General features: G+C 43.7%; 2 protein-coding genes and 1 long non-coding RNA gene across 26 annotated transcripts in view; 2 read left to right on the top strand and 1 right to left on the bottom strand.

Moving 5' to 3' along the window:
* CKB (creatine kinase B) overlaps positions 1 to 5,574 on the top strand; it is an 8,130-nt gene extending 2,556 nt beyond the window's left edge. For both annotated transcript variants that reach the window (XM_030481543.1, XM_030481542.1), the window contains exons 3-8: positions 1 to 48; positions 864 to 996; positions 1,901 to 2,072; positions 3,591 to 3,714; positions 4,436 to 4,625; positions 5,208 to 5,574. The exon at positions 1 to 48 is cut by the window's left edge and continues 107 nt beyond it. In XM_030481543.1, the coding sequence (XP_030337403.1) occupies positions 1 to 48; positions 864 to 996; positions 1,901 to 2,072; positions 3,591 to 3,714; positions 4,436 to 4,625; positions 5,208 to 5,386 (846 nt within the window). In that variant the 3' untranslated portion in view covers positions 5,387 to 5,574. The remainder of the gene's footprint in view (positions 49 to 863; positions 997 to 1,900; positions 2,073 to 3,590; positions 3,715 to 4,435; positions 4,626 to 5,207) is intronic.
* A 19,673-nt stretch (positions 5,575 to 25,247) lies between these two features.
* MARK3 (microtubule affinity regulating kinase 3) lies at positions 25,248 to 87,634 on the bottom strand. Of its 21 annotated transcripts, none has more exons than XM_030481258.1 (20): positions 86,845 to 87,634; positions 78,671 to 78,709; positions 74,094 to 74,285; positions 68,124 to 68,177; positions 61,040 to 61,088; positions 60,276 to 60,341; positions 57,717 to 57,787; positions 52,217 to 52,273; positions 51,070 to 51,306; positions 50,859 to 50,978; positions 50,039 to 50,138; positions 49,651 to 49,763; positions 48,720 to 48,873; positions 46,973 to 47,190; positions 41,424 to 41,527; positions 36,486 to 36,587; positions 35,498 to 35,755; positions 32,570 to 32,596; positions 27,819 to 27,863; positions 25,248 to 26,208 (listed from the first exon to the last, which is right to left on the bottom strand). In XM_030481258.1, the coding sequence occupies exons 1-20, from the start codon at positions 86,893 to 86,895 to the stop codon at positions 25,863 to 25,865; spliced, it is 2,403 nt and encodes an 800-aa protein (XP_030337118.1). In that variant the 5' UTR covers positions 86,896 to 87,634; the 3' UTR covers positions 25,248 to 25,862. The 21 variants fall into 21 exon arrangements, with proteins under 21 accessions (XP_030337118.1, XP_030337113.1, XP_030337132.1 ...); XM_030481253.1 differs by having other exon boundaries at positions 36,486 to 36,650; XM_030481272.1 differs by having other exon boundaries at positions 36,486 to 36,650; positions 78,671 to 81,944; positions 86,845 to 87,510.
* A 15-nt stretch (positions 87,635 to 87,649) lies between these two features.
* LOC115606027 lies at positions 87,650 to 95,000 on the top strand. 3 transcript variants are annotated; one of them, XR_003990794.1, is made up of 4 exons: positions 87,657 to 88,427; positions 89,295 to 89,473; positions 90,993 to 94,354; positions 94,678 to 95,000. It is a non-coding gene; the product is annotated as an uncharacterized LOC115606027 (long non-coding RNA). The 3 variants fall into 3 exon arrangements; XR_003990795.1 differs by having other exon boundaries at positions 87,657 to 87,945; XR_003990793.2 differs by having other exon boundaries at positions 87,650 to 89,473.
* The last annotated feature ends 18,919 nt before the right edge of the window (positions 95,001 to 113,919 follow it).

Consider the following 113,919-nt stretch of genomic DNA (forward strand, 5'->3'; position numbering starts at 1 on the left):
AAACCAACTGATCAGCACAAGACCGACCTGAACGCTGATAACCTGCAGGTATAAACTTCTGATCAATTACTGATGTCTGCTGGTCTGAGGACTGGGTAAAGTTGTTGGCAGCTGCCTAGACTGATTGCTCAGGCTCTGCCCCCCACTTTCACCCAGGACATACCCACAGGCTGCGTGTCCAGTGCAGTCAGACTTATGAGCTTGCTTGATGTGCTGCTGCAGTGTCAGTCGTGCCAAATGTGTTCAACATGTGTTTCCATGAACTCTGGGCTGTAGAAGTCAAGCTTTAAACCATGCTGTCCTTAGAGTCAAGGACTCTCATAAAACACCATCTGATCTTGGATCTTAAATATCACCTGCTGGTCTCATACTTCAGAATAGACATTGCTATGGCTACAAGTAAGGATTTTTGCCCATTTTATGGATTTTAGATGTTACTGTAGACTAGGAATTCCTAACACTGTGTTGATTGGCTAGCCGTAGGTCATCTTAAGAGACTTTGGATGACAGTAGTCAGTAATTCTCATTTGCAAGAGTAAACACCTAATTGAACAAGTGTTTACTTCATGTTGATGCCTCTAGATTGCAGATCTGATGAGGTAACAGAAGCCCAGACCGTAGTTTGCAATGGACATAAAATTCTCTAGCACTACTTGATATCTGTAGCCTTAGCCTCAGAACAAGCATTGTTAAACAGATACTTGAGCTAATGCTGATGAGTCCTGAAGTAAGATGCCTGCTTGCAGGCCAGGTAGTCAATATCTCTGGTATAAGGTGCATGTTTAAATGCATGGCAGCAACATGTATTTTAGGGTAGGTATCTTGACAACAGGGTTGTACTCACTGGCTTCCTAATCTTGTAGGGAGGTGATGATCTGGATCCGAATTATGTGCTAAGTTCCCGTGTCAGAACTGGTAGAAGCATCCGTGGATTCTGTCTTCCCCCGCACTGCAGTCGAGGAGAGAGGCGGGCTATTGAAAAGCTCTCCGTTGAAGGTAAAGTGAAAACTGGAGGCATCAGGGAATATTACGTCCTTTGCGCAAGAGATGTTTGCAGTTTGAAAACGGAGGCAGTTGGCAAAAGCTGCCTCCCTCAAGATTTGATGTGAACATGGAGCCTTCCCTGAAGAAGGCTTACTACATTTCAGCTGCCTCAGCATTGCAGTTCGTAGCTGAGAGCAAGAGCATATGTCAGAGGGAAGTTGTACTGCATTAAGTTGACCTTTGCTGATCTTGAAAGCTTTTGTCTCTGTGTGTGGGGAAAGAAGTTGGTTCATCATGGCTCAAACCTGAAATATAACAGGTATGTAGCAACTTCAGGGCTTGAGTCATGGTTGCAGTATTTTGTGGCTGCTTTTAATTGACTTTTATTAACATTCAGCTTGCTTAGAGGTGTAGTCTTGCTCCAAATATGCAATTGACTAGAGCAAGCCCTAGTTTTCAGTGAAACTCCTCAGCTGCAGATTTTTTTCTATTGCCTCCCAACAATTTCTATTGAGAGGAAAGGATACACTCAAGGTGCAGTTCTGGAGACTGAGAGCGTAAGTTGTTCCAGAACCTCTCAAGGACAGGGTAACAGTCCTTGACTAGAATAATGCTGTTTGTTATATTCATGACCTTGATTCTCCTTGGAAGAAAGCATGTCACTTCTACAGTTAAGCAGCAGTAATGATCCTATACTGTATCTAAGGGAACAAAGACTACTTGTTTAAGCCTGGAAGGTGCAGACAAATCATCTGATGCTGCCTTAAGTTCTGTAATGCCACAAAGGCATTGCCACTGCAGATGAAAGCAAGGGAAGAATCAAACCCAGCAGATCAGACATTGCCGTACTGGTCTCTAAAGTGCTGGGGATGTCTAGCATCTTTGGTCCCATCCTAAAAGTGACTCTCTCTTTCAGCTCTGGGTAGCCTGGAGGGTGATCTCCAGGGCAAGTACTATGCTCTGAAGAACATGACTGATGCACAGCAGCAGCAGCTGATTGATGATCACTTCTTGTTTGACAAGCCAGTTTCTCCTCTTCTGTTGGCATCTGGGATGGCACGAGATTGGCCTGATGCCAGGGGTATCTGGTGAGTATTTCTGGAAGGGGGGAGTTGTGTGACATCACTGCAAACAAAAATCTTGCCGTTTTAGTTATGGCTTGTACTGTGGGCAAAATGGCAGCTTCTGAGCTCATATTACTGAATCTAATGAGAAACTTGTGTGGTATCCTCTGGGGAAGTTGCATCTGAACCAGCAGAATTTGGACAAGTGTTACTATGCCTCACATTGGGCTGGTAGGAGCAAGGCAGCTTTGCTAGCCTATAACTAGAGCCTACCCATCCAGCACAGGTTAGTGAAACACCAGGCAATGATTGAGGTAGCATAAGAAAGTAGATCACTTATAGAGGAGTAGGTGTGCCGCTACATTCAGCTCCTGTCCCAGAAGCTTAGAGTAGCTGGTGGTAATAAGTCATAGCATTGGCTTAGTTCAGACTTAATACTGAATGCATGGTTGTTCCCTTGTAGTCTCATCACTTCTCCTTGCAGAAACTCAGGGATAAGAGACTCCTGGTAAGATTTCTCCTCTTGGCCCCAGATACATTTGGTGACATGAGTTGACTGATGCAGAGGTGTGGAATGGAAGGATTCTGCTTATCAGATATAGGTCACCTACATAAAACTCTGCACCTCAGGAGCATCTGCAACATAATTAACTTGCTCCCTTGTAAGCTAAGGGCTAGGTTTTTATCAGCTGGAATATGCCAATCTTATTACTGTAGCTGCGCTAGGAATAAATGCAGAGGAAGCATGCTTTGTTTCTGTAGGTCACCTTTAAGATTGCATCATCTACCTGCAGATTGCCAGCACTAGATAGTGCTGTCACCTGAGCATGACTAATCTACAAGCTTGCAGTGTAAAGTCTCAGTGTTGCCTGCATAAATGACTTTCCTCGGGTATAGTTAATTTTTGATCCTAATCAAGCTGAGAAATTATCAGCATGATAAATACTGATAGTGCTTGCTGTCAGCTGCAAGCTAGGACAAGAGGGGCCATTGGTGTTCAGAGGTTTTTATAATATATCTGAAGAGCCCTGATCAAAAATTAATAGTGAAAACTCAACTTAGTTTTCTGTTAAGGTACAAAGTGCAGTTTAACAAAATCTGACAAAATCCTGATAAAAGACTTTGTTAAACATTGTCAACGTGGTGTCATTATGAACATCACTGTACAGGGCAGCCTCAGTCTATAGTGATCACCCTCCTGCAAACACTGCTGGACAGGGGAAATCCTTTACATTTGTGAACTTGGGCCACAAGTGAGTTAGGGGGATGACTGGGTTTTAGTGTCTCATGTCATGTTCTTACTCATTCTGTCGTGTTCAGGTATAGACCAATTCAAACTACCTCTTGAAAAGAACAGGGTGAAAACTACTAGCTTAACTCTGTTAGGTCCTGCATGGGCAAAAGCAAGAACAATTTCTTGGAAGAAGCAACTAAGTGAGCCTCTCAAAATAAAAGCTGCAATGATGAGTAATTTGGTGCTATTACATTTACCTTGAAAACGTCAGGTGGGACAGACAACAAGTTGTTTGCCTTGTTTCCTAGGCACAATGATAACAAGACCTTCCTTGTTTGGATCAATGAGGAGGATCACCTTAGAGTTATTTCCATGCAGAAAGGTGGCAACATGAAGGAAGTATTTACCCGCTTCTGTACTGGGCTAACACAGGTAAATCAATATTGCCTGAACCGTAGGTTTAAATGTTACATGTTTCTCTGGTTAGAGCTGAAAGTGCAGACTCTGAAAGCCCCCTTTGGAGTCCTGCATGGTGGTGCTTCATAACCTGGGTCTCTGGGAACACCTTGACGAGGTCCAGAGCTGTGAGGGCTCTGGAACACTTAAATTGGCGAAGTGTTGTGGCTGTGAAGTCTGGAATATGTCCTCTGATATGGCATCCTCATCCAAGCGTTTAAACTGTACTTAAAGGAGATTTCTGCATGGCTTTAGAAATGAAGCATTGAGGCGCCCTGGGTAGGAGGAGAAATTGCTTGAATGTGGATGGACAAAGCTGGACTGCAGTTCCTAGGCTGAATACTTTTCTCAGCTTCTAGTCTTGATATGAACTTGAGTCTTACCAGCCTCTTCCCTAATGCAGACAGACATGCCCGTGGGATATGTACTAAATCAAGCTTCCCAACAGATAGTGACTTGAGATTTTGTAGTGTAGTTTAAACTTTTTGTAGTCTCACTGCTAGGAGCAAGAGCCTTAAAAGCCCCTTGTTGGTGGCCCTTCTTTCCCAATGGAGGGAGCTTATGTGACTGGTGCAAATAGCAGTTCAAACTGTTGTGGCTGTTGCTATGTAACAGAAGCTGTAAATGAGCACTAATGGATGACCTACATCCTTCATGCAGTGAACAATCTCTAAATGTCCGTTCTCTCTCTTTATAGATAGAAAATCTCTTCAAGTCCAAAAACCACGAGTTCATGTGGAATCCACACTTGGGCTACGTCCTGACCTGCCCATCCAACCTTGGAACAGGGCTTCGTGCTGGTGTGCACATCAAGATACCAAACCTTGGGAAACATGAGAAGTTTGGAGAAGTCCTCAAGAGGCTTCGGCTGCAGAAACGAGGCACAGGTGAGAGGTGGTAGTGATGTCCTTGTCAGGTTGCTCTAAGACACCAGCAAAAGCCTGACTGCAGTCAGAGCAGTGTCTTGGTTCACACTGGCAGTGCCTGTCAGACCATTCGAAGGGTACCCTTGTAAAGCACATGGAGAGAACCAAGCCTTAAAATTGTATCCTGGAGGAGGTGGGGATGCAAGTGCACTGTGTAGGCCTTACTGTATCTGGCTGTCTAGGTATGTTCTATATGTGGTATTCTTGGTATCAGATAGGGTGGAGCTGGTGGCAGCTGTTCTGTTGTAAGCAGGGATGGGAATCTTGGTTTAACTTCTGGCTAGGAAATAGCTACAGCGGGTACTTCTGACCACAGGTTAGATTGCTCATGGGTTAAAAGAATAAAGAGCTGGCCTAATGGCACGCTGGGTGGCTCATGTTGGCGGTCACGTGCAGCTTTATCTCCTTGCATGCAGGAGGCGGCAGCAGTGGCACTTGCAGAGAGTTGCCTTGCTGTGTTCCCGTGGCAGGCTAGTGAGGGAAGAAAGGTAGACTTGCCTGCTCTAGCTGTGGTCAATGTACTAACTCTGTCTCTTGCTCCAGGTGGTGTGGACACAGCTGCTGTTGGAGGAGTGTTTGATGTCTCCAATGCTGATCGTCTTGGCTTCTCTGAGGTGGAGCTGGTGCAGATGGTGGTGGATGGTGTGAAGCTGCTCATTGAAATGGAAAAACGCCTTGAAAAAGGCCAGTCCATTGATGACCTCATGCCAGCTCAGAAATGAAGCACTTTATTCTCACGCTTCCTAACTTATTGGATGAATAATAAAATGTCACTCCAGTTCAAACCCCTGGGTTCAGAGCCCACTTAGTTACACTGTAGAGAAGTCTTCCATCCATCTGTGTTAGAGTTTATTTTTTTGATGGTTGAGATGTTGCTGAAAATTAAATAAACTGTTGTTTTGGCCTGAGATGTCTTAGATGTGTTAACTGAATGTCTTTGAGATTTAAGGGACTTATTTTTATTAGTTATGCTAGATGGGCTGGTTTTGTGTGCTAGCACATCTTCCTGGCTGTGCTGCTGTGGTCTACTTGAGCTGAAATATGGTTTAGGCAGTGTCAAAAATGAACCTTTAACTTGATTGTAGTTGGTGTAAACTTGAGAACTAGTGTTAAACATGAGTCACAGCAAACATGCCCTCCCTCCAAGGCTTTGACTTGTGCATCTGCTCATGGTAACTGTAAACTGTCATTATCCTGACTACAGTGAGCCAGGCTGACTCCTGTAAGGGAGGGGAGGCAGGCCTGGGTACAAAGGGCTACTGTTTTCAGACAGGTCCTCCTGGAGTTGCAGGGCAGTGCTGTGGGGTCAGACTAGCCCATACCGATACTGAGCTTGCTTGTGGGGAAAAGATCACGTTTAACCTAGGGATGTGCAGAGAGTTGGTGTAAACAACTAACTGTCCTTTTTGGGGGTGAGGAGAGAGGTGAAACTTAGATTAAGCCTATGCTGTAAAAGTGGTTTCACCTCAGCTAGGGAAGAGATGGGGCATGTAAGCTGCTAGTTACAGGTAAATATCAGATAAGTAGATTTCTTCATCTGACTCTTGTTGGGCTGTGTACCAATTGTACCACAAACCCAAAAATGAGCAGCATAGTCAATTAAAGCATGCTAAATGGTTGGGCTTATAAACTCAGGCTGTCCTCTGGGTGTGAGCTTACAGTGTTGTGTCAAGTAGGTCTGTTCTCCAGAATGGCTGTAATTGGTGTACATGTGTGCTTGCTGTGTGGAAGCATCACATTATTAACATACAAGAGCAGCATTTTCCAGAAGTAGTGAGAGCTAGGAGCATTGGACCCTTAGTAACAACAGCTTTTGCAGCTCGTGCAACCTGGGAAGCAGATAGCACCTGCTCAACAGCTCTACTCACTGCTGAAACCTTTTATAGCGGGAGCATGATGAAAGGTTGATGCATAGCTTCACAGCATGCAGCTTTATATAGGTTTGTGTCAAAACCTGAAGCTTTCTTTTGTAAAGGCTGTGGTATTTCAAAGGCTGATAGCAGGCTGTCGCTTTGCTGAAGTGATGACTCCAGCTGGGGTAAGCTGATTAAATTTTGGTGGTGAGGGAAAAGCTGAGAGAACATCTCAGATGAGGTTTTAATTTTTATTTTAAATATAGCTTTCTACTTGATTCAGTTAACTGGGGGGGGGAGAGGAGATCACATGTAAGGGTTTAGTTTGGTGCTGGGTGACGATCCTGTATTTGAGTTAATCAGCACAGGGATTTTTCTGTTTGAGGCTTGTGAAGGACCGGGAAACGGTGCAAAAGACAACCACTTGGTTCTGTATATTCTTCAGATTCCCCTTGCTGTGCTTCTTGTCACTGTTCACAGATGCTTGGCAAATAGCTGGTTCTGCATCTTAGAGCGTGTTCAATGAGTGGTGCCTCTCCTGAACAGGGTGTTGTTACTGCACTCAAAGCAATTACCTAATAGAAGCAGGTGTCTGAAAACTTGTCTATTTTTTTCTAGCCATATCAGCTGGAATAATAAAAACATCTCTCTCCCTATGCATTTTGTTTCTTCTATGTCCTTAGCCCATCAAAGCTGCTACATCTCTCTGTCTTGTTTTAGCCCCTGGGTCCCTGCAGTCTGAGATAGGACCTGTAGCTGGCTAAAAAATGATGGCCAAAGCAGCAAGCCAGTCTTTAATGCTTGCATCCAACTAGAAAATATTTCTCTTTAATTGGTTTTCTTTCCCACCCACCACCACCTTTGCTGTGTTCCCTCCTGTTGCTGCCACAAGGACTAACACGACAGTGCTTTTGTTTCAGCTCCTACAAAACAATTTACGGTATTCCAGAGAACGAACATGTCACAACAAAAGGCTGGACACAGCTGGGACTCGCTAAAAACCTGTGATGGAGAGAAATTAAACCTCCCACCCCCTCACCTGAAAGGCTTTGGTTTGGTTCACAGCATTACTCACTGTTGTGCCCTCAGATACTGCAGCTGTACAAAGTAGGACACACAGAGCGGCCGCTCGCTCATGCCTTGGGCACCTGAAGTTGTGGTGGGCAATGGCAGGCTGCTGTGGGTCAGGGTGCCTTGGCCTTAAACCAAGGGAAGGAGAGGGAGGTCACCAGTCACTGCTGTGCTTTATACAGGGGAGCTGCTATTACCCTCGCTGGCGGAGCCACCTGTGTCACGTAGCTGGTGCGGCCGGCAAGCCCTCTGGGTGGCTGAGCTCATGCTCTGCATCACACCCAGCGGTGCTGGCCTCGTTCCTCACCCAGCCTGGAGCACTGCACCGGCTCCTCCGCTGGCCAAAAAAGTGCTGATGGTGCGCGGGTGTGGGCCAGGGAGGAGAGGGGCCGGGAAGCATTTTGGGCTGTGCAGGCACATGTTGCACCTCTCTTCAGCTGAACTCCTCTCACTCAGACGTTCAGAAGCAGTGATCACTGCTGCTGTCCCACTGCCCAGCAGAGTAACTGAGCTCTGCCAGCTGCAACACGGGCTTTGTGGTGGTGCGCTCTTTCGCTGCCTTCACATACCCTGCTCCCACAGGCTGGCATGTCACCCCTCCACTGCTGGCCCACCGCTTGAAACATGCACTGGTTTGATAACATTTCCAAGGGGAATTTCTTTTTGTTGTTGCCTTTTTCTTCTTTCTGAATATTCCTGTCTTCCTCAGGAAGCAGCTGCCTCGCCCCAGCCTGCATGCGATGCCCATGGAGGGTGATGCCCATGGAGGGCAATGCCAGCGCTGGCACCAGCCACTCGACGCAGTCCCCTTCCCTCTTGGCATGCAGGGCACAGGCAGCACGTCCTTATTCAAGAAATCAAGCTGCCTGGGAATACATTTACCTCTCACATTGCACTTACTGGCAGTAGACTGCCCATAAATGCTCCTTATTCCACTTCCGTGCTATCTACTGGAAAATTATTCATAGCCTTTCACCCGCTTGTGGACTAAGCCACACAAAGGATGGTGGTAAGCTCAGCATTGTGGCATCGATGCTGGGCATGCTGCCATGCTGTGGGAAGCTCCCAGGCCTGAGTGAAGTGGTCAAGCTCCCTGCATGCTCCTTTGTGCCCCCAGCCAAGCGAGGGGACAGGACAGTTGCTTCCCAAGAGATCCCGGTGCTCCAGGGGCTTTCCCGCTTCTGGATGTGGTAGCCAAGCTGTGTGACTCCTCTCACAAAAACAAAGTATGGAGCACGGTGGGTTTATCTGCTGGATGCCCATGTGAGCCCTGCCTGGGGTGCAGGAGGCTGCTGCTCAAGTCCTGCCTTCTGCCAGGGATCCTCGCTTGGCTCAGCTTGGGTCGGCTCAGCCGCAGCCACAGCCGAGGCCAGGGCAAGGCTGTCCTCCAGCTTTCCATTTTGCCCAGTGTGTATTAATCCATCGCTAGGCCAAGAATAAAAGGGAAGGTGCTATTGCCTAACACCTCCAGCACCCATCTGGGAGGGAGGAGGTTTAGGCTCCAGCCTGTCCTCAGATGAACATTACCACGTTTTTACGCAATGTGGAATTGCTTGAGCAGGAGAGTTGGAGTGATTTTATTTAATCTATTTTTTTCTCCGCCCTCCCACACACAGACTGTGGTAGCGTGGTGGGCAGGGCACCCGTCTGAGAATGGAGACGGCATCACAGCCTTTTCATCTCCTGTTTGCTTTGCTTTTCCCCCTGGGGAAGCAGCAGGCCAGCAGGCTCCTTTGGCTGCTCCGGCTGGTCTGTCTTCCCACTCGCCTAACATACCATAGTTACAAGGCTGGGAATAGCCTGTGCGGCCGTTTGCACCAGCCCAGTGGGACAGGGCACTTCACCATCATAGGGCTTTGGTGGGTTTTGTTTGTCCCCAATGAAGGAGGAGCCAAGCCTAAGCCATAGTCTAAGAGGTTGAGATGAGAGGCTAATCAGAACCAGGTCTCTTGCATGGCCTGACCCTCTTCCCCTGGTTTTGATGTGTTAGGATTTATTTTCTACACAGAAATCCTGACCAGCTCCTTTCTGAGGCACGACCTGCCCTGGGTTCCCAGCCCCACAGCACCTCTGCATCACCGCATCAGGCTGCTGGCCACCGCATGGGAGGCCCAATGGCAAGGGCTGCCCTTGGGCTGCAGAGGTGTGTGTTTGTATGTGAAGGCACCGGGTGTCCCCCCTCTGCCTTTGGAAAGAGCATCTTTTTCTGTCCAGCTGCTGCATGGAGCCAGGCTCAGTGCTCACTGCCAGGTGAGAAGCTGTACCTACAGCACCCACAGCGTGGGTCTAGAAATTAAACTGGCAGCGTGGGCTCAGACTGGGATTGACGATTAACGGGAAAATCTGCGTTACCAGACAGGGTAAAAATAAACAGAGAAGCATCCAAACCTACCCAGGAGTTTGGTTTTCCTCCTCCAGTTAGTGAGTAAGACTATAAGAAATCACACATATATGTATTTGTATTTATATATACACATGTATATTTTTAGATATGTGTTCACATATATATGAATATAAGCTTTCAAAGGGCAAAAATGTCCCATGCTCAACACCTGGGAAATTCATAGAAAAATGTGAACATTGAGGTTTTAAATGAATGTGAAAAGCTTCAACTAAAAATATGGCTTGGGAAACCCGGAGCATTCTATAATGCAATTTCAGAATAAAACCAGAATTGAAGATTAATTTGACAGATACTGTGCAAGCTCTGGATCTCTGTAAAGATCTCAGCTTGTCACCGTGTTCAGTACAGGTGGATGTAAAGTTCTGCTCACTCTAGATCCATTACTGATGACCAGAGAGTAAAACTGAGAATAACCCATGTGGAGGAGACCGTGGAAGTGTCAGCTTATATTTCTGCAGTGACTTACTGTGATATGGTCTTTGATGGTAGTACTCGAGCACAGCAAAGTTTTCTTGGATTACTTGGGAATGAATGAGACTGGAAAATAACTGAATTAACTCAAGTGAAACCCCATGTTCTTTATCCTGGTCTGGCAGGGTGGTTAGCACATAACGCTGAGGACAGTTTTGTTGGGGTGTAAATAGTGGCTGTTTGCAGTTCAAATGGTGCTGCATGTTCAAAGCGCAGCAAAACTGGAGAGAAACCGGACAGCAGGTTCAGGGCTAGTGCCAGCCAGTGGGAGCTGATGGGGTTGTGCACCGGCTTCGGCACGGAGGGGATGTCTTCTGCTTGGCTGGCCCATCTGGCCAGGGACGAGCTGGAGGAGAGCACAGCAGTGAGATGCAAACAAGACAGCTTTAGGGCACTGGGCGGTGAAGTAACCTGGGGCAGGAGGGCTGGTGTTTCAGTGAGCGTGTGCCAGGCTGCGTCCATGCCGTCTGCCCGCAGGAACCGGCCCGTCTCCCTCTGCGGCTGTGGTGACATTCCCTGAATCATCACAAATCCCTGCTCGGGCTGACGGCGTTCCTGGGCTGCAGGCAGAGCACGCCTGTGAGCAGCGGGAACCTGGCACAGGTGTCCTGTGCTGGTGAGGCCGATCCAAAGGGCCGTGCTGGGACTGGGTGACTGGAGATGTCCAGATGGGCATGAGAGGTCTCCGGTGGGAATGGACACCAGGAGGGCCATGGCCTCCACTGCTCCATGAGTGGGCTGTGTTCAGCAAAGGGCATCAGGACACCATCATATTGCTTCTGTAACAGCCTCCAAGTTGGGACTTGTCTGGGGAGAGATGGCTCCAGAGATACTCATGGGAATGTACATGAAAAGAGGATTGCGATGGACCCAGCCGCCCTGGCGCTCAGCCTCAGTGCCCACTGGCTGCTCGGGCACATCCCCATCTGGCTGCAGCTCTCCAGAGGCTGATCCCCAGCCTGCACGAGCTCTCACAGCATCATAGAAGGTCCACCCTTCCTCCCCACCAAACTCTGGTGAAGCCCCATCCCAGCAGCAGGAGGTAAGTGCTCGGGAGGGGTGCGCTGCCCCATGACTTGATGTCCCAAAGGGCTGTGTCCTGGCCAGCATCCCTGGCCACCTGTGACCATACCAATTGTTTCTCACTGCAAGGCACCTCCTGATTGCATTAACATGGAAGGCAGTCAAGTTGATTGATAGCATCTTGGAGGAGGGGCAGTAGGGGGTTGCACCAGCCAGCTCTGTGCAGGGCTGTGTGAGAAGCACCCTAATGCAGCAGCTCGGATCTGAGCACCAGCCACCCTTGTGCAATAGCTGCACTGCCCACCGGGCATCTCACCTGAGTGCTTGCTCTGACTTACTCATTCTGTGGGGTGCTGTGAAGTGGGGCAGGGTTGAGGGCTCATCTAGGGAAAAGGCTGAGCTAACCTCGCAGACAGCAAGTGGGGGACTGACCAACCTGGAGCCATAAGCTATCCGTTTCCTGTTACTTGGTGGTTTGGACTTTTTGGGGGGCTTTTTTTTTTTTGGTGGTTTTTATTTGCAATGATGAACCCTGTGGTTTGCAACAGGGTTGCATGTTTCAGGGTGCAGCCCTAGGAAAGCTGCCATGTCCCTCTCCTCTCCTGGGGGGACCAGGAAGCCTCCAGGGGCTGAGCACCCTTCCCCACAGCCCCCTCCTGCTCCCTTTGAAACACCTTTGAATTGATCGGGGTGGTCCTAGTGCTTGGGGGACACCCCTGAATGCAGGCTGGGAAGAGCCTTGCATGCAGTATAAAATGCAGTTTTAAAAGCAGGTAAAAGTTGTGTTTTGTTTTTCCTCATAAGGAATAAAGGGTCAGGCCTCGAGCAGTGTTTATGAGCAATGACACCAAGCGATGGGTAAGCTGGAGCCCCTGAAGAGGCGTAAGACAGCAGATGGCCAGTGTGTCTCTCCCAAATAGTTTATATACTCAGTGTCAAAGCCAGCAATGATATGTCTTTGCAGTTATCCTATGATGTGCCCTTTCAGCTTTTATCTTCCTGGAGTACCTGTGCACCGTCCTGCTCTTTTGACATAATTTCCATTTCACTTGCCATTGAAGTGGCCACACTGGCATCTTTTCATAAAACTTTTAGTTCCAAAGTGAAGCCTCCACCAAGAACAACTCCTCTGGAGAGCCATCATCTCGTTGTTTAAATGCTGATGTGCCTTTCAGCTCAGTTTATTCACTTTCAGCAAGCCCTGAGCAGAGACCATCAGAAACACATATTGGATTACCTAAAAGGGATTTGGAATAAACACAGCAAAAAGATCTAGAGAAACAGTGAAATACATTTATAAACCCAGGAGCTATTTGCGGCTCAGCGAGCATGGGAACAGTTATTAAAAAGAATCACAAATCTGGGAAGAAAGGTGAAACAATTTTAAGGTACTAAGAAACATCTTCCAGTGCGCCCCAGCAAGGGGGGGGAAACACTTTGTTGTTTGCCGGCGCTCTTAGTCCCATGACACTTTGAAACACAAACATCCACCATTAAACCTTTATTAATCCTCCCTTCTGATTTCTCTGTGGGTCATTTAGCATTACCTAATACTGAGCTTAGGGGAAAACCTAATAAGCCAACCACTAATATCTTTGAACTTGGCACTTAATTCTCTGTGTGCTGTTTCTCAACATGTTCTGTCTTGTCCTTCCACCCCACTGGGAAGAGCCCTGCAGTGCCAGCAGAGGGAATTGTGGATGGCCATGGCGGCAGCCTGTGCTCATGCTGGCACCAGGGATATGGTGGCCACGGCTGAGTGGATGCAGATTCCAAATGAACTTTTGTGGGACCTGGGAATGAGCCTCTCAGAAAAGGTGACCTGTGGTGAGACTGTTATCAAGCCGCAGTAAGACTATAGGATCCTCAGAAAATAAGATAAGAAAATTAAATACACACATATTTATTTTAAGCAATGGCACTTACACTCTGTACGAAACATGCAGCTAAAGCATATTTTAGAAGCAGCTGAAAGCTTGGCAGTATTTTCTCTCCTCTCCAAGGTAGAAAAGCCCCCTGCCACCCTCCCGGGCGAGGGGACATGCTGCTAACCCAGGAGAAGGAAACCTTTGGGGGCATCAACAGCATGAAACTCAAACTCTGGCTTGGAAAAGAAAACAAGAACGCCTCATCAGCTTACACCAGGCTCAGTGCTATCAGTACTTTGTGCTTGTGTGATGCCGTATTTAGGAAAGCATCATGCAGGCTTTTAACCAGCCCTCAGAGAGTATCATTAGCCACATTTCACAGTGTGGAGGAAGCAGCTTTGCTGAGGCTGGGGATGGGGCAGTCAAGGTGGCTCTTTGACATGGTCCTCTGCCCTCCAGCTCAGCCTCTTCAGAGGTGAGGGTTAACCCAGTCGCTCTGCTTGTTCTGCAGAGGGAATGTAGAAAAAAACAAATTCTCATTTGAGTTGCAGCATCCTCCCCTGGCTGATTGTCTTTCTCACGTACAAACTCACTCACAGCCCTGGGCGAGGATTTCAACCAAGTATTTTTGTCTCAGCTTAGCTGGGTTTTATTTATGCCCCTTTTAGTCTGTTCCTTCCTCAAGATTAAAAAAACCCAACAACAACAACAACAAAAGTAAAAATAAAGCACAAAGGTCTCGAGAGAGCTCAACCTTTCCTCTCCCTGCTGCCTCTCCTGCAGAAATAGAGAATTCCTGCAGAATTTCTCTTGGGAATGGGAAAAAAAGACTATGAAAAGCACATTATCGAGGTGAAGAGCCTCATGGTCCACTGGCAGCCAGAGACCCTGGACCCCCACAGGTCACCTCCCACCAGTGTGGAAAGGTATGACAGGGGATGTCACCCTCCAGCACAGCTCAGGGCAGACCCTTGTGCCGACCTAAGCGCTGCTGCAATAAAACCCTGCAATAGATGTGGCTGACTCACAGTCCGCAGCCCCCCAGCTCCTTGTTTCAGGAGCTGGGCTTTGTCCTCCAGGTTTTGGCCGTTTTGGGGTGTGGGATCCCTCGTGCCCTGCACCCCAAGGTGCTGCTGGTGGTAGGATGGGGCTTTGCTGCCCCAGGAAGGCTCGTAGGGCTTCGACGGCAGCAGGAGTAGGTGCAGGGAATGGGGGCCGCAGCAGGGGTCCACCCAAAGGAGACCCAGTAAGGAAAGGGAGTAAAAGCAGGGAGGAGCTAGGGAGAAATCTCCTTGCAGGGTGCAAGTGGGGTGGGAAAGAGGAGGCCCCGGAGGCTGCATTCCATCGTTCTCATGGAAACAGGAGTGATGCCCTCCAGCTCCGCTGTTTTCTCAGCTTGTTTTTAAAGGCAGCTCCTGTTTACGCTGGCGAGCATTTCAGCAGCCCCCTTTGCGGGGACTCCCCCCGGCAGGACCAGGGAGCAGCCTTTAAGGAGCAAGGCAAGGCCGTGAGGCACAGGATGGAGAGCTGCCCCTGGTCTGGCAAGCGCTATCTAATTGGTTGGAGCCTCATAAACAGCAGCACCAGCAAGTCCCAGCCCCATGTGCCGAGGAGGCTCTGACAAGCTGGTGGTAACTCCGCATCTGTGGCAGGTCACAGTTACATTTGGCAGAGGCCAGAAGCACGAGCTGGCATCTTTCAGCTTCCCCACTGCACTGAGCAGGAGAAGAATCTGCTAAACAAAAAGCCTCCCTTGGCCCAAGTGCAGGAACAGCCGCCTTCCGCGTAGCCAGGTCGAGCAGGAGACTTCCAAATCAGGGCATCCCGGTCCCCCCGTGGTCCTCGCGCTGCCTGTGTGCGAGCTCTGAATGGGGAATGCTCTTCTCTCCCTGCACTAGAAACGGGTGCCTGCCTGTTCCTATTAAAGGATATTGTTTAATCTCCAGCTGGGCTGGTGCTCGCGCAGGCTGGAAGCTGCAGCCCAGCAGAAATCCTTGGCAAGTCTCATTAGGAGCACAGGTCTGTTTTGGGGTGCTCATGTTTCTTTGAAGGCTCTAAAACACAGCCAGGCGGTGCTGTTACAGCCAGGGGTGCTTGCAGCAGAGCTCACAGCTCCCAAGAAGCGAGCCCCCATCCCACTGCTTGGGTCGTGTTTCCATGGGGAGCTCCCCAGGGTGGGGGCTGACAGGACCAGCAGGTCTGAGTGATGCTTTGTGAGCCTGAACATCACCAGGTCCATCCTGCAGAACCACCTCCATGGTGGTGGGCACGCCAGGAGAGTGGGCAGCAGGGGAGTGCACTGCTAGCAGTGAGTGGGGTCATGGCACACAAGTGCGCCTGCCACTGGGATCCCCGGCATCCAGCTGGATTTGGGCTGGACTCAGGGACACGAAGACTGCCACCACCACTGGCTATGACCAGATGGTGCCAGCATGCAGGGCTCATCCCTTCACCGTCCAGGATTTGGTTACCTTCAGCTGCATTGCTCTCCAAACCCAGGCTGAGTCCACAGCAGCAGGCTGTGGGCAGGCTTCCACTCGCCTTTGGAACTGTATTTCCAGACCATCCATCTGCAGGCCACAGACCTAGGGCCACCACGAGCTGCTGCAGTTTGGGGCTGACAGTTTTAAACCACAGATGGTCCCTACTGTCACCTCAGAGCCCATCAAGCTGAACAGGGGCCCACCAAACCTGACGTGATGTTTCCTGCAAACCGTTAGGGTTTCTGATGACATGTTCACCTCGCTGAGGTTCAGGTTGGCCCAGATGTTCACAACAGCTATAGCCGATGTTGTCGGGGAGAGGCGAGTGGGGAAAAGAGAGCACCAAGGCATCAAGCATTGCCTTCAGCAGCCAGGTCTGGCTGCCAGCGGGCTGAGCCACCTCCGTCCTTCCTGCCTTCTCCTCCTCCCAGCTCCATAAAGGCAAGGACAGGCACAGGCTCATCACAGCAGCAAATGACTTTTTCCACGGAAACAGATGCCTGCTTCAGCTGGTGCATTGTCTTTGTGTTGAGCTCAATCCCACCTACTCTTGATTGTCACTGTTGTTATTATTTCCATAGCTGTTTTGCCTCCAGACTTCCGGCATGTTCCTGCTCTGGGAACACATTACTTCAGCCCTGCCCGCTCCTGTGGCGCAGAGGCTTCAAAAGGCAGCTATGAGACCAGTCCTTCCTGGTAACAAGTGCTCCTTCCCTTGGATGCTCCTGGGACATTGCCTGCAGCATGTCACACGTGGGGAGGAGCTGTTGAAGAGAGCCAGGACTGTGGCTGTGATCATGGCCATGGCGGGAGGCAGGCCCGCCGGCAGCCAGCCCAGGCACTGCTGAGGCAGGGGCAGGGGGAAAGTGGTGATGCTCCTGCTAGCACCAAACCGGAGCGTGGCTTTGCTCCTGCTCTGCCAAGGGAGAAAACTGCTTGAATTCAAGCACATGACAGTCTGAGCGAGAGCCAGTGCTCAAGGTTTTTCTGGATTGCTGCAGGCTAAGGGGTTCTCAAACAGCTTCAGTGGCGGTGGCGGTGCGACGGTCACAGTTATCCATCCAGGGAGAATTCAGCACACATCACCCAGCTGCCTCCTTGGGATGTGCACAGGACATCTCTGGTCCAGCTGACAGCAGCAGCTTGTACACAGGACAAAAGATCATGGGGTTGATGCCTTCTCATAGTTCTTTGCTGAGCCACATGATTATAGCTCCAGCTTGAAGGTCCTCCTGACAGTGCCTTTGGATGCTGTGAACCCCTTTCTCTTCCCTTCTCCAGGAGAGAAAATTTCAGCCAATTTCTCACAACACTGCGAAAAATGATTGTTTTACTTTGCTGAGAAGAAAACCTGGGACCTTCTCAAACTACTCCGCTTACATCCACCAACAGAGAGCTTTTGTTGTCCTACACGTCAGCCTACCCACACTGATCGCGGCGGCCAGAAAGAGATCCAACTTGAGGCTCGGGAAAGTCTGACTCCTACTCTTCCTGCCTTGTGACAGACACTTGCACAAGCTGCGCCACTCCCCGTGTGTGAGGCCAGGACCTTCCCTTCCTCTTTTATGTAGGGGCGAGCCCAGGCCACGCGGAAGGTCCTTCTGAGGAGCAGCCAGCAGAAGAACATCCAGCCAGCCAAAGGAGAAGTTGGTCTAGCAACCAGACAAGAAACCAGGGCTAGGAAGTGTCCTGGCCCCAACCCAGCCTGGATTCAGGCCAAAACAGGGAAATGAAACCAGCCGAGGTAGGAAGAGGCTTTTTGCTATGATTAGGCAGTGCTTTGTCCTTCGCTCTCCAGCTCAGCTCTGTCCTGCACCCATCCTACCAGCCATGGCTGCTGCGATAGAGGGTAATACAGCAGCAGGCCAGGGTGCTCTCCTGTGAAATACTGTAACTGGAGAAGGATGTGCCAGTGGGTGAGCTTATTTCTTGTGGGTACTTGCCCATACCTGCCAGGCCGGACCCTTGCTGCAGTGGGCACTGGTGACCGTGTATTGGTTGTATGTGGATTGCCCCAGAAGGGTGCAGCAAGAGGAGGGTCCCTGCTGCAAGCACTAGACAGGGAGAAGAACAAGTGACTGTCCTGAAAACTGACCCAAACTCCAGCAATGCCTGGGAGGAGGCTGGCAAGGAAGGAAGCTGCTGCTGCTCCATTTTCAAATCCATTGGTCTATTCTACCTCCTTCAAAATAGAATAGAAGCAGAGATGAGATCACTCCAGCCTTTCCTCTTCCGGACTTAGCCCCACTTCTGCTCAGTCTCCTGCTTCAGGAGATGGCCTAGTTAGGGACCCCCATCACCCGCAATGACACATTTTAGTACCTTTTTCCTGAATCTCAGCCTACTCCAGGATTTTCCACACAGCAGCTGGTGAGTGGGATTGCTGGCAGGCCTTTTTGCCTCCAATGGCATCAAGGCTGAGCAGGGCTGTCTTCTATCTCCTACTGGGTTTAACACCTCATTTCCTTTGCTGTGTGCCCCAGAAACACAGGGAAAGGAGGCCATGCACCCTTTAGGCTCAACAGTGAACTGTACAGCACCACACAAGCACAGAGAACTTGCTGCGCAACAAACAGAGGAACTGGTTTGGAAGCTCAGATTTGCTAGTGACCACATCCTCTTTGTGCACACACTGATTTCTGAATGGGCACAAGCTGTTCATCAGAGCACCAGGGAGCTGGCAGAGGTCTCAACAAGCTGTCTCTCAAGCTGTGAGAGAGGGGCTTTGCTGCACAGGTTGCTCATACCTCAGCCCTTTGCCCTTGCACCAGAAGCCAGAGTAGGTGTGAGGTACCCCTCAGAGAAGAGACTGATGCTTAGTTCTCCTTTCAGCTTGGTATGAGCATGAATGTCGAGTACTGGAGCTTAGGTAATCACCATTAGGACTGGGGGTGTCTCCTCTTCTGCCTGCACTTACACAGCCAATAGATCCTGGCTCTGTAGCATGAGAGGCATCCAGAAAATCCTCTAGCACAGCAAGTTCAACATGGAACAATATTGCTGAAGAGGTTCCTGCCATGTTGGAGATGTCCCCAACCAGTTGCTTGTCCAAATGGTAATTAAAGAAAGGGCAAGTTACAGCAACAAGCATGACACTGCATGCTCGGTTTGCTGTAATCTTCAAAGCTGGCTCCAGCACCAGAGTAATTTAATTTGAAAAGACCAACAGTATTGTTTCCAAGACATAGCTGTGGACACAAAGAAGTGGAAGCTCCTGGATTTACCCCCCCGGCAGGCTGCAGGGTGCTGGGGCTGGGCAGAGGCCATGGCTTCAGGTATCCCAGCCCCACGAAAGAGTTCAATAGACTTGGATACCAAATCTTTATTTTACACACCAAAAGTACACACAGATTTGAGTAGATGTTGGTAAAAAGGTTTGAGCTGTTGGAAAAGCAATACTTGTAACATAGATGAACCAGCACCCCTTCCTTACTTCTCTTCCTACATTCTGTGAGAAGCCACTTCTGAACTGAATCAGGGTCTCCCACCTCTCAGGCCATGGGGCTTCCGCAGGTTAAAGATGTGTAGAAGTGGTTCTCCACAGAGCTCTGGCGGGAGCAGGCCAGTGTAGCTTACACTTGTCTAAGTGAGAGCAAAAAGCTCCCCTTTTCCATTCCCAGGCATATCTGCTAGCTCTGATCAGCTACAAGGTTGGGCGCTGGTGACAGGAGAAAGAAGAGCCCCAGCGGTGTCCCACACAGCCCTTGGGGGACAGTGTGGGGATGAGACCTTTCAGAGGCCAGAATGTGGCCCCCAGCCTCCGCAGTGCCCTACCCTCAGGGTTACTCCATCACCAGTGAATTTAGCAGCACAACCCCCCGTTTCCCTGCAAGCAGCCAATACCACAGAAGAGGTGACTGCCACCACGGTCCACACACCCCCAGCCAGGACACTTGCACATGCCATAAGTAAAGAGGAAAGAGCACGTTACAGCAGTGTAACGGGTGTCATTAGCACAACCACAGATTTCAGTGCAATACCATGCTGATCCAGAGCTTTCTTCCAGGTTTTCAGTCTTCCATTTAGCAGCATTTCTATCTTTGGTTCAGTCCAAATTTAGGACTTGTTTTCATCCCCTGCCTTCCCTGAACTCAGCTGCTACATCAATGAAAATCAGCTTTGCAGAGATATGCGGAATGCTACTGCTTCCAAGGCAGAAAACTGGGAAAAGGCATCACCCAAGTGACAAAACAAGGCAAGGATGAAACATTCTTTATTCTCACATGTTGTTGCAGGGCAGAAGGGAAGGGTAAGGTAGAGGTAACAGCAAGTTAATGAGAGATGCTGGATGCTGGCTAAATAAACAGCATGTCTCCCCATAAACCTTGGCTCTCATCCCTCTGCTTTATTTTTATCATCTTCGACGAATGTTTTTGTCGCTGCCTTTACTTCTTCTGCTTTGCAAAGGTTGTTCCACGTTTCCCTGCTGCTTCAGCAGAATACCAAGATGTAAAATAGTCAGGAAAAAACCAATGATCTATCTTGTATCATGCCAGGTTGGACAGGGCCTTGGGCGACATCGTCTAGTGGAAGGTGTCCCTGCCTGTGGCAGGGGGTTGGAACTAGATGCTCTTAAGGTCCTTCCCAACCCTAACTATTCTATGATTCTTTGCCACACTCACCCTGGCAGACCCAGCTAATGTCAGCAATAGAAAGAAAATTGGAGAACAGTCAGTAGAATTTTAAGTTACCCAAGTTATTATGTGCAACCTAGAGCTTGGCTCCCCTTTGTGCACAGCAGAATTCATCCCTGTTCCATCAGGATTCACCCCGAGTGCAGCTCTGACCTGAAAAGTGACCTTTTAAGGAGAGCTGTTTCTTGATCAGCAGATCTGGTCCCTGCTGTGAACTGTCACGGTTTTTAGGCTGTTTCCCAGAGAAGCAAGCCTTATGTAGCCATGCACTCTGTGAGAGTGCCTGTGCTCGTGTACGCTCAATCTGTCAGCTAGCTTCAACCAGGGTCAGCGGGTAGATCAGAGATAAACATCCCTGCAAGTCCCCTGAAGACAGAGCTCAGAGGAGGAACCAGCCTTTTCATGCAGCCCGTGAGCTGCAGCTTTAACCCAAAAGCTGTTTGCACCCCCAGTGTGAGATGGGAAATGATACACTGAGCCCTCAACATAAATCCACATGAACCGAGCTCCTCTTCTGCCACCAGTAAGCTCTCACCATCTCTCCCTTTACACCTTGCAATACTCCTTTTAATGCCTCTCCCTAGCAGAACCAAAGGGCCATTGGGGAGAAAAATGGGTATTGTTTCCTATAGCACACAGCCAGGACAAGCCTTTCCTCCTGCTTATGGAGACCTTACGGTGAGAGCAGGCTGCTCCTGAAAAGCCACAATAACAGGACAGTCCTGTCCCTGTTCATCAGTACATAAAGCCCATGCGTCATCTCACTGGGGCATTTTGTCGTCGTGCACGATGCCCACCACTGTACAGGCATTACAGAATACACCTAGCCAAATATGCATTCTGATGAGCTGTTTGATTCCATAATGAGAAGTCTAGAAAGCACCTAGGAACTGAAATCATCCAGATAAGTCTCCTTCCTTCTCATCCTAGGGACTGCTCTAAATGCAACCATTCGTTACAGCCTTGTGCTTACTTGAGCTACTGTCCTCCAGGTCTGAAGTATCACTTCAGCAACTGAATACTGAGGAGATCCCTTAGCATATGCCGTGCCGTGTACCACAGACCAGCATTGAGATGTTCCAGGGGCCCTGGAGCTCTTATACTATTTCCCCAGCTAGAAGAGCACTTACAGACCCGGTCTGGAGAGATTCACGGAGCTCTGACATCACAGGAGACCTCAAAAAAGGATCGTCCCTTGAACTGAGACTTTAACTCAAAGAAGTGTTTGGCCAGAAGGGTTCAGCCAAGGCTCAGCTCTGGAGATAAGGAGAACACAACAAGCTTTAGATGCCAGGGATAAAGAGGTTCATAAAGGGGTCAGTGAGACAAAACCACTAAAATACATATACATGACCCAACAATATTTACTCTAGTGGCTGCTCCCAGATTGGTGATGAGGAACACAACTTCCCTACAGCAAAATTCTGCTTTTGCTGCTCTCACCGCATGGTCATGCACAAAGCGATGAGCCCTGCACTTGCCACGGCTCCCACTGCAACCAGTGCTTCAGGGCATCGCCTTGGGAGGCGCAGGAAAGGGCTCGGCAGCAGCCGATGGGGATGGAACTGCAGGAAGGAGGGGGTAGGCTGCAGGGCTCCTTCGTAGAAAGAACACAAAGCCTGAGATTGACCAAAATAAATAGCTCCTCCATTACCACTTGCCAAATCCAAACATTCTAGTGATAAATGTTAGTACCAGTAGCTATTATCCCCCAATGGCACAACTTTGATTACAATAAAAGTGAAAGCTGCAGGAAAAATATGTGATTTGAAAAAAACAAACCCTGAGCAAATAAGGAAGTTTCACTTCTTGCCTACTCAAAGCACAAGCCACAAGATTTGTTTGAAGATTAAAACAGACTGCAGGCATGGAAAATGCCAGGCATAAAGCTTTAGAGAGTTTCTTAATACAGAGAAATATAAATGGCAAGTGATCCCAGATTATTTAGAACAGACTGGCTGCAATTTACAGTCTTGATTAGACTGATTACTAAAGGATGAACAGCAAAATAGCTTCAGTAATTAAATTTCCGAGCAGGAAAACAAATATTCTTATTCTTTAAAAAGCTGGAAATGAATTTAAATATTCAATATTACTTTTGCCCTTCTCAGCAGAAAAGCCTGCTATGAAACATGGTCATTTCTAGGAAAGGAGATGGCACAAGGCTTGACAATGAAGTGGAAAAGGGTTTTACAGCCCTACAGGCTTTCCATGGCAAAGCTAAAGACCATTTAACTACACCTCTGAAAGAAAATCATAACGGAAAGTTAAAGGTAGCATTAAGGTATTTTTCAAACTGAAAAATATGCAGCTTTTATCAATATCTTGCCCCCGCTAATGCTTTTAACAAGTCAGATGATAACACCTATAACCGATGTGAAATTGCCGTTCTGCGTGCAGCAAGTGATCTTTGGAGCTCTTTTCTAAAACCAGAGCCGTGTTTCTGCATTTGAGAGACATCCTGTGGCCACCGCAGACACTGCAGCGTCTCTCCGTTGCCTTACAGCAGGCTCGGTACCATCCATCCCTCCATTCATCTGATCCTGCTCAGCAGCCTTTGCCTTTTCAGCAGGTACCACACGCCACCAGAACCTGCTCCTTTGGGCACCGCAGACACAGGACAATTAAAACATACGACTCCAAGCTCCTATCAGCCTGGTGGTGTTTTTCCCATCTATGTGGAAACACGTGTGAAAGCACTTAATTTCATGTGTTTTGGCTGGATAAGCTGGTGAGTGGAAATAATTCCGTGTTTAGAAAGACTCTGCTGTTTGTAGTTGATTACAGTGCTCACACTGAGCTGAGGTCTTAGGTAAGAAACACCCCCAAGCAAACAGGACTTTACCTTGAAGTAGGCAAGTGATTGAAAACTGTGTGACCGTTAACACCAGTAGCATTTTACTTCTATGTCCTGGCATTTACTACTACAGTTTTCCATGCCCGTGTGTTTTAACAGAATTGTTTTTGTGGTGAGATATTTAATTATCTAGTTTTGCTCGCCTAACACATGCAATGCAATCAGCAACTGCAAGGAAACATGAACTCTATGAAAATTTTAGTTTAATGCCCTGGATTTCATGAGGGTATTATTAGATGGTAACATAAGGGTATTAATGGGTTGAGAACTGCAACATTTCAATGGCTTGAAATTCAATGCTGCAGTTCCCACAGCAACCATAACCATGGCCACTCTGCATGAATTTTGCATCCCAGTCTCAGAACACACAGTTCCAAGTGCTCAACGCACATAAGCAAAACCCAAGAAAAAGCTCTTCCTTTTTGTTTTTTCCTGCAATATCTTACCTGCTAAGTCACAACCACTGCAAGGTGCTAAATGGCACTTGTAGGCGAAGATGAACTCCCAGGAACTGGCAATTAACGCCCTGAACATTCCTAGAAGGCTAAAAAAGACCAAATTGAATGACCAATCACCTAAGTACAATGACTGCCCTGAAATGTCTTACTGCTCTTACAAAATGGAGTTTTCATGGAGGATAAAACCATACTGAGCAGCACAGGCACTGGCAGAGCACTGAAAGCCAAACAAACTCCGGCAGCACCTGGAGTTCTCAAGCCACGGCATGATACAGAATACACAGAGAATAAAATGCAAAATTCAGGAATATTTACTACATTTAACAACTAAAATTACCCTTCAAACTAGCATAATCAATATCAGTGCTTATGGGGAAAAAGAGGGGAAGTCTGCTGCCTTCACAGACTACAGACTGCAAGAACTAACTTGCAAAATAGTTAAGATTTTGCATTTTCACCTGGGGTCGAATCTGAACTGCACTATGAGTAACTACTAGCTCACTGCAAATTTAGGCTCCAGTTTAAAGCACATGGTAAGTACATGCTTAAGTGCTTCACTGAAATATAACATATAAGCACTCCATAAAACATTAATACAAAAAGTCAAGCAGATAATGCAGGATATTATCTACCTAAGTTCTTGATGAAAAACTGAGTATCAGTAGGAAACAACACATGAAGAAATCTCCTAATTCTAGTTTGCAAAATCAAATCCAGCTCACCACAGTGATGGTGAAAGAGTGGGGACCATCCCAGAGTAGCTTCACATCGTACAGAAAGCTAGTTGACCATCAGAGAGTTCATTAAGTGTGGGTTCCCACGTTACAAGAGCAACGGTGGGCTCCCTCTGCAGCAGCAGCTAGAGACACAACTGGCACAAAGCCATCAAAAGCAATACAACCAGAGCCAAGTGGAAGCATGCTGGAAGAGAGCTGCAATATTTAACTATACTGTCTATGGCTGTAGTTCAGTAAGTTGGATGTTACAACAGAGAAGACGAGTAGTCAATCTGATTCCCACTTTTGGGTTTCAATACTGCGCGTGCCCAGAACGCAAAGGACAGTACTGCCACACGTGCAGCAATACCTCAGAATGGCACCAACTCGGATGTGGCGACTTGCATCAAAATATGGTTGCTATTTAAAAATCCTTTTGTGTTTTGCATCAGTCTGACCTAATCTAACGTGGAGAACTTGGTCTGAAAGAAAAAGTCACTGGTTAGCACTTAGCACACCCTTTTAAGACTGCCTCATTCTGCAGAGGAATGGTGAACAACAGAAAACTGTTCTTAAGCTGCAATCAATACTCATAAGCCAAAAGGACAAAGATACCATTTTAGTAGTTTAGCAGAAGCAGAAGAATGGAAGTGTTTACCCAAATTTTAATGCACAAATCAACTACATTTTTAAAATTTGATTCAGACTTAAATAATAAATAGGTGGGCAAAATATAATGCAAGACTTACTCAGTAAAAGTGAATTTTTAATAATCTCATGAGATCTACTTAGAAAACAGGACTAATAATGTTCACAACCGTAAATCCAAACCCTTCACACACTTTTTTTTTCTTAACACAGCAGTGAACTGTAAACCTGCATTTACTGCTTATCGCTTCAGTTATTTTAAATATTATCTCAAGTGTTTCCTCCTTGGCCATTTCAATTTTTAGCACCAAAATTAGCCCAAAAAGAGGTACTGGTACAGCTCGATGTTGTAAATGAATTGTTTACATATAATACTTTATATATTATACACACATACTGTACATTCACACATCCACACAAACAGGAGGCATATTTAAATGAATATATTCTGTGTTTCAGTTTGTTGTCAAAGACTTAGGAGCAATGGAAATAAAGCAGAAGGGGTAATATTTTACATAGTAGGCAACTTTAATGCTGTAGTGCACTTATAAAAAAGTCCAACTCTCCCTCCCAGCTCAGCAGCTTTTTTTTTAATATCGCTATTCAGAAGGATGCAGAAGTTATTGCCTAAATGTTATTCTATACATTTCCATCGGAATTCTCAAAAACACTTGAAATTGCTAACTAATTTCCAACTTCACTATTTTTCTTATTACAGCTTTAACTCATTGGCAATTTTGGAAGCAATGTTTTTGAAAGCTATGGATGTTCCCGATATCCGCTTAAAGCGAACTCCATTCAGGGACAGTCTTGGCAGTTTACACACCTCCATCTCCCACTGTACAAGGTTTTCCGCATGCCCATCTCCATGGACACAGAAAAGCAAGAAACGCTCTCTTTGTTCATAGTCACAATTATTGGCGTCCAGGACCTTTCGTATTTCCCTCATAATTTCATTAGGATCCATGGAGCTGGTGGTTTTCATGCTCCAGGTAAAACGCAGTGACCGAGGCTTGGCTTCCTTGTTCTCGTCCTTCTGATCCACAGCTACATTGCGGCTGAAAGACAGGGATTTAGTAGTTAGCAGGGCCAGCTACCTTCTCCACATTTCACGTTAGTGAAGCACACTAACACTCAATGCACATTACACCAGTATTAGAGCAGCATCTAGAGGCTCCGGCTGCGAGCAGTGCCTTGCTTTCCTAGCTGCTGTACAAACACACAGTCAAGGTAAAGCATCAGCTGTTGGGGCTGAAACAAAGGTATGGTACAACATGTGACACAACTGGAAGTCACTGGAGTCAAGAGCATGAGGGAAACGACCTTGTGGAAGTAAAAGTACATGCATCACCTACAACTCTATTTTAAGGCAGGTTCTGCTCAAACCCCTATTCTCAGGCTGTGTGGAGAGCTGAAACACCAGCTCTGTGCTAGAAGTTTCTGGAACATTCAAATAGTGGCGACTTGTGACAAAAGGGTGCTCAGCCCAAGTCGTGGGAGTGCCAGCCCACGGGAAGTGCCTGCTCATAAGCAACGGGAATAAGCCTGTGTGGAAAGATCCTGGGGGTTCTTCTGCACCTCCTCCTGTGCAGCAGGGTGCAGACCAAGCACAGGGAGGGCCGATGGAGTCCCACAGTAGCTAGCTGCAAGCAGGAGGAAGCACAGCAGGACCAGGGTCCACGCAGGTAAAGAATAAGGAACTACATTTGGACCTCCAGGGAAAAAAAAATAAACAAAAAGAATTAAATATATTGACTATTGTGCTTAAATATTTTCTGAAGATACCTAAGCGATCCCAAACTATGCCGTTCGGGTCTCATGTTGAGCTTCAAAGTGACAATATTAAGACAAGCTGCCCTTTAAAATAGTTGGCAATGAATTTCTGGTTACATAATACTTTTCTTCTACCACCATTAAGCAGGCAATTATGAAAAAGTTAAATAAAAAGTGATAGCAAGATCAAAACTACATAAATATATTTCTCAAAGATAGCCTATTTCCTAGTTTCACCTTCTATTAAAAAGGCTTCCAGTAACTGCAACAGTCATAGGATTGTGCTGTCAAATCCAGCTACATGATTTGCCAGATGTTATGAAATTCAGTAAGAAAATTAGAGAGTACTTCATTTTAACTTCAAGGTTTTAATTTAATAAGGCTGTAAGGGGGCTGGGGAAGCACCAACTTTTATTCAATGCTCATTTTATTTTTGAAAGCTTTTTCTACTTGAAAACAGTTGGCAGAACCTGCACAAGTTTGATCATTTCTAGTATTTTTTAATATACAGATTTTGGAAGAAGAATATAACATGAAAAATACTGTCTATGATTTTGGAGGTGAGAAATATGTTATCACCCTTCAGTGGTTATCCCACACGTTTGCAGCCTCACTGGAGACCACCTACCCACACATCTACAAGACAACAGCAAATTACAACGACTAAAATGCAAAAAAATCCAAACCACACAAGGGAAAAGGCAACAGGAAGATGAAAGTTTAGAACCAAGTCAGTGCTTTAACAGCTGTTGTGCAGACAGAAATGCTTCTTTGTTTAGTTTCAAAGCCTTACACGAAACAAAAGCTGCTGCCTGAAGCTGCTATGCCACATAACCAAGGGGAGAAAGGTTCAAACTCATCTAAGTAACATTTTAAACAAAAATTTTACCCTCACCTTGAGCCCTCAAATCTCCCGTTCCTCTCATATTCAGTCGGGAGCCTCATTGAAAAGAATGCAGAAGCAAAAGGAAGTGGGAAAGAGAAGACAAATCTTACACTACAATATACAATATCTGGGTAGTTGCTAAAAGATACTGCAATCATACTAAAGGTGTGTTAAAATACAAAGCAACAAAGATGTAAAGAACTTTGGCAGTTAGACCAAATTCAGAATCCAACATACTGTCAAACCAAATGGAAGTCTATAGACTATAGTTTAAAAAGACTGTAACTATATAACTTTATATATAAACAGTGTATGTTTATATATATTAATATTGTAGATCTTACATGAATAAAGTTGAACTTCTACAAGCAGAAAATGTGAAACTAAAAAGTTACCCAGCATTTTGAAGTTATTGCATTATTTAGTAAGTACCTCCCTGAAGGAGAAATAACTCTACCCTATTTAGAGACAAATCTGCTCACCCTGTGTGTTTGCACATGCATCAGATCTGAGGAATTAGTGTTTAAACAATACCAAATACCTTAACACATAAGATGCATACACATTTTAACAAAAGTTTAGAGGTAAATCCAAGATTTCTCACGCTGTTATAACTCCATCCTATTGATTCTCATGCTGACTCATCTTACAGCCTTCTACATCTAAGAGTAAGCTTAAGCCTCCTTTCTTCTTGCGTTGCTTAAAGCTACATTGCTGATCACTACCGTTTTTTAAAAGCCCAGGATCAAGTAGAATTAAGGGCAAAATCATCTTTCTCTACCTTCTCATTATTGCAGTACCATGGTCTGACATCTCGGCGCTAATTCTGCTCAGAGGGAAGCTGTCTTTATAAGGCTCTTATCAAGATTACTCTAGGCTAGTCCATGGCTTCTCTCAATAATGTAAATTATTACAGCAGTTTGGTTGACAGGTGTCTAGCCATAGGAATGTAAGAGTTGATTTTTTTGATGCACAGTGGTATTTATATCAGTGTGTGTGGGGTGTTACGAAGTTTAATTTCCTCCTTTCCTTCCTTTTGAGGGTTGCAGTGAGGGAACAGGCTTGTAAAAGGAATCCATGCAGTCCCTGTCACAAGGGAAGAGATGCTGTGCTAGCCCTGCGAAAAGCATGCTGGCAGCACTTGCTGTTTAGGCTGTGGAGCCTGCTCCTCGTTCAAAATTCACGCTGCTGTCGCAACAGAAATCTAATTAAGAAAGCGTTAAGTCACTCAGCTATAAGTTGCTTGTCACAACAGCATTCGATCAGAACGGTGCTCTGTGAGGTACTGCGCAGCACATGGCATGACAGGGTCTCTGCTAGGAAACGTTTGCCATTGACTAATGAACAGCTGTCACAAACTAAAAGGGTAAGGAAGATAACGAGAAGAAAACAGGTGACAAGTCCTCAACTAATTCTAGTGATTCAAAGTGGGTTTTTAATGGTAGCTATTTTCATGAGATCTTGTGCTATGGATCTGTGGTGGATACGGGAGAAGGTAGAAAAAGATTCTTAAGGACTGCATATACAGTCTATGAATTCATCCTTTATGACAACTCTGTAGGACCAAGAAGGGGGTAGGTGGCATGGGAGAAACAATCACGTGTACAAACTGAACAAATCCACACCTTTCAGATGATCTGGAAAAGGCTCGTTTGCTGGCAAAGCAAGCAACAAGTCTGTAGACATTGCTCAACTGAAAAACTGAGAGTACTTTAAAAGAACTTCCTGTATTCCTACAAAGTGGAAAACAACAGCTTTGTTAAAGCTGCAAGCATTTATGGATTCTTGGTGTTGGTTTGCTTGTTTTGTTTAGTTTGTATTTTTGTTTAAAATCAATAGCCAATCTCCCCAACAATGAATAGTCTTATTGTTACTGGAATCTGTCCAGAAAACTCCAGGAAAAAAAATCCCTACTGATGTTCTTAGACCTTTTTCAGGTTGAAATTAAGCCAAATTGTTCAATTTCTAAACCACTGTACTCTAAAGCAAAGAAAGTAATTATTTTCAAAATACCTGCCACTTTGAAATAATAAACACTTTCATGGGAGCTTCTCAGAAAATCCTTACTTTTTTCAGTTTTTCCATGTATTGGTGTTCCATTCATTTTGCACAGGGAACTGCATGTGGTGACAAGCACCCGCAGATACAAGCTGTCATGCCAAACTTACAAGAACTGTGCCAGTCTCTCTAGATGCTCCTTCCTTCACGACAGACATGGTTATGTCCAGTTCTATTACCAGCACCAGCCCAGCACTGGTGTTTGGGAACAGCCACTTACTGTACTTCCAGCATTGTTTTGGTGAGTCTGCAAATCAGATGCAGGCCTGAGGTCCCCTCACTGCTGATACAATCTTCACTTCTGAAGAAATGGCAAGTTGCTAGTTCGTGCTCTAAATTTTCTGCTTTTGCTTGTATTTTTACATAAATTACTTTCATGGGCTAAGATACTCCTTGGTTGTCAGAATGGAACAAATGTACATGACAGTCATGTTCTCATTTATCATGCCTATACACTATCTCCTTTACGGTCTGGGAAAGGTTTTAAAAAATAAGAATGTTTCCATGCATCTGTCCTGAGTTATGTTGTGTTTTCTGTTCTTTACATCTTTGTATACTCTGTGTTAAAAATTCAAATAAACACAAAGAAAACTGTCTAAAAAGATATGGAAAACTAGCAAAAAGTGCAAGATGCTAAATAAGATCAATTTATGGAACCGGAAAAAAGATGCTGCAAGAAAATCCAGAACATAGAAAGTGATTTTTGCTGTCAGGAAAAGAAGTTAGATTTCCACAATATGCAGATTGGCAAGGACAGTACATGGTACAAGATATATATATATATATATAGTACCTCTATGTACCAAGTACAATATTAGAACTCAGTAGTTTAAAAAGGAGTGACTGATAGCTACTTTTGGTTAGCTCCCTAGAATGATATTGCAGTACTATATATATGTGCCACTGGGTTACAGTAGTTCTTTCACTATCAAAGACGGCAAGCTTAGGTAAAATTCATAATGTATAAAGCGAGAAGAAATTGCCAGGACCTCCAACATTTTCAACTTCATTTTGTATATATACAGATCAGGTTGGGAGGGACACCACGCATACTTAAAACATTTAAATGCTTAAATTTTAAATTTAAGAATTTAAAAAGCATAGCCTGGTCCTGTGTAGGTGGTGTAAGACTTTGCAAATCTCTTATTCAAAAGACACATTCATGGAAGCTGTAGCAGCTATTTCCACAATAGTCAAAGATTCCTGGCCTCAAGTCAAAGGAAAATAAAAAGATTTAAAAATTACCTTTTTCAAGTCTCAAATTTGAACAGTAACCTTCTAGTTTAAAACTGTACTCATACTAGCATTTTTCATCTTTCTTCAGAGCAGCAGCGTAACAGACTTACACGTATACAGTTGTGGAGGTTGCACAGATCACAGTCCTCTGGTTTAAAAACAACTAAAGAGAGACAGAAGCTTCCTCCTACAAAGGGATATGCACTCCACAGCTCACAATACACAATGGATTAAAACAAATGCTGCTGCTCCATTTCATCTGTATGTTGTGTTGGATGGGTTCTTCCCTTAACTAGGAGTTGGTGCATGTTCCTTTTCTTGAGGCAGCTGTGACAATCCCAGCCAACCCAACCAATACCAGTTCTAAACACAGTCATGTTTGGAAGAGCTCTGATTATTATTACCATGGCATGGAATTTACTCACTTAATTGGGTAGGGTACCTTTAGACTCCAACTGTACACAATAAACCCAAATTTAGGCAGCAATTTACATCTCTCAGATCTCCCTAATCTATTTACTTGAAATGGTCTGATGAACCTCAAATTACATTCACATGCATAACCTTGCACTCTGAAAGTTAAAACAGATGTTTATTTTTTTACCCCATCTTCCAATTTTTGATCAGTGGTCGAAAATTTAAAGTCCCACCCTTTAGGAAGCTCCAAGATACGATACAACTAAACAAAGTATTACAAAATCCTAGTGGAAAATTCACCTGTGGATCAAAATTGTATAACCACCTTTCATGAGCTGTAATGGATTAACAAGATATATAGTGACTTGATTAATTCCCAAACTCTAAAACTAAATTCAATCATTTGGGCTTGAAATGTGAACCACACTTCTGAACTTTTTCCTTTTGTTAATAGATCTGCATAGATGTTATACTTTTTCATAACTAAAGTGCCCTGTTTGCACTTCAGATGCAATTAACTTCAGCAAATGCATCCCATTTTAAAATTAATACACAGTCATTGCATCTTCATTCAAAACTTAGATTCACAACCATGTTGTCTGCTTTCTATTGTATCAACTGCAGACAACACTTAAAACTGATTCCTTTTTATAAAATATCATAAAGCAAAGAGAGAATGTAAATTTAGCATCACTTACCTTCATTTGCTTGTAACCTTATGTTTTGTTTATACTTTCATCATTGTTATCAAACACCTCATTCTTCAAACATAAGCATGCTAAGTGTATTAGTACAGAGAACAGAATTACTTTGGTACTACCAACTCTATCAAAGAAAGAAGAATTCACAAGGCATGCTTAGCATCTTGTTATACAGGTGCCACAGATTCTTAAGTATCATCAGGAGTTAATGGATTTATTCTATGCTTTCCTCTCAAGAAAGAATTTAGTTCTCAGCAGAAAGTTTAGTTTTCAGAAAACCAAGGCTAGAAAGCCAAATCTGTTGTTAATTGCAGGAGCCACTTTTTTTAAAATATAAATAAATCCTACCTTTTGATAAACCTGAATGACATGTTTCTAAAAGAAATTAAGCCAAAATAATAATTAACAAAAAGTTTTGTACAAAATAAATTGAAAAAGCCATTTAGAGTGAAACATGCAAAAAGATCTCATTTAAAACGCACAATGGACATTACACTTCAATGCATTCTGAGATAAGGCAGACGACTCGGGACATGAAGAGTTAAACTCTTAGAATTGCTACTTCCAAACTTAATTTTTCTGGGAAATACGCCACTAGTAGTTATTATGAATTAAGATACATAGTGGTGTTAAAACACTTTAAAACTCATAATCTGCAATGTCACATAAAAACATGTTTGGATTTTTCTTGAAATAGAAAACAAAAATCTGTAATTCTACTATAATTAGATCTTGAGTTTCTTCAGAGTTAGGTTTCTTTTTTCCTTCATAACATCAGGGCAGCCATGCTGTGCCAAGGACTGTCTTCAATGTTTAGTTAATTTAGTGGCAGAAGCTGTAACAATTGCCTACACCAGAACATAAGTAGTTCATGAAGGATTCTTATTATCCATAGAGAATGCTAGAATAAATTAACAGGTTTTCAGTTTAGTTTTTTTTTTTAATTTAAAGAAACATAACCGTGTCTTTTGATGGCACTATCCACCTCCTTAGTAGTTTGTACAGCCCCTAGTATAATACAGCCCCCACTTTAAGAGGTCCTCCAAGTGCAAACTTAACCATCTGTGTCCTGGTTTGGGCTGGGACAGAGTTAATTTTCTTCCTATAGTTGGTGCAGTGCTGTGTTTTGGCTTTAGTCTGAGAACAATGCTGATAACACACCGATGTGTTACTTGTTGCTAAGTAATGCTTATTCTGATCAAGGACTTTTCAGTCTCTCAGGACACCTGACTCGAACTAGCCAAAGGGGTATTCCATACCAGAGCACGTCATGTCCAGTATATAAACTGGGGGGAGTTACCTGGAAGGGACTGATCGCTGCTCAGGTCGGGCTGGGTATCAGTCAGTGGGTGGTGAGCAATTGTATTGTGCATCACTTGGGTTTTCTGAGTTTTCATTTATTTTTTTGTTGTTTCCTATTATTATTCTTATTATTGTTATTGTTGGTATTCTTTATATTATCCCTATATTGTACTTTATTTTAGTTATTGGACCGTTCTTATCTCAACCCGTGAGGTTTACATTCTTTCAATTGGGGAGGGGTGAGAAGGGGGTGAGCGAGCGGCTGCGTGGTGCTGAGTTACCAGCTGGGCTTAAACCATGACAATCTGTAACAGTGCTATTGTGTTACAACTGCATGCTATTTAATCAATTCCAGATGGAATTTAAACTATTGTCAAAAGAAGTGGGGAAAAGCTTCGAGAAAACTACACTGCACTGTGAAAGTTGAAACTCAGAGGTAATGATAGAAGTCTGAGTGCTGCCTAAACAACTGAGTGAAAAGCTTGCATATGCACAGTTTGAGCGTCCACATTTGGCATGTCAGATGGAAAATTAAGGAAGGATATTACAAACAAAAGTATAGAAAGAAATATGTGCCAAAAGGACGTGTCTGATTAAGACTTCACTTGACAAGAAGCAGATTACTTAAATCATTAAAAAAAAAAATCCAAATTAATCTTTTATCTCTCAACAGAAAAAGAATGGGGGCAGGGAGGAAAGGGGGAATTTCATACAACACAGTATTTCCCAAGGAAGTGTTAGCTGGCAGAGAGCTCAGCAGGGTAAAACCTTCACCCAAGGCTAGGCTGTCATGGTTTAGTTTTTCACAGAAACAACTTCTACATTTTTACACAAATTCACTCTCTAAACTGAAATCAGCCAGTTATGAAAAACTGAAGTCTGGCTTGGCATTATTTTGTAGGAATGGGAGACTATGAAGAGGAATGCTGAGAGGGAAGCATGTATAGTCACAGAACAGACAGGAAGGAAACGGCTTGGTGCTGATGTGATATAAGACTAACACAAAAGCACGCAGGCCAAGATCAGAATGATATACTCCAAAAAATTTCACATGATGAGGAGAACACAAAGGCATGGAGATTATCTTAAGGCAAAGATAAACAAACCCTCACTTCTGCAAACACAAGTTGTGGATATCAGAGTGGTATGAAGTATGTGGTATGTGAACCGACAGGTTTTAAATATAGAAGGAAAATAGTTGGTTTTCCATTTTAGTGTTTGTAGGAACTAATTTAAATCATACATGGGTTTGAAATGGGTCCAATTAGAAAAAAAAAGCCTGTTAGTGCAGGAACAAAACCTGCTTAAGCTAGGCTTTGGATAGATTAACACACCTTCACACCAAAACCAGAATCTGCACATGAACTAAAGGTCAAAAGAAGAGCAAGTTTTTCAAAGTTTGACCAGACTCCTGCCTAGACCGAAACCACAGTACTGCATTGTCTAAGGTGACCTAGACTAGCGCTACTGCCAAAAGAAACTTTTGTCTCCTGCCCCTACCCTTTCACCTGTGATATTTCTATGTGTTGCCAGAAAGATTATTCTAGAAATGCCGACAGCTAAATGATTGGGAAACACAACCTGAGCTTCTAACGCTGCAATAAATGTCAAGACTGGGATCCTAGTTTATGCTGTCTACTGACAGACTATGCAGTCAGAGCGAGCCGCTTTTGAACTGAGCCAAGACGTTTCAGCTCTGCAGCATTTGTGCCTCAGACATGAGGATGAAGAGCACAGAAGGAACAGCACAGACTAAATAGCCCCACTTTTTATCCTATTTGATTCAACTGCTAAAACATGGCTTCTGTAACCAAAAAGAACTACAAAAAATAATAAGCCAGTGCATTTTAAGTTGCAGAAACTGTTAAGCCATTAATCAGAGAATACAGACAAAACCACCTAAGCAATGAGCCACTAGGTATTTCTACTACCCAATAAAAAGGAAATGTTGCATTACCATTTTACGAGACTAACCTTCTTGTAAGTTTTGAAGTTAGTTTACTAAATAGATTAGTGGATCCCCTGGTTCGAGTCTGTGAGAGTGGTGTTGCTTCATGGGACAGACTGGGGGAGGCTGGCGGTCCGTTGTAGGTAGCAGTACGTCGCTCTCTGAGCTGGCCGTGGAAAGTGCTCCGACTAGCTGTTCCTCTGGGGAAACGAATACGGTCAGGTGTGGTTGCGCTGCTAATGCTGTGAGTTGAAGCAACAGGAGTTCTTTGATCGGGAATAGTGCTAGAGCAGAAAACAAAACAATGCTAGAAATTCTTCACGAGAAGCACTACAGTTCTGCAGGAAACACAAAACACTACATTCTACAGTAAAGCATAAGCAGACACTTTTTATATAGGCCAGGGTTGGAAATATCAACATTATTACAGCACTGTATGGAATCAAAACTTGTAAGAAGTTAGGATTAAAAGGCTGCCGAAACAGAAACCTACAAAGTCAGAAAAAAATGCAACAAGAGTATCTTGGAAAAGATCAGATAAACTAGGCATACAGTATGTTTCACTGAGAAGACTGATAAAAGAATAGACAAGTCAAGTTTCCTCCCAGGAAAGAGAAGCAGTAAGTAACTTTAGTGTCTCTCCCTCCACATTCTATATATGCATCTTTGAAAATCTTGCTGATTTGAAAGTATCCTACACAAAATTCTCTACAAGTGAACTGCTCCAAGTAGCAAAGTCCTTCAGGATACACAGTCAAAGTCTCCCACAAACTTTGACAATAGGGAATGTCCAATACTCCTAACACTAGGAAAAAATTTAAGGTTCATTATTGCAGGATTATGTCACAGACAGCCTGACACACCACAAAACAAATGTAAACAAGACTAAAAAAAATGAGGAAACACACATCTTGTGGGCAATATAAACTAGAACAATCTAGGACTAAAATTCCACAGCACAAAGTTAAGAAGCAGTGGGTATAAGTTAGTTTCACAACGATTTCAGGTTCTTACATAGGCCTGAAGTTATCTGCGCCATTGTCTATTGGAGGCAACATCATCTTCGTGTGCACAGAGGCTGACATGGACATCGACTTCTGATGTCGCAGCCGAACACTGGAGAAGGATGTAGTACAAACTGAAGCAGGGCTAGCTGCGTAAGCGGACATTTCTGTCAGGCTGTGAGGGGGTTTGGGTTCAGGCAGAGGCAGAAAGAAGAGCATGATGGACCAACAACAAACTACTGCATAGAAAAAAAGCAAACTTTTCCTTCTGTTACTGATTTATCAAAGAACATCAACTCTTAACAGCCCTCTTCTACGCAAAGAGCAGTAACTATCCTACACTCCCCTTAAAAAGCATCTTCACTACAGTACTTGACATCTACGAAGTGACCACGCTCTTACCATTAGCATTAGTTTGCAGTGTTACCCTCGTTGATGTAGAGAACCTGAGTAACTCAGTGTTGTGTGCCAGAGCACCTCTATAAAGCACTTATGCAACTTGTACAGGTCTTAACATTAAAAAAATGCATTAATAAACCCACCAACTGCACTTTCCGAGAGAATGATGACAGCTCTATTACCACAGTGAAATGCTTTGTTTTCAGAATGTATCCATGTTAAAAGAAATCAGTGTAAGCTGGGCAAGCTGTCAAATCCCAATGTACATCTGGTAACTGAGGGACTTCACAGGCACAAATCGAAAACAACAGTATCATGATCTTTACCAAGTCCAGAGAGGCCCAAACAAAAAGGCTACTATTAATCAACCTGTACATGTAGGAGGCAATGAATAACGCATGGTGTTCTCTGAAGAAAGACATGTTACTGTTGTGAAGAGCATCTCATATTGCTTGACCACAAACCTTAAACTCTTCAAATTTAAGGTTCAGGCTTTGAAGGAAGGTATACAGTGCTGTCTTAGCAGAACAGTCAGTAAGCTGCCAGCTGTATAATATGAAATATTTTTCTTTCTTTGGGACAAATTCTTTGCAGCCTTCATATTATCTAGTAAAGACAAGGATGGGAAAAAACTGAGGCCACAAGATACATTGGGTCTTTCAGGCTACAACGCCGTATGCCATTCATCTGAAGTTTGCTTTAAAAGTAAGGCAACTGTAATTCAGAAGTATTGTTCAAGGTTAAGAAATCAGGAATTGCCAGTGACAGTTTCATCACACACGCATGTTCACTTCCAAGTTACTTCATGGTTACGTATTCTGAAATTCAAGTCCTCTTATCTCCTCTCACCCGCTGGTATGTCAGAATTTGGAGAGGAGAATGCTAGTCCAGCTACAAGTATCAGCTGACCCACTTCTCAGACTTAGCTCCCAAAGCACTAGTAGAAAACACCTCACGGCTCAGACATCAGAACTGCTGGCTAGAACGGTTAGCAAAATCTACTTCTTTCTGTTTTGTTTAACTTTTCAGATCTAGAAAACTTCATCGGAGTCATGCACTCATCATTTACAATGCTGAATCCAGCAGGATGCCAACTACAAGCACTACTACAATGAAGCCTGCAACACAACCCAGCTTTTACACTACTCCAGGGTATTAATAAATTCTAAGGAAATGAACATTCATCTCAACAGCAATATCCCAAAGTCAAGTAATCCCTAAATAATTGGTCACTAGCCTCTCCAGCACTTCCAGCTCCTTCCCTCTCAATTTGTTGCAAAAGATACAGGAGAAATAATCTAGTTACAACACATTAGACCTACGTTTTATTTAGTAATCTGCCTCCAAAGAGGTGATAGCTAAAGGTAACAATAAAGTACCAGGGCACGTATCAAAGCATTTATATCTCTTCCTCTGAAGCTTTGCTAGAAATCAGCTTCCTTAGATTACTAGCCTGGGAACAGAGAAAAAAGTGAGTGAACATTCACCAATTAGTGCCAAGGCTTATTAAAAATCTAAGGCTGTTGTAAATCATTTGTGTTACAAATGATTTAAAGCAATTGCCTATCATTATGAAGAGTGTTCCATGAGTCCCCAAGTGCTTTAATTAATGCTCAGGCTTTGGAGGAAAGCCAACAGAGTTGTCTCCAGTAGAATGCCTGTGTCAGCCACACAATGTGTTAAAGTAGGGATGTGAGACAATCTTTGTTCTCACTCTTTGCTTCTACCAGTCTGGCATGGGGTCTTCAAGACTACTTTCTCCAAGAAGTGCACTAGCTGACTACCAGTTCTTCAGAGTTTCTATACCTTCAGAAATAATGCCTTCTCAGAATTCAGTGTGCGAGATAAAAACAGAACAAGCAATGTTTTTATTCTTCCTGTAGAGAAAGTGTTGAGACTTTAAATGTGCACTCTTTGCCTCTGAAGGCAACTTTCCACTGGGTCAGTCAGTATCTGACTGGCTGTGGAAAGTCTAAAATCCAATCTGTAACAAACCATTTATAGTAATTACTCCTGTCCTTAATATTTGCCACTAACAGACATTTCAAAAGCGTAGAAAGCATTTTTGACAAACCCTTGGATTTATACAAAGCTGAAGTTCTACTTCAGATCTTGCTTCACAGAAGAGAAAGCATTACATTTTTCTAAAGTTACTTTCTGCTAATACAGTAATACTTCTGCAAGTACAATAATAATTAGAGATACTACAGAAACACCTGAAGCCAGGCAGAATTCATTCTGGAGAGCCAGTCCCATCAACAGCCATGTTGATTTAGCCTGCATTAAAAGTCTCTGCATTTCATGTGATCGGTCAAGCCTTTGCCCCGAAACAGCAACAAAATATATTCAGACAAATTCTGAGTTCTGTGCCAAATTACAGTAATTCTGAAACTGTGCCAAAATGAATGTGCAGTTTAGCATTGAAACGTTTCAGACAATGAGAAGTCTCCAATTTAAAACAATTAGCTATGCATTCTCGTTATCTTTTTCACTTTAACCTTCTATAAAGAGTAATAAAAGCGGTAATAAAAAAATATGTGCAGAAGTTAAAATTATCTTTTCCTGACAGTGAACATATAAATGCTCAGATGTTTCAAATGACCCAAACAGGGCTAGTTCGCAGGATAAGCAAATGGTGTTTGGATACCATATTGACAATAAAAGGTAAGTTACATAACGATAACCAATTATGGATATAAAATAGAATCAATATAATTGCCAAATACTACTCAATGTTAACTTTTAGCTTAGTGCCCATGCGTGACAAACTGAAAAGACAGCAGTCTGCTGAGAAACAAAGCTGGGGAAAAAAACAACTTCAAAAGATAGCTCCTTAGGAGCATGAAGTTACTCCTAAATTAATGGGACATCTGAATCTCAAGCATTCCTAGTAAACAGTATCTACTAACTTTTAAACGTTTAAAAATGTATTGCAAAGGTATTAGCTCAAAGATGAACATAAATATTGTTAAACAAAGAAACTAAGTAATCAAATCTATGAAAGCTATTTTGGACAGAAAGATTAATTTTTCAAAGAGTCTAGAAAGAAAAAAGCTATTAACATATCAAATTACAGAAGGGATAGTGAGCTTTAATCTAAACAAACTTGCTGATGTTAAGAGGGACTAAGTAATGAAGGCTGAGACAGACACACTAAGAGACAGTACCAAATATCTGTGCTGTGCTTCACAAGAAAGTTGACTGCAGGCCCAGCTGGCCAGCTAGACTTTTGGCACTCTTCAAACTTATACTTGACTTTTTCCTTAATCACTTTCAGTTTGCAGAAAGCTAGGAGGAAGAGACAGGGTCAAAACCACATTCTTTATCCCTAGGCTCCAGGAATCAACCAAGGGTCAGACAGACTTTCCTTTCAACATCACAACTTCACCACCCTTCCTTATAAACTGCCAAAAGGAAGGGGAAAAATTCTGGGAAAAAAAGGTAGATTTTTCACCAAATTCAACACGAGCTAGAAGAAAAGTATTTTTTTCCCACCCTTTACAATATATCATAACATTAGGAAGGCATAGAGAAAATTGTGAAGAGTAAGAGAGAGGTACACATTCCTCCAAGCTTAAGCATCTTTATTAAGCACTAGCTATCTTGGTGCTCTTCTGGCAACAGTCAATTACTGGTTACCAGCTTTTGAGACAAGTAAAATTTTGTGAAGAACAGTTGGCTGGAACTTAAAACACCTCAACCAGCTGGGAAATTTGGTGGTAGAACAGTTGTTCTTCACAACTGTTAATCTATACCTAATGTTTGCATTCACTATTATATTAATTTTCTACAACTCTCCTCAGTCTTTGGTACACAGGGAAGGGTGGCATTAGAAATGGTTACTACATCTGCTAACACATGAACTCGTTAACTCCAATTTCAATGCATGCTCCAGTCAGGCTTTCATTTAGTAAAGTTAAGAGGAAACCTGTTATTTCTCTGACTGTTTTCACTCAGAATATGGCAATATCAGTGCTTCCCTTCTCAAAGTGAGTTCTGTAAATACTGAGAAGCGATGAGACTACAAGAACATCAGTAAAAAACCATTACTGGTCCAAGACAATGGCCTACACTGTTTAATCTTTGGTCAAGAAAAAATTACTTTCTACTTTTTGCAGAAAAAATGGTATTCCAAATGATCCCAACAGAGTACAGTTTAGAGTGAAATGTAAAAAGAGAATGGCCCAAGAGAGATGGACTTTGTAGCTTCAAGCTAAACAAGCCTCTTCTGCAAGCATACCTTGTTTGGCCACAGTAGTTAACAAGTGACTTAAGATGAAGGCTGTAAAAATAACATGTATTTAACCAGAAACTAGGAATTTCTTTTCACATTCCAAGTATAAAGACTGTATGAATTTAGTAAAAAAAAAAAAAAAAAAAAAACCCCAGAAAATAACACAACATACTTACAGATGCTCCATAATGCTCTGTACTCACCTTTCATTAAGAATTACACTAGAATACTACTGAGTTTGGTTAAATTAGGTATTACAACTTTTTGTATATGTGAAGACAAGGGACATATACCATAGGAAGACATTTTATATACCTGTTCTTCTTGCCATTTTGTATCACTGAATGCCTATCAGCAGTGGTTCTTTCACTACAAACATATGTGTTGCGCCGTGTCATTGCTCCGGGGGCAGTATTATTCTACAATTAAAAAACATAGTTTTGTTATTCCTCATAAAAGGCTTTTCTGGGGTTAAGTCTACATGTAATTGAAGGCTGTTTTACTTCATGCTTTACTTCTACAGTTATAAAACTTACAATAATTAACTTAATATACAAACACCTTCCAGTATTTTTAAGAAATAATGCAATCAGAAAAATAATTCTAACAAGTTCTTCTTGTATTTCATGTTGACGGCTCAAAATTAACACAGCTTGAAGTTTTTAATTACCAGAATTACCATTAATTCTGAATTACAAGTTCTCAGCACGTATAGTGTTCATCTACATCTGGATAGCCTATGTCTTTGTAGCCTATTTTTGAAATACTTTACCACTTGTAGATTGTAGAATTTTCCTTTAAGTTAAAATCATACCCTTAAACAAGATAGGAAAAGGAAAGACTTAAGAAAACAAATGTGGTAGAATTCAGTGGGAAGGTAAACATGGACTTTTAATTATTAAAATACTATAACACACTAGACAAGTTTTTAAAACAGGGAAGAGTAAGTCAAAAAGACAAACTGCAGAGAATTTTAATAAGACTTAAAAAATATACATTTAAATACAGGCATAATACATTGAGGATAAGAGAACTAGGGGAACTTAAACTATAGACCTTATTTCAGAGGGGAGAAAAGAAATAGAATTACTTTGCCTCTGTCTTTACAGAGAAAGAGGGTGGAGATATGCCCAAGTTGGCGGTCAACTTTCCAGGAACGACTGAGAAGCTAGGTAATTCACAGATAACAAAGTTATAAAAAAGTTAGATGCAATTACTGTAGGAGAAAGCATGGTTGTCCAGATAAACATGCACCCCCAGGTTGTAGAGGAAGTAAAAGCTGGCAAGCCTTATATTTTTTCTCCCCTCCCCAAGAACATAACACAGGAAACTGCATATGGTTGGAAAGTGGGAAAAAACCTTTTAAAAATTTCTTTGAAGAAAAGGATCATGGGTCAAAGCAGGAAGCAAAATAGGCCATTAACTTTAAACATCACTGCTGGGGAAAGTCTTGGAAGAGGCTAGCTTAAGGGAATGACTGGTCAGCACCTGGATAAGCATGTTGAGTAAGGATGGCCACTAAGAATCAGGCAGGGGACTTCATGCTTAACTAACCTTTTGGAGTTCTTTGAAGAATTACTGCTATGACAGACAAGGGAAATTCAGTGGATTTTTAAAATAGCAATAAGAAAAGGTTTCACATAAATGGTCACAGTAGAGAATGATGGGAAGAAAGATTAAAAAAAAAAAAAAAAAGGAAAAACTAGTTCAAGCACAAAAGGAGAGTAGCCAAACCTTTTTTGTTTCCGAACCTGAAAAAAACTGTTAAAGTGGAATATTCTCAACAACCAGCAAAAGCTCCTCCAGTGCCTTAAGGCAAAGTATTTGCTATATAGGGAGTCTCAAGCAATGCAATCCCTGAGCTGCAGACTGAACAATGAAGCCATCTTGTCTATTTAGAAGACTGCTGACCTGTTACACATCTTCCCATGAATGTACAAATAAAAATGAAAAAGTGAACAACCTCCTGGTGTCAAGATATACGAGGAGTATTAAGAGTATTTTGGATTAGCAGAACTATTAATTAAATCATAAGATGTATGCAGTTGTCTCAAGGGTTCTCAAGTATTCTTCATTGGATACTCCTTAAGGATAGGCATGTGCCAAGCACCACCAGAAGTCCTCCTGGTCCTTTCCTTGTACTTCATTCCTTACACATCCCTCGTCTTATAATCAGTTTGTGTATTTAAAAACAAACAAACCAACCAACCCACAAACAACCAAAACTCCACAAAACAAACCACTGATTCTTCTACTCTTCTCTAACATTTCTCATTGTACAAGCTCCCCTCTCTTTACTAAACTTGCTAGCAACAAAAGCTGTGCACCTCAAGTAAAGTTTCATTCATGTGTTCTTGAGAGGTCAAGCTGTGCACAATACTTAGAAGAATCCTCGCAAACCAAAGGTACATTGAAGTATTGCATAGTAATATTTGCATATCATTTTGTTCTGTGCTCCTGAACACATCAGAGAATGAAGCACCTAGAATATCCAATAGTGTTTTTCTGGTGGGAAATATGCACGATCATGGGTGGCTTCCTTCTTTCCACCTGCTGCCTTAGAACATTGAACACTTGTTTCCCTTGAGAAGATACCACATAACATTAAAAAGTATTGTCATGTTGCACATCTGGAAAGACAAGACGGCAATCTCTGTGCTGGATCAAACTTTAAAGACAGGTTTGGGAGTGGACAAGTGTTTGGTATTCATATCTGAAAGCAGAGGACTCTAAAGATGCACTTTCCCAGCACTTTCTGGAGTGCGCAGACAGATGGATCAGTATACATTTTTCTGTTTGGCTTAGATTTCAGAGGTCGTGAGAGGAGATTTAAGCATTTCAAGCTTTCAAATTTTAGTTTTAGCAAGAATACAGTCTTGGTAGTAGGGGCCTTTATACTTTTTAGTGTACAACCTTTCATGATTCATCGAGGAAGTTCTTCAGCTATGACTTTTTCTTCAGCCAGTCTACAGACTATTAATCTCTGGACATGACTAAATTGTACAGGTGCACAGCACAGGAAGCCTGAAACTGGTGTCAACACCACACTCCCTGATTGAATGACAACCCCTAGGGTCAGGGTTAGCTGCCTAAGTTCATCCTTGTGGCATCGCCTGCTTTCTTTGCAGGAGGTGTTGACACTGCAAAAGCATATGTTGAGACTTCTGAACATATACAGAAGGTCCAATCACAGCACAAAGGATGGATTTGTGGTAGAAAGTGCTCCTCTTTTCCTAGAGAGTCTTGTGCCCACTGCTTAGGCAGGCTATTTTCACATTAAGAGTCAACAAGGCGAGGACTGTGAAAAAAACTTTCAATCAGCTTCTGACTTACGCTAATGAACCAATCTACCTACTTAAGGGCACTAGCACATTTTTTGGTCCTATATTACTTTCCAAACATACCATCTACTCTTCTCTTCCAGTCATCCTAAAGCTATGCTAAGGGCTCTGGGGCAGCCTTATTACAAGCACTGAGGAAAAATCCAAAGCTGCTGAGTAATAAACAAGGAGTTATTAAAGCAAGGAGTTATTAGTTGCTGCTAACTATGTAACCCCTGTAGCAGGTTTTTGTTATTAATTTGGTATTTGCCCAATGAACTTCAGATTTTTGATGTGCACTTGTTCAGGTTGCAGAACTATTTAGTTTGCAAGAGTTTAGAAACTCTGTCAACTTTACAAGTACAGCTTGGAGCCCCTTATTCCGCTCAGACTTAGCTTTGTGCTCTACAAGCACAACTCTTATCCTTAAGTGCATGCTTGCAAGCTTTGTTATTTAATAAGAGCAGCACACAATTGGCTAAGGGTGTGCAGTGAAGACCAGTTCTACTACTTTTGTTGTATCTGTCAAAGTAATATTATTATTTTTTTAACAGTATTTTTCTGTCTCTTCAGTGATTTTCTCATCATATTACTGATTTTAGGACTTAAGTGCTCAGTGAGAACAAAATCCCTCCACCTCAAAGTTTTTTCAACTTCAGGACAATATGGTAACTCCAACATCTTTTTTTTCCCCTTCTAGATGCATGACAAAACTGTAAGAAACAAAACTCCCTAATTAGTTCCAGGAATTGTGTAAAAAGTCAATGCTTCCCTCCATCCCCACATCCCCAGCAGCCAGAAAGCAAAAGACTAATCTTTACTGGGAGAAGTGGGTGGTAGAGTTTGCACTGTCTGACTAAAGAGCTATGAACAGAGACAATTTTAAACACTAAATATTGAGTGACATCACAAATCCGATTCCATGTTCACCACCCTGTACCACTGCTTGTAAAAGATCAGTTGGATCAACTGCACACTGAACAGAGAAGTATGATTACGACCTGAAATTTTACTTCAGCTACAGTAGTATGAAATCTGAAATAAGACTACTGGAATAATTCTCCAGAATTTGGGAGTGGTGTAGAATAGCAGATCAAAATACTTAAGATACTAAATGTAAAATATGTTGGAACTGTGAAGCAAAGCTCTTGAATAAAGCACTACACAGTACTGAGTGAAGTTCAATGCACGACAAAACTATTTTGAGTATCCTACCATTTTGAGACTCAGTAGTCAAGAACTGTCATGTAAGATGAAACAAACTCCAAATGGTTTCTGGATCAAAAAACCAAGGCAAAGGGCAGATACCACAAAAATCAGAAAAAGGTCCCCCAAAATTGTGTACTCTTGTTCACATTTATGAATAACAGCTGCCACAGTAGAAGACATGTCTTTCCAAGGAATCTCTCTGACTAAGATCCTCCAGCCAAGTCACTATCAGCCACTGAGCCAACTGACAATACAGAGCAAATGAAGTAAAACAAATCCTGTTTCACTTCTTTTGCTTTAGGCTGTCAAAAAGCTGCGAGCTCAGGAAGTTCTGTTCTCATTTGTTCTGAGTAGAGGTGCTAAGTATATAATCAAACATGACAGCTTTGTGGGATAAATATTTTTTTTAAACTTAAATCACTTCATTGCAAGTTGAATAAAGGACTGGAAAGTTATTTCTCCTGTAAAGAAGGAAGTTTTTCAATACAAAATCCCAAGATTCAGAAATTAAATGTTAAAAGATTCAAGAGTTATTATGTGAAAGCAGATTTCCAACTTTGCCTCAGAGGGAGGCACCACAGAGCACACATGTTAAAAGGCAAAAGGAACAAAGAATTTTCTGTCTTTTGACACACTGCCTACTGCTCAACCCTGTAAATTCACTAGTTATGCACCTTAGTGAGGTTTTGTTGTTGTTGTTGTTGTTGAGATTTAGGGGCAGGTGAGGGAAGCCCACAAGAAAAAAAGCCAGGCACACTGATTTTAGATACAGGTTGAAATACACCTTCGAATGTTTTTAGAGCTATGTTTCTTTGATAATCTTAACATACATAACTATGACTTGGAATAGCCTGTTTGAGAGCAAAGATTAGGTGGCTCCTTATACACATGAAACTATAAAACAGGATAATAAAACCAGAGATTTCCTTCTTCTGTACAGAGGCAACAGAAGAGTAGCTGATGATATCAGAAATAACTCATACGAAATTCTAGTGGACAGCCTTTGGGTTCAGTGTCTTTTTTCCTGTTTTTTTTTAATTGTTGTTTTTTTTTTTTAATGATTTTTTTTTTTTTAATACTCAAATTATATCTGTTCACTAACAGCTATGAATGCTAAATATTAATACCTACTAACTACTTCATAAATATTAAAAGGTAACTTGAGTCGCTGACTGATGCGGGGGGGGTGGGAAGGCAGCTGTATGAGATTTAAACCTACATTTACTCTTGATGAATGCAAAGTACAATCAGCACCACTGATAAATCACAGGTTTAACACTTTTTTTACGCCTCAGAAACATTTCATGTTTGTAATAAATAAGTGTTTCTACTTACACTAGGAACAGCTGAACTTTTCTTGCGTTCAGGAATATCGGCCTTATTGGGATTGCTGGCATTTCCAAGCATTGGACTAGCTGGTGCAATTCCTCTTCCTGCAACCGCAGTGCTGCTGGATTTTCTTGACTGAATTCCTTCCTTTTTGAGGTCACTGTCTGTAGTACTAGTCTGGCTTCTTTTGGGATATGCCACTACTGAGGGGATGGACGGTCCGGCTTAAAAAACAAACAAAAGAAACAGGAAAATGATTTTTCTTGTCAGAAGTTCAGTAGCTATTTTTCGCTACAGTGGAAATGTATTTGCACATGAGAATCATGGGGACACTGGGAATCAGAGTTGAAAAAAGGTAATTATTTAAGTTATCGAAATTAAATGTATTTCAGATGACAGTAGAAAACTGAAAACGAAAAACCTTTCCAGGTGAAGATACTACCTGATTTCCGTAAGAGAACCATGCATTTCATGGAGGCTTCTGGTGTTTTGAGTACTGACACTGGTTTGATTTGCTAGGAAAAACCCTTCAGAGTCAGTCATCTTAAAGACACTTAACAAGTAACTGACTCATTCAAACCAGACAACTCTTCATTAGCACAAATCTGACACATGCTATTCAAGCTAATTTCCAGTGAAACTGGGCTCCTGAGACAGGTACCCAGTGACACAGCCCTGGGCCACCATCAGCTCTAATGGTTGGTGGCCTGCACTCCTGGAAAAGCCCAGAAGCAGCAGTGGTTTGCCACCAGCCTCCTCAAATGTGCCAGGAACAGGAAACCTCTCTAGCACACCTGAGAATGAGGCAGCCCCTTCAACAGTCCCAAGCTCCCTCTTGCTCTACTAGGCTTCTGGACACTGGGAGAAGCCTGTGGGGATGTCAGGATTGTGTTTTCTGCTGCCTCAATTATACCTCCTCAGAAGAGGACATCTCTAGATACATCAACTTTGTAATTAGTGTTTTCATAACACTTAATCAAAAAGTGTATACGTATATACACATACAAAAAAAATACATACACATATATGTAAAACATATATATATTAAAAAGTATCACAAAACGTGGTAACCATCATCCCAGAGACTCCTTAAGAAAAGCAACCTCTGAACGCACTTGAGGTATGCAAAAGTAGTCCTGAACAGAGACTCCTGTTATGAGCTAGTGTCTGAGCAGGAAGATATTTAGATAATCCTAAGCTACTGTCTTGCACACTCATTTAAGCAGAAGATTGCCAAGTCTGTCTGAATCACTGTTCTTTAGAAATTTAATTCCTGCAGGAGAATCAAGTGACACTACCCTCAGGAAACAAGAAATATTGGTAAACTGACATTTCTTCAAGTTTTAGACACAAGCTGACCTACTAGTGTCAAAAGAAAACAAAAGCTGAACAGACATACAAGAGCATGGGGGAGGAGTACTGTGTTTTTCATGAAAAGGGGAGTTGCATCATTCTCTTCAATTTGTGTAATGAGACTTTCCCAGCACGGTCAGGAATGCAAGGGACAACACAAAGCAGAATATGAGAATTAAGTTGGTGTACTCAGCATTTCTCTAGAAGCTGTCTTTGAAAGCTTTATAACAAAACCAATTTTTAAAAAGTATTAGTTATTCAGTAAATTATTTAGCCACCATGCTGTGAGCTACACAGTTGTTCTCATCCTCCTTACCTTTGGGGGATGGAGACAAATTCAGAAACTGAACAGAACTGGAACTCACTATATTCTGCAACACTGAAAATGAGAATTGCTCACCATGATCACTGTACCGCCGCTGTTTCTGGCTAGAAGATATGCTTCTCTGAATTTTGTGATGAGGAGATTGTCCAGTGCTATTATTAAGATCATTACTTGGCCTAACTTTGGCAAGTGAAAGATTGCTGCTGGAGCTTGAATCACTTGCATCCAACTACAATACAAATGAGAATATTAAAACAAGGAGTTCAGACAAAACAAATTAAACATCTACCACATTATGGGAGCAGTAACAGGGAGGCAAAAGAAAGATGGCTCTACTACACAGAAAATTTTGTGACAGCAAGGAAGTTGCTTAGAGGCCCCAATTTCTCTTAGATTCTTGTGCAACCGTCTTAGGTAAAATTCAGCAGAAATTGCAGCTCCTCAAAGGACAATCCCATAAAGAAAATCTGTCTCTACTTTCAGTAATCTCTCCTCAGAGTTCTCCAAGATTTTAACAGGAAGAGAGGATACATTTTGTAGAAGCCACCATACCAACTCCTCCAGCAGAGGAACCAAGAGCAGCTTACTGATGCCAAACCCTCTCAGCATCATACAAAAAGGTAATCTACAACACAAGAACTTTTTTAGGTTGATTGGTCTTGTCCTTGGTTCTCTTAAAATATTTACAGCTGGCACGTTCACACTTGAGCTCCTAGACTAGACAGGACAGTAACTGGCATCCAAAGAGGAGTGACTGCTGATAAAGCAGAGTAGTTTTGGGGAGCCTAAAGGCAAGAGTTTACTGACTCAGATCAGGGTGAGAACAAACACACAGTGTCATTTGGACAGTTGACACTGATGATGAGAATAACGTGATTTTAACTGTAATGGACTTTTGAGCAGGAATGCAATTGCCTATAGCTACTGAATTAATTTTTGCTTCTAACTTTACTAAGGACGCTTTCTGATTCCTTTGTCTCTTTGCATTTGTAAGAATGGTACTTACCTCCAATGATTTCCTTCCTAGCAGTAAGTATGTAGCTGTGATTTCATCATACTTCATTTTACTAAGGGATTCTTGAATTTCTTCTTGAGAATATCCCATTCCTACCATAATATCTAAAACCAAACACACATTCTGTAAGTAACAGAAAGACTCTGATGTTTAGGCTGGCTGAGTGTTGAAGTTCAAGAGAAAGAATGGAACATTTAAAGAATTAAACAAAACAATTAAGTGTGAGAACATAAGCCTGATGAAATACCAGTATTAAAAGATTAGTTACTTTTTCCCAAATGGCAAGGGGGGAAAAAAAAAAAAACAACAAACCCAACCAAAAACCACCCCAACCACCCATCACGCAAACAGTATTATATTCTGAAAAATACTTCGTTACCTATTCTTTTCTGGTCCGAGATGTCTAATTCTGGTTCAAAAAAAGGTTTAAGCTCATCCTCCTCATGCCCTGCATTGATCCACCTGTCCTTCATGATTTGCTGTAAAAGAAAGGGCTTTGTTGGTACAGTGTATTTATCAGCAAAGAAAATGAGCTGTTGAAATAACAGCTCCCTCACCTATCAAACACTAAGGCCCTTTCTAATTTTTCTTTTCCAGAACAGGCCCCAGCACTTACTCGGTTTTGTTTTGCTCCAGTGAGAAGAATCATCTACGCACATCAAGCCAAGCTGCTTCCCAACCAGCTGCATTCTAGCACACGGCTGAAAGCTAGAAGCCCGTAACACAGACCAGGAGCAGTGTGACAACTCTCAATTCTAGTAGGTCCAGGCTCGACTGTGGAAGCCCGTGGAAGTCAGTACTGTTTTGGCCTTTCTCCTCCATGATGGTACAAAATGCAGACGAAAGGCAAGCATATCATAACCTAGCAGCCAATGCTTGCAGTTCACATTTGAAAATGTGGAAATGATCATCTATTTATGCAGGCATCAACAAGGTAACCATCAGGAAAAGTTGTATGACATATGCAGTGTAGTCTCACATTTATTTTGAAAGCAACTGTGGAGTCAAGTGTCTTGTAACCGCAGTAAATAAAATCTTAAAAAAACCCAGTCATATGCTCTACTCAACAACCTCCCTGCCCCAAACCCACTCCAAATAAACTATTCAGGAATGGTATAACAATAATAGGTTACAGCTCAAGCGTACAGTTTGCAAAATACAATGTCTAATTTTCTGATGCACCTTATTTGTGGCATTACCTCTAGAGTGCCTCTTTTTGTTGGGTTTAGCACCAGGAAACGTTTGAGGAGGTTTTCACAGTCTGTGGACATGTAGAAAGGAATCCTGTACTTTCCCCTGAGCACTCTTTCTCGAAGTTCCTTGGTAACAGAAGAACAGACTGTAAGCTGCAGGCAGCAAATCACTTAAAACATTAGATAAACATGCCCAACATGTTCTACAAAAACACACCTTTAAGTTCTGTCCATCGAAAGGAAGAGATCCACTCACAAGAGTATAAAGAATAACACCTAAACTCCAAACATCTACTTCAGGTCCATCATATTTCTTCCCTTGAAAGAGCTCTGGAGCAGCATATGGTGGGCTGCCACAAAAGGTGTCCAGTTTATTTCCAACTGTAAACTCATTGCTAAAACCAAAGTCTGCTATTTTAATGTTCATATCTGCATCTAGCAATAGATTCTCAGCCTGGAAGAGAAAGAATGGTTTGAAAGATAGAACACTTGATTCAGAATGCTACTGTCCATTTTTACTCATTCTTAACAGGCAAAAAGCTGGAATACCTATTAACATTCCCTTACTTGCAAAACCTTTTGGCATGCTTTAGTCTATCATTCACGGATCCCCCATTTTAAAAATCTCTCTACAGTGGCTTCAGACTATGGGAGCTGTTATGCTACCTGAAAACTGTGTTATTACCATCTCTCTCTTTTCTCCACAGAAATGCATCCTGAGCTACTCTAACTTACATTTTAAACAATTAAGATGAAAACAAGATATAGTCTCACTATCCTTACTTTATGTGGCATTACTGCAAAAGTTTGGTAATACACATAACCTTTAAACTTTTTTCAAGAGGTTTTTTTTTTTTTTTTTTGGTGGTGGGTAGTTTGGCATTATGAAGCTATTATATGTTAAGCAAGTTATGTGCCAAAACCATTAATATAAAAGGCTCAGTTTAAAGAAGGGACATATCATTTCATGCCGAGCTACAAAGAAGCCATACCTCAGTTTCATCATCACGACTGGTCCAAGACCAAAACTTTTCATATCTTCATACCTCCATCAAACTACCCTCATTTCTTTTTAGATCTCTCAGCTAACACTGACCTGCATCAGATTTGAATATGACCACAGGGTGAGGGGATATCTTTCAGGAGCCATTAAATTTCTGTACTAAAAGCCTTACAAATCCTTTTTATTTGAAATGGTTCTATATTGTAAACATTCTTCAAAACTTGCAACAATACTGTAAACATTCCTCAAAACACATGCAAAAAAATAACTCAGAAAACTGAATACATTTTAGTGGCACAATAAAGATCACACCCACAGGTACAGAAGCTGATACACACTTCACACACTTTTTCCTACTCACCTTGAGATCTCTATGAACAATATGCTTTTGATGGCAATACTGCACTGCAGATACTATCTGGATAGAAAACAAGTCCAATTATATAAGTGACATCTCAAAGAAACCAGAGTTTTAATCACAAAGTTCGACATTTTTACTAAAGTTATGCACTCAGACCTACATAACCAACTATTACAGTGACCAACATATTTGGGGAAACGCTGCGAACTAACTTAGGTGTTTGTTATTTGATCTATTTTGTTTCTACTACACGTGAAAGAGGACTTTGTTTTTCCTGTGTGGCTAATTATAGACCAGTAGAAGCAATGACTTTCAGAAAGGTTACTGAAGTATTTCCATTCCAATACTATATACAGCCATAAAAGCTTTCCCTCTAGACTGAAGTTTTCCAGGCCCCCTCCAAAGGTGATTTTTCATTCTGCAGCATGGAGAGAAAAGAGTAAGAAATGGGCTTAGGTATTAGAGAAACGACTGGGAAACAGCTTGTTTGTCAAAACTTTTGCAGTGAGAAGCAACTGTGGATCTGACAGATGTCTGCTGTCAAAGTGCACATGGTTTACTGTATTTTGTATATTTACAAGAAGAGCAAGGTCAATGGAAAAAACACTATGTCTCATGTGTAACAGAGTAATTTCTTCCATCATAATTTCCAAGTATCATTGAGTTTTTCCTGCTTTATATAGCAAGCTATATAAGCTATTTACACAGTACAATGTCCTAAGTACATTCCTTTAGAGTCATAACCATTGCTGCAGAACTCTACATGTATGGAAAAGCTTATTGTTACATGATCACAAATGCGGTCAAATACATTTTACTGTCATGCATACGTGGTCAGAATTGAGGTAGATGTTACAACTTCTTAAAAGTGGAACATAAAGTGCACATAAAAGTAATTTACTGTAATAACTACACTTAAATGATGTATTTCCATTTTTAAGAAGATGTCCAAGACAGAAAGATGAGGTATCATTACTGTTACAAAAATAACTCATCGTCAGACTGCCCAGCTAAGCGTACGGATCCTCCTGTACTAGTAAGAAGCAATAGTTCTTTCTCCCAGTATTTAGAGTAGGTGAAGGTAAGGCTCTTGGTAGGTCAGAGACCTGACTGACCTACCAGTCAATTTTGTATTTGACACTTAAACACCAATGTTACAGTCTTTGTGCTCCAGTATTACTGAATCACGCACATGCAAAAATGCCACCTTAGAAACCAAGCAGTTTATGGAAAGTTGAAATATTTCCATTCCCCACCCTTTCAATCTGTTTCTGCTTGTTCCTTTATATATTGGCTCCCTCTTACAGACTCCAAGTTCAGCTTTTTACAGTTACTGAAATTGCCAAAGTGCTCCCACGCCACCACTTCTACCATCCTTTTGGTTTTCCTTCCTTTCGTCTCCGCTACCACTGCTTTAGTGCCAGTCACGAGCTCACTCTGCAGGGGCTTCCAAGGCTGACAGCGTAACAAACACTTCAAGCTTTATTCAGGACTGCAGAGACATGGCACCATACCACTTGCTCTTAAACTGCTTTCACTCCAGCTAAGAGCGGAAGGTCTAGCAGATGATCAATCACTAGTTTCCTTTATAGATGCTTTTGAACTACTCTGCATTGCAACAGAATAGCACAGAGACTGCAGAAGTGAGGCCAATCTAAATGGAAGGGAAATAATGCAATGCATATGACATTAATAATTGAAGAACAGCAGTCATAACTGAATGAAAAATAGCACAAAGCACGGCTGCACTGGATTGACTCCCTTGTCTTCCATCTTCCATCACTGTTTCCACTGATAGCTCCTTCATCCCCAACCTACTTGAGTGTGAGAAATTTGCTGATGCTTGGCAGGTGGGAAGAAGAAGGAGAGAAGAGCAGACCTTTTTGCTAGAAGCAACAATTGAAGCATTGAAATTCATTTTTTGGGAGAGATTCTGTAGAATCACAGGTTTTAAAGAACAAGTTAGAACAAGTTATCTCTAGGCAGATAAACTATTCTTCATAAGGATTAAACGACAAAAGGATAGATAAATCACCTCTCAAGGTCCCTTCCACATTGCTACAAGCATTTTTTCTTACTGGAACATGCAAGTCAGATGTATTTTGTGGACCTTTTTTATTTTCCAAGATCTGTCCTAACATCTACTTGCATTAAAAATTCTAAAATCCATCTGCAGGAAAACTGTGGGAAGACTAAAGGAGGCCAGATCTAATTGGCTGCAGTAAAGACAGGGAATTAATACACATGAATTTTTGATTCAGAGGGTTTCCCCCTGAATCAGATTTTTCTATGGAAAAAATATTGAACCAGAACCACTTGTAAGTCTGTAATAGGGGAAGGAAAATGAGGTGACATTAAGAATGCAAGACATTCTGGATTTGAATTTCTCACACATGGCTGCACAAAAGAAGTTTGAAATGGAGAACTGCAGAGCATAGCTGTATTTTTAGTGTTTGTACCCTCTCCCGTGTTCCTTGTCAAGCATGACATTGTTTTTCCTGCTATAAATCTGAACTACGCGTAACAAACTGCACTAAAAAAGATTTATTCCTTTTTTTTAAACAAGCAGAAGGAATTATCAAGTTCTGCTCTTTGCCTGCTAGAAAGGAAGTGCCTTCTCAGATAAAACACAAGTGTCTTATCACATCTACTGAAATCACATCTACTGAAAGAAGAAATATGACCTGAAAACAAGATATAATACAACCTACTGTAAGAACTCAGCTCAATACCACAGCACCACTGTTGCTTCCGTTTAAAGAGAGCCGCTCTCTGTTAAACCAGTTAGCAAAACAACCAAAAAAACCCAAACTAATATGTCCTAAGTCTCTAACATAAAAACGGCTGCACTGAATCAGCTAAGAGGCCTGCAGAGAACATTCTCCCTCCAACAATGGCTACAAGCTATATGAAGCTATTCTGGGACCACAGTAAGGCAAAATGAACAGTTTTATGACCTGTAAACCCAGTAAGATCTAGTTTCCTCTGACACTGTCCCACAGCCAGAGTCCTAACCTCTAATAAATGCCAAGCTCTGATGAAAGTTGCCTGACTTCTGTCCTGCATGCATGCTCTTCTCTCTAGCAAAGCACAATGAGCTAATGCTATAGTATTCTCTCTTGGAATAACCCAAGTTTCTCTTGGGTTATTACTAAGGTTCTCTCTTTTTTGTCCAGCTGCTCACGCTTTTGAAGCTTTTGAGAACCTCCCATCTTTGAGATCAAAGTCCTCCAAAATTGGTTGAGCTCAGTAGCCTGAAGTCAGCCGTTAAGGAAGGACAGAGCACAGCTGCCTGCACCAGGAGACAAAACTTGTAAACTGTGTATTTTGGTGTATTCAAACTATGTTTCTGAGTATTTCAGTGAATTCAAGTGAGGCCATCTATGTATCTTCATAAACAGCATTTACCCTACCAATGTGAAAAAAAAAACAAATAAAAATTCAAGCTGACAATCTGAAGTACATAAAAATCAGCTCTGGGTGGGTCAAACACCCAGCTCAGCAGGTAATCACCTTTTAAATTCTTTCCCTTCACATTTGTTTTTGAAAAATGAAGCTACATATATCTTGTACTACCCACATTATCCCATAAAATTAAGCACTGAGTGTACCTGTAAAACATGTTCGACCTGTTCCCACAACCTTTCACTTAAAGGGGAGTTGAATTGTTAGGAAAAAAAAAGGGTTAATTGCTGAACAAACATGCAATTTTCAGTGGAATTACTGCAAGATCTTTTTCCACACAGCTCCTGACAAAAGAAACTGAGGATCAAGAGCAGAAAACCATACCAGTAGAAGTTTTCAATATTCACATCTGAGAGAGAAGAGCAAATCCTCTCAAGTTACTCTGAAGCTCTTCAAGTGACATTACAAAGAGCAAGGCAACAGCCTGGGATTTAGAAGAGATGGCTGATGTGGGAACAACTGCTCCACAACCTATCACATCTACTCCAACACAGCACAGAAACACACACCAGAAACCCTCAGTCACAAAGGAAAGCCTTCTACCTGCCGGTATATGAAAGGGAGGGAAGCAGCTTTAAGAAGATATGCAAGATGTTGTTAAAGAGAAAGAAAGAATTTTCCTTACTACCAAGCTGTATAACCCCAGTTATGACAAATCACTTCTGGGGACATGAACTCTGCAGCTGCTTTGACGCTGTCCTGTTTATTTGTTATGGCTTTTTTTGTTTTGTTTTTCCTTTTTCTTCCAAAAGATTAAAGAGGGTAAATACAAGATTTAAAGAGACGAGATTAAACAAAGGAACAAGGATCTCACAGATACATTCCTTATGTTGGGTTAAATACACTTCTGTTTTTCTGTACTTTCATTGCTACTTTTTGCTTACATTGCTTTCACACAATTCTTACTGTATGACACAGAGGGAGCAAAACAGTTGTGGCAGTTTCCTAGTTCCCAAATTGTTCCTTTTGGTCACACTACCTACACTAGAGAAGTGTAAAAGTTTTCTTTATAGGGCATTTTGTGAAAGTCACTGATTAATTTCCTCAAAGTCTCACATATTAGAAGAAGTTTTTTCTGCTTTTGTATGGCTACGCTTAAGAAGTGAAGCTGTTAGAGCCTCCCGACACTGAAACTGACTGCCATGTCATTGCCACAATTCACCAGTTTAAAACCCCCTACATACCATTCAATAAAACACTCTTGTCCCTATTCATTATTTCACTTCATAAAGCATCATTAAGCTGGAGCATAATTTTGATACTTACTACTTTTCACAACATTATCTAGGTTACCCAAGTAACCAAAGGGATGAAAATAAAGTAAGCATTTACAAATTTCTGCACAAGGGCAGAAACCAAAAAGTTATCAGACCAGTCGGATCTGCAATTGAAACTCTAGATGCTACAAGAGCAGAGATTTAAATTAGTTATGCAAAAATATTTGCTATTGTTCAATACCGCTTTACTGTAGAATGGAAACGCTTTTTACAGATCAATGAAATTCAACATCTTTGCAGGGCTAGTTTGTCCATCATAAAGCAAGCTGAACTAACAAGCCTGGAAATTACTTTTCAGTGACTATTTAGATCAACTATTAAACTGCATCTTTTCATGTAAGCGGGTGGATGTGAATGGATCCCTGTTACATGCATTGCCTGTGTTTTGAAACTGGCCTATTTGTAGCCTGTTAGATTTGAATAACTTCCAAAACGTTAGAGACCAGCTGAACTAAGGATATATGAAATCACCCAGTGGAAATGCATTTTGGAATGGAATACACTTCCAAATCAAGCAGTCACTGTGTTCTGGCAGTCCTGGACACCCTGGCACACAGCGCTAAGGAAACTAGCACTACTGAAGGAAACTACCCACTGAAGTACTACTGTAACCCAAGTATTTTCTCATTCAGGGCTACAAGTCCCCAACATGCTGAATGTTACTAGACACTGAACGCAAAGGACAGCTGTTTTACTCATTTCAGCATTAAAAAATTGGGGTTATAGGGGAAGCTGATGCATAGGAATGTAATACATACCTGTCTAAATTTAGCTCTAGCCTCCTTTTCCTTCATTCTTCCATGTGCAACCAGATAGTCAAACACTTCCCCTACAATTCAATAAGAAGATACATTAATGCCCATTTCAAAACGTAGAGATTGTCTCTAGCAGCTGCCCACAGCAGCTTCATTGAAACAACTGTACTTCAAGTTTATGATTACAGGTCAGCTCAAGAGAACAAGGCACAAGTAACTTACTGCACTGTCATCTCTACACAATGACTGACCGGCTATAGAAAAAAAAAAAAATTCCTTCCAATTATTTGTGATAGAAACTGAGCAGCATACTTTTGTTTTGTGACACATACCTCTTCACAGACTTTCTCACAACGATTTTCTTTTACCCCACAAAAAAAAGCTTCATATATGAGAAAACCTGATGATATTTGTAAAGACTGTGATACAAGCACTAGAATTTTTCTTCCTGCGTGTGTATAAAATTGTCCCAATCAAAATCAGAAATCTTAGCTTTAACCTAGGCTTGGAAGAGGTACTTGCAAGGAAGGTCACAATAATAAGCCTAGTCGGACACACTGACATAATCCATCACACAACCACCAGATCTGTAAGATACACTGGGAAGTATTACTTGTGAACAAGCCCAATGTTGTATGGCTGTGGATGACTAGTACTGCTTAAGTAATCTCCTTTAAAGATCCCTTGTGTTTGGGTGGTTTTCCCTTTAGTCAATTTATAGCACATCAACATGGACTACAACATTTGAACTTTACAGGCAGCCAACTTGCCCATGAAACACTGACATGTTTGTGAGAGCATGGGAGATTTTCTTTACTAAAAAACCAAGTCACGTACATAAGAACTCCTAAAAACACAGACTAGTAGGTAGTTTTAAAAATTCTTTGCTAATATGCAAAATTAGTATAAACTTCAGAAGTGGATCAAATATGTAAATTCTCTGAGCAAGAAAGCATTGTTTTGTAGACAGCCACCTCACAAGGGCAGAACTGAGTAACTCCATATTCTAAACCAAGCAGCTCCATCCAACTGAAATAAAAACTCCAGAATCATACAGCAGGAAAAGCAACAACTGAGCAATCTGAGGGAATGTGAGGATTTTCTACAAAATAGCTTACTTCCCTCTGCAGTGTATTATTTAATACCCAACTCAGATGATGCTCCCAGCTGTATTTCACAGCTTTCTTCAAAAACCTTGAAGGAAGAAACCTGAAAACCCCCTTCATAATTCAGGAAAAATGACACCAGAGAAAGAATTGTCCACAATTCATGCAAAGTGACGCAGTTGTAGCAATAGTTTCTTTCATCCTGCAGCCTAGAGTTCATATGCATCATGTGTGACCAGTATCCTGATACAGTGGAAATATGGGAAATTGATGCCTACCACTGAGATTACCGGTGTGCCTGTCTTGAACAAGATGGCACATGCAAAGGGTACTGCTCATGGCCTTTTAGACCACTACAGGATGTACCTCTCAATTACTATAAGGAAGAGCCTCACTGCTTTAGAGAACCGCTGGCCCTTCTTCCTCCTAGAAGCTAATCACTAGATGGCAATAGGTCTTTTCTTTTAAGTCTAGTACCATCAAACAGCACAAAGATTTCTCCACAAACACCTGTACTAACCAATATTTTAATGGTATTCTACAAACTTTGTTTCTGCTTACACAAATCTTGGCTAACCATTTAGGGAGCTGCTAGAAGAAAACATAGGCAGGTAGAGAATCATTACCTGATTTACAGTAATTTATTAAACTTCACAAAATCTAACATCCAAGTCAGAATTAAATGATGATTTTCTCTGAAGAGAGGTTCTCTTTATCTCACTCCCAAAATTAATGAAAATCCTTAACTATTTGAGATTCCCAGCTGCTGATGCTAAAGGGTCACATTGACAAACTGAGTGCTGTTAGATTTTAGCCAGCAAGGAGTAATTCAAGCCCAAACACCTTACTTCTAGCTCTGGTGAAAATGTCTGATATGGCATGACGCATGCTTTCCTCACCCCCACCAATCAGGAATAAATGTTTAAGTTCCTCCTACAGTGGTGTAACGCTAAGCCTACAGTTCTTGACAGTAGAAGGTCTGTGATTAAGGTATGTCAAATGTCATCGACATCTAAAAAACGAGAAATTGCAGTACTCATGCTTTTGAAAGCAACAGTTAAAGAAACACAAAATGTTTCATCTGAACATGTTTTTACTGATTATCTTATACAAAATAGGACACCAGAGGCAGGGAGCCAAATACAATAAATTGAGAAGGTTGGTATTTGTTAGGGACAGGAACAATTGATGGACAAATAAAGATTCCCACTAAATTTCAGTTGTGAAAACAGAGCAAATGTTATTAAATTGCAGAAAGTTCAGAAGTTAATTTTACAAGTTCTAACTAATTATGTTGCACAAAGAAGACCCAGAGAATATTAAAGATTTTGCTTCATATTTTACACTACCATGACATTAATATTTGCCGAAACAGAAAGCAAAACTTTAAAGAAAACAAGTGCTTTCTCCCACTTGGCAATTTGTTTATATGTGTCATCGCAGCATAGTTACTTACCCCCACTTGCATATTCCATTATTAAATAGAGAGTTTTGTCAGTTTCAATGACTTCAAACAGCTTCACTAGAAAAGAAAGCCATTTATTAATCAGTTAAGTAGTTGCAGAAGTATTGTTAACCCCACAGAGAATTCTGTCAAAGAAAGAAACACAATTTGCTTCCTGCTTGACAATATCAGACTATTACCCTAAAGAAGCCTTTTCTGTTCTTAAATGGAAAATACTGTCAACTCATACAGAACAAATTTTCTCAAGAAACAATACTTTGTTTCCCATACATGGGAAAAGTAACTAAGTGAAGCAGAACTTAAGATCTGAGCACCAAAAATAGCCCTTTTTATGCACTGAACTGGCATACATGGTGACAAATGAGTTATCAGTCAGTTTGCTAGCAGTCCCATAACAACACTGTATCATTTCAAAGTATAATCCAAAACAATTTTTTGATCACTTTTTAGTTTTGGTACATATTTGTTTTTAATGAGAGCCTGAATTCAGTCAAAATCGGTATTATACTCAAAAGGAGCAAAATTATCAGTTAGCTAAGCAAATAACAGTTTTACGCAAATGGAGTGAAGTGTTTTGGGTTTGTCTTGTTTGTTTGTTTAAACACACAGCTCTGAAAAAGTATTTATTACTGCTACTTTACATGAAATATACACCCTAGAGCAGAATCACTGTTTAAATTCATACCACAAAAATTTTAACAGTGAAAAAGCTAAACTTCTCCTGAGTTGGAAAAGATGTGAAAGAAACAAGGTACCTATATTTGGATGATTTAAGATCTTCATTATTCTTACTTCTCTGAAGAGCTGAAATAAACATAAAAGAAGAAACAAGTTAATAAAATATGTAACACCCATTCTTTCTAAAGCCTGATCATTTTGATATACTTAAACACAAAGGGCAAATGTTACTATTAGCATATCAGTGAATTTCATGAAATAAACACTTACTGGAAGGAAGAGTTAAATGCCTGCTTCTTTTAACACCCCTCCCCAAACAAATCAACCCTCAAAAAACTGAAAACCACCATGAAGTGCTCCAGATAGCCCAGGAGAGAAGTGATCTTAGCTCTGTGGTTTGCAGACTTTTGGGGCCAGAAAACCCTTATGAGCCCATGCAGCTTCTTGCTGGCCAGTACGTCTCACACCATCTTCCACCCCCTTCACAGAAAATACTGTTTCCAAAGTTTTGTGAACCCTCACCACAGCACCTGTTGCAGACCACTACAGTATGTTACTGGTATGAATTCATCTCTCTTCAGTACTCCATTAAAGCCATGGAACTACTGTGCTACAATAGGAACTCACAGGTAAAAAATCAGCTGCTTATATTGCACAGAAAATGTGTTATCCAACTACACCAGCAAAAAGCGAATTTTTAGGAGAGCTGGGGAAGCGTTCCTGTGAGGCAGGAAGTGTTCAGAAGTGTTCCTGTGAGGCAACTGAGGCACGGCAGCATCTAGTCCTGGGTTTGTCACTGCAGCTCCACTGACTCACTACCAGACTCCAGCCTCCAAGCCTGCTCAACCAGTACAACACGCTGAATGTACTTGCCAAAATTAACAGGACAGAACACGGTGTTTTCCCTGACCCCGCAGACAAAAGCAACATCATTACTTCAGCAGTTGAGTCTCAAAGAGAACAGCCTGCTCCCACCCTCTTCACCATCCACCTTCCCATGCAACAGGATTGTACTGCTTCCATTTATGCAAGCATTGGCGTTAACTCGAACTGACACACAAGGTCCAGCAATTAATTTAACAGAAAAATTTAACAAAACACACAACTCCCCCAAATAAAAACACTCTACCACTTAAATTTCCTGTTGCAGGTCCCTTGCCCACCTTGGCACAGCTATTTTGGCAGGATGGGTGGTGAGTATACCTGCCCATTTGACATCTACCCTAATGCCATTACATCAACAGTGCTGCATCCAGAGACCACACACTGATTGTAAGGATCTTGTCTGTCCCCCCACCCAGCACCAATACCCACGTGAAGAAGGTTTTGCTTGAGTTGTTACTTCCAAAGAGTTCAACTTTGCCTGTCACACAGAGTTAACTCTCTCCTCCTGCAACTGGAGGATAATACAGGAATGACTTATTATTAATAAACCACAACTGAAACCAAAATCTATTACTGATCAGCTGTTAATTATCCTCCCCTCTGAAAACTCTTCTGCAGCAGACAGTTAGAAGATGCACATAAATTTGTAAGTGTAATACTAAAAATGCCATAGATGGTCTCACTGCAATATAAAACACTGCTTTTAATCAAGTTGGTTAATAGCAGATTAAGTACAAGCAGTTCCACTTCTTCTTCCAGAAAAGACACACACACACAAAAAAATTACTACTACTACTATTATTATTATTATTGAAGTGCAAATGCTATTGTATTTGGAAAACCCCAAAAATTCCCTTTAAAATTCTCTTTTTAGGGAGTATGCTATATGGCAATCAAGAGTGTAGCTGTTCTGCTCTGCAGCTCCCCTCATGCCAGCCCAAGACTCAAGAGGGTTGAAGTTCTTAAGCATTGATTATTTTCTAAGAGCACGCTTCAAAAAGCAAGAGTAATCAAGAGGTTTTATCATAAACCTAACATCAACTTCTACAGAAGTACCAGTAACATAACAGATCGTACTGAACTTAATGTAAAGAGACTGAAGCAGAATGGAAGTCCACAGCTCCACAGGAATGCAGACACAGGAGAAAAGAGCTTTGTAAATAAGAGATACCAGCATTGTTATTAACAGTAAGGAAGCAAAAAACACTGCTGCACTATTTGCCTCAGGTCAGATTTCAGATAAAGACATTTAGTATGCCTGGGCATATTACTAATGACTCAAAAAAATCTATAGGTGTACTTACTCAATAAAAGAAAAACAAAGTGAAACACAGGAAACAAACAGAAAACAACCAAAGAGTCAACCCAAAATCTTTGTGTCTTTGTGTCTTTAATAAAAGAAAATGAGAGGTGGAATGTAAATAAATAAATAGGGGAAAAAAAACCCACCAGAATTTGGAGATCAGCTGTTCTAACCATTCTCTGCTTTCTTATGTTTCTGTAAAGGCTAAGATTTAGGGAGCAGTCCTCACTGCATTACCCAACAGACCTTCTTCCCCATGCGAAGAGCACACTACCCAGACACAAAGAAAAACCAAACAGCTTGCCAAATGCATTTACTTACCATTATCCAGGTCTGTGCCTGACACTTTGCTAGATGACAAGCTGTTTAAGTGCAATCAGGATTGACTGATCAAGTAAACTTTTTGGCCATGCAAAATAGTTTCAAAACCTATGCATGCATGTTTTTTTTTCTTCCAGAGAGACAAGTAAATTGCCTTTTTTATTTTTTTTAAATCTATGTTATTCCTGGAGCTTTTTCATATATAATTAGACAAGGTAGACTACTTCACCATCACTCTCTTGATCAGCAGAAATTTAAAAGCAGTTGAATCTGTAACTATTTTTTGCTTATTTTTCCATTCAGTTCTGCTGAACTGGTATATAATATACTTTGAACACTCCGTTAATACTTTTAATTGCAGCTTATATAACTGAAAGCCTCTGATCAGCTTTTAAAGTTTGGAAGAGTTTGCTTAATTCGCTCTCAACTGATTGTTGGTATCTTCCACCCCCAACTGTTGTTGGTTCAGACTCCCACCAAGGGTAACTCCACTGCTGATGCTACAAAAGATTCTAGGCAAAGACAAACATCCTTAGTCTGCTATACAGATGGCTTCTAGATTTCACAGAATCATAGAATGGGTTGGATTAGGAAGGATGTTAAAGTTGATCGTCTAAGTTCCACCTCCCCGCCACAGGCAGGGACAGCTTCCACCAGACCAACCTACCCTTGAACACTGCCAGGGATGGAGCAGACACAGTGCCTCTGGGCCCCCTGTTCCAGTGTCTCACCACTCACATTATAAAGAATTTCTTCCCAATACCTAATCTAAATCTACCCTCTTTCATCTTAAAGCGATTCCCCCTTGTCCTATCCCCACATGCCCTTGTAATAGTCCCTCTCCAGCTTTCTCGTAGACCCCCTTTTGGTACTGGAAGGCTGCTAGATGGTCTCCCTGGAGCCTTCTCTTCTCCAGACTGAACAACCCTATCTATCTCAGCCTGTCTTCATAGGAGAGGTGCTCCAGCCCTCTGATCATCTTGGTGGCCTTCCTCTGGACTTGCTCCAACAGGTCCATGTCCTTCTTATGTTTGGGGCCCCAAAAATTAACATGGTACTCCAGGTGAGGTCTCACAAGAGCAGAGCAAAGGGAAAGAATACCCTCCCTCAACCTGCTGGTCATGCTCGTTTTGATGCAGCCCAGGACACGGCTGGCTTTCTGGGCTGCAAGCACACACTGCTGGGACACGCTCAGCTTTTCATCAATCAACATCCCCAAAGTCCTTCTCCTCAGGGCTCCTCTCAATCCAGTCTCTGCTCAGCCTGTAGTTGTGCTTGGATTGCCCTGACCCAGGTGCAGGACCTTGCACTTGGCCTGTTGAACTTCATGAGGCTCTCAGAGGCTCACCTCTCAAGCGTGTCAAGGTCCCTCTGGATGGCATCCCTTCCCTCCAATGTGTTGACTGCACCACACAGCTTGGTGTCACCAGCAAAATTGCTGAGGGTGCACTCAATCCCTCTGGCTATGTTACCAACAAAGATGTTAAACAGCACCAGTCCCAATACTGACCCCTGAGGAAGACACTCATCACTAATCTCCACTTGGACATCACGCTGTTGCCCACAACTCTTTGAATGTGACCATTCAGCCAATTCCTTATCCGCTGAGTGGTCCATCCATCAAATCCACTTCTCTCCAGTTTAGAGCAGCAAATTGGTTTTGCAAGGGCATCCCTGGCTTAGGGGGAAGTCTCTTCCTCCTGTGGGTCCTTCCCATTGCAAACTTCCATCACCCTTCATTATTGCTCCCCCTCTCCCTTCTATGTGTGCTGCTGGGGGAGTTTTTGGCTGTGTGGCTGCAGGCTGTGGGTCCGCTGCTGACTGTGCCTGCAACCCACGCCAGCTCGAGCCTGACCTGCATATCCTTCTGATAACTGCTTACTGATACGCTTTACATATAATTAGGAGTCTCAAACAGGAAAGTCTTTAGAGAATACAAGTTTGCCTCAAACAAACCACAACTTGAAAACAGAAAAAAATACTCGTTACAAACAGAAAAGCCTGAGCATTTTAAATCCTCACCCTTTTCTTGCAGTTTTGAAAATACCGACTGACCCATGGTCAGAAAGAGCACAGTCCATGTTAAAAGTGATGTTTAAGAACTCCGAAAAGCTTTAACAAAATAATGGCCCAAACAAGTGACAAAAACATCTGCACATAATGAACAAAAACACTTGGCTGAGGAGCCAAGTTCTAAAAAAGGAAAACGAGAAGTGACTTAGAACTATTACAAGGGCTTGGTAAAAAAGCCCAAAATCTTACATATAATGGCATCGCTAATTCAAAAGAAAAAAAAAAAAAACAAACCATATTTTTTTTGTCTAGGAGGAAGTGAACTACTACATCAGCACTTGTTTCCAGTGAGACCGTACTCACTGGAACTGGGTACACAAGTGCATTTGTGGACAACAAGCACTATGACTAACACCACCAGCATGGGAAAAAAGCTCTAAGAATTCCCTTTTCTTTCAAAGCAGGGAAGTACCGGTTACAGTTTCCTCTTCACCAAGCAAGAGCAGCAGAGTAGTAATTAGGTCCCAAAACAACAGTTAAGAGTAGCTGCATGTGGCTACCACGGACTTCCTCAGTGGCAGACAAGAAACCCGACTCTTCCGAAGAGCTGCGTTGTTGAATATTGAGCTGTCAGGACTGCAGCCACCCGCCGCTTACTGCGAGGGCATACCAAGAATTACTGCTCCAGAAAGCAAAGCAAGTCCTTAACAAGGTTAACTTCTTTCTGGCAGCTGAAGTATCAGTGTGGAAGACATAATACAAAGAAATCAGAACTGGCAGCCTTAATCGCCATTTGTTTCCCCACCTAAGGATGACGAGGGTATGCGGCTAAACTGCAGCTGAGACACTCCACACCACACCCTCTTCTGACAGCAGCCCGTCCCTCCCCACCATACCTCAAATATTTTATTGCTCTATCCAGCAGTACAAGGATCAGAAGCACTTCCATCTTAGCTTTCCCTGTGTCTACAGGTTGCATGCGCAGTTGGCTTCAAAAGCACCAAGGCTACAGCACTGCTGACAGTGCTGGGGGAAAAGGGGCAAGGGTTTGCAAACAAAGCCTTAACCAAGGAAAACTGCTAGGTAATGTGCATTCATTCTGCTTACTGTGGCGAACAGGCATTTAAGAAAATCAGTTTCAGTTTTTGAATTGAGAATACTGACATACCCTGCTGATTTTTTGATGTGCTCATATAACAAATGAGCTTAGAAAGGACAGCACATCAGCATTCTCACTCCCCAAATTCGATCTGACTTCTACCCTGCTGTTTTGTTTGTACTGTTCTTCCAGACTCCATTAAAGAAAACAAGACCAATTTAGAAATCACACTTTATGATCTAGTTTTATAAAATGTAAATAAAAATGAAATTACAGATACACAAATAGACACTGAGCAGGCTGAAACCCAGAAACCAAAGGGCCAACAAGCACACTTGCAGCTTGTGGCTTTGCTAACTGAACCTGTGACTTGTAAAAGGTTTGCCTTCTACCTTAATATGAGCTCAAGCTAGCCTTGTGGCCCAATCTCAAGACATTGAGATTTGAAGGGTTAAGATTTTACATTTTTGTCTGAAAACAAAATGGCCTCTCTACTTTTTTCTGACCCTGCTTCCCACACGCTTCCCACATGATCTGCTTTTACCCAGTCTACAAAATCAGCAGGAAGTTGATACCTGCTCAGATGACAGTCATTCTTTTATAGGCTATTCTTTGCCTCTCAACCAAACCATAGAATGTAAGAACTTGTGTGTTTTTCCAATTTACTTTTGCACCATTCATTTCGATAAAAACATATTGTTGCACGATCTCTTTAGTATTTGCATAAGATCCGAATGCGTATATTCTCCAGTTTACTCTAATTATGCTATTTCATTTTGTTTGCGGGTAAGTTCTGGGTATTCTCTCATTCAAACAGAAATATTGCAAGGAGCTTTTTTATCAAAGTACTCAAAAGTAAATAAAAAGCTTCTGACTACAGCACTTACAAGGACAGAGTTAGAAAAGTCCGAGGTGAAAGTAACATTTAAATGTACTTCCTGTAGGCACTCCAAAGCAGACTGGCTGCCTTGATCAAAGAGCAGGATTTATCACTACTTACTAAAACGGATAAGGCGATACAACTGTAACAGCACACATTAAACATTTGAGGCTAGAGGGAAGAAACCAGAATAGCCATGCCCCAGTTCATTCCATAAAACCGCACCACCTCTCCTGCTGCAAACTACATGAAAGGCATAGATACTACTTGGCCTTCAGTGCACAGGCAGTTATTTTCAAGTTTAAGAGGACAGAACATAAGCTTTCTATTTGTAAGTTTAACAAAGTGACCAGCATGAAGGAGACATGAGGACACGACACCAAACCACAAACGTCCCCTCTATAGAGAGTCAGCTATGCTTGGGAGACAAAGAAAGTGGCCAATACCACTCTTTTCTCAGTTTACAGCTCTGTACGAGTTCACCTTGAATAACTGCAGGGTTGTCAAAAATATCTGTTACAAAACTAGTTATTAAATACAGTAGTCAGATGTGTGCAATGTATGCAATGCTTTGGATTCTCCAGCGCAGGCATTCAGGGTTAACAGAAAGTGGTAATGAAACAAAACAGTGCAGTTGGAAGATTAAATGTAAAAACCTACCTTTTGTAGACTAGTTGGGTTCAACTGCGTTTTGTCAATTATTTTTATGGCAACCTAAAGGAAGAGTTCATAATCAGTATTTTCCATGTGAACAACACAGCATTATTACAAGACGGTCATATCCAGCAGCACAAATTGAAAACATGAATGTTATGCAAAAAACACTCAGTTTCTTCAGCAAATTATGTACTTGTATTTAAAGTAAAAACATTTGGAATTAACAGCTAAAGTGTAATCTACTTCTACTGCAACAAACTAAACAGGAGAGTGGAAAACACACACCACACCCCCCCCCAAGTATTTTAAGCGTATTAAGATGAGAAGTTCCATTTAGTCTTTTGCTTGACATTAAGACCATCACACTTACTACAGTGGAACCTCCAACACCAGACAGTGCCCAGATAAGAGAGCAGTAATAGTTACACAGTGTAATTACACAACAGATTACACAGTACTGACCGAGCATTGGCAGTTTGTGAAGATGGTTCTAAAAGCAGAGATATCAGAAAAAACTGAAAGTAATTCCAGACAGATTTGGCAGGAACTAAGTTCACCTTTGGAAATTCACTGAATATTTGTACCAATGTGCTCCTTGATGGATATGAAAAGAATTATCACTCGTTCATCAAGAGAACCCTACTGGTTGTAGCTCAACAATTTGGGCAAGTTCATTCCTTTACTGGTTTTCATTTTTTCATTAAACACTGCACAGAAAGATGAAAGAAGAACATAAAAATTTCACAAAATAATCAAAAGATAAATTCAGTACCATGGTAACCAGTCATAACCTGAAGATTTGAGGCAATGAACAGGCAAAAGACTAGCTTCAGTGCAATGCAATTTGGATACAGGATTGAGTTAGAACAGGAAACGTGAATCTTTCTAGAATTACATGCCAACTGGTATTTTTCCTTTCTAAATTAAAGACTAAACATACCAGAAGAAGCCAAGGAGATGGTGCCTCTCTAAGAAGCAAGATGCTGCAACTCAGCTGATTATAATACCTCGTTGGTGCAAAGCAAGGGATTTCAATTCCCCTTCAATTTTTGGCTCAAACAGTAGATGCTGCTACTCCCCATACCACAGCTCCTGTTTCCTTGTGTCTCTTTGTGCTATCTTTATCATCTCATTAACCTGGTGTTGGTAACATACGGAATTAAGAGTATCTTACATCAAAGCAAATTCATATCCCTACATTCAAGCACAAAAACACATGGATGGATCATCATGATGGAGAGAGTAAGAGGGGAACAGAGCGTTCAATGCTTGGGTGCATCACAGAATTGTGTGACGGATATGGTGTTTTCTGAAACTGAGCTTCAAGATTTATTTTGAGCCCTTCTAGATGCAAGATATGATGAGACGTCACCAAGAAATCATCTAAGAATACTTTTGCTTTGGGGAGTATTTTCTTCTAAGGTATGCTACTGAAATTAAAGATCACTATTTCCAGAGGCAAAATTCCATTGCAAAACGCCTTGAGAAATCACTTCAAAAATACAAATAAACACATTAAGCAATAGGTATTTTTGTATTAGCAGCTGTGTACGAAACCAAGAAAGATTTTTATCTCTACCTTTATGCCTGTTGAACTACTGTCATGAAAGTAACAAAGTTACTCACTTCCTGCAATCTCTTACAAATCCGTGCTGGGCATAGGATAACCACTGCCCTTGTCAACAGTAGATGTTATTTCAAAGTCAAGTGGTGTCCCAAGACTACCCATACCGCATGCTTGGTAAGTGCATTCCACTCAGAAAAGGCTGCAGTTCTGTATTCTGTACCGATTCTGGTCAATCTTTGAAAGACGTAAGCTTGTTTCCACCCACGAGGTCTTAAGGTTACTGGGTTTCTGCAAAACACAGCTCACGTCTCTCACTTGTGCACTGGTGCCAGATGATCAGAGAGGTCTCTGACACAGGCAAACAAATTCAGCCCTGGAGATACAGGCAAGGTACACACCTCAGTTTTCTGAAAGGCAGACTCACAGGCCTGTTTGGTGCACTAATTACAGCCTTAGAGGCAGGATGAATTTAGAGAATTCCTACCCACATGAACACTGAGAGTACAATGTGTTAACACTGGCTGTGAGAGCTTGAACCCATCATCAGAACAGGCGGCAATTTCAGGTGCCTTGATAAGGTCTCTGAATCACAGCCAAAGGGAGCCTACCCCCAAGAATAGTTCTGGCAAGCCTGAGAAAGAAAAACCTCCATTTTACTAAGCATAGTTAAAAAGTTCAAATTGCCTTCCACTTTGCTCTCTTCACACAAAGTGAATACAGAATGGTTTCAAGTATTGTGTGCTATGGCCAATGCTGGAGGAACACACGTCCACCTACACTGCTACACCACTGCATCAGCAATTATATTTTGTGTGAGATCGTTAGTAGAATTAAAATTAACTTTGCTTTCACCATTCACAATACTATGACTTGAAACATTCCTCCTACATGACTTGAATGAGGGAGTTAAAGCAATCAGAAGTTAAGACGCTGAGCAAATTGGCCAAACTGCTACCATTCAGAATGTTTTCTCGCTCTTAAATTTCACTTTTTCCAAGAGAAGAACAGAAAGAAGATGACAATAGATTCCCTGGAGTCAGACTTGGATCCTGAAACAATCCTGTCTCACTAGGAAACTTCAAGTTCCTGACTATTAATTGAACACATGCTTTTAATGAACAGAAGGATCCATACATTTTTGGCTGTGATTCCAACCACCCCAGTAACAGCAAAAGGTAAGTTTTCTCTCTTAAATTAATTTTGCAAGTATGGAAAACTTGCCAGAGGAAATAACCTTTGATAAATTACAACAGAAGATCCATAGCTTAAAGTAAAAGAATTAACAAAAGCAGATTTACAGTGAAGATTTTTTGTTTTGAAAGGGCAGACAGACTAGAATAGTACTTTTCTAGACAGAGGATCTTGAAGGAGTGTTTCCAAACACCAGCTCTAGCGCAGTGAAACTAACCCCACCTCCATACCTCTACAGTGAGAAGGCCACACACCTCTTGGCAGGACAATTCAACCCATTCAAGTTAGGCTGATCTTCTGATCACCCCAAAAGGGCTAAACATTTCTCCCTTTCTGTAATTTGAGGCTGGGCTCTTAACGTACATGCTGCAGACACACTGAAGATGGAAATGAAAGAGAGCCCTGGAACTCAGTCCAGTTAGAAACATGAAAGCTGTATCTCAAACAGGAAAATTCATACTGAAGGACTCCAGATATAAGGAGACGAGCAACTACCCTAGCAGAATGCTCGAACAAACATACCATCCTCCCGAGAAGTGCTGATCTGCTGCATGATTTAGAAGTTAATCAGTGCAGAGATATAAAGAAGGAACTGCCATAATGTGTAACTGAATCAGAGACTTAAAAGAACATTAAGAATAGCCACAAAGATAAGAAAAAGAAGATAAGTAGGGTTCAAATACAGCAAGGATACAGCAGAGATTAAAACTCATTTAAGCGTGACTCCCAAAGCTAAGTATTTTATTTTAGGTTTTGGTGCATAAGATGGAAAAAAGAAGAGGAACAAAGACAGGACAGCCAGCAGGAATGAGTGTGTAAAGCAGGAAAACACAGGTTCCGGAAGATGAGTGCCGTTTAGCTGAGCCTAGACTGAGAACTTTATCCCTGAATTCTGAAGAGTGGAAGGTTTAAAAAAGGGGAAGGGGGAGGAAGGCATTCCTGTAGCATGGATTTCTAACATCTATCAAGAACAAAATGGCAGCACAGGTTTGAAAATTATCTGACTTAATTTTTTTTTTTTTTTCCTAGTAGAGCCATTTACCACAAAATTCTTGAGCTCCAAACTCGCAAGGGGAAATAAACAGAAACAGACAGAAGGGTTAAATGCAACACATTTTCCTAAGTTAATTCTGCCCTATTGAAACACACAATATGTGACTACCTGGACTACTGTAAAGCCTCATTTAGGAGGATGCACAGAAATTACTGAACTAGATAAGCTGAAATGTGCACAGAGGTTTTTTAATTAAAAGAAATGGCTAAAGAGATACCAACTTGGAAATAAATGAGTAAGAGTTTTTCAAGGACGAGACTTGGGACCAATCTTGCTTAATATCTGTATCAGTGGCCTTGGCACAAGAACTCAAACCATAATGATTAAGTCTGTTGAAGGAATTAAAAGGCACCATCAAATACACAGAAAACTGATATAAACAACCTTGGAGATGAGTTAGCAAAGCAAGTGAGGTTCAACAAAGTACAAAGTGCTGCTGCTCATCACTAGAAACATCAATGTGACAGCTATGAAAAACATTAACACCATCTAAAGATTGATCAGATAAATACTTCTGTAAGGGCATGAGTAAATTAATGACACTGGGGAAATTGTTATGCAGAATATTGTGAACAACTCTGGTCATATAAATCTAAAATATGCAATTATCATCAATGTTGTATAGTTCACCTACCAGGAAGAGAAACTTTTACTCATGTCTCTTACAAAGAGAAAAAATAAGTTTTAAATACCTTCAAGATATTCCTATAAACTAGCTTAATTGTTAGCTTCAAAGGAATGTTACTCATTCTAGGTAACCAGGACCAATGGCCACATCCTGGAAAATATTTAGGCTCCGAACTGATTGAATGACATCTATTTCATGAGAGTTAAAGAAACTTAGTACTTGAATCTTTCCAAATTTGGCCAAAGATTTTACACTGTCGCTTTATTCGTTGAAAATTCAGACAAAAATAATGAACCAGAGGTCAACAGAGAGTTATGTGCAAGTAAGGAAAATGTACTTCAATTTTTGCAAAGCAATGTGTGACACATGACACCTACCTCCAAGTCCTATACATATAATAATAGCAAAGCAACACTAACCAAGTACCCAAGGACTTGCATTTCCTGTGTTAAGTATCAGTAGAAAAAGAAAGGAACTTAAGTGGAAAGCAATTAATCAACAACTTACTCTACAAAGAAGCACTGACTTTAACACCAGAATACATCTGCTGATCACCAGAACTGTCAGCTTACAAGAAACAAAAACAAATAAACAAAATCCCTCCCAACAACTCTTGCAAACATATGTCCTCTCTGTTCCTCCTAGTGCTACTGAACTCAGTATTAGCTCAGAACAAAGAAATTCCCTTGAAGTGCTGCAGTCAGCCACATAGCTTTCTTTAAAAGTCCTTACTGGTATCAGCAAACATTTACTTCATTAGATGGTTCAGCACGAAAAGGTCAACAAGGTGTTTCTCCCTCTTTCAGGACGTAGAGTTGCTATTAATAAAACAGCACCAAGAAACACTTGTAACAAGCTTCTTGCAACAAGCAAGCAGGACTTCACCAAATCAGAACCATCATTAACTGCAAGTTATTAATTACACTGCAGAAACTATTTATGGAGCTGAGTTAGACACTATGAAGAGATACAGGAGAAAGCTTGTCTACACCACACAACACTGAGCAAGACACACAAATTGGCTCTGAACAAACTGGAGTGTCTTCTCAAGGCTGCCCAGCAGTGCATATGCTAACAAAACTCCTGGGAGAAACATTGCTTTGGCAAGCAAATACTGTGCTTGGGCTACTCAGATCATAATCAAGAAGATGTATTAGTTCTCATTCCTGACTTCCCCTCCAATACAGCCTGCACTGTGCAGTACAGAGACACCAAGAGGCAGTGTTTGCAGCAAGCTTAATTGCTATATATCAAACCCTTTTTCAGGAACAGAGGATTTAGCAGAGAATTCTAGTAGCAAACTTGAACACAATTCAGTTGGAGAGGGACTTGTCAAAAATACAAATTTAAGAGACTATTTTCAAGAGAACTTGTTTTGTAATAACAACTAAAAGATACAGTTTTCCATTTTTATTCTACATGAGTGGCAATCTCTCTAGTAAAACGTGCTAAATGTTCACCTGGATGATATTATTCTAAGAGAACCTGCATACCCACTGCAATTCACTACTGTTTATGTTCATACCACTTTACCTCTCTGCCAGTTAGGATGTGCCTTGCCAGTTTTACTTTTGCAAAATTCCCCTTTCCAATCGTTTTAAGGAGTCTGTAATTTCCAATATGTGGCTGCTCATCTGTGCAGGAAGCTATAGAGTTCCTGCAGCGAGCTCCAGAGCGCCCAGTCCGAGAGGAAACTTCCTGCCGTCCGTCTCCATGGGACGTGTGCTGCAATAAAAACACACACAAATAAGGCTGAGAAATAAAGACAAAACACATCAATTATGAGAAGCATACAACATTCAAAACTGTTAGCAATGCCTTTGAAGAAACCTTCAGAGGATCCAACTCACGCTCCAGATTCACACTGAACTTTGCTCTGACGGGGACAATAAAGAGGTTCCCAGTTCAAAACACAATATCCATTTCATCACCTGGTAAAGACCAAGTGGAACATCACCTGAACTGCAGCAACAATTGAGCGTTTTTAAGCAACCTGCATGGACTGAGAACCAGCTATAGAACATGGATGCATTTGGTATTATTTCCCATCTGCATTACTGTGCCTAACTAAAGCGGGAAAGCCTTTGGAAAGGAGACATGAACAAAGCTTTTTCAAAAGCACGCACAACAAAATGTTCACCTTTACTGGACAGTTTAATACTACTGACAAAATAATAAAAGGTTTGTTTTCTCTTGTACTAGTCTCTTGTTCCTACAAAACCTCACGACTGAAAATACGCAGGACAGCCTAGAGAACAAGGGAGGAAATCTTCCCTAATGTATAGAAAACTCAGATATCAATAGGCTGAGCACCAGTTACGGAGGTCTCAGACACTGTCTGCAACCTGTTAAGTTCCCTTTACTCAGTTTCCCTGAACAGCTATTAATTGTAAGAATGAATGGGTATTATCTCATACCTACAACAGCCTTTACTCATTAGATCACATGGTTAAAATACCAGTATTTTTTCATTTCCTGACAGCCTGTTTATGAAAGAGCAGGTCCCCTCATGTTCTCAACTCATGATTGAGCTCTACACACCAACTTCACTGAAGTATTAGTTAGAAATACTCAGAAACCTGCAAATGTAGAGCAAACATCTGTCTATACAGAATATGACATGCTAAATTCACAGACACCCCAGAAATGCCAGATCTTGCTCTTCTACTACTGCTACTCTTGCTGAAACCCAGCAGGGATAACAAAAAATCTGGCATGCAGCAACACTCGGTCTGAAAATCACTGTCACATAAGAATATGAGATCATAACCCAAGAGCTAACAACCATTATGGAGGCACAAATGAAGAAATCCACGCTTACATGACACTTAGCAAGTTTCACACTCTATTTAGTAACCTGATGTAACCTTGTGACCATAAACTCTGGCATCTGGTTTGTTAATTCAAGTTCAATGGCTGTGATCAAATTATTTTTAAAAACACATTAATTTCATTTAAGAAATATTACTGATAGAAATCTACGGCAACTCTTGCAGAATTGTTTCAATAGTTACTATTTTAAAAAAGCCACACACAAACACATGGTGCATATGATGTTTTAGTATCAGTCTGGCTTTAGCTTCTCCTTACTGCCTTGCTACTGCATTGTCACCAAGCTCGTACTTCCCATATAGGTACTTAATTACTATGATTGCATTAGCCCTTCACTTTAATAAGTTATATTGAGCTCCCTAAACAGGCTGCTGTAAGAATCATTAAAGACAGGGAAATATTTCTTACAGTTCTTTTCAGAACCCTCTCCTGTTTTTCCAACATGTTTTTGTGGGGCTCATGCTAGAATTGGACATGCAGCAGAACTAAATACAGAGAACACATCTTCTGTTCAACACTCCACTGATTTTACATGGACAGAACTAGCCTTCCTGGCAGACCACCATCTGTACCTGACCACCCAACACTGATGCTAACTCTTTTTAAGAATTATTGCTTCCCATTCCCTTACCACATCTAATAACTTTTCATTTCTGGTTCCTTACATGCATGATCTCACCTTTGGCTGAAGTAAAATGCAGAGTTTCCTTACATGCAGGTTATTACGTGTTCCCAATGATTAGCCCATCCTGCCCTATTTAATATTCTAGCAACCTTTATCCTATTTTTCAGGAGCAGTTGTATACATTTCTTCCAAACCACTAATAACTGGCACAGGAACAAGCAGCACACCCGTAACAATATCCAGCAAAATTTCAGTGCTTGATAACAATTCATTGTTCTCAATAATATCTCGAGACATAGAACAACCGGGCAAGTGTTTCTCAATAACACTCAAGGAGAGGAAGGACAAGAGCAATTGCTCAGGAGAAGGAACTACTAAAGCCAGTGAAATCCTGTATTGGTAGTTCCACTATTTCGCATGCCCTTAATACCAGGCTGCTGCTGCTGGTTGTTCAGGCCACCTTAACCACCCTTGCATGTACTGGCACGGCAATGCCCATCCTTTATACTTCCCTGCACTTTGACTTCTAACAAACCTTGCAGTAGCACACAATGCAGAGAACTTCTCTGTCAGCTCCTTTGGTACCTTCTAGTGTCAAATTATTCATACCAGCTAGAAAAAAGCAGCAACTGCTGATGCTAGATGCTAACAGACTCCTACATTACTACCCCAGTGATCAGGGACTGGGATGTTCTGTACAGGGCCACAAGGATATTTCTTGGATATATTAGAGGAAGGCTCACTTTCAGTTCAAGTACAGCATCCCAGAAGTACAGCTGTACTACTTACATTGCACTTCACTGAGCTGATAACCTATCTTGGTAAAAGAAGTGTATTACAACTATTTAGACTATAGCCCTTTCACACCCGGGCATATGGCACAGGTACACAAGCTGGCTTCAGCAAGTATCTGCATCTGCGCTGCCTTGTGCTCGAACTAATAAGCTGTGTTAGACCTGAGCTAGCTTATGAGGCAGTTGAGATGGAGGCATCAGGTACCATGTATTCCCAAACCAGAGAACCTGCATGCGGATTATTCAGAACTGATCTTACTCACATCCTACTTTACGTAAACTGTATGAGGTAAAAGAAAAGAGTCCGTTATACTAGCAAATTCTATTCCACATAGTAAACCACCCCAGCTAACATATCTTGAGAGCTTCACTATCCTCTGTTGAGGAATGACTTCTTGTGCCCTATCATATTTTTCATGCTTTCTAGCTTTGCGCTTACCGGGAGGAACTAACAGCTGTGAACTCATTTGGACTAGCGTTGATAAATTTAACACAATCTCCTTGTATGGAGGTTTCCATTTCCACCCTAACCCAGATCATTTCTTTTTAAGAATATGACCTTTTTCAGCTGTGGTTTTTGAATTTCAAGCTGCGTGTTCTTAAGCAGTTCAGTTCTCTCCAACTGACTTGCTCATAGTCGTGCTTCGCCCTGTAAAAATCTGTCCATTTGCAATCATATTTAATTCAGGCTTTATTTCACAGAAGTAAATCTATCAGCAAGACTCCCCTCTGTCAAACACAAGATTATTATACTGAACAGAACACAAGCTTTCAAAAACCTGCAGAAAACAGCTTCCCAGTTTCAACAGGGATTTTCTTTTGATTATGGAAATGAAAGAAGAGGACTTGGTATCATACAGTACTAAAAGGCATGAACTCAGAACCAAGTAAAAGTGTTTCTACCACCCAAATAATTTTCAAGAAGCCATGATAGGTAGATGCTGTCAGCAAAAAACAAAAATATAGATGGTCCAAGAAAAGTTTAAGTCATGCATTGGCTTGTATAGCATTTGGTTGTAGTCAGGTACTTCCCAGGGTAGACAGATAAAAAGCAAACAGATAAAAAGCTCCCACCTCAGCCCAGAGGAATAGTAATAGCATTCTCTGCTCTCTGAACTGAGATGTAGGTAATTTGTCTTTTCCCAAGGAGACCCTCAACTCTGCAGATTTTGCCTCCCTCATCCATTGACACCCAAAGATTCTGTTCCATTTCAGGCTTCTTTTCCATGTCCACCTTTATATGGCTTCAATAAGAAATGGAGTTTGTCCTCAAAACATGAGATTTAAAACAAATGTGTTCATTTGTAGTAAGTTTCCACACAATGTGGTAGGCAAGCTGTATTTCCTGGACACGCGTTCTGTGCAAGGGTAACGCTCCCTTCAGGACACTCACCATGGCTGAGTGATTCCCAAAATACCTGCCTTCATGCAAAAAAAGACCATTATACTGCAGATGGGGAACTAAAGAAAAGAGACATTGTGCAGCTTCAAGCTAACCATAGTCACCATCTCTTTTAAAAGAAAAGTCTCCCGAAATCCACTCATGACAAGAAAGCACTTTCTTCTCTATCTTGGTATGCATCAGGTTCCATTTAAAAAAATCTTATAAATACTGTAAAGGGGGTGAGGTGGTGCACACAGCAGGAAGGCTCCCTAAAAAAACCTACCAATTTTCAAGACAACAAAACAACCTCTCTCTCTCTCTCAAAAAAGCATTCTCTTCCTCCCCCCAGCCCCACCCTGGTATTACTCAACCCAGAAGGAAATGGAGTAAAACATCTCCATTTGTGAGAAACCTTACTGCGAGGGAGGGACTGAGCCCAAGACCAACTATATTTGGAACACAATGCAAAACCCACCTTTTCGCAAAAGCCTTCCCCCACTGATGAGCCGACATCCTTTCATAGCCAGAGAATGATTAGCATGAAGAGAAAGAAAAAAGAAAAGAAAAGAAAGTAAAAAGCAAATGAAGTATGAAGGTGGCAACAACAAAATCTTTTTGGTAGATGTTAGCTTTATCCAGTATCTGTATGATTAGAGATATCTTAACATTCAGAGCATTGGAAACACACAGGGCAGATGACTTGCATCAAAGTTCTTATACTGCTTAAGAAGGTGCCAATAGCTGAGAAAAACCTGGAAGAGACAGAATCTGATATCCATTTGAAGAGCTGAAAAACATTAAGAAATTAGAATGCTCAAGACCTGCAAAAATCCATGTTTATTTACAGTAAGTAGGAAGCTTTCTTTCTAAAACAGGGAGGATAAACAGTATCAACGTTTAAAGCATTTAATCTATACACAGTAGTGAAAACTACCTTCTCACCAGCTAAATGAACTAATAAAATGTAATCTTACAAAAGTCTCTAGGAATGTTTATTACCTTGGCTGTTAGCTCATCTTTGTATGAAATACTACAAAGTGGTATTATAAAATTTCTTGGAAAGCTGTCAGACCAGTAACAACTGTGATGGCCTCATTCATCTCGGCATTTTTAATTATAATAAGAAAAAATTGTACTTAGAGCCTATCCCTTACAATATTAATAATTTAAACATTCCAGGACATGATGAATATTTGAGACACTAAATTGCTTCATTACCCTAACTTGGGCACACAATGTGTAAAGAAGACATGGTAATTTCTGGCTATGCACTCCCCACCAGCAGCCTAATTTATAGAAAAACTTACCAGGAAATATACCATAGCTTTAAAAACCAAAACCAACACCCTTCCCCCCCTCCCCCCCAGAAAAAAAAATTCTTACATTAAACATGTGAAGACAAATTTCACTGCAGCCCTTCCTAACAATGTGTTGCATTTTATTTCCCACTTATCATTAACATCTTTAGGAAGATAGGGACTGCTGAGTATTACTTAGGGCAAGAGAATAAAGGTTAGCCCCAAGGATATTCACAGAGGTAGCGTCTTATTGTGCAGATATATCCATGAAACAGCACAGCAGGGCATCCTGCGACTGCTGATGAAGGAATTTACTGGAAAGTCCAAACACAGACTTAGATTTCTGGCAAACACCAAGAGGTGTCACAGCAAACACTCAGCCACAACTGGCCATATGACAGTTACTGCTCTGGGAATCCTTAACTCATCATATATTATAATATATTATTTCCCTGTATTACAGAATAGGGAGACATCAGGTGAAGATGCTCTGTACGTGTCCTGATTTTACTTCCCTCCTACCACTGGCCAAAGCACAAATCAGGACATGGAGCAAGGTGGATTTGTCAGACCCAGTATGACCGTGCCGATGTTTGCATAACCAATTCTCTGGTTCCAGCACATATAATTAAAAGGCAGTTTTCAGCCTAGCTTGCTACATAATCCATCCTAAGGGTGAACAGTCATGGTTTCCATCTCATGAAATTTTAAACGCTGTCCTACAAAGGAAAATGATATCCAATGTGGCATTAAAGTTATCAATCCATGAAGGCAGATTTATTCACTAAAGTGTGCTACGGCCCTACCATTATGGATGCTATGATCGAGTGGAACAACTGAAAGAGTCAGAACTCAGCAAGGGAGACAAATAAACCTCCTTGAAATACATTATAGCTGGTAAAGTAGAGAAAACTAATGTGATGCTTCCATTGTCAAAAGGTGAAGAACCCACTGCACAATTCTCAGCCTATCATAGTACTCACTCATTTAAGTGGTATGACACTTCATGAAAACGAGTGGCTAGTTTAATTAGGTCATATTTGTCAAACAACCAGTTTAAAAGGAGAACCTGGAGAGTAAATACAGTCTTTAGCACACACAGGCTATACCTCTTGACACACATTCCCAATTCTCCCTAACCTCAGCGGGGAGGGTGAAATAAAGGGAAAAACCAGGAACAGTAGTCAGGACAAGGCAGCTACAGCTCAAAGCACAGCAATGCAACCCTTCCACTGAGCAGCCTGATGGAGGCAGACGGTGTAGGGGTCTGACATACGGAAAACTTTTGCTTGGCAGAAGGAGCATTGCTACCCAAAGCAACAGTGCACACTCACAATTCTGGCCTCACACGAGTGGGAAGAGCCAGTGACAACTGCACCACTGCCCTGAAGATCAGAGTGTGACAGAGTCGATAGCAAAGCACTACCAGGCTTCACTGAAGGATGGATGCTCTCCTTTTCAAGACACACAGGGTCTGGCTCAGGAGAGTATAACCATGTATAACCACTACAGCCTCTGCTGATGTATTTGACATCATTTGGTTCATACTCTATGAAAGAGAGTGAATCTGTAATTCCATGATTACCATTGAACAACACAACATTGAAGAAATCCTGCTTATATAATCAAAAAGATAAGTCTGGTGTCAGTTAGAAAAGCTTTTTAAAAGCTCTTTTGTTGCTTCACATTATCAAGATCTGACATTCATCGTATCTTCCCAGCCAAAGTTTCTTTACTGCTGATTGAAATGGATATTTATTGACATCAGCCTGAGGAATAATAAGCTGAAGAGCCAACCATATTCTATTCTTCATCAACAATACTGCCAACTAAGTTGTTTCCAGAATCATCACTGTCAGTAATTACATGCTAAACAAAAAAAAAAACCCCAACCCTCACAGTTGGTTTTCAAAGACCACATTGAGCTTGAAGATAGAGAAGTTTGTTTAGGCTTTAACCCTGCAGGAACAAATTTTATTCCAAAGTTAATTTTTGTTTGTATGTGTACATATATTCACATACATAGAGCTCAGCAAGTTGCTGCTTTACGGCCAAGAATTCTTAACCCAAGGGTTTCATCCAGGAGACTGATTTAAGTGTTATCACAGGTGTACTCAGTACCTTTCAGGTTTGCATTTTAAGAGCACTAAGCATCTATTCATCATATGTACTAAAGATTTTTAGCTGCAAATCTCCACACTAAGCTGAGCTAACTTTGATGTGCCATAAGCCTAAAAAAGTGACCTCCATTTTTGATCTGGCTGACATCCATTAGGCTGCATTATTTGTCTGAGAACAGGAAGTTGCAGACACATGCTACTTACATATCATATGAAAGGGAGATCTGGAGAGACAAATGCCTCCACTCTTAGAATTCCTTTGACTTGAGTCACCTGAGACATGTAGCCAACAGGAATTGTCCGCTTGCATCAACAAAAATATGTCTTTTGACTAGAATTAAAATGGAGAATTGAGCAGGTAAGGATATTAGGTGAGTGGCTAAAAAAGCCTAGGACAACGACTACAAAGTTTAGTGTACTAAACCCACTATTTCCTCTTGTTTATTTTCTTTCCATAATTTCTGTAGCTGCGTTCTTGTTTTCAGACTGATGCTTCTAAGGCCACAATTTAAGTCACGTTCAGTGGCACTAATAAAATACATGAAGTAAGTCTGACTTTTTAACAACTTCTGGAGCAAGGTCCTGCAGCTTAGTTTTTCTTAGTTACCGAAGTAATGTAAAAAAGGAAAAGAAATTTGTTTCAGGAGCAGAACACCACAATTTGTGAAAGGTGCTCCACTGCAGTTATGTATCTTTGTTTGTAATTGTGGCAGAATGCAAGTTATCTTAGCTCTAGGGTGCTGTGTTATGACTGGCTTAAATCAAACCAAAACAAAAATAGTAAGACACATTTGTAGCCTTCTCCACCTAAATTGGACATTCCCACCCTTTCATCTGTGTCAGTATTTGCAGCCACACAGAATGGGGACAAATCCACTTTTCTTTGGGGTTCATTTCAGTCAGATCAGAGTATTGATCAGACTCATCCTACAGCCCTGCAGTAATCAGTGCTGGCACAAACTGCAGGTGGGAGCCAAAACTGATGCCCCTAGCAGTTCCCATCAGTTCAAGCTGACAGTAAAATCAAATGATTAAACAACATGGCAAAGTCTGCTTAGCAGAGCTGAAGAATGAAACTTCTCACTTCAAAATGTGAATATACTCGCAATGTCACACAACCTAATCCGGTATTTTTTGAGTACCAGACCTATCGGGTATCCCAAGCAGTAAGAACTACAGAAAAAGCATTTTCTCACTCTGTGAAAATTTGAAATTAAAAAATACATCCCAGATGAATTCCTAAAACCTATTTTATTTCTAGTTACCTTGCCACCTTCACCTCATTTATTTCAAACCAGAATATTTATGACAACTGGTGAAAAATATGGAAGAATGTAGATGGCCCCTGCAAAGAAAATCCTACCAGAACTCTTGCCACAGGCACACTTTCCTCCTCAGCCCCTTCTTTAAAAACAAACAAACAACAAAACCCAAACAGGATTTCACTCTGTGGGAGAGAGCATTCCGATTACAGATCTATTTGTAATAGGAGAAGACTGATAAATAATATATAGAATAATGCAAGATTGCATATTGTCTGCAAAAGCTCTAATGCACTTCATAGCTAACTGCTAATAAACCAAGATGTACCACACTAACCTTCATGGTATCTTAAAAGTAAATTTTTGAACCTAACCCTGCCCTTACTATACTTTTTAAAGTAAAAAAATGAGATATTTCTGCTGCACAGAATCCTTTTGTATAGGCTTGTACAAGCACAGTTGCCATCACACTGACATTTTTCAATAGCAAATTTTTCACACTAGGCACAATCATGGAGGTAAGAGCATATTTTAGTCTCGCTTTTCCTCAAATTACTTACATTTTTAATTCAGATTGGCCTGCAGTACAACACATTCAAAACAGTTACCTTTTTTCCTCCCCAAAAAAACCCCAACAGCTGTGCAATGAACAGGTTCAAATTAAAATGTTCAGTCTAAGATTTTTTTCTATAAAAATCTTAAAAAAGCCTACCAACCTCCATACCACCTGTATTTCCTTGTTTCTATCATCATCTTCCCACTCTTTGGGATTTCTTTTTAATGAATATTTGTCCTACTCCCCACAATCTTGTTCCTTCTGCTCCTATTTCTTTGTCACTGGTTGTCCTCCATCCTGCCATATGCACATTTCTCTGTGCCTAGCATCTTTGGCTTCCTACCGTCTATCTTCTTTTCCCATTGTGTTTCCACACTCCTCCCTTCTCCATCTTCTGTCCCTTCCTCCTCACCACTAGTAAACAGGTTTACTCCTTCTGCCACCTAAAGGTCCTTCTTCTGTGTCTACCTTGTCCCTCAGTTTTGGATAAAGGAGGTCTCTACTGCTTCTGTTGCTTTTTCTCCCACAGGCGGGACATAATTTTGAATAAGACAGAAAAGATCTGATCCCCTCATTCATTTCTGTGCCCTATGCAGCTGGCAGCCATTGCTGCACAAGATGTGGCCAGAGAGGAGCTGCTCTATCTTTCCAGTGAGAAACCAGCTCATCGCAGGCCAACAGCCATCTTCCAAATGTCCAAGTGCGAAGTTCCTATGATCACAGATCATCTGGGATGCCTTTCCTCTCAAAACCAGGTGACTCGGAGCCAAATTCTTTAATCTCAAAGGCACTGAAGGCTTGATAGCTGTGAGTGGCTTTTGAGGAAAGTCACAGCAACAGTATTTCTACTTCAATAGTACATGTCTCCGTTAGAAGTGGTATACACTGCCTTAAAAAAAAAAAAATAAATCAAGTACTGACAATTAGACCTTGTCTATTCAACAGGAGCTGCCAACCACTGAACGTGGTTAACTGCAAGCACAGACAATGATAGTTTATGCTCACTGTCATTCTGGAGGCTAACTTCATTTTCAAAACTGCAAGTATAGGCATGGATAAGCATGCTTCAACCAGATTCAACACCAGCCAAGCCTTTGTCAGCAGTGGTAACCTTCCAAGTAGAGAGAAGGCACTAAAGGGGTCCACAACCATGGCCCAAATACCTTGCTACCTCTTAAGCCTCCTCCCACCCAAGCTTCAGAGAGTACTATGAATATTTACTAATTAGGCTTCTCTTATGTGAAAGAGAATTAAGAGCTCAATTTACCTGTCAACACAATACACCCATTGATCTTTGGGGTGGCAGAACAGTTAGCTGAAGTATGAAAATTGTTACACTTGGTATTAAAAAAAGAGACCTGGCATTCACGTAATTCATTCTGGTAATTCAGAGAGACTAAATGTCAGATTTAAATTTAGTTTTAAGCAAGGCTGAACAGAACATGTTTTGGTGAATTTCTAGACAGCCAGAACATCAGAGACAGCTTCCTGAAGGATACGGTATTGTACAGGGGGTGTTGGTTCAATGGATTGGGCGAGTACTCAGATTAATCACTCCCTGTCAGTATCACTACCTACAGATATTTCTGTGGTCACCAGCCCAGATTACAGTGGTTGAAAAATATGCCTTAATCTAAACCTAAGGCAATTCATCTGCAAGCATGACAATCCATGTATGTTAAATTATAAAGACTACAAAAGAGAAATGTTAGACCAATATTCTGAAGTGAGAACAAGGTGCCTTAAGTGGAAGACATGTAAAAAATCTAACTTCAAGTGCTAGAACACACAGCTTGTGAATAATGTATTTCCTTGAGCACATACTAGGTCTTTCCACCGTTAAGTTATCCAGGGTAGAGTTTGAATTAATTAGAGAACCTTATCTGAATGCTTTCTGAAATGATTTACTGGGTGACCTCCACACATATACATGGAGCTTGAAAACCTCAGTCAGGTTTGCTTATAGACCAGAACAATTATCCAAATAAACTGTGTATAGCATTTTGTAGTGTATGCTACAACTTCAACTCTCCCCATGGCATAGGAAGGGCCGCATAATATTTTAATTATTTTCTTCCACAAGGCAGGAAGCTCATTGAGATTTTACAACCAAATATGCTTAGTTAGCTTTTTACTCAATAGAGCCTTTAGCCTGCAGGTTGCATCTAGTGCTAAAACAAATAAAGATCACAGAAGTTCGAAGTGCCTATTATGTCAATAAAATCTAAATCCCTAGTAATGCAGTAATTGTTCCATGCAGCATGTTTCCTAATGCTTTGTCTGGTCTTGTTTTAAACAATGGGGCTACCATCACTTTTCTCAGACTATTTATGGTCAGGAACAATCCAACAGTTTTTCCTGATCTTTAACCAAGGCTTCCACTTTTTATGCCAGTCCAAAACATAAGAAGCCCTCGTAAAAAAAAAAGCCTCCTCTGTCAAGCTTAGCATCTGCCTCGTAAAGAATATCAGATAACCTCTACAGAAAGCTGAATACAAAGTTCACTGATCGACTCATTTTAGACTACAGTGAGTGACAACTCCCTTCTGTTTATCATTTGGGAACATGTTGGAGCCTATGCAGAAAAATGGTTCGACAGGATACACGGGGATCAAGTAAGTATTAACTTAAAAGAAATACAGTTCCTATCTGCAGAAAGGGAGTCTCCTACTGAGCTTCGTTTATGCTATCTGCTCATGTGGTAGGACTTTTTTCCCTCCTTCCTTTAGCATACGACCTGTGTGATTATTAACACAGTGTTTGACTCAATCTTGTGAATAAAGTGTCAATTCCTAAACCCTGGCTTTGTTAAGGAAAAAAAAGGGGGGAGGGGGGGCGGGAAGGAAACAGACCCCCTTGTCTGGAGAATAGTTCCAATAAAGGAACCCTTTTAATGTCATCTGAACAGGTGACTAGTCTAACAGCGTCATTATCACTGAGAACCCTGCAAATTAAGCAGGGAAGAGGCCCATTATCTAGGTCACCTAGCCCACCCTACCAAAGCTGAATTATTCCCTTCTGTTTACCAGAGGTTTATTCGGCTGCTTTTAGCAGTAAGTTTCCATATTAGAAGACAGCAACCCACCGGGACCCCCCTCCCCACTGCGGATCTTCTCTTCCCGTTACCAACATAACCAACCCGATCCTCACCACCGAATGATACTCGAATAATGCGTCAGCGAGGGGACACCGGGTTTGGGGGAGGGATGCCCGCAAATACTACTAAATCGGTGAACCGTGCTGTGGGGGAGGGCGTTTAAAAAATTATTTTAAATAAACCGGTCATTTGGGCACAGCCCAAGCGGCAAGAGGTTAATGCCAGCCCTCCGCAGGGCGATGCCCCTGGCTGGCCGGGGCCCGGCGCCCCCCGGGCGGGTGCCCGGGCCGGTCCCCCCGCGGCCGGCGGTACTCACGTTCTCGGTGTCGCGCTCGTTCACCGTGGGCAATGGAGTCCGAGTGGACATTTTACTTCACTCGGGCGGCCGCGACGGCGGCGCGTACAGACACACACGGGCCCCCAGGGCCGGGCTGCGCGTCTGCTCCGAGATGGTGGTCGCAGGGAGCCACCATGAAGGACGAGGTGGCTGGCGGGGGGCGGCGTCGCGTCGGTGCCCCCCACCCTTTGGCGGCGCCTCACGCCCGAGCTAGATCCTCCTCGGGGAGCGGAGCGGCCTCGCCCCCTCCGAGCTCATCCTACATCCAGGCCGGGGTCCGCGGGGTCAGCAGCGGGGAGGGGAGCGCCTCATGAACCGGGGAGGGATGGAGCCGGGGGAAGGGAGGCGGCGAGGGAGCGGCTCCGCAGGGGGAAACGCAGGGCGGGCGGGGAGGAGGAGGCGCCGGGGCGCCGCTGCGCAGCCCGGCTTCTCTCGCCGGCCCCTCTCCGCTGCGGCCCGGGGCACGGCGGCCAGCGCAGGCCCGCCGCCGAGGGGGCTCCCCTCTCCTTCCCCCGCCGCGGCCCCGCTTCACCGGGCCGCCGCTCGCATCCCGGCCCGTCCCTACCCGCCCGCCCCAGGCTCCGAAAGGCCGGCACCCCGCGGGCCGCGGCCGGGCTGGGGAAGCTGGGTGCCCGCCCGTTACGCTTGCCTGCCTGCCTGCCCCCCGCCCCTCCGCCGCTCCCGGACGAGCCAAGATGGCCGCCCGGCTTCCTCCGCGCGAGGCGAGCTCCGACGTGAACCGGAAGGGGCCGCGCCGGGGAGGCCGGCGCCGGCGGGTGGTTGCCAGGGGCCTCGCCGGGGCAGGGTGTGGGGCTGGCAGCGGCGGGCGGGCAGAGCCGCCCTTCGTGTCCGACCCCTCTCCGCCCGCCCCGTGCCCCGCGGGTGGGCCGGCGGGACCCCTGCCGTCCTCGAGGCTCGGCGGGGCGCTGCGCACACACGGCTCGGCTGTCCTTCGCCTCCTGGAGCAGCCCCGGCGCGGCATGAGGCGGGGAGCGGGATGTGTAGGGTGTCTCCTGCACGGACCTTGGGGAGCGACGGGACCCCCAGTGCGGCCGGGCCGGGCATGAGGGGAGAAGCGGCGTGAGCCGGGGCAGGGAGGTCGGGTGTTGGGGAGCACCGTGGGGCACAGGGGTGAAGCCGCGGTGAGCGGTTGGAGAAATGGCAGCATCTTCTCCGGAGAAGGGACACGGGACAGACCCTGCGGCCCGCTCACAGCCAGCAGCAGGAACACTAGCATGTGTAGTCCAGAACCGTGTCTGCTGTACAGCGGTACTCAGGGTTCGGTCCTGAGGTCGTCTTCTGTCAAAGCATGACAGAAGCTCTTCTCCCTCTTGTTGGACTTCGCCACCCCAGGGGATGGTGTGTGGTAAAGAAAGGAGCTCGCACATCTTTCCGGGGCTGGTGTTGGCAGAGCTCACCTGGTGCGGGCGGGCGGCCGTACCGTGTTACAGCACTGCGTTTTCATAACAGCTGGGTGCTTGTTTGGTTTGGTGGAGGAGGGTGGAACCCCGGAGTACCAAAAGATGCTTCATATATCCAGTAGTTACTCTGCACGATCATTTGTAAGTGTACAAGGAAGATCTCGGTATAGTCGTAAGTAGATCTAGTTAGGAATTAGACGCAGGAAGGAAGTAATTTGTGTTGTTCAGTATACAAGTGTTTTAGAAACAAATCTGTTTATTATAGAGAAAATCGGAACCTCTATAGAAAAAAAAAAAATGCTAGAAGTGGTGGGATTTGGAGAAACTTAGCATCTCTGGGGATCTGGAAGCCTAGATCCAGCCTAGAAAGTCAGATAAACTAAACTTTCCAAAGTGTAGTTTATCGGACAAACTTCATGCCTTGAAGTCCGTTCTACGATGTACGTAATATTTACCTCATTTTTAGAGACACGAGCAAGGATAGTCTTTGAACACTGCCCAGTAAATAAGTTCTTGTTTGTTACTTCATCATCAGGACTACAAAACACTCTGCAACACCTGACTTGCAGAAGAAAACCAGTAAACTTGCATGGCATTTTATCTTCCTTCCTCACTCTCAAATTAAGTTAATGCGTTGCTCTGTGTCAACAACAGGAATTTTGGATTTGAATACTCGCCTCTAGTGCAAATGACCTGTTCTTCTGTGCGTACATACATATGTCCATGTGTGTATATGCTCAGGTGGTACATACTGATAGCGGAGCCACTCTCTCTGAGTAGCAGGCAGGACCCTTTGCATGGAGAAGGGAATGGGATTTGCTTCTGTCTGGCTTGCCAAGGTCAATCACAAAGTCTGAAGCAAAGCCAGGAAAAGTATCCAGATCTCCCAGCTCTCTGCTTTTGCCACAGGGCTGCTGCTTCATCTCTTTCTTTTCTGTTGCCAGTAGACTATGTTCTTTACAGTGTGTTTGTAAAAAATTGTAATTGACTTACGCTCTCACCCTGCAGTTGATAAGCACTACAGCCAGCATGAGAAGGTTGAACTGCAGATGTTGGAGCCGGTAGCAATGCACAGCATGTGAGCAGCACACCGAGCACAGAAATGCTGTTTGCACCTATGGGTTTGCCTGTCCCAAGCCTTGGCAGAGCTGAGATCTGTGAAAAGTCCTGTGCACAGGCATGAAGAGGTATTAAAGTAAACTAAGCATTGTGTTACACATACTCGTGTTGCTGTTCCATGGAAGCAGTAGTCACTCAGATAAAATCTGGTGGATAGTTAGGTAAAAATCCTAGGCCAGTTGATACAATAGGAGTTACGCTATTGCCCTCAATAAAGCCCACATTTAATACTCACAGTCCAAATTAAAAGGGGCTGGGGAAGGGGAATTGTGGGGAAGGACTGTTTCTGTCTTTCAGAGTCATGTTTCTGACTGGCAAAGTGATTTTGAACTAAGAACTTTAGAAGAAATGATTGAGACCACAAAAATAACAGCAGCTGATTTTGCTGTTTTATTGCCAATAAATGGCAACATTGATTAGTGCTGTTATTTCTGTGTAGCAAAGCTTGCACAGGGAATGACAAACTGCGTAGCAGCTACTTTCTATTATATTTCATTGTTGCTATATTCTTTTTCTCCCATTTAAACAGATGAGTTTCAAGTGTATTAATTTTCTTCTTAGAAATTGGGCCATAGTAAAGAAACTGATTGCATGGCTTTGCTATTTCTTTGTTGTCCATAAATATTTTGCATGTTATCAGGTACTGCTTAAGCTGCCTTCACAAATCAGAGGGTGTTTTTTTCCTGTCTAAAGGCTCTGAATATTCAGAAAACAGTCTGATAATAGAATTATGCTTTCTGGTTCTTGTGCTATCGCTAGTGGTAGTGACAGTGATTTTGTAAGTGGGACTTAGATGACGATGTTTGTATGTTATCCAGAATAGGCTACAACTTGCGCTTTGAGCTGTACTGGCTACAGTGCTAGCAGTTGTAAAAACTTGGTTTTGCCAGTAGAGTTGGAGAATATGACTCAAAGACACAGGAAGCAGATCTGCTAGTTAAGGTGCCTTTTTATGTCACTATTTTGGCTGTCACCACAAACAGAAAACAATATGATACAAAATGACATCATTGTGGGGAAGAATTTAGATTTTTTTTTTTTCTTCTGGACATTAAAAGTCCGGAATCTCTTTAACACTGCATAGCATAGACAGAGCAGACCCTGACTTGAACAGCATTTGCAATCAGAGCAGCAAAAAAAATTGGAATTGATTACAATTGCTGGACAAAAGGATTGATTTTAATGTATTCTAATGCATGGAGTTTGAGTCTTAATTCTGGAAGAAGGATTGCAAATGAAGAACTGACTGAGGAATTTCTATTCCACTCACCTCACTTTAAAGGCTGGGAACTGAAAGACATCAGTTGGTAGAAGCAAGTAGAGAATCAGCTAATGTAATTGTTATAGCTGCCTCGTTGTGCACAGCAGTTATGACAGTACACACCTGCTGGGAATCTGCCCAAATATTAAATCATTTTAGTTTATACAAAAATATCAGTTTAGATTGATAATTGTTAGTCCTGGTGTGGCTTTCTGGTGTTTCTATAAGCCTTTACAAAACACATCTTAAAATGTGTTACTTCCATAGAGCTGTAACCGCTATTTACGCACTATTATTCCAACACCTTACTGTTTTTTTTCTTGTAGAAATTCTACGATAATCCCATACAGTGGAAGATTTCCCGGACTGTTTCATCATCAGTGTTGTCTTTAAAAATAATTACTTTTGTAAGAAGTCATTATTTGTATTCGTTTTTAAAATTCTGACTTCCACAAAATACATAATCTTAACAGTGTTTTATAGTAGGAAGTGTGTGATTTTGAAAATGGCGATGACAAAGCTATTGATAGAAAAGGACTGATTACTGTCTGCAACCTGAATCAATAGTCCGTGCTCAGTTATAATGAGGCCTAAGTGCAACCCACTGTAAGGCCAGGGTGAAATGTGATTTCAGTGTCAGAGAAAACAACAGAAAGAGAAAAGGTCTTCCTCCTTGGCTTCATGTCCTGCAGAGACGAAGATCTGAAAGTGGACAAAAATTTTGTGTGTGTTGACTTCTTTCGTTGATCTGTCGCCATTTAACTCCCAGACTTGCCTTTCCATACAGCAAAAGAGCAAGTCCCCAGGGACAGCAGAGTGGCTGTGGCAGTGCAATTGCTATGCATTCCTCAGGGATTGGAGAGGTTCAGGCTCTGGGCTGTGACTGTGAGAAAACAGGAGCAAACCGTGGTGATTCCTGGTCTGTATGCCTCATTTAATTCCTTACCTGTAAGGCCAGCCACACTGTGCTTTGCTGCAGAGCCATGTGGCATGGTGCATGAGACATGAACCTTTGTGATGGGATCGCTGTCAAGTGCCCAGACTGCACTGATTCCACCCCCAGTTGACGCAAAGGCCTGTGCAGATCATAGGCTCTGGGACAGAATCACACTGCTCTGGAGAGCCAGCTGAACGCATTGCTGTCATGGATTGGCACAAGGTCAGTGTTTAGAGAAGTGAGAGAATTGAAAATATCTCCTTAGTTTTCCATAACCCTGATGCCTTGTGGGTTACAAAGGACAAATAGCCAGTTGGTTGTGATGCTAGCTCTCAATTTGACTCCATGTGTTTGAAGCTAAAACAAGTATTTTATAACAAGCCTCTTCCATTCCTACTAGTGCGTGACCCCATCAGAGCTGCATCTTAAACATAAATCCTTTCGGATTCTTTGCCATCTAAGCCAGGTATGTTTCTGTTCCTCCCACATAATTTCCTGTGTGGTTGGTACTGAATTAAAGACTTGATTCACAAGGATGGGAAAAGAATAGATGACTCTAGCACACATAATGTTTTCAAGCACAAATTAATAATTGGTGTGCCGGAGCATTTGTAGGAAGTAACTTTTATAGTGGTGAGATAAATTCATATAGTCTCCAAAGCTTTGGCAGAACCAAGCCCTGAAGTCCCTCTGTGTGGATTTCCGTGAAGTAACTTGTGTTTGATTTAGGTTGTATCTTTCATTTAAATATTGCCAGAGGCAAGGAATCTGTGAGCAATCCAGGAAAACTGTCCATGTGATAGTTCCCTCACTGTTGGAAACCCTTGCTTCTGCTCTGGACAGGCCTACTCATGACAGCTTCCAGCTGTGGGATCTCTCCTGCTTTTGTCTTGTGGATGATCAAACTTTTACTCCCAACCAGGACTCAGCTCAGCCCACAGCCATCTCTTTAAGAGACTGAAGAGATTGAAATCTTGCAGTCTGTCACCAAAAGGCATCCTATTCTGATTTGTAAGCACTAGTGTGCACGTTTTCTCTATTTCGTCTCCACCTTATCTGTTGGTCTGTGCTGCACATACCAGACATGAACATGGTATTCCAGCTGTTATCACACTAAACCCAAATACAGACATGATACAGCTTATTTTGCTGATGCCACATTTAAGAAGCTGTTTATCCCTCTCAGATACTGTAACTCTAAAGCCTGGAAACTCAGGTTCAGCTGTGATTCTCATGCCTTTTTCAGCATCTCCGACCCTTCCCCTCCAATGCACATAACGCCTATCTTAAAACTATGCTTTATTATTCCTACAATATGATTTTTAACTTGGATCATGCTCAAACGTGTGTTGTTCACCCAAATGCAATTTTGCAAACTGGTTTGCTCCGCACCAGTGACACATTCTTTAATTTCCACCTCTTCTCTCTGTCTTGGTGTCATCTGCAGAACTTTGTAGTAATCCTTTTGTTTCTTGACAGTCCTTGATAAAACATCAGTTGGTGCAGATAAAGAAGTGACCGAGCAGGGTTATAGGAACATTTTTTTCGGTTCAAAAATTGTTGATAAGTAGATGCCGCCTTGAAAATTCACGTCATGCACTAGCCATCCCAGGGTGGGAAAGGGCTAGAGGGAAAATAAACAACTTGGACAAACCCCAGCTGATTACCAGGGTCTGCCAGCGAGCAAAGGGAAGGGGTGCAAGGACTGAGGAGACTCTGAGCCAAACGTCCCAGGGTGGCACCTAGGGAGCAGTGCGGGCTGCCTGCAGTGCCCGAGCGCCCTTCCAGGAACACCATGGTGCTGTGTTAGGGATGATTAGTTAGACAACCATTGTGTATGTGTCATGCTGGGTTTATATTGTTCCGGTTTCTTAATCAATGTGTCCTGCTGCAACAAGTTGAAGGCCTTAAAGAAGTCCAGCAGTTTTGCATCAGCTTCATTCCATTTATCGCTCAATCTTGTAATCTCCTTGGTGAAAGATAACAAGTCAGTTTGAAAGGGCCTCTTCCCATAAACTCCTGTTGATTGGCGTTAATTATGTCTCCCTCCCTTAATTCTTTGTTAATCTAGATCCATATGAGTCATTCCATTTTACTGCTGGGACTCGTGTCAGGAGACAAGCCTATAAATACTTAGATCTTTCTACCTTTTCCAAAATCTTTCCCAACATCTGCTTTCCTTTGGAGCTTCCCCACTGCCCAGAAAGTTACTGGGGATCACACACAGCTGTCGTGCTGTGCTTGTGCATTGAAGACATCCTTGCTAATCAGCCTGACAAAGCCAGCTGCAGTATATATTCCACTGAAACAAGGGGGTTTTGTACAATGAATTAACTCTACAACCATAAACTACCTTTGCAAAAGCATGGGAAGAAATATTTCATTTGCATGTTTATTTTGAGTTTCTGTATCACAACCTACACAACTGTGCCTACAAAGGGCCTTTTTTACATGCATGGATGATTTAAAAAAGATGATTTATAGAAGACCAGCCAGAGGGATGCACAGCACAGATGGGTTTTATGTATGGTTCCCAGCGTGGTGCTTCATAGCACCTTTGTTCTAGTGGTAAACTACCTTTTGCCTTCCATTCTCCTCAAACAATGACAGAAACCCAAGAGATGAACAGTGCCATACTTATTACTGTTACTGTAGATGTGTAATAATATCATCACTTTTTTGTTTGTTTGTTTCAGAACATCAAGGAGATGACAAATAGATAACATATTCGGGCTTGTTTAATAGCAAAAGGTGAGTTGCTGGTTTGAAAATATCTGCTAGAAGGTCAACAGCTTCAAATTGAATTGGAAAAATTCCACATTAATGCTGTTCCACCAATCCTGATTAGAATTCACATCACATAAGAATATAAAAACACTTTTGGAGAGAGAGAGAGGATGTTTTATTGTCTAAGCATAGGGCAGTTTTCAAGATGCGTAGAAAACCAAAATCGACTAGAAGGAATGTTTTAATATTATCAAAATAAAAAGCAGGAATTAGAACTGTATTAATTTCATTTCAGATACGCAGATGATAACCTCAAGATTCATCTGCATCTGTGTTTATCTGAACAGGTATCTGAAATTGCTGGTGAGGGCCAGGTTCCCCATGGCTGCCCCTGCGCAAGCCTGGCTGGCACTCCCCGCATGAAGGACATGCTCCCAGCTCAAGCTTTGGAGGAACGGGGAACGGGACGTCTTCATCCCAAAATAGTAAGGGCACATGCTCTGCTTCTTCCCAGCCACGAGTGCCAGTCACAGCTTAGCCTTTTTTTCACTGATGACAATAAACATTTTGGGATTAGGTTTGCGGTCTGTATGATTCACATAGCTTTGTATGACTTGCTACAAGTGCCTGGTGCTATATAAACCTAATAAATGAATAGTCTCTTTTGGCAGTGAAGTCTCTGCATGGTGCAGGTATTCTCTGTTGAGAAAATGCAGCCTGCGGCATACAGCTGAAGAGTTTTCTCCATGTATCATGGAGTTTCCCTTTGAATAGCTTGCATCAATTGTCTTTCCACATGTTATACGGCATCACATGATTTACAGGCAAACGTCTAACTACAACTGTATGACATTAATTACCATTCATTGCTTTTCTTCCCTTTTGCCCTTCCCTTTTTTAGCATGATATTTCTCCTGGGACTTGTTGGACCAAAGTCTCCTTTCACTATCCATAGAAACACCATCGAAGCAGCCGCTGCTGGTTGCTGCTGGGAGCAGGGCAGGCGGGCAGCCCTAGGAACCCTCTTGCCTGGGGAGTGCTGCTTTGGGGGGGGTCTGCACCCCTGCCCTGTCCTCACCAAATGCCCACTTTGCCACCTACCTTCTCCCTGGCCTCTTTGCTAGTCTGGCAACAGAGGGATAAGTCTTGCTGGCAGGATTTACCCTTGCAAATACAGGATCTCATTGAGCTAATAAATAAGTCCTGTCATTGCTGAGGTTGCCAACAGTGACATTCCCTTCCCCATTTATAGGAGATGCTGAATGGGGCATGGGTACTATTAACACCTTTAACGTTTCTTCCATTAAGATTTTCTGCCCATAAAAGGATTTTCATAGTTTCTGTTGCTTCTGGTTTTACTTTCTTTTGTGGCTACTGAAGCTTGAGCGACCTGATCTTTGAGGAGTCAGCCCTTTAAATTTGTTTTAAAACTCTCACAGTAATTACAGATTTTTCAATCTGATTCTGAAAAGCAAATAATATTGGAGAGAAATGTGGGGTTATGACTCTGAATGCTTTAGGAACCTTTTCCATTTACCCCTTTTTTCAGTAGCAAGATGGAAAAAAAAGGAAGAGGGAACCAAAACACCCATGAAAAAGAGCCACTAATAATTTTTAATATAGAACTCCTCTAAGATTTCTTGAAGAAAGGAAAGGTTCCTCCTTCTGGAAGCCAGCAGAATGGACAGGACTGTACAGATTTTTAAAGATTCAGTAAATGCTCCCTCCTATTTCTCAAAGAGCTTTCGCTGGAAGCAGTTTAGTGTTTCTACATTAGCAGGTGAAATGGTTTCAACTCCGGTAAGCAGGGAGATGAGAGCAGTGCTGTTTCATGCTGCCTTGCCCTGGGAGGGAAAGGGAAGGGGCTGGGGCTGGGTGGGCAGTGGGAAGCTTCCCAGGGGAGAGGAGGAAGGGAGCACACATGTGGGACACAAAGGAAGATCTTACATACTGGAAAAACACACGGATCTGAGGGATGGGCAAAGAGCTAGTGGATGGAAAAACATGCAGGCACTAACCCTGGGAGAATTTTTCTTTTGAGTAAACCTGCTCCTCTCAAAAGGAGGAGCGAACTGAGAGGCTGTATTAGGTCCCATGCTGGGTATGGTCCTGTATGGTTTGAGTTCTTGTTTCCTAATACTGCCTGGCTTCAGTGAATACTGCAGTTGGTTATTGTGGGGATGAGCCCCTGTGACACCCTTTAAGAGGAGGAAAACCGTTCTGCCTCCTTATGTGAAGCAGACGACTTGCTACAGCACTTGTCCCCCAGACATTGCTTAATTCTGAGAGGCATCACTTCTCAGAACCACATGAGAACAAGCCTGGGCTCACCTGGGGCCAAAGTCTGGCTGCAGTGAGTTGAGCAGGAATGTTTGGAGGACGTTAAAGGGCTCCATCAATGGGTCTGCCCATTAGATGAAAACTTGTTGTGGGGCAGACACAGCGAGTGCACCTCAGCAACACTGACAAATGCTGTGTGAGCATCCATACACACACATACATATGTTTATGTCCGTCTGTGTGTGCATACATATAACAGGAAACCACCTTCTGCTCCTTTCATAACAGACCCTCCTGGATTCTGTGTGACGCACGCTCCCCTTGGGAATCCGTGGAGGCTGTAATGTATAACAAGAGTAGGATTTATCACGTTCTCTAACGTGAACCTAGGGAAAAGACTAGTACTATTTTCTAAAGTACTGCATTGGGTTTGGGTTCAGCTATATTGCTTTTAATATTTTATGTATGTGAATGTGATGTACTGTAATGAAAACACCCTTATATCTTTTTCTAGTAAGTGCATCTTTCAAAATGAAGGAACGATGTCAAATGATGGAGAGGAGCTCTAGGTCTCGAAGGCACAAGAAAATGCATAAAAGATGAAGTCCTATTTATGTTTCTCGCATGCATGAAAAAAAAGCCCCAATCAAAAAACAACCCACCTACATTAAAGAAATGCTATTCAAGCTACAAAGTAAAGCAGCCGGCATGTGGCTTCTCTGTACTTGCACATTAGGATCCAAGCTTTAATTACAGGACTGCACACTGCCTTTCCAGAGGCTCTGGCATACGGGACCTGCTCCAGGGGCACAGAGCTGTGCGTGGGAGAAGAATTCCCTTTGCTTTGCCACTGGAGGTGGGGGGACTGCAAAACTCCTGGATGCTCAAGTCCAAGGGAATTGTGTGCAATCAGCTGTGAAGGCAGCACGGAGCCCACACACTGGCCAGCGTGGAGGAGGGAAAGTCTTGGAGCTGTCGCAGGACTGTGCTGTGTGGTTAGCCCTGTTAGAGCGGGTACCTCTACCGGGAGCAATATAAATGCACTAGATGCAACAGAGCGGGCTGACTTCCCCTAAGCTCAGCAGTTAAACTGCTTCAGGGCTCACACAGGGCTGCTTCAGCTTTCTTTCCAAGCAGGATTTTTGCTTAGCTGTTGTTCTGCAGGTGGGAACCATCTATTTTGTGCGGGGAGGTGATCCTGGCTGGGGAGCCTTGAGGAAACAGTGAAATGAGGAACGTGCAGAGGCAACCTTCCTTTGGCGTCTCCTCCATCTGGAGCTCTGTAACCTCAGCTGTCTGAAGGTCACTTGCACCCATGCTCACCTCTGCATGGGCACTCCTGGGTCGCAGGGAACACACAGGAGGTCCCCAGCAGTCCCACCATGCTTTGGTGACAGGGCCAGCAGCAGAGCCAGAGCGCCAAGGCCTTCAGGCAAAAGTGTGATGGGAGCTAACAAAGTGTTTGTCACAGTGGAAGGCTGCCATCCACAGTGTGCCAACTGACATGAGGTGTAGGACGAGAAGGTTTAAGCTGGTGACAGAGGAGAAATGCAGATGGGAATATTTTGTTTATCCCAGGCATTGAAGGAACAGATCCTAATGGGGAGAAGGGACTCCTCTTTCCTCCTCCTGTCCTCTGAGGTCCATCTCTACATCTCCCGCAGCTCCTTATCCCAACTTGTCCCTCCTTGTCCATCCCACCCCTATCTCAGGCTTTCCCCCTCCTGTTCCCTCAGGATACCCACATCTCCTTATCTCCATCCCAGAGCTTTCCCAAGAGGTCAAAGACAAAACATGTAATTCCCCAGCCTCACCCTTGCCCAAGCTCTCCCAGCCCGGCAGCCAGCCAGCATATCGGGGGCCAGCCCGGGTTAGATATTGGAGCCTGGCAAAGTGTGAGTGTCTGAGACAGGTTGTACAGTGAGAAGCCCGGGCTGTGTGACAGCAGGCAGCGCTGCCAGCCGGCGGAGACATCCTGTGCCCGAGCAGCCCACGGGGCTGGCAAAGGCAGGGCATGTTCCTGCAGACTCCATTCGCAGTGGCTGTGTGATTGTAGCCATCAGAACACAACCTGTGGATCGCTCTGCCTTATTAATCTGAGAAAAAAACTGGCTTGCTTTCCATGGGCATCCTGCAGCGTCACCCGTGCTGGGCTTCGTGGTGAGCCGTTTCTGGGAACCGACTCTGCAGCGGGGAACAGACACTTCTGCTGAAGCCAGTGTCTTCTGCTTTACACCAGGCAAGGATCTGGCGCTGAAACACGTTTCAGTTGCCCTCCTTCCTGAGTAAGCTGAACGCTTGCATGGTTTTGTGGGCTCATAAGCATTTAATAACTTAATAATAGGTCACATTAATTCATCTTATTGCTCTGCTTTTGCTCTTTAGAGAGATGGAAGTAATTTTTTAAAAATAAAGCATGGCATATGCCACATGTGGGAAGTGGTGATTTCTAGCTATGGACTGAGGGGGCAAAATTGTATAATGTATAACTGTATCATAAATAATAAGTCTGATGTCTGTGTTACTGTGATTTTACACTAGTCTAAAAGCGGAGTCATGAAGCCGAGACTCAGCCCCAATATGTTATCACTCCATTGCAGAGCTACTAAACATCGGGAACCAGATCCTTGGCTGAGCAAGAAGAGTTTCATTAACTTTATCCTTCAGTTGAGCTAATGAGCCAGGCTACAAATCCTCTGCATGATTCAAGCCCAGTACTTCTGCACCAGAAGGTAGGCTGGGGTAGGTGTGGAGTCCTGGACAGAAATCAAGGACTGGCAAGACGTCAGGGAAATATCTGCTCATCTGGTCTGCCTTCAGTGCAGCTACCCTGACTTGTCCCAACTGATGAGCTGGCCCTGAAGTCACAAGGCAGCACCCAAACCTGCAGCATGCTGTTCAGGGCTTCTGGTTTCTTTGAGAGACATGAATGCAAGGCAGGACGAGGTCCAAACCTCCTCAGCAGTGTGGGTTCAGAGGAGCAGACATTTGCTGCTGACTTGCCAATGCTGTGTTCCTCCAACATACCCACATCTACAGCAAATCTGCTGCCTTGGGAGGCTGAGATGTTCGAGCTCCATTCGTGGCACACGCATTGAAATGCAGAATATGGGCAGGGGGATAAACCAAACCAAACCAAACCAAACCAAACCACACCAAACCAAACCACACCAAACCAAACCACACCAAAGCAAACCACAGCAACACAAAACGTCAAGGTACAGCTGCCCAGGTGGACTTGTGTCCTTCCAGCAGCTACAGACTGTGAATGAAGAGGGAAGATGAGGCCAGCATGAGGTCCCCTCTGCCCTGCTGGCCCCTGCCATGCTCTGTGCCACTAGTGGTGCTGCGCCAGGAGATGGTGAAACACATCAAACCGGACCCAGCTGCGAGGGGCCCTGGGCAGGCTCCCTCCCCAAGACACAGGCACACACAATCCCCTTTGCAGCCTCTTGCATGGAGACAGAGCCATGTGCCATTTGCCCCTATGGGTTTATCCATCCTGACCCCCTTGGGCTGCTCCATTCCCACCCCAATGCTGGGAACAATGCCCCCCACTCCCCATGATGCTGCTGCCCATGGGTACCTGCGCCTCTTGCTGCTGCAAGGAGGGCTGCCTCTTGCCCTGCACATCTGCTGTGAGCTCCGAGAGCTCCTCAAAGGCCTGATCCTCCTTTTCTGCCAGGGAGACAGCTGATATCTCCACTGCCAGCAGCAAAGTCCTTCCTGATGTTTCCCTACTTAAACAAGAGAAAACTCAGGCTCCTTCATTGCAAAAGGAAGGCTTCCTGGCCAAGGGAAGAAGATATCCCCTTTCCTTCCCTCCTACCATTAGCCCTTTCATTACAAGCACCAGTAGACCTTTCACTACAAGCACACAACAGGGCAAACCACAGGTTTGGATGCCAACCACAAATTTTCTAGTCCAATGCATCTCACAGTTTTCACTTCCACGGCAGCCCCTCCGGTTGTAGGGCCAACTCCAGGGCAGGACTCCTTCCTCTCCCTACGCCAGAGGGATGGGATGGTCCTTCAGTGGGATTGCCTTTCCATAGGAGGGGAGACCCCATCCCCACCGCAGCCCCCATCCCAGGAGCAGGGCCAGCCACTGCGTGCTTCCCCGGTGAGGTTACACAACGGCTGTGGAGCGGCGTGTCAGGACACGGCGTATGAGTCACCAAAGGTACCGGAGTCTTACATAACCCCAGATTACATCTTCGGAGTGCACTTCAGCTGAACAGGCTGTCAGGAGCCCTGACAAAAGCGACAGCCTGGGAGGAGCATGGCAGAGAGAGCAAATACTGCTGTTCCTTCCCCCCATCCTGCCATTCAATCCTTCTGCTGAGACCTTCTCCAGATCCAGGAGGCTCTGCGCAGTCAGAGGACCAGGGCAGCCCTCGTGTGTCCACTGGTGTGTGATGACAGCTCCTCTGGGATGGATTTCACTGCACGGTTTGGCTTTGAAACTGAAGTTTCCAGAAACAGACTGAATTCACCTCCAAGCCCTCTATTCTCTGCTCCTGAGCCAGGTTTTGCCTTCTCCTCCATCAGCTGAGCCTGCTCAAGCTCACATTTCCCTCTGTGCTCTTCTCCATGCCCGTATCACAAGTCTTTCCTAGGATTTCTGCCATTCTGTCTGCACAAGCTGCACATACTGGGGTATGGTGACAGCGGGGTTGCACACCCGGCCCATGGCTGACAACACGTGTCTGAAACCTGTTGTACAGGACCCGTGTCAGGATCTCAGCAGGGTCTACCTGGGGAGAAGGACTTTGCTGGACCAGCAGCCAATCCTGCACTCCGGCAAGGAGGCTGTGACACAAACCCAGCTGCCAGCCTGGCAGTGCGGCGTGCTCAGAGGTGTAGTCTGAGAGAGCGTAGGCGAGCACCAGCAAGCTCCCGAGCGATGGGGTAAATTGCTGATTGCTTTGACTTTGAACTGAATCTTCTAGTTCCTGCACCAGGCCCAAGCCTCATGATGGAGTTGACGGGTGAGCTCTCACCAGCAAATGCTCACTTGTGAAAACCAAGGTATTTAGTGTTTCAGGCTCAACTGAACATTGATCAGGCAGCTTTTCTGGCTGCAGGCAAATCCAGGGCCAGGGGAGTGTAAAGGGTTTTGGCACTCACCTGGACCACCAGGATCCCAAGCCAAACTCCATCCCATGCTTGCCGTCTCCCACCAGCCTGGTCTGGAGCTGGTGGGCTAAGGAAATATCTGATCAGCTCTTGCCGGGGACTGGGAATCCTGTGGCCTAGTCCTGCCCCTGCTAAAGCTGAGTTGGGTTGGTGGAGGGGAATGGGTCATGCAGGGGGGTGGGAGAAGGACAAGAGAGCAGGACAGGGCGCTTCTTGTGTAGGGAGAAAGCAGAAAATGCGGGAATCTCTCTTTATGAATTGGATGATTTCTGCATAAACAAACTTTTAAGAACGTCTTGGCTCCATCCCAGCATAGAAGGGGAACACCGTCTGTGACCGCTATATTACGGGCTCCCCAGATGGCTGAGGCTTTGCAGAGCAGCAGAGCACGGCATGGCCAAGGATTGACTCACCAGCAGCCAGGAATGGCAACTCATGGGGCTGGGAAAACCAGGAGCACAGCTCAGAGCTGCACTTTGCCGAGCGGTTTTCACCATGGAAGCCTGCATGGAGCTGGTATCTTTGCAGGGAGGCAGGGACTGGCCTGCAGCACAGCTCCCTCTCGCCTCTACAGCAAGAGAAATCTCGCTGGGGACTTCTCTAAATGGAAGAGGCTTTCAGGACTGAGCTCAGAGGCTGCACACATCACATAATGATGGGACAAGTTCCCAGCAGGTGCTTCCTGCAGGCATGTGCTAGCTCAGGCTGGGGCACCCTGTGCAGCACCTTCCTCCTGTGATGCTCAGAGCCTTTGAGGGGACCAAGAGCCATTTCTCATGGGTAAAAAGTCCCTCTTCTTGTAGCCAACAGAGCCCAAACATCTCCCCCATGTGCGGATGCCAGGAGCCCAAGCCGCGTACATGCGTATCTCCATGTTTTACAAACGCAGGCCAACCCTGCATGCATTACTCAAGCCTGGAGGGGTCCTGCATTTGAGCCAGCTGCTTTACAGCTGTTCCTCAGTCTCTTCCCCAGTGGAGCCGGCCCTTCGTGGTGGTCAGGTTTTGACAGCCCCAGTGGCCTCCCGACACGGGCTGGCCAGGTGCTGCTGCGCCAGGGCAGGGAGCGATGGCTCCGGAGTCAGGGCTCCCCTTCCCTTCCTGCAAAGCAGCTGATCTTAACCGGGTACATGAGTGTCAACAGGTGCCGTGCAGGGAAGGGAGACAAGGGGATATTGGTGCAGCTGGAGAAAGTATTTATAGCTGCTTTTCACAAACCCCCGTATAGATCACATCGCTGTTAACGTATGTAACACAATCGGGAACCTGAGCTTCGCATCATCCCATGGCTGCAGGATTTCCTGTGGAATCCTCCACGGGACACAAAAACAAGCTAAAAATAAATGCATGAAAAATGAGGCTCATACTGAAACATGTGCATGCCCATGCCTCCTCTCTGGCAGTGAGTTGGGTAGTGGCAAGACGGGTAGGGAAGGGGACAGCCCCTGGAAAACTCTGTAATAACTGCTCTGGTGGGTTCCAGTCCCCAGAGAGCTCCATGCATGCAAAGGTGAGAGCATTTGCTGTTGACAGGGGGTTAAGGTGTCCAAACATAAAAAGCAGGAGGTTATGAAAAGGTTATCCAGGAGGAAGAGAGCAGAAGCAGGTTGGGAATCCCCCAGCACTCTCATATAGTTTAGAGAAAGATGCAGAAGCAATGTTTTCCTATGCGTCGAGAGATGGACCGGGTCACAGCTGCTGGGCTGCTTGTCAGGCTGGTGAGCAAAAGGCATGGAGAGTTTGGGCCCTGGTATGGATCTCATGGGCCAACACCCGCGGGTCGCCCCAAGACAGAGCATCCATTACTGCTCTGCAGGGTGCTCCAAGCTCCCATGGGCAGCCTCCTGCCACTGCCACATCCCTGCAGCCAGGCTCTGGACACCAGCTCCATTTGAAATCATGCTGTGATAGGATGCAGTTTCGCTCCCGGAGGGAGAAGTGAGGAGCAGACAGGACCTGGAGAGGGTGGCAGCATCACCTGACAGCTCAGCATCTCACCATCCCTTGGATTCCTCCTCTCTTCTGGAAGAGGACTAGGATGTCAGGACACCTTCTCCCCTCCGATGGGCAAATCCATCATCTTGATGCTGCTATCTGAACCACGACTGACACCTGCAATCACTGTAGGGTCATCCATTAACAGGATACATCATTAATTAGGACAGCACCAGAGCTCCTTGGAGCTACCGTGTCCCTTGGAAGGAGGGGAGTGAGCTTCCCTGCAGCTGAACGGAGCCTGAGCTTCATACCCTCTAATTACCCCAGGCTGCTGTGATTCAGATGTTCCTTGCAGCTAACACCCTGCAGGCAGCAGAGCGAAGGAAGGTGGCTCTTCCTGCTGATTGATTCAGCCGCTGCCTTTGTTCCAGCCCTGCCGCGGCTGCTCACCCCGCACTCCTGTCACTGGATTTTGGCAAAGCACGTGCTCCCGGCTGCCACCAGCCTGTGCTTTTTGTGGTATCACTCCAGAGACGGCTCTCCCTGTCCCTGTCCATCGCAGAGCTGCCTCCTGCCACTAGCACAGAGGCAGAAGCATCATATACAGCATGGGCATCGTGGAGAGGGGGGAGATATTCTGGTCACCGCCATAACTGCTTGTCAAAACCTTTCTCTTGCTAGGGGGGCATGTAATGTTATAAGTAAAAAGGTGCCTTAGACGAGCTGCTCTGGCATATGGTTCCCTTCCCCCAGCTCTGCTATTAGCTGCCAGAGATGAAAAGCTGCGATGTGCAGAGATAGAGCTGGAGGTGTCAAAGATGTCACCTGCAAGCTGCTCCTTGAGGGATGGGGATGGGATGGCTGAGAACAGCCAGCTGGAGGGACCAGAGCGGCATTATGCCGCAGGGGAATGCAGTCAGGGATGGGCTGCTTGGCCTTCTCCCACCCTGTGCCCACTCCACATCCCCACCTCCTGCCCCACATCTGCCTGCATCCCCGACACTGCAGGGGGGTGAGCCGCCAGCATTTTGGGGACCCCTCCATGCGTGGGAGCAGTGGGAGGAGTGGCACAACATGGGTGTTGGGGAGCACAGAACTCATGTCCTGCAGCTCACCAGTTAAACTCCCTTCCCAAAGGGGCGCGTTGTGCAGAATGAGCTGCACATATAAGGGCTGATCAGCTTTTAATTTTTGGAGTGATTTTTAAGCAGCACCAAGGGAAAGGAGGCAACACTGAGAGAGAAATTGTCTCGCCCTTTCTGTGCTAGCGGGGAACAAGGTCCACAGGGATAAAGGCTATCAGAGTCTACCTCTGTTCAGTGTTTGGAAGTCAGACCATGTCTGTTTGGATATTTCTGAATATGCAAACTAAAGAAGAGTAGGTAAGGTCCTTCATGCCTAGGCCAGCTGCTATGGTGGTGACTAGCTGGGCAGGGCGGATTCAGTATCCCACTTGCCCTAGGCTTGGAGTACAAGGCTGCCCAAGCTTACCCCCCGCCGAGGGCAACCCCTGCTTTCCCAGTGCCAAAACTGAGATGAATCAGCCCCCAAACACCTCCCACCCTGGGATGATATACTCAGAATAGTGTCAGGAGCACTTAAAAAAGCACACTGCTATTAATACAGATGGGGGGTGGGGGGGAAGATTGTTTTTTGAAGCTGGATTATGGGGTATTTGAATAAGAAAGACTTGGAGTCACTGCATGGCATCACGGCTGCTGTGGAGGCAGCTACATCAGCCTGTCCTCTCCCTATCCCAGCTGGGTGGAGTAGAGGCAATCTAGTCCTCACAGCACTGCTAGGCTGGGGTTATATTTTTACCATGAAGGTCCACAGCCCTCTCTCCATCCTTCATTAAGTCAATTTGCCTATGAAACTGGAAACACTGATTAACAGCCTGCTAGGAGAGACAAATCCCTCGAGTCTTTCTCCGTGCCCAGGAGGCTGTCCCTGCTCCAGGGTAAATGTATGCCTCATTTTTCGCTCTGCAAAACAGAGAAAGGACTGAGCTGTCTTCAAGGAAGCTCCAGATCCACGGGAGAAGACAAAAAAGAAAAGAAAGAAAAAAGAGCAGTTCCTTTGGAAGTCATTTTCTCTTAAGAAGTTCTTTCTGTCTTTTTTATTAATAATACAACACCCTGGATGTGTCAAAAAAAATATGAGAATACGTCTCCTGGTGGGGAGCTCCAGCGTCGCAGAGCCAGGCGATGCAGCCGGGTTGTCATTTGCCTCTTGGAATTTCATGGCCTAATCAACACGTCTGTGAAATCACTGTATTTTCAAAGCTTAGTTTCCAGAGCTGCTGGGATCAAAGACTGGGGAGGTGGGGGCAGAGCGGGGAGGGGTAAGCCTGCTGTCTCCATCAGCAGCCCAGCACTGAGAAAATACCTGCCTGGGAAAGCCTGAACAGGGGGTGGGTTAATGCTCTGAGCTGGGTTTAATTATGGCAGGGGGGTTGGAACTACATGATCTTAAATTTCTTTCCAACCCAAACCATTCTGTGACTCTGTGATTCAGAGCGAATCAAGAAAATAGGGATGCAGAGACCCGGCTTCCACCACACCCCGCTTTGGGGAAAAATATCCTGTTCTCAGAAACGTGGGGACGCCCTCGGGGTTTGCAGGGTCTGGCTGGCCCCACCTGGGGCAGGAGTGCTATGGAGAGCCCTGGGGCACAGGGCAAGGGGCTGCAGGGCCCTCCTGCAGCCACCCTGTCCTGCCATGGGTGACATGAGTGGCACTGCCTTCACGCTGTCCCTTCAGACGGCACCAGCACCCAGGCCCAGGGTGGCCACTCGCCTGGCTGTTTGGCTCTGGTTGCCCCACCTCCCAGAGAGACTTGGGCCAAGCGCCTTTCCCCATCTGATCTCAGAGGTATCAAGCGAGAGGAACTCAAATACATTGAAATTGCCCATGTCTGAGTCAGACAATCAGGGTTTTGCTTCTCTGACACCTGCAAGGACATGAATTCACTTGTCTGGCAGTCACTTGAAAGCCCTCCCAGAACATGCAGGCTATGCTTGTGTTAGAAGTTGTTAGGAAAACGGGGGGGGGAGGAATCTTTGAGAAAAACCCAATTCTGGTGTCTTCATTTATCATGGAGAATGAGGAGACACCAGTTGGAGCTCGCCTGATGCTCAGCAGCTGCTTGTACTGTGAAACCACCATGTTGAGGAGCATCCCTTTGGTTCCTAAGCAAGAGGGAGATGCCTATCCATGCCTCCCAGAGATATCCATAGCCCTTGGGTGAGTGAGTTACTTGGCTCTGGGATGCTGTCAGGAAAGGCTGGGAGAATGAACAGAGGTACTAAGGTGATGCATGGAGCTGTCAGCTAAGTGGATTTGCACCCACTGCTGATTTGCAGCTGCCTTTTGGGTGGCAGCTTGGTGGGCCCCTCCTCCGGGCACCAGCAGGCACAGTATCTTGTGGGGACAGGCGAATCCATGCTGGAGGCGTGGGATCTCCCCGCGGGATGCTGCACTGCCCAAGCCTGGCAGAGCTACATGGATGCAGCCAGATGCCAGCCTCCATCAACTCATCCCACCACCTCTGTGCCACCTCTCTTGCTGCCCAAGCAAAGCCAAGATGCTCAACCTGTCCAGGAGCAGCTTCAGGCAGGATCATGTAGGGAACTCTCTCCTCCTGCACAGCTGATGCTTTTGCCATTGTGCTTTTCATGTAAGTTTTGCTCTGTGTGAACATGCTTGCAGAAAAACAACATCACAGGAGAGCATGAAAAAAAAATCAGATGCTCAGATTCATCCTCTCAAACTGCTGGGCAGGAGCTGGATGGTGTTGCAGGCTATTTATTTTACTTTCTTTGCAGCTCCCTGCAGCTGTGGGTACCCCTTGTGTTAACAGCTCTTCAGAGGTGTTTAATTACAGCATCCCAAGTACCAGGAATGCAGATGGACGGGGGACCACGGGACAGCAGGGTGCTGCATGGTGAGCCACTGGTGAGTCCCAGCACCACCGCCACGTCCTTGTGCTGGAGGAGAAAGGTTGAAGCCTCGAGATGACCAGCAGAACAGGGCAGGTGCCCATGGGGGCAAAGCAGCTCCCGGCTGCACGTGCAGCTCCCTCACACGTGGCATTCTGGCAAGCACAGCTGGTGAAACGGCTCATTCACAAGATGCGTTACCTGGAAACAGCCAAGAGCTGCTCAGAGGATGCAGCTCCAGACTCTGCAGCATTCACTCTGCTGGGTGTGGAGACATGGTAGTTGTTCCCACTGCCAAGGGTAAACAGGCTATGTATGGCCTCCAATGTCAAGGGCATCCTTTTGCCCTCAGAGCATGTGAACTGAGGTTACATGGATGGGGGATTTGAGAGCATCCTGTATAACATAAGCTGAAGGGTATCGGAACGCAAGTCCTTCCTGGGTGTAACATGGATATACTGTATACCTTCTGGAAGAAAACACCTCCTGATAGACTGTGTGTGATGCAGTGGTTGTAGCTCTCCCTGTCTCTCTCAAACGTTTTCTTGATAGTAGTTTTGGGGGCGGGTTATTTCCACCACCCTCACCTCCATCCACACCCTGCCCCATCATACAGCTCCCCAGGGTTTCCCTCCAGAGAGGCATCTTCTCCACTGCAACGCCTTGGTCACCCTAGAGCGGAGGGTGACAAGGTGGCCACTGTGCCACTTCCTTGTCCCAAGGCTCCCCGTGCCTCCTGGTGCCTTGTGGCTGGCAGGTGTGACCCCGCTTCCCACAGGGGCTGCCAGCAGGGCCGGGTGTGAGGCTGGGGCCGGGAACACCCCTTCCATCCAGCACAGAGCATTCTGCACTTATTCAGCGAAACGATGCAGATGGAGCCGTGAGCCTTGTGGGTGCTGGGAGACGGGAGAGCAATCACAGCAGAGCCAGAGCCAGAAAATATTCAGGAGTGTGAAAACTGGAGGGAGGGACAGGATTATTAGGTGTCTGGTCGCCTTCCCTTCCTTTCCCTTCCCTTCTCTTCGGTTCCCGGTTTCCGTCCCTCCGTCCGTTCCCGCCGCAGGACGCGTACGGCCGGGCCTAGGGCCGGGCCGGGGGCCGGGCGGTGCCGCCGGCGCACGGGCGCCCCCTGGCGCGGCTGCCGGGGGTCCGTGCGGGAACCGCGCACCGCCCGGCCCCGCTCCGCGGACAGCCCCGGGCAGGCGGGTGCCGGGGCTCGGGTCCGGGTCCCCTCCCGCCACCTGCCGGGCTGCGTCCCACAGCGGGTCGTGTCGGAGGGGCCGCACACGTGTGTGCCTGCGCTGGAGGGAGTAGGGTCAGCCCCAGCTAGGATCCTCGGGCAGGTTCTGCCGTGCTGCAGGCTGGGGACGTGCGGGGAGCGGGTCTCTGCTGCCGATAAGAAACGGAATTTAGGGAGGGAAAGGGGGTCATGGAAAACTCCCAGCACTGGTGGCCTCTTTGATACGCAGGTACCTCCACAGGCATGGACCTCTCCATGTATCAACCCTCTGACAGCCACAGCTATCTCCATTGCAGACACCAAAATCCCACCCCCCACTGGCCAGCTCTGGACCAAGGCAGAGTCTGCTGGCCACCAAAGCAGAGCAAGTCCCATGGAGTAATCCAGGAGGAGCCATTCCCTCCAGTAACTCCTTGCAGGTTACTGAGTGAGGCCCTGAACAGCAGCCAGCGTCTGTGAACCAGGGCTGAGTATGGGTTCGTGGGAAAGGGGCATGGCAGAGGAAGATGCCTGTCATCCCCCACCACCCTCCCGGCCTGCTATGTGCAGGGCAGGTTGTGTCATGAGTGCAGCCGCTCCTTCCCCATCCCGCACACATGTGCAATTTTTCCTGCAGAACAGGTTTTCTGGTATTAGTGATACCACTGCTCCTTTCTGCCTTCAGTTCCACCCCCTGGTGCCGAGAAAAAACAGGAACAAAGGCAGCGACGATATCATGAAAGACTTTGTAAGATAAAGAAATTGCAGTTAGTGCCTTGTGCTCGTGAAGCTCCCAGCTCCCTGGTGCACTTCACCAAACGCCCCCAGAGAAGGCTCTCACGACAGACAGGTACCTGCTCTCCCACTTCTCCTCCCACCAGGAACACTCAGTTCGCCTTGATGATTCAGATAAAACCACCCCCTTGCCGGGGACGAGCCTGTTGGTGTTACCGAGCAGGCAGGCCTCACTGGTCTCTCACTCCTCCACCACCCACGTACTATGGTCACCTTCACCTCCCAGCTTACTGCTCACTGACCTGGACCAGGATGCAGCCAGCCATATGCGTGGTGCTAAGCTCAGCTCCCCTGGTGCCTCCCTCCCAGCCCGCCCTGCCCAAGGGACCAGTCCTGGGCAGATGGACACCCAGACCTGGCCATGCAAAACTGATAGCATCTCCAGGTCTGCGCAAGTGAGGAGGTTCACCAGGACTGGTTAGTGGGGAGAGGCTGGCTGTGCAGCTCCAGGGGCTCCGTGAGCACCTCTTGCTTCCTATGGCGTTTGTTTTGCCAAAGTCAAGTGTGTTCCTCTTGTCTTCTGGCGTCAGGTTGAGCAGGAGCTGGCTAGGAAAACTCATCACCTCCCATCCACTCTATTTTAATCATCATGAGAGCACACAGTAGTTCTGCCTACATGTTACTACTTTTTATGGCGTTTTTTTCACCCCTGGATTCTTGACTTCAGCAAGTTGTGCTACTTAATAAAAACTTTGGCTCCTCCATTTGGCTGCAAGGTGAAGGTGGTGTTCTTGAGTGACCTCCATTGAGTGGGATCCAGCCTGCTTCCCTCACAGAAAGGTTTTGCTTCCCTTTTTCTGTACTGCTCCACTGCAGCAGGGACTTCGCTGTTCTGGAGGTGGTGTGTTCCTGACAGCAGCCCGAGTGGATGCGGTTACCTCATGGATCCAACCTCCTGGGACCTGGCTGACACCATTTGTTTAAACTGGTTCTTCGGATTTTGTAAAAAGTCCACTGATACTCAATGACTTCTTCCTTAAAAGTGCCCTTTCTGCAGTGGAGAATGCACAGAGAATGCAAACTCCTGGATTAAACGTCAGGTGATAAATAGGAATCTAAAAGAGGTTATTTAAAATCCCATGACTTTCCCCACACAGAGCAGTATTTTCCTGTCATCACAGCTGTGCTCCTGCATCCAGTTTCCCCCCTGAACATCCTTGCCTACCAACCATAACCACCATGAGCCCCACAGCACATCCAGCTGGGACCACCAGCTGAGGCTATGAGCACAGGAACAATGAAGGAACAATGGAAATGGAAGCCTTTAAAACCAGGTTTCCCAACATCAGAGGCCATGTGAAAAACCCTTAGTTTCTTTATTTAGACTTTTCTTCCTTTATTTAGTCTTTTCCTATGTGAACTACTCTGTTCCCAATTTGTATATCTATAACTTTGTCCATAAGACTGATTATTATTTATTTATTCTTACTGAAATAATTCATTAACTATTCCCTGACAACACAGGGATAGGATTCTCGTGGGGAAATATTCTTTCTTAATGTTTCTTTTAAAGATGCCAGCTCTCTACTTTAATTGCATAGATACAAAGCCAAACTCCATTGACGTCAGTGCTGTTCGCTGGGTTTTATTGATGTCAAATAGATATAAAAATCAGTACCAAGCAAAAATTCAGAGAGAATAATACAACACCCACATGAACCTGATACTTCCCTTATGTCCATTGTCTGGCTGAAATGCCTGTGTCCCTAGGCTCAGACCAGATTTGCATCATCTCTTCCCCCCTTGAGAAAGAAAATTCTGTGCAAGAAATGTGTCTGGCACCACGGTAATGAGGTAAGATTAGCAGTGGAAAAGGAGCGCTTTCTAGCTCCAGCCTCAGAAAATGTCAGGATCCTGGGAGCGGGAACAGGCTTGGCCCCCTTTTCCTCCTCCTTGCAAGTGTGTGGCAGTCTGTGGTCAATGTTGGCTCCAATACGGTGCAGCTGAGTAACCTTGGTGCTGAGTGATGTGGAAGGAGCAGTGTGAGAGAGCTGGGGGAAGCCCAGTCTGGGGTCTCCCCATTGTGGCACTTGAGCTGGGACCCTTGTAAACCTTGAGTACGTGCATGGGCAAACCCATGCAAGCCACTGGCCTTGCTGATCCCAGCCTTGCCTTACTGACCTGGCTTCACCCCGGACCTGCCCTGTCACGATGGAAGGTAATAGCATCCCATTCATGGAAACACAGCTTTTTGCTGGGATATAAATATATAAGCACCAACTCCGAAGCACATGCCAGCAGGAAAACTGATGTCCAGAAAAGATAGTTTAACATTTATTGGATTTCCCTGACACCATAATGGGAGGAACCTGACAATGATCAGGTGAACCCCTGTTTTTTTGGTTGCTAACCCAAGATATTGAAGACTTTTTTTTTTTTTTTTCCTCTGAAAAAGATTGAGGAGTTTTTAAGCAGCATTTTACTGAATTGAAGGCAGCATCACTTGAGTGCTGGGGCCATGTCCTTGATGGATTCAACTGGAACAGCTCTAAGGAAGCTGTGAAGATACCTTGGTGCTGGTCCTCACTGAAGTAGGGAAGCGACATCCTGGGAAAGCTGGTCAGCATCCCCAGAAGAGCTCCTTGACAATTCCAAGTCTGGAGACACACTGACACCTCTGTGCAGCAAGATGGTTGTCTTCAAAATGAACAACATAGGCAACACCAGCAGCATGTCAAGCATGAAAGTAATTCCAATGGCTACAACAATGCTGAGATTTAAGCATGCAAGGAGAGTTTCACAGATAAGGCTTTGAAGAACATTGTTTTCAAACTGCTTTTTATTTTTAGTTCTGGGTTTTCTGTTCCACATCTTCACGGTTCAGTGGTGTTACCGAATGCCAAGGAGTCAATCTTCAGCAACAGCACTCCAAGGCTCTTTTGGAGTAATTCCTTTGAGAAGAAAATAGCTGGCACAGTTTGGAAGACTAATTGGTGGGTCAACTACTTCTGTTCCATCTCTCCCTGCCATTTCCATTCGTTGCTTTCACTGGGAGCCCAGAGCTGCTGTGATCTTTATTACTACCCTGTAGCAGCTCTCAAATGAAAGGACAGCTTCATTCCAGATCACTAATTAACTACTTTTCAGTGATACCTCCTCTTTTCAAACATCAAGGTTCAGAACTTGCACAACTGGAATGCACCCACATACTAAGCACTGTTTGAGTTATAAATCAGCTCTTAACTCTGTGGTACACCTGCAAGTGACAAATCAAGTGAGCCCTTTGTCTTGGGTGGAGATTGGGATCTTTCAGCGAGCATCTCAACCCAAAAAGCAAGGATTATCTTAGCAGGGAAGAATGAAAGCCTCATGGTAATGCTTCACACAAGTGACCTCGCAGAGCAAAATGCACCCTGTTTAAAAAGCTGACCTCTTTGGGAGCGTCACGTTGCAGTTACATGGGCTGGGGCAGCCGCCAGCACAGCAAGGGGAAATAAAAAGTATTCTGCACATGACTATGCCTCCTGCAGCCACTTCAAATTGCTTTCCCTTTATCTTTAGTTATTGCCTCACTACAAGCCTGAGCTGTACACCCCCAGGAGCAAAGAGCATCTTTTTATATAATGCATACCCAGCTGAGTGAGGCCCTGGCCTCTAATGGCAATTTTTAGGCGCCCACTAATGAAAATAAAACCAGGCAATTCTACTTCTCATACCCACAACAACCACCAGGATTTCAAACCCTGGTTGAAGCCACTGAGCTCCTTTCATCTGCTCGTGATGCTGCCCCGAGCAAAGCTGTCAGGTGAGAAGCTCCCCGTTGTGCTGGACGAAGAGGAGCCCCTGATGAAGGCTGCTGAGCTGCAGTAAAGCTCCTGATTGCAGGCTCCTGGAGGGCGATGAAGGTTTGTGAAGCTAAGGCTGATGGACCTGCCACTAGACCTTCCAGCTGCCAAATCACAGCATTCACACTGAGGTTTTTAAAGAGAGACTGCACGGTATGAAGCGAGGGAAATCACCCAACACTTACTGTTTCCCTTCCACGTGCCAGGAGTCTCTTTGAAGCTTGGAACAGATTGTATCTTAACACCAAGTTACATGTTGAAGATGTACTTTCTACTTTCATCAGATAGCAGCAGCAATAAATTCAAAGACTCAGGAAACTTAAGTCAGACTTTTTCGTTCCCTAAAGAAATGCTCATGAACACTCATTTCTATTAGCTGGTGGGATCCTCAGTCAAGGATCCGAGTTAAAAACAGCAATGTGTGTGAAGGTAGGGTGAGAAATATGACTCAGGGCCAGGAGTTAGTGGTGGTCTCAGTGCTTCTAGAGATCTCC

Source organism: Strigops habroptila, chromosome 4 (genome assembly GCF_004027225.2).
Source record: "Strigops habroptila isolate Jane chromosome 4, bStrHab1.2.pri, whole genome shotgun sequence".
Taxonomy (NCBI): domain Eukaryota; kingdom Metazoa; phylum Chordata; class Aves; order Psittaciformes; family Psittacidae; genus Strigops; species Strigops habroptila.

Excerpts from the sequence above, each read along its gene's own strand:
- MARK3 (XM_030481253.1), bottom strand. The coding sequence starts at position 86,895 with ATGTCCACTCGGACTCCATTGCCCACGGTGAACGAGCGCGACACCGAG. Across the intron at positions 50,979-51,069 it reads TCGATGGACAGAACTTAAAG|GAACTTCGAGAAAGAGTGCT; the intron begins GTGTGTTTTTGT and ends TCTGTTACCAAG. Across the intron at positions 41,528-46,972 it reads AAAGTTCAGCTGTTCCTAGT|AATAATACTGCCCCCGGAGC; the intron begins GTAAGTAGAAAC and ends TTTTAATTGTAG.